Here is a 144,179-nt window from a genome sequence, read left to right on the forward strand (position 1 = left end):
CCTAAGACATGACTCAAAGCCCACTTACAATTTATTAACCCAAAAGCTCGTAAACCGTGGGACGAGTTATGCATGGTTCGCAAGAAAAGATAAATGTCAAGTTTCCGCGGATAAATACGAAGTTTTGGAAGATAATTACGAAGATCGGGAAAAATGGAATATCTCCATTTTTAAGCTATGACGGCTTAAGGGCAGAATAGGAAAGCGTAAACCGACCTAGGAGGGAGTATATAAGGAGTCCTAGGCGAGAGGCAGCAGGAGAGAACTTTTTTGATAGCAAAATTAGCACTTAGAGCAGTTTAGGCAATTTTCCGTTTTTGTTATTCAAGTTGCGACTCAATTAGGTTGTTGCCGTCTTAGGGATTTAGAACTAGGAATCTCGCCGACAGCTCTCGTAGCCCATCCTTTTACCTTTTTGTAACGCTCAAACGCGAATTCGGAATAAGATTTACTTTTCTCTCTTTTTACGATTTCTTATACTTTATCGTCTTTATTTCGTGTTCTGATTGCTTGGCGTGTGGCAATAGCAGATATCCGGGACCTCTGGAAAATTAGGGCTCTCCTACTTTCGTTATTTTAAACGGAAATGGACAGTGCGAATTTCGGTTCCCACAATGAATCTGCTGCACCATTTCTGCTTTATGTTTCCCATCCATACTCACCCTTTCACACTCATGTAAAGGCATTAGATCCAAAGGTAAGATGGTATTGAACCCATAAAAAATTTCAAAAGGAGAATACTTAGAAGCAGAATGCTGAGCATGACTATAAGCAAATTCACAGTGTGGCAAATACTCTTCCCATGATTTCAGATTCTTTTTAATGAATGCCCGCAAGAGAGTTCCAAGAGTTCTATTAACTACCTCAGTGTGTGGATGACATGTAGTAGAGAATAACAGCTTAGTACCTAGCTTAGACCAAAGAGTCTTCCAGAAATAACTAAAAAACTTAGTATCTCTATCAGAAACTATAGTCTTAAGCATTCCATGAATGCACACAATTTCTTTAAAGAACAGGTTAGCAACATGCAATGCGTCATCAGTTTTATGGAAAGCAATGAAATGTGCCATTTTTGAAAACCTATCCACAACTATAAAGATAGAATCCTTACCTGTCTTGGTCCTTGGCAAACCCACAATAAAATCCATAGATATATCATTCTAGGGGTGAGTAGGAATAGGTAAAGGAGTGTACAAACCATGTGGTTGAACCTTAGATTTGGCAAGCTTGCAAGTGGTGCATCTACCACAGATTCTCTCAACATCTCATTTCATGTGTGGCCAGTAAAAGTGATCCTGCAAAACTTTAAGAGTTTTTGCTATACCAAAATGACCCATCAAGCTTCCTCCATGGGATTCCCTGACAAATAAATCTCTCAAAGAGCAATCATGCGCACATAAGCGATTGTCATAGAATAAGAATCCATCCTGACTAAAATAATGTCCAGCAGCATACTTAGCACATGAATTATAAGCTTCTTGAAAGTCAGGATCAGATTCATACATTTCTTTAATCTGCTCAAAGCCTAGCAACTTAACATCAAGAGTATTCAGGAGGACATACCTTCTAGATAGTGCATCAGCAACTATATTTTCCTTACCTTGTTTGTATTTGATCACATAAGGGAAGGTTTTAATGAATTCTACCCATCTAGCGTGTCTCTTGCTGAGCTTGCTGTGTCCTTTGAGGTACTTGAGAGATTCATGGTCTGTGTGAATGACAAACTCCTTTTGCCAAAGATAATGCTGCCAAGTCTGTAGAGCTCTCACCAAGGCATAGATTTCTTTGTCATAAGTGGCATAGTTGAGAGTAGCTCCACTGAGTTTCTCACTGAAATACGCAATAGGTCTTTTATCCTGCATCAACACATCACAAATTCCAATTCCTGAGGCATCACATTCTATTTCAAATGTTTTAGAAAAATCAGGAAGTATGAGACGAGGAGATTGAGTAGGCTTTTTTTTAAGGAGTTGGAATGCGGCTTCTTGAACTTCTCCCCACTTGAATCCTACATCCTTCTTGATTATCTCAGTCAGGGGAGCTGCTAGAGTGCTGAAATCCTTCACAAAGCGCCTATAGAAACCTGCCAGTCCATGGTAACTCCTTACTTCTCCCACTGTAGTTGGACTCGGCCACTCTTGTATTGCTTTGATCTTCTCCTGATCCACCTTTACACCATCTGCACTTACAACAAAACCTAGCAAGACCAAGTTATCTGTGCAAAAAGTACACTTCTTTATATTGGCATAAAGCTTTTCTTTTCTCAAAACATCCAAAACAGCCCTAAGATGTTCTATATGATCTTCTAAGCATTTGCTGTAAACTAATATATCATCAAAGTACATAACAACAAAGATGTCTATGAAAGACCTAAGAATATGATTCATCAGTCTCATGATTGTACTAGGAGCATTGGTTAATCCAAATGGCATAACTAACCATTCATACAAGCCATGTTTAGTTTTAAAAGCAGTTTTCCACTCATCTCCTTCTTTCATCCTGATCTGATGATATCCACTTTTCAAATCAATTTTAGAAAATATGCAAGAACCATGTAACTCATCAAGCATATCATCTAATCTGATGAGAATAGCAGTTGAGTTTTCTTGTTGCTTCTGTTACTGCTAGGCATGTACCTGAAAAGCCAAGAAAATTTTTTTTTGTCAAAAAACGGTTTTTAACTTAACAAGAATCAAATCTAATAGGCGATCAAAACTCCCTGACAACGGCGCCAAAATTGATATCACTCAAATTACCCTAAGGATTTATTTTACTCTCCTAAATAAGAGGTTCAATTGTAGTGCTTAAGGATCGAATCCACAAGGAGCTAGGGAACCTAATAAATCTAATCAGACTTGTTAAGCTAGATGATTTAATTGTTTAAATGTAAAGTTGTAGTTGTTGAGAAAGTAATTTCTCGATTGATTGGTTGCGGTTTTGGTGCTTAAAAGGAAATAGCCAGACTTTGGGTTTTTATTCAGAAAATTTGGAATTATAAATCCTATAGATGCCTAACAAGTTGTATGCATGATATTGTAGAGCTGAACACTTATAAACGAACCACTAGGCTCTCGTTTTCTAGGTTCTTCTATTGACAAGTGTCGATCGATGATTCTATATGAATATCGATCGATTCACTATTCGAAACGTTTACCGATTATTCTATTTGAATTTCGATCGATGTTGTTGGTCAAGCGTTAATGCGCTGGTTGAATGTATTCACTAAGCTCACTAGATAAGATCTCACCTTACTCTTAGCAAGATCTTAGCTCAATTAGAATGGTTTCAGGATGAGATGAAAGGTATCGCTTATATCTAACAATCCTAGGGCAAGTTCTAGGTTGCTAATCTAGAATCACGCACTAATGATAATCCTAATGATTAATATCACAACTTAGCAATCTATAGTTGGGGCTAATCCCTCATAACCTATTTAAACCGTAAAATCTACCAAGAGAACTTCTCAGACATGGCCAAACAATTCATAACAGCAAATAGGTATGAAACCTGCATTAGAATAATAGATAGATAACAATGGAGTTCCAATTACAAATAACTTTGGATCTTCTCTCCAATCTACTAAAATCCTAGAAAACATTTGCTGTGAAAATAGAAATTCAAGAAAGCACACTCTGCCTCTAACATGTTGGCAAAGCTTATATAATTAGGTTAAAACTCGTCAGGGGTAATCTTGTAAATTGGTGAAGACTTGGGCTCTAAGTCGGCTGTGACCAAACAGGCTTTTTGCGCTTCGCTGTCGATCGTTGTCAATGTGAACATCAATCGATCATTCCTCTTCATTATCAACCGATGATCGAGCTCGATGTTCATCTCGGGTGTTTACTCCAAATATCTCCAAAATGCTCCAAAATCATCATTTTCCTCCAAATCACTCATGGTCCTATAAATACTATAAATAGACTCTATAATATAATAATTAGTAATTAAAACACTTATAAACCACAGGTAAAAGTAGGTCAAATCCATTGTCAGAACCGTGCTTACTCTTTGTTGGAAAAGGCAATGGCTTTAGGCTCCATAATTTTTAGTTCATATTTACGGCCCCATTTTACATATAAATGCATTAGTTAGTGTTATATATGTTTACATACATACTGTACATAAAAAGTTTGATTGTATATTTTTTTCTATATTTTAGTTTTATGTGAACATACCAAAATCTTAAATGAAAAGATCATTTGAAAAAAAAATTGCCTTAAATATTGTCAAAAGAAAACAAATTGCCTTAGGCTCCTCAAAACGTTCGCACGGTGCTAGCTGTCCATGGTCTATCAATTGGTTTAGTAGATATATGTCCATCTCCTACGGTAAATAAAAAATGGAAGTAACTAAAGTATAAACATCCTAACCTAAAATACATTTTCTCCTACTTTTCTTATAAAGAAAACGAGAATCATACTCAAATAACTACAAGTTCATAACGGTTTGCTCAAAATCCGAAGACGTTACGTTCTGACGTTCTGTGATTGTGAAATTTGGCTCCAGTATTAGAAATGTAGCTTTCCGGTTTATATGTTTATCAAGTTTGGCAAAGCACAAACAAATAATAAAAAAATGACGTGAGCAAGATATGTGTGTTAGCAAAATAATTATCAAAGCCTATATGGATTATTGTCTGCTTTACGATTGCTTGAATGAACCCATACCCATCCAAAATAAAATTATTACCATTATTGAATATCGTATCCTATCGGTCGTGGCCTTATAGATATGCATATACACGGTATACACTTTATTGTGTTTCTTTTTTCTTTTTCTTTTTATTTTTGATAAAAGACGTTGTTTCTTTAGTTAATCACTCTCGATCAGAGGAAAAACAAGTTCTCATGTTTATCTAAAACTCTGTATCACCTTTTTGATGTTTTATTTAAGATGACTCGCTCATCATATTTTCCCCATCAGCTCTGATACTTCTTAACATTCAGAAAATTTAACTTCAATAACACAAAAAGAAAAGAATCAATAACCATGGAGGGTGTAAGTACGATCATCAAAAACTTTAGACCATTTTTGTTAATGATATTTTTGCAATTTGGAGGAGCAGGAACGTATATTGTCATTATGGCCACTCTCAATCAAGGCCAGAATCGTTACGTTCTGATTGTGTACCGCAATGCTGTTGCTGCTCTTGTTCTCGCACCTTTTGCAATCTTCTTTGAAAGGTCAATCCATGTAAAACATGCAATTATTATATTATATTACATATTTTATGGATTAAGAAAACAACAATGGTTTAAATTTGATTACTTTTTTTCTTAATGGGCTTGATTTTGATTTTACAGGAAAGTGAGGCCGAAGATGACACTATCGGTTTTCTGGAAAATAGTGTTACTCGGCTTTTTAGAGTAAGAATTAATCTTCTCCTTTTAAGCACTTATATCGAAAAAAATCATTATGTTTGTAAACTAAGAAGAAAAAAAAACAGAGCGATGATATTTCAGAAAGATACCCTTAATACATGCTTTTGTACCGGCCTCTGTAGGCCAATATTGGACCAGGGTTTTGGTTACTTGGGGATGAACATGACATCAGCAACATATACATCTGCTATCATGAACGTTCTTCCTTCTGTCACTTTCATAATCGCTTGGATTCTAAGGTAATCAGTGGTTGAGACACATATTAAGCTCACTTATTATGTTTCAATGGGAAAGGAATTCGCTTGGAGGACTAGCAGAGTACTTTCGAGTCCTCTCAATGTTATTTTAATTGTGGTAATCACTATGAATATCTAAAATGAAAGAGTATCCCCTGGATTTCAGTCTAAGATCCTAGTTATATAAAACGAAAACACATGTTTAAACTACCTGGAAACGGTGATATGTGAACAGAATGGAGAAAGTGAATATAGCAGAGGTACGAAGCCAAGCAAAGATAATTGGGACATTGGTTGCTCTTGGAGGGGCATTGGTCATGACATTGTACAAAGGTCCACTTATTCCTTTACAATGGTCTAACCCAAATACGAATCAACACAACGAACATAGCAACAGTTCACAAGACCATAATCATTGGGTTGGTGGAACCTTGTTGATACTCCTCGGTTGTGTTGCTTGGTCTTGCTTCTATGTTTTGCAGGTACTCTCCTTACTGTTTATTTTATTTTATTTTATTTTGATCATACATTATTTCGTTTCAATCTCCAGACCAATTAGATTTAAAAATTAAATGTATAAGTATTTTACACTTTAAAATATGTGTATATAGGTTTTTTTTTAATATGTATATAGCTAGGACCCGATAGTTTTGCATAAAACAAATTCCCTACATATCTTACAACATCAATATGCATTACAGAGTCCCTATATATAACATCGCATTTGCATTAAATACACAATTGCTAAAAATCCTCTTAGTTGAAACATTGTAATAAGACACCAGGATATTCAACATATTGGTTTATGTTAGTACCATCACTGTGTCGGTCCCTGTATTCGAATCCGCATGTTTCATATTGACAAGCGTTTGTTTTAGGAAAAATCAAAGTTTTGTGTAAAAAACAATAAACAGAAGGTTTATGTGTATACCGCGTGGTTGATAGTTGATACAACGATACATGTATATCTATTTTATTAAAACTGAAGTACTGTTTAAAAATATGAATAATCTATATATATAAAAATATGTTCGCCTCCCTCCTGTGATGTCACGTCATCAAGTCGTGCGTTATGTGAGTGACACGTGTCCCATTTTATATTTGGGGCCAAAATAAAACAAAAAGCTGTCAGGGATAATTGAACCCAACATCTCCAGCACTGATAATTTCTCTTAGAACCACTAGACTAAAATCACTTTTTATAAATATGAAGCCGCGAAAATACTTATTATCGTGTTGGCTGGAAGCCCATGATTCTTCTGCTTGTGGCCAGGGCCGGCACTGGACTAATGTCAAGATGAAGATCGTGAAGTTAAAAACTTTGCTCCAAACAGTTTTGCAATGTTTCCAACCTTTATAACTTGATGCATATAATATATATCAAAATACATTTGTTGTACACGCTTTTATTAGTTTTACTTTAAAAAAAAGGTATTTGCAGTTATAAATGTTTTGTGCCAATGAAGTAATGGTTGAAAAACCTCTATACATATATTATTTTAAAATAACACCCAACTTCTATATATAGTCAATACATATATCCATGTTATATTCTAGACTAAATATTTTCTCTTTTAAAAATATAGAAAACAGTTTTTTTAGTCTACAAGCAAATGTTGTAGAGCAAGTATGCATTATACAAAATAATATATATTTAAAATTCATACGCAAAAACATAAAAGTTGATATAGACCTCTTTCTGACACATGCACACTCCACTATGAATAAGAATTAAAAAAAAAACAGTATTGTCATCAAACTTTATCACAAATCCACATTTGTACATCTATAATTATGAGTTGGACAATTAGTTAATTTGATACAATATCAAAGCAAGAATAATCGAAAAACAACTATATCACCGCATACTAATAAGTAACACATAACAGATAACCAAATTCTTGAATCTTAAAACAAATTTCAACTCGAGCATTTAGTGAATATCAAATTAACTAATATCCCGCCCGTAGGGCGGACCGACCCTAGTAAGATAAAAAGAATTGTTTAGAAACATAGATAGGAGATTATATATTTTCTTTCATTTACACTTTAACCATTGTATTTATAATAAATTAAATGTTTTTTGTATTTTTTTTATTTACAGATTTTGCCAATGCATTTAAAATCAATTTAAATTAATTAATTATAATGGTCGTTGAAATATATAGTATATTATATATAAAATAATTTTAAAATATAGTATTATCCTATTTAGTTTAGTCAAATATAAAAATTTCAAGTATTCAATTTTTAAGAAAATAATATCATAAAATTAATAATAATTCACCGAAAACTAATGCAAAAAATTAATTTTTAGTATGTTGTTTCATTTTAAATTAAAATTACAAAGAAAAAACAGGTTAATAGTTGAATAGTACAATTACATACAATTGCATCAAGTTATAAAAATTTTAATATAAGATTATGCACAAAAAAAATTATTATCAAATATCTATATTATAAAACCAGCTTTTTATGAGTTTTTTATAATTGTACTATTCATCTATATTATAAAATTGATTTTTAGTATGTTGTTTCATTTTAAATTAAATTAACAAAAAAATGGTTAATAGATTAATAGTACAATTACATCAAATTACATCAAGTTATAAAATTTTTAATATAATATTATGCACAAAAAAATTTATTATCAAATATCTATATTATAAAACCAGATTTTTATGAGTTTTTTTATAATTGTACTATTCATCTATATTATAAAATATACATGAGTTTTTTATAAAACCAATTTTTTATGAGTTTCGTTGAGCACAAGTTAAATCCTCCACGCGGGTCAAGCTCTGGTACTGCTTAAAACATATGTATATTTGATATACAGTCCATAACAATAAGGACATATCCTGCGGATCTTTCACTATCAGCCTTAATATGCCTATCTGGGGCAGTCCAAAGCACCGTAGTAGCTCTCGTAGTGGAGCGCCACTCCAGGGGATGGGCGGTTGGATGGGATGCAAGACTTTTAGCACCTCTTTATACGGTAACTATAAATTTTAAATTTAGTCAGCTAAGCACTTCACAAAAATAAAATATTGATCAAAACTCTCTTTAATGAAGGGTATAGTAAGCTCGGGTTTAACCTACTACGTGCAAGGGATGGTTATGAGAACGAGAGGGCCGGTTTTCGTCACTGCTTTTAACCCTCTTTGCATGATTCTTGTAGCTCTCCTTGCTTCTTTTATTCTCCATGAACAAATACATTACGGATGGTATGTTAGACGAATAAAGAGATCTTGCAATTGTTTATGAACTTAAAACTACATCTATGTGTTTCTTATATTTCTTTTTGTTGCAGCGTAATAGGAGGGACAGTGATTGCCATGGGTTTGTATTTGGTTGTTTGGGGAAAAGGTAAGGACTATGACGTATCAGTATTAGCTATGCCTGAGAAGAATAGCCTTCAAGAACTACCGATCAGAACTCAAGTTAACAATGACAAGTTGGATTCTTCTATAGATGATGTCAGCAATGTAACCTTTCCCGCTGGTGCGCATAGTCGAACATTTGGAATATAAGAAAATTAGAAAAGAAAACCAATCAATATTTGTCTTGCAGTATGCATAAACAATACATATACATATATGTATTTGTGTGCAAATGACATGAGTTTATGTTATTTATATATTTTAACAGTCTCGTAGAATCTAGTGCTGAAACATAATATGAATAAAAGTTAATGAATAAAATTAACAAGGATGTAACTTGTACTCACATTATTTATTGTTCCTCATCTGCTTTTGGGAAGTGGTATGATTTACAAAAAATTTGCTCAAAATATTATTTTGAATTGTAACAATCAGGGTCCTTCAGTAAGACAAGTGAAGCATTTGCTTCAAGTTAAACATTGTCAACTACACAAACGTGGTATGACAGATTTGGAAAAGTGTTAAGCCCTCCGAATTTGAAATCTATCATTTCAAATATACATGTTTGTGTAATTGTGCTGCCAAACGAAATATGTATTTAATTTTTGTTCAGAGCAACCGCATATGTCTTGCATCGGTAGGCAAGCCTCATAAATTAATTAGTCGGTTGGATTTCAACCCGCCGTACACCTTAGATTATAAAAAAAATATATATATATATATATATATAGATTGATTTTGTATGATATTTAAGACCAAAGGCTCTCTAGGTTGAGCCCTCTTTTGATTGTTACTATTTTGTGTGTTCTTTTATATAATTTATTTATCCTTTAATTTATATGTAAATGATATTTTAGAGACATTTCTCTTTTATTCAAGGCCTCTATATATATATATATGTATATATATACTACAAGAAAACAGAAGGTTAACAACTGCCCGTTTCGTTGTTAAATAGTCATTCATCCCCTATTACGACAATGGAAACCAAAATTCACACTGCCGATCTACCTAATTGGAGGAAAGCAAAGGAAACATTACTTTCTTTGAGGTCCGGATTTTCTGCGACAGCTGAAGACAAGTGACCAAATAAATGTGGAAAATATGGAAATATAACAAAACAAATTTAGAAAACAATAGATATTATTTCGAATTTGGGTATGAGCATTCCAAAATAAAAAGCATACATGAAGCTTGTCTGGAAACGTGATTACAAAGGAAATCGTATAACACAAACAGTAAAACGCAACTCGTTTAGCAATAGACGAAAAAGACGAAAAAAGGTTTAAAATATTTTGGATTGGACCTTATGAAAGGCTGCCTATGTACTCTTTTCGAGGATCAAGCCGAACGTAGTTCAATTATAGAGTTTGAACAATAGATCAAACTGCATGTGAGAGTTCGTCTAGTAATCGAGTGCCAGTCATAGAAACATGACATGGCGAGAATAATGCCAAAAGTTGTTAAGTTTAAATAGTCTCAAGAATCCTCCTTGCGCTTCTAGCCTCGACATCCTTATATACTCATCCTTATCGGTTTACCCTTTCCTTTTATGCCCCCTGGTCGAGTTTATCGCTTCGCATTCTTCAAACAAGTCTGGAAGGTAAAGTCTTGTGTAGATTTATCACTGTTTCTCTCTCTACTTCGACCCTAGATTTATAGGTAGAAATATTTATTTTCAAAAAAAAAAAAAAGAAAAAAAAATAATAGGTGTTAGTTAGGTGGAATCCGAACATGACTTGGTGGCTACAACCATTAAGGATTGTTTCATAAGGATTCCAACAAAAAGAATTCGAAAGGGACTTGGTGGCGGCAATCATTGAGGTTTGATTCACATGAATTCTTGGATATAGGTCAAAAAGAAGTGAACAAGACTTGGTGGCAACCACCATTAAGTTTTGATTCATGGAGGCCTGTCCAATCTTGGTCAATGATCTTGCAATAGAAACAGACTTTGACTAAAGAGATAAATTAGTAGAGAGAAAAGATAGAAACTAACTTTTACCTGCAGATCCAGATACTTGTTTGTAAATCCTTGCATTATGTGATCGATACTGCCATGGTAAAGCTTGTACTTATACTTATGTTAAGAAATGAGGTTGGTAGAGGGGAATGTGAGACATGATTTGCTAAGTTGTTGGCTAGGTGAATTTGGTTGCTAAGCTATGATATGGTATAATGTGCTTTTGTGATTAGGAGTTCTTAGATGTGGATATATTGCAGAGGTGATGATTCTAAGTTTAAAATCATGTGAATCCCTGTTGTTTTCAAACCTTTTTCAGAGGGATTGCCCGTCTGTTTTGCTTGAGGACAAGCAAAAGGGTAAGTCTGGGGGAGTTGATATACCATGGATTTCACTCATTATTAGCCATGGTATATAGGTGTTTTAATATCTACTAGATTTTGACCCGTGCAACCGCACGGGTGTTTGTTTTCACTTTTCTATACATAAATTATTGTTTTAGAATATAAGTGGTATATATTTTTAATGTTAATCATATACTTAAATATTTATATAACTATTTCAAATAAAATAATTTTATAATTTACATGTTATAATTAATTAATTGTTTAAACCTTATGTATTTGCCACTTCTTATTATATATTTATCTTATTGTATTTGCATTTAGTTATTAAGCAAATTAATATATTCATGAGAAAATATATTTAAAAAATATTTTGTATTTAATTTATGCTAAATTCTGATTCGTATTTCAAAACTGGATTTCTTTTTACCAATATTTTTATGCTTATTCATTTTAGATAATTTATTATTGTATATATAAAAGTGTAAGATATGTTAATTTTTAGACATGTATTATATAGTTTGTTAATTTTAAGTCGTTCTATCATCATATTATATTTTAAATAAATAGTTTATATTTATGAAAATAAAATTTATAAATTTATCAATTGAATATAATTTTATCGTATTTATTTTAGTATAATAATTATATTTAACATGATCATGACTATAAAAGTAGATAAAATAGGATATAATTTATTTATTTTCATTTCTAAACGATAACTTAAAATACATTAAGTTATTGTTTAAATATTACACAGATTTATTAGAATTTTTAAAATATAAAATATAATATATAAATATATATTATATTTAAAATGAAAATATATTATGATTAAAGTAGTTACAAAGATTTTATATTATTAACTTTAAAGAAATACCTGTTAATTTTTATACATGTATTATATAGTTTGATAATGTTAACCCATCTTACGAACATATTAGATTTTATTTTTGAACATAAAATATTTTATAATTGCGAAAATAAAATATATAAATTTATAAATTTAATACAATTTTATTATATTTAGATTAATATAATAATTTTAATTTAATATGATTGATTATGATTATATAATAACTAAAATATTATAGATTTTTTATTTTTCATTTTATGTAACTGAATATATTAATGAATAATAATATTTTAAACTAATTTCGAAATTAGTGAAAATATTTAAATATAATTTCAAAAATGAAGATCTTGTAAAAATCTTTTTAAACAGATTTGTTAGAATTTTAAAATAAATATATTTATATTTAAAATGAAAAGATATCAAAAGATACTATGATTAAAATATTTTAAAAGTTATATTTATTATTAGTCTGAATTAAAATATTGTATGAATTTCTATGAATAGGTCCATTAGGTCCATTTTTTTAAAAATCACACATGAATGAAGGTTGTGACTTCTGTTTTAATATATAAGATTTACTAGGATATAGAGTCTATTTAGAGTATTTACAGGTTTAGGTACGTTCTAGAAAAATATGGTGATTTTGGAGCCTATTCAGGTGAAAAACTGCACATGCGCGTCAGAGGTTTAGCTATGAATGGAGCTTTGAGTTATCTTTCCAATACCACCGGTTTGAGGTCAATCAGCATCCTGTGGCAGAAGTTATGCCCATTTTACTGAAGAGTGGACAGTCTGCCTCGCAAGAGGAAACTGTCGAGGAGATGAAGGACTGTCGATCGATATCACAGCGTTTGTGTCGATCGACTGTGATGCCAGAATATGGGCTGAGCATATTTTATGACCGCTGAAGCCCAGAAGAAACCCCAAATTACCAGAATACCCTTGGACGACCAAAAACCTTATTTATGTTATTTATAAGTCATTGTTGACGGCTACACGCTCTTTAAGCTTTATTCTATTGTTTTTCTTAGTTAGGAGAGAAGGGAGGAACTCCATAAAAGTCCTCCTGGAACTCCATTGGTTTTGGTTTTATATTATTTATGCTTTTCTTCTATTCATCTATGATTTATGTGACAAACGTCATGTCTGAATAGATCCACCTGTTAGGTTTAGGGTTCAGATAGGTTATTTAGGATTAGCCCAAAATATAGAACTGCTAAGTTGTAATAATCAGCATAGGATTGTTCTTACTGCTTCTGTTCTAGAGTCATGAACTAGAACCCTGATCTTAGAATCATTAGGTACAATTGCGAACGCTTGGTCTTTTCTCTTAACTAAATTCTATTGAGCTAGGATTGCTAGAAACATACGAGAGTTGATTTAGGAACCCTAGTGAACATATATTCAACCTGATCGTAAAGCTTGCTAGAAGCGATATCGATCGATGATCCAATAGATTAATCGTTCGATATTGTGAAAGGTGTATTGATCGGTATTCCTATAGAATAATCGATCGACACTTTCTTGTGATCAATAAACGAGAGTTGAGATCCTAGATCTGGATATTAGACTGTCTATACAACGGAAGTTGATAGATTTGTACTCCCAGTTGAGTTCTATAATATCTTGTAAGCAACAATTAGCCTCTATATCATTATAATCATGATTACCAGAATAGAAACCTTAGATCTAGCTACCATCTTTCCATCAAACAACTCTCTGCCAAGCTGAACAATTGTCTTGTTCAACTTGTTTACTGCTTCATTTACTACTTTGCTATATTTATTTACTGCTTTATAACCTATTAGCCTAGCTTAATCATATAACTATTAGATCTTGGTTCCCTAGCTCTCTGTGAATTAGATCCCTAAGTACTACAACTCGACCTCTTATTTGAGAGAGCATAAATCACTCATTAGGATAATTTGAGTAATATCAGCCACATTTCGCTGAAATGAAAGAATCTCCGAACTCACTTCATTCTGTTCTAGATGAGCAAAATCAATTTGGGATTTTACCAAATTGATGATGATGTCCATTATGACCTAGAACAAGATGTAGATTTTGTGGATATTCCGACCTTGAAAGATCGGCATCCCAATCCTGACAATGACAGCTTCACCCGAAATTATGATGTTACTGTTGAATCACGCCGAGGCAGAGCTAAATTTAAGTTAAACCAAGCTTTCACGAGAAATCGCAAAATGGCCACTGACCTTAACGGAAAGATAAATATAATCTACAGTGAGCTAATGAGGAAGTCGACGCTCTTAGTGAACACATTAAGATACTGGACAGTCAAGTAGCAGAAAACATGACTGCCAACAAAAGAGAAACATGACGTCTCCCTAAGAAGCGAAAAACGCCTCATCCTGAGCACCATAGAAATTAACTATGCGGAAAAACCCCGGTGAAGTTGAGAAACTGCCAAAAGTAGATCACTACCGATACTTCTCGATAATCCTGATCCAGGATCAGAACCTTTTCGAGAAAAGGAACGGCCCAACACTGGAGTAGCTGAGAAGGCAACGATCAACCTCGATGAAGAAGAGGAGGAGTCAGAAGAAAATGTGGAAATTGATCGGCAAGAAGGGATCAAAGTCGATCGACCGACTACGGTAAATATTGATCAACAAACTGGAAACAATGTCATTCAACACCCGACTCCTGCCAAACCAGCAGTAGAGAGAGTGTATAGGACTTTACCGCCCTTTCCTCCCAGCAAGTCGCAAACTAAGCGAGAACTGGATAAAGCGATTTGAAAGAAAGCATTTGATAAAATCAAGCTAGAAGTGCCACTAAGTGAAGCCATAAAAGTATCACCCTCGATAAAGAAATATGTAAAGGACATGGTATCCAACAGTTTCCCAGCTGCTGAACACAGCGTCATGATGGTTTCAGAGGTAGTTAGTGCTATAATCCATGGCGAAACCCCGATCAAGAGACCTGATCCTGGCAGCTTTGTTCTAGATTGCAACAGACGAATTAAAAAAATTTCCTCGATACCTTTGTGACCTAGGTTCCAGCGTAAACCTCATGCCGCACTCTATTGCGATATCATTAGGATACAACGAGTTTAAACCAACCAAAATAACCTTGGTTCTTGCTAATAGGTCCCTTAGAATACCTGAAGGAGCACTAGATGACCTGCCAATAAAGATTAACGACTGTCACGTACCAACGGACTTTGTTGTGTTGAAACATAAGAATAAACCAAAAGACCCCCTAATTTTAGGTAGACCATTTCTAGCCACAGCTGGTACGATCATCGACGTTAAGGAAGGCCATATATGTTTAAACATTGGAAACATCCCAACGACTTTCGATATGGAAAAACTAATAAGAAGACCTTTAATCGACAAACAAGCCTTTTATGTGGATGATATCTCAGAGTTGTCTAAAGAATCTTTCATAGACATATGTTCAGATGATCCCCTGGAAAAAGTGCTTACATTTACTGAAAAGGAGATGTTCAGCATCGACAGCAGGGCTGATGAATATGCACGATTAATTGACGCAAGTGTAGAGATAGCAAATATCGATGACGTGGAGGATGACGATTCGGAAATCAATATCGATCGATATTTAAAAGACGCTGTCGATCGACAACCATCCTCTCTAGAAAATTGGAACGCCGAAAAAGCACCAAAAGTTGAGTTGAAGCAACTACCTGCTGGACTCAAATATGCTTTCCTTTATAATAATTCCTACCCTGTGCATGCACCGAATTCATTTAGAAGACGATTCCAAATCTAACTAACAGAGAACTCGCGCTGTTATTGAATAAACCGTGCAAGTATAGGAAAGCTCTCGGATACTCTCTCGAGGATATTCGTGGTATCTCTCCAGATCTGTGCATGCACCAAATTCATTTAGAAGACGATTCCAAATCGTCAGTGGAACAACAAAGGAAGCTAAACCCGAACTTAAAGGAAGTTGTTAAGAAGGAAATTATCAAACTTCTAGATGCTGGAGTCATCTACCCAATATCGGATAGTAACTGGGTGAGCCCTATGCATGTTGTGCCTAAGAAATGTTGAATTACAGTGGTGAAGAATGATAAAAACGAACTCATTCCTACGAGAACTGTCACCGAACATCGTGTATCGATTATAGGAAATTAAACGCCGCCACCAGAAAAGATCACTTCCCTTTGCCCTTCATTGATCAAATGTTGGAAATATTGGGAAATCACCAATATTACTGTTTTCTTGACGGATACTATGGATTTTTCCAAATACCTATACACCCTGACGATCAAGAAAAGACCACCTTTACATGCCCTTACGGAACATTCACATATCGCAGAATGCAATTCGGTCTTTGTAATGCCCCTGCCACTTTCCAACGATGCATGATGTCAATCTGTACGGATATGATAGAAGATTTCATGGAAGTCTTCATGGAAGATTTCTCAGTTTATGGATCCAGTTTCAAAAACTGCCTCGATAACCTGTGTAAAGTTTGGCAAGGTGTGAAGAAAAGAACCCCGTTCTGAATTGGGAAATAAATGCCACTTCATGGTTAACGATGGAATCATTCTAGGACACAAAGTATCTGCTGCTGGTATAGAAGTAGATCGAGAAAAAATTGAGGTAATGACTGGTTTGCCTGCGCCCACGAACGTAAAAGATGTGAGAAGTTTTCTCGGGCATGCCAGATTTTATAGGAGGGTTAACAAGATTTCAGCAAAACTAGACCACTCACAGCCCTCCGATGCAAAGAACTTAAATTTTACTTCACACCAGAATTCGTAAAGGCTTTTGAAGAAACAAAGAAGGCCTTAATAACTGCCCCCATCGTACAAGCACCTGACTGGAACCTTCCTTTCGAAATTATGTGCAACGCGAGCGATTTTGCTGTGGGAGCAGTTCTAGGCCAAAAGAAAGACAAAGAGCTACACGCTGTCTACTATGCCAGTCGAACTCTCGATGAGGCACAAAAGAATTATGCAACAACGGAAAAAGAACTACTTGCTGTAGTTTATGCATTTGAAAAATTATGTGAATACCAAGTCGGTTCGCGAGTTATTGTTCATACAGACCACACTGCGATAAAATATTTAATGCAGAAGAAGGACGCGAAATCACGACTCTTGCGATGGATCCTGCTACTCCAGGAATTCGACATAGAAATTAAAGACAAAAGGGGAGTGGAAAACAGAGTCGCAGACCACCTTTCCCGGATACAAATAGAGGATGACGTCCCTATCGACGATTTCTTTCCGATGGAGAAGGTTTACCAAACAGATTCATCATTCATCGGTGACATATGTCTCACATCCGAGAAGCCATGGATTGACACCAAAGATGCTATGTCGATCGACACTCCCGACGATCAAACCCAAGACACTTCCCCCACGACCATTACTTTCAATATAAAAGTCAGCGTCGTCTGCAACACCTTTCATCCTGAACATGACTCTCTCGTAGACAAAATTTTCGGTCGAAAGGTGCACTTAGTCGAAAGAAGTTTAAAAGATAGACCTTGGTACACTGACATAGTGAACTATCTAGCTGTTGACGTAGAACCCGAAGAGCTAAGAGGTTACACAAGAAAGATTTTTTTAGAGAAGTTAGGAGATATCATTGGGACTAACCATATCTCTACAAACATTTCTCTTACTGGATATATAGACGTTGTATTGCCGAAACTGAAATCCCAGATATCTTATACCAATGCCATGGGTCCGACTATGGTGGACATTATGCAACCTTTAAACGGTATCAAAAAATTTTCAAGCTGGATTTTGGTGGCCAACCATATTTCGTGATACTCATGCATTCACAGCACATTGCCACAGATGCCAACGAAGAGGATAAATCAGCAAAAGGCACAAAATGGAACAAAAGTCTACTCTAGAAGTAGAAATCTTTGATTTCTGGGGGATAGACTTAATGGGTCCTTTTCCTTCCTTATACGGGAACAAGTATATTCTTGTTTCTGTTGATTATGTTTCCAAATGGATCGAAGCAATAGCTTCCCCAAAAAATGATGCATCTGTAGTTATTAAACTTTTCAAGAGCATTATTTTTCTAAGATTTGGAGTTCCTAAAGTAGTCATAAGCAATGGTGTCTCCCATTTTATTAACAAAGTTTTTGACGGATTACTCCGAAAGAACGGAGTTCACCGCAGAGTTGCTACACCCTCCCATCTGCAAATAAGTGGACAAGTAGAAGTCTCAAATCGACAGATCAAAGAAATCTTAGAAAAGACCGTCAGCACTTCTAGGAAAGATTTGTCTAGGAAACTGGACAATGCACTCTGGGCTTACCGGATTGTATTCAAAACTCCATTAAGAACAACCCCATTTCACCTACTCTATGGAAAATCCTGTCACTTACCGGTTGTGCTAGAACACAAGGCAGCATGGGCTATAAAATTATTAAATTTCGACATCAAACCAGCTGCCGAAAGGAGACTCATGCAGCTTAACGAGCTGGACGAAATAAGACACTTAGCCTATGAGCGCTCAAAGATATATAAAGAGAAGACAAACGCATATCACGATAAAAAGATCATCTCCATGCACTTTGACCAAATTATCAAGTGCTGTTATATAACTCTCGGCTTACGCTGTTTCCTGGAAAACTCCGATCTCGTTGGTCAGGTCCCTTCACTGTTGTGGATGTCAAACCTTACAGAGCTTTTACACTTATAAATGATAAAGGAGAATAATTCACAGTGAATAGTCAACGAGTAAAACATTATTTGGCTAAACCGCCAATTAGGCCTTTAAACTTTGGCCTTCTGCCTGATAATTAAACAGATCGAACTTCGAGTCAAGCTCCAGACTGAAAATAAGCGCTGAATGGGAGGCAACCCATATCTATTTTTAGAAATTTTAGGATTTAGTTTAAATAAGAAAAACGATTCTCGGGAAAACATAACAGCTGTTGATCGACGAGGAAATTTCCTCATCGATCATCGATCGTCGGGACATGAAAAACTGCAGGCTCATTTAAGTCGACATTAAGTCGACACTCAAACCGACACAAAACTCTTCGAAACGACCTCCACTCTTTGTCTCTCTCATATCTCGACCAAATCAGATGATTTATTGAACTCAATCCACTCGATTTTCAATGCCCCATCCGTTTAATTCACTTAATCAACAAATACACATGGTATATAAGTATGTTACTATATATCTACTATATATTCTATCCTATTAGGTATGTTTTCAGGTTCAAAAGTATCTTGGAGTAAAGTGATAATTATGGAGCATTTAGGAGCTTAAAATTGATTTCATCCGAGCTGATCATTAGAGGTCGATAAGAAAAAGACACAATCGATCGATGCACATCCAGTGTCGTCGATCGATACAGAAGAGAAGCCTCGACGATTGAAGATTGAGATCGATCAATGTACATCCTGTACCATCGCTCGATGTCGAGACGCGGAAGCACGACTTTGTTCCAGCCGACTTTAAACCCAAGACTTCACCAAATTACAAGATTACCCCTAACGAGTTTTTAACCTAATAGATATATATTTGCCTAAGTGTTAGGAGACAGAGGAGCTTGAAGCCACCTTTGTATAATTTTATTTTCAGCAGAGAGTTTTAGGAGAGAAGATCATAGAGAGATTTGTGATTGGAACTCCATTGATCATCTATTCTATTCTATGCAGTTTTTATTTACATTTTGTGTCATGAATTGCTTAGCTATGTCTGAGTAGTTTACTTGTTAGATTCAGGGTTCAAATAGGTTAGAGGGATTAGCCACAACTATAGATTTCTAGGTTGTGGTATTCATTGATTGATTGTTCTTAATGTTTGTTCTAGATTAGCTACCTAGAATATTAAATCTAGGAATCTGCATGAGTCAAGCATCCTTGACCATCCAGTGCTGAACCTAATCTGTCATACTAGACAACTGGAAAAAGGCTACTGCTGAACTAGGAAGCTAGTGAGCCTTATCAACTTACGCCTAAGGCTTAACTAAAAGCACTGATTGATACTGTCTTCTGACAATTGATCGATATTTGTGAAAGGTGTATCGATCAATATCCCTATAGGACCATCGATCGACACTTTCTTGTGATCAATATACGACAGTTGAGACCAGTGAAACATTGCCATCACTGATCACTGTGTCTAAGGGGTTGGGCTCTAATATATCATGCATGCAACTGATAGACATCTATAGGATTATAATCTCCAAAACCTGAATAGAAACCCTGCATCAAATACCTTTCCAATAAGTTACACCCCCAAATCATCTTGTTAGTCGAGCAATAAACTTGCTCAATTAGGATTGCTATTTACTTTAAAACCATAAAACAACAAACACTTAGAATTAATAAATTACTAGATTTAATAGGTTCTCTAGCTCCTTGTGGATTCGTTTCCTAAGTACTACAATTGAACCTCTTATTTAAGTAATTCACTCCTTAGGGTAATTTGTGTGGTATCAAATTTGGCACCGTAGTCGGGGAGCCTTGATCGCCATTAGATTTAGTGTTATTAATTCTTTTCTTTTTTTTACCCCTATTCTGACACAAAATTTTTTCTTGTCTTTTCAGGTGCATGCCCAGCAGTACCAGAAGCAACAAGGAAAAACACCTTCTATTCTCAGAAGATCCTACTCACCTAGAACGCACGATACGCAAAGGTCAACGTTCCCCATCGCTCGACGCAGCAGCTTTCACGTCGAGCGATTCTCGCACCAACCCATCCACCGACACCCGACCTTCATTGTTGACCGATATACCTCGTTCGATATCGATTGATCCTCAGTCGCGAAACATGGTTGCGACTGTTATTCTCAGACAGGATGAGAATGGAGACCTATATGACCAGGATGGTCATCTGCGTAATGCAACATGTCAAAAACTAGATGCTCAGGGGAATGTAATCCCTGATGCTGATGCTAAAGGAGCTGCTCAACCTGTAGAAGAGGCTGCTCCACCAAAGGCACGGGCCGACTACAATCGTCCAGACGAGTACTACACCAACAGATCAGCTATTTGCCTTCCAGAGATTCAGAAGGAGAATTTCGAGCTGAAGCCTCAGTACTACATACTCGTGTGGCAGCTGGAGAGGTTTGAGGATCTTATCGCTGCTATTCGTATGGATGGAGTCCCTGAGGACTACCTATTGTGCAAACTCTTCAAGTATACTCTGACTGGAGAAGCGATGCACTGGCTTAAGCAGCTACCCACATGATCTCTAAAATCCTGGGCCGACATCAAGAATGCTTTCTTGCGAAACTTCTTTGATGAGGCACGAGCTGAAGACTTGAGGAGAAAAAATACTACGTTCGCGCAGGAGACTGGAGAGTCTTTTAAAGATGCGTGGATCAGATTCAAGTTCTTCCAGCGAGACTGTCCACACCATGGATTCAATGAAGTGCAACTGCTGAGCACTTTCTTCAGAGGTATCGCCCTGAGGTATCAGATGGCTCTTGATACATCTAGTGAGGGGCACTTCAATACCAGGAATCTGGTGGAGGCTATGATACTGATTGGAAAATCAAGCAAACAGCAGCAGCACCAAAGGAGCAGATGGACGAAGTTAGGGCAAAGTTAGATGTGGTTCATGAGCTTCTTAAAAAGCAGGTCTGTTCAGCTGAAGGAGAAGTAACTGTAGACATGAAACCTAGGTCTTGCCCTAAACCCAGCGCACTGGTCTCTAACATCTCAAGGCATGATATCGAAAAGATACGAGATCCTAAAACCATTCTTCTATGTTTATATTCAACATCTTCAGATATCCCTCGAAATCTAGACCTCGCGGAAAAACCTCGAACAAAGCATTTCACATCGAAGAAGGATTTGAGACGACAACTCATCATCTTCCTTCCACACCATACGCTAACTCACGAAAAACATAAATTGAACATCCTTTCATAAAAAGAAAGCCGCAAAACGGCAGAGATTCAAAGCCACAAAGGGCCAGTCCCGAAACACAAAAAAATCTCTCGCAAGAGATCGAAACCATAGCCATATTCTGAACTCAAACCTCCTCTTCACCCATCGCTTCGTCCAAGCTTGGAGCCGCGTCGCCTTCGTGTTCTCCGACCACAGGATCTTTCCCCTCTGGGTCCTCTGAACATGTCGGAAGGAAGCACGCATATTTCAGGTCAGCTAGGACGAGATCGAAATCTCCATCCACGGCTACCAAGTCTCCCTTGCAATCAGATAACCTGGTCTCTTCGGCCTCTAAGGATGGGGGAGTCTCGCTCTGGAAAGCCCGAACTACGGTCATCCTGCCCTCAATAGTCGTCAAGGCCAAATCCCTACTTCGGATGCACTCAAGGGAGCCAAGAAAGGCAGAGATCTTCGCCAAACGAGCCTGGAACTCGGAGCGGAGAGCATCCTTGGCCTCTTCGATCCCGCGGCTCATCGATCCTACGTAACTCTTGATCTGACGCTGAAGGCGACGCACCTCCGAAGATTTGGCCTTCCTGGACTTCTTCTCCTTAAGTAGAGAGCTCACCGTCTTCCCGAGGTCCCTCTCGAGCTCCTCGATCTCAACCTCGAGTTTGGACACCTTTGCATAGTGAGAATCCTTGACAGCCGTCAGCATGGCTTGAGTTTCAGACTATCTACCTTGCATTTCCGTCAACTCCCCGGCAAGACCGCTGGCCTCAGAAATGCACTCGCTGATCATCCCGTCGATCAGCTACATGAACTAAGAGACGAGAAAACAGTTAGAGATATAAAAAAAAAAATCGTAAAAGTCCAAAACAAGCGACAAACCTTTCCGCGAAGCCCCGACGCCAGACTCGAGCCTCCTTACTGCAAAGATTCCCCGTCACCGCCCTTGGTAAACTTCCTATTCTGTCCCTTAGGCTGAGCGACCGGAACAGCACTAGGACCATGCAGCGCTAGGACAAACTCTTCCCTAGCCGGAGGAGGATGCATAGACTCGGCGGCCCTCTCTTTGTCCTCAACAAGACTCGGAGTCGTGGACGATCCGGTGGGAAGAACCAAAGCATCCGGAACACACGGAACACTTGTGTCAACGAGGGTTCCTGCGTTATGCGGAACCTGGACCTCAGTTCCATGATCCGAAGCAACGGCCAGAGCATACGAGGATGGGAACTCGGTTCCAGCTTGAACTGGCTCCAGTTCGGCTTTGCGACGAGCTAGTTTCTCTCGGAAGGAAAGATGGTCGGCGATACAAGATGGCGCTTCAACGGGGGAAGTCAGAATCGGAGCCGGGGTAGTGGCCTCGCCCATCTCAACGTTGGAACTTCTCTTGTCACCTTGGGAGGAAGACATTTTGAAAGCTAGAAGTTAGGAGAGAAGCTAGAGAGGATTTGAGGGAGGGAAAGTGTGAAAGAAATCAATGATGGAAGCTCATTACTTATAGAAGTATGAGCTCAGGATTTCGATTTGTATAAACATATACTTTCTCGATGACTTTCCTCCGCGGAGTTCAGAATGTGAACTTCATCCGATACACCTATCTTTGCCTAAATTGCCAAAACGCGCGCTAGAATCTCATCTCCCAATCCACGATTCTAACGAGCTGGGGGGCTAACTGTTGGGGTCAAAAACAGTTGCGACGAAGTTAACATTCAAATGTCCGAAGAAGAAAGTGAGAATATTTCTATGACAAATACTCTTTCGAAAAAAGATTTGTTTTTATGAAGTGCTTTGCAGAGAAAACACGAGACATCGTTGAAAACCCCGAATAAGGTCGCTACGTAACGACCAAACGCGCGTCCCGCTCGGTCGCTACGTAGCGACCAAACTCGAGCCAAGCTCGGTCGCTACATATCGATCGACCGAGCGCACCCCCCGCTCGGTCGCTACGTAGCAACCGAGCTCGAGCCAAGCTCAGTCACTACGTAGAGACATAGCTTTCCGAAACGTCGAATACGACATGAATCTATGTGTTCTCGTCTACTCTTTGATGCTATCTCCCGAAGACCGTAGAGAACCCATCTCATGTTTCTCGACATTTGAAATCATTAATCGAACTTTACGATAAAACCGCGGAAAGTTTGTTTTTTTAGCGAAAGAAGTCGTAATAAACGCTTCGAGCGAAAATATGGCCCAAAGGACCTAAGACATAACTCGAAGCCCACTTTACGATTTCTTAACCAACAGCCCGTAAACCATAGGACGGTTTACGCTTGGTTCGCAAGGAAAGATAAATGTCAAGTGTCTGCGGATAAATACAAAATTTTGGAAGATATTTACGAAGATCGGGAAAAATGGAATATCTCCATTTTTAGGCTATGATGGCTTAAGGCAGATGGGGAAAAGCGTAACCGACCTAGGAGCGAGTATATAAGAAGTCCTAGGCGAGAGGCATTGAGAGAACTTGTTACATAGAGAACTTAGCACTTAGTGCAACTAGGCAACTTTCCGTTTTTGTTATTTCGAGCTGCGACTCAATTAGGTTTAGCCGTCTTAGGGTTGCTAGAACTAGGAATCTCGCCGACAGCTCTCGAGCCCAGGCTTATACCTTGTTGAAAACGCTCATACGCAAATTCGGAATAAGACTTCTCTTTGCTCTCTTTTTACGATTTCTTATATTTTATCGTTGTTATCTCGTGTTCTGAATGTTTAGCGTGTGGTATTAGCAGATATCCAGGATCTCTGGAAAACTAGGGTTTTCCTACTTTATTAATTTAAATGGAAATCGACAGTGCGAATTTTGGTTCCCACAACAAGGTTCGCAGCAATAGATGATTGGTTGAAATTGTATGAGAATATGCACGACCGTTTCACCTCACCTATCATGCGCTACTTGGATACCTTGTCTACATACATGACGAATGTCCAGAAGGACATTGGTAAGCTTAATGATCAACACGATTTTCAAGAAGAAGGTTCAACATCGATCGATAGGTTCCGCAGGACATCGCTCGACGGCAAGAAACCTACAGAACACCTTCCTTACACAGCAGACTCAGTTGATCAGATTACATCAAAGCTTTACAAAGCAATAGACACCTTGGAGGACCGACTTGAGAAGCGGTGTGATGACATCTACTTTCCATTCGACGTCATAATCAGTGGACTAGATAGCCAAGCAGAATGGCTACAGAAGGAAGTCAGAGCAATTCAAAGGCAACTCGCATCTCAACACCAGATATCAACATCGATCGATGGAGCACACTCCAAATCGATCGACAATGCGACACCAGCAACGATTGATAGACACCTGGTCGCATCGATCGATACCATGTCGATACTAGACGACGCGCAGCTGATACCAAACCACATGGAGTCAATGCAGGAGCAACTGAACGAGCTATCAGAATACGCCTACAGCAAGATAAGATGTTATCAGTTCAGCATTGAAGACATCCTAGAAAGGCTACAGAACATCTCAAATGTAGTACAAAATATGGAGAGAGATGGACCAGAAATGATGAGGCCACAAGAAGTTTCATTGCAGCTTCGTCCAGAATGTGCAGAGATGAGGTGGATGCTTGTTTCCCAACAAGTACCTGTTTTTCCACCAACTAGCCACATACCTCCAAAGTCAAGCTAAATGACTATAACAAAGCGCTGAGTAGGAGGCAACCCACTATAAGTTAATTTTAATTAGTTTTCTTAGTTATTGGTTTTTACTTTCGTTTTTAATATTTCAGATTTATTGCAAGACCCAAGTAAGATGATTACCAACATATCGACCGTGGACGATACGTCGACATCGATCGACACGCAGACACACACGACGATCGATGCATACCTATGCACATCGATCGATTCCCACTCCGGTCAGGTTTATCTTCCTAACTTGTTACATTTGTACTTATAACTTATTTCTACCATAACTCCGATTGTGTTACACTGAGACAGTGTAATTTAAGTTTGGGGGGAGGTTTACTGATATGATTTATTCTGATTCTTATAAAAAGATGTTTTATAAATTATGCTTAGCTATGTGAAAGGGACTATATGATTTTACTACTTGAATGTCTAACCACTCTTTAGCACCATTCTAGATTTACTGATTGCAGATAGTACTAAGTGCTAAAGTGGATCAACCGTCAATACACACTTGCCTTGATTGTTTGAAGGAACCAAAGCTGACCTCCAATACTAAACCTGACATAACCGCTTGTCTTGGGGCTTGGTATACATGGAATCGAATTCTTTAGACAAGTCTGGAAGGTAAAGCCTTATGTAGATTTATTTATCACAATTTTCTCTCTCTATTTCGACCCTAGAGTAGTTAGTATTAGTATTAGTTTTTATTTAAAAAAAAATTCCGAAATTTATTATTTAAATAGGACTTAGGATTTAGCTAGGTGAAATCTGAATAGGACTTGGTGGCTAAAACCATTAAGGCTTGCTTTATAAAGATTCCAAATAAATAATTCGAACGGGACTTGGAGGCGGCAATCTTCAAGGCTCGCCTCACAAAGAATTCTTGGATATAGGTCAAAAAGAAGTGAACATGGCTTGGTGTCAACCACCATTAAGACTTGATTATTGGAAGTCTGTCCAATCTTGGTCAGTGATCCTGCAATGGAAGCAGAGTTTGACTTAAGAGAGAAATTAGGAACTAACTTTTTCCTAAAGTTCCAAATACTTGTCTGAAATCCTTGAATCATGTGATCGATACTCCCAAGGTAAAGCATGCAATTTATATTTATGCTAATAAATGAGGTTAGTAGAGGGGAATGTCAGACATGATTTGATAAGTTGTAGACTAGTTGAACTTGGTTGCTAAGCTAGGATATTGCATAATGTGCTTTTGTGATTAGGATTTTTGATGTGGTTTGCGAAATTGTAGAGGTGATGATTTCTATGTTTTATATCTATAAGTCCCTGCTGTTTTCAAACCTCTTTCAGAGAGACTTCCTGTTTGTTTTGCTTGAGGACAAGCAAAAGGGTAACTCTGGGGAAGTTGAAATACCATGGATTTGACCCATTTTCACCCATGGTATATAAGTATTTTACTATCTATATACTATATACACTATATATTATGTCCTATTAGGTATGTTTTCAGGTTCAGAAGTATCTTGGAGTAAAGTGATGATTATGGAGCATTTAGGAGCTTAAAAGAGATTTCATCCGAGCTGACCATCAGAGGTCGATACAAAGAAGACACAATCGATCGATGCACATCCAGTGTCTGTGACACCCCCGATCATAGATAACCGGAAATGACACGGTCGATGTTCCCTGTGGTCGACCGAGGTTCTCGAAATAAATCCGATCGCCTTAGACCAACAACCAAAGAACACAGACGCTCCTATCAGATATTACTCTAGGCTTTTCAACCCGATAAAGCAATATTCGATAGTTAGTTCGTCCCGGACAAGGACTAATATCATATGAGAACTCGTGATTTATAAACATCTCTTATACATTATTTATTTAATTTAAACATCTTACAAAGTGTTATAGTTTTATCCTATGGCCTATTGCCCAACAACGTTTTAAGTAAATATACATCAAAAGGTACGTTGCAGGGACAACAAAATACTACCGCTGGTTGGCCGTTCCTTCTGTCCAAAAGATTTAAGTGTCTCCCGCCTAAGGGTTACCTGCACACACAAATGAGTCTTGAGCAACTAGTTTACTCAGTGAATCTAGAATCACAACACAATCAATAATAAATCAAGCAATTATCAAATGCATATACATAATCATGCAAGTACTAGTACTATACTTTAATATCGATCATCATTGTGAATTCTTATTTTAAACATCACTTCCACAACACCCGCCCGTTACCATACTCATATAATACAATATATATACTACACCCGAGAAACCACTAAGGCTAACCGAGACTAGTGAGTTAGCATCACCATCATTGTCGAATGTCCGGTATGAACAATCCAACACTACATCGTCATGCCGTACACGGTTTCCTGGGAGCTACCCCATCATCATGTCTTCATGACCTTGTTCCATTCGCAGAACCAAGTCACGGTAATGCGGGGGCTTTAGGAATAGTGAATATAACAAGACTTCACATGATTTTACTTCCATAATCATTCCAAAATTAATTCATAATTAATCCTTAATTAATCATAATTAACTTTTAATTAATCCTAGATTAATCCTTAATTAATCTCATATTAATCTTTAATTAATCCAAGATTAGTACTTAATTAATCATGATTACTCTTTAATTAAACCAAGATTAATCCTTAATTAAACCAAGATTAATCCTTAATTAAACCAAGATTAATCCTTAATTAAACCAAGATTAATCCTTAATTAAACCATGATTATTTCATAGTTAAGATTAGTACTTGTTCACAAGTACTAAGATGAGGATTAACCTTACTTTAACATTTTGATTACTCTTATGTATAGTTCACAATAAGTAAACATAACACCACTCTTATAAACTTGAGAGACTTTACTAAATTAATCAATCTCAACATCTATCTAGACTCACCTAAGAGATTAGTCTTGGAACTGGTTGGATACCTAAGGCCTTACTCCACCTCTGACCTGAAACATAAGTGAATGACTACAAGATCAGTTTGGTTCATGCTTTAACACCTTAGATCAAATCAGTTCAAGCTTGGTTCCACTCAAACTATACTAGTTCAGCTTGGTTCTAGTCAGTCTACCAAAGTTCAGGACAAGATCAGACTGAGTTCAAATTGGTTTAATCAAAGCCAGATCAGAACATCATAGCTGGTGGTTCTAAGAGGTTGATTCAAACCGAAATTACTCAAAATCTGAACTATATCACCACTTAGAGAACTGATCCGACCAAGTTCTTATGTAAACATCAACTAGCTCTGATCAAGACATGACTGAGGTAAGAGACCAAAGCTTACCAAGATGAACCAAAGGACTAGATGGCCTCAGCTGATCCTCTTTTCCAAGGTAAGCTTGTGGCTGGACTGATCAAAGAGAAAGATCAAGGTCTGATCATGATCTGAACTCAACTAGGTCTAGGGTTTTATTTAAAAATCTCACCTTCTGATCTTTCTCAAGGTAACAAACTGAGCTAAGGTTGAAGATTAGGTCACCACCAATTTGTTTTTGATTTATTTTCCTGATTTTTCTCTTTCTCTCTGAAATTCTCTAGGTTTTTCTGCAGGGTTCGGAACGTGGCAAGCAGCTGGAGAGGGGTTAAATATGAGGTGAGCTTGCTTCAGGTGAGGGTTTCACTCAGGACAAAGCTAAGCTGAGTGGGGACAGCTGGCCAGCTGCTTCAGCACTCTCAGCACAAGCTGCTGTCCTTTCCTTAACCTGAAGAAACTCCAGCCCTTTCATGTGCTTCTCACATGACAATCTAAGAAACAAGGAAAGCAGGCAGCTTGTGGTTGTCATGTGACAGTTACTGAAGAAGCTAGGCAAGCAGGCAGGTGCAAGTCATGTGATTAAAGACTGAGCAAGCAGGCTGGTGGAAGACATGAGTCTGGTCCAAAATTAATTGTACCAGTTGGTTGATAATTTTCAATAATTTTTCAACCAAATATTCCTTGTCTTTGGCTCTCGTCTTGTTCTCGGAAAATCTCTTCCAGTTTAATAAAAATTCGACCAAAATATTTAAGACTCGACCAAACTATCAAGTGAAGGTCTTTCAACCACAAGACAGTCCCTTCGAGGAATTAATCTACCGGGTCGATTTTTATTTTTATTAATCCTTGTTGAACCAACTAAAAACTGGTCGAGCGGGATTTTTCTCGACCAAAAATTTATTGGCTCATTAGGGTTATTACAGTGTCGTCGATGGATACAGAAGAGAAGCCTCGACGATTGAAGATTGAGATCGATCAATGTACATCCTGTACCATCGCTAGATGTACATCCTCTACCATCGCTCGATGCCGGAACGCGGAAGCAGGACTTGGTTCCATCCAACTTTAAACCCAAGACTTCACCAAATTACAAGATTACCCCTGACGAGTTTTTAACCTAATAGATATATACTTGCCTAAGTGTTAGGAGGCAGAGGAGCTTGAAGCCACCTTTGTATTCTTATTTTCAGCAGAGAGTTATAAGAGAGAAGATCATAGAGAGATTTGTGACTGGAACTCCATTGATTCATCTATTCTATTCTATGCAGTTTTTATTTACATTTTGTGTCACGAATTGCTTAGCTATGTTTGTGTAGTTTACTGTTGGGGTCAAAATCGGTCACGACCAAATCAATGTCTGAAAGTCCGTAAAAATCAGCATGAACATTTTTACGAAAAGTAATCCTCGTAAAGATATCTTTACGAAGAGCCTTGCGGTAAAATCTTGTTCAAATCTCAATCGAACCACTAAATACGATTGTCCGAAGGCAACAGACATATATCCAAATCGGCCGCGGACAAGCTCGAGTATGGCAATCGGACTGCAGACAAGACAAGCTTGATCGATACGCGGCGACGAAGCATGCACACAGCTCGGTCGCTACGTAGCGACCGAGCTCGAGCCCAGCATGGTCGCTACGTAGCGACCGAGCGTCCGTCCTGCTCGGTCGCTACGTAGCAACCAAGCGTCCGTCCTGCTCGGTCGCTACGTAGTGACCGAGCTCGAGCCAAGCTCGGTCGCTACGTAGCGACCGAGCGACCGAGCGTCCGTCCCGCTCGGTCGCTATGTAGCAACCGAGCTCTTCCAAAACGTCGATACGACACCAGTCCATGCATTCTCTTACATCCTTCAATGCTATCTCCCGAAGACTGTAGCGAACTCAGTTCATGTTTTCCGTCATTCTAAATCATCGATCAAACATTGCGGTAAAAACCGCGGAAAGTCCGTTCTTTATCAAAAGAAGTCGCAATAAACGTTTCGAGTCGGAATACGGCCCAAAGGGACCTAAGACACGACTCGAGACCCATCTTACGATTTCTTAACCAAAAGTCCGTAAACCGTAGGACGGTTTATGCTTGGTTCGCAAGGGAAGATAAATGTCAAGTTTCCGCGGATAAATACGGACTTTTGAAGATAATTACGAAGATCGGAAAAAATGGAATATCTCCATTTTATGCTATGACGGCTTAAGGGCAGAAGAGTAAAAGCGTAAACTGACCTTGGAGCAAGTATATAAGGAGTCCTAGGCGAGAGGCATGAAAAGAGAACTTTTTAGACTCGGAATTCTCTGCACTTAGAAACTTTAGGCTTTATTCTCGACAAGTTCGGTTTCTATGACTGGCACTCAATTACTAGACGAACTCGCCCAGGCAGTTCGATCTCTTGTCCAGCTCTATCAATTGAACTACGTTCGGCTTGATCCTCTAAAGGGGTACGTAGGCAGCCTTTAACAAGGTTCAGTCCGAAATCAATCAAAAACCTTTTCTGTATCTATTTCGTCTTTTGTTATCGAGCTGCGACTCAACTAGGTTTGAGCTATTAGGCCGCTAGAACTAAGTAACTCGCTGACAGCCTTTGCGGCCAAAGTTTTTATGATCTCTTGTAATGATCGCAACGCTCTTACGCGGACTCGAAAAAAGATCCACTGTTTTCTCTAAACTCGTTTGTTATCTTTTCATGATTTCCGCATATATTTGGTCACTTGTCGTTGGCTCTCGCAGAGATCCGGGACCTCTGGGAAATTAGGGTTTTCCTAGTTTCCCAATTTAAACGGAAATCGACAGTGCAAATTTCGGTTCCCACATTTACTTGTTAGATTCAGGGTTCAAATAGGTTAGATGGATTAGCCCCAACTATAGATTGCTAGGTTGTGGTATTCATTGATTGATTGTTCTTAATGCTTGTTCTAGATTAGCTACCTAGAATATTGAATCTAGGAATCTGCATGAGTCAAGCATCCTTGACCATCCAGTCCTGAACCTAATCTGTCATACTAGACAACTGGAAAAAGGCTACCGCTGAACTAGGAAGCTAGTGAGCATTATCAACTTACGCCTAAGGCTTAACTAGAAGCATCAATTGATACTGTCTTCTGACAATCGATCGATATTTGTGAAAGGTGTATCGATCGATATCCCTATAAGACCATTGATCGACACTTTCTTATGATCAATATACTACAGTTGAGATCAAAGATCTAGTTAGTTAACCAGTGAAACATTACCATCGCTGATCACTGTGTCTAAGGGGTGGAGCTCTAATATATCATGCATGCAACTGATAGACATCTATAGGATTATAATCTCCAACACCTGAATAGAAACCCTGCATCTAATTCCTTTCCAATAAGTTACACCCCCAAATCATCTGTTAGTCGAGGAATAGACTTTCTCAATTAGGATTGCTATTTACTTTAAAACCATAAAACAATAAATATTGGATTTAATAGGTTCCCTAGCTCCTTGTATATTCGATCCCTAAGTACTATAATTGAACCTCTTATTTGAGAGAGTAATTCTTTCCTTAGGGTAATTTGGGTGGTATCAGTATTAAGTCGAAAATTTCTAAACTTTTCATTCATGTTAGGGTTAAGTTAGAAGATGAACTAGAAGCGGGATCTTAGGGCTTATATAGATTGATTTGTGCTGATGGTACGATAGAATAGGGATTATGGATCGATTATCAATAATTACTATGCAATGCAATCCGAATTTGTGTTGATTGGGGTTTTACAGGTTTTCGCGATGGAAATCGATCGATGATACTCACTTTCATCAATCAATTTTACCGCTGATATATCAATCGATATCGACACATAATTATCGATCGATATCGAGCACTGAACTATTACGATTTGCTGATTTTGTATCCTTGTTTGTGAACTTTGGTTGCAGATGAATGAAAGGAGAATGAAGAGGCGATTCGATAGAGACGCCACCAGCGCTGCTCCCCCATCACCGGTTCGCGACCAACACCCTTGGCCACGAGAGCGGGAGAACGACCCCATCCCCCTCTTTGATCACTTCACTGACCCTCGTGCTGCGGCCAAAAGCTTGGAATGCAAGAACCGTGCGATCAGGGACGAGTGGGACGACTATGACAGCATATTCTACAATGAGTGCATATTCTACAACGACCCCTGCCGACGCGAGAGTTGTTAGATTATTGTTATTGTTTGAGTTCTATAATATCTTTAAAGAAACAGTTAGCCTCCATATCATTACAATCCTGATTACATGAATTGAAACCCTAGATCTAGCAACCATCCTTCCATCAAACAACTCCCTGCCAAGCTGAACAATTGTCTTGTTCAACTTGTTTACTGCTTTGCTATATTTATTTACTACTTTAAAACTATTAGCCTAGCTTAATCATTAACTGTTTAGATCTAATTAGTTCCCTAGCTCCCTGTGAATTCGATCCCTAAGTACTACAACTAGACTCTTATTTGAGAGAGTATGAATCACTCATTAGGGTAATTTCAGTGGTATCATAAAGACTATTACATGACAAGCTCATCGCAAGGGATCATTCAATCCATTGAACAAACAATTCTGAAGCATCGGAAGAACCGAACCAGCATCATCCGACCCGCCATCGGGCGAGTTGGATGAACCACTCCCAACTCGCCCAACGGCGAGTTGGATCAGTCCAATACCATTTCTTACGAAAAATCGGCCCAAAGTCACTATGACGGTTTATCGAATATTCGTGAGAAGAGAAAAGTCAAGTTGGAAGATAAATGTCAAGTTCGGAGATAAATGTCAAGTTTCAAAGGATAATCATGAAGATTGGAAAAAATGGAATATTTCCGCGAGAAGATAAACTCGACCCAAACCGAGCTAGAAGGCGCAACGAGAGAACTTTACACAGAGAAAATTTAGTACTGAGAGCAATTTAGGTATTTTTCCATTTTTGTTATCAAGATGCGACTCAATTAGGCTTTCAGTCTTAGGCATTAGAACTAGGAACTCGCCAATATACAACCTTAGCTTCTATACTATTATAATCCGGATTACCTGAATAGAAACCCTAAGACTAACGCTTTCTCATATCGTTTACAAATCTCAAAACCAACCAACTGAACTACTGTCTTGTTCACCCTGCAATTTATTATTTACATTTTAAACCTATCTTAATCACAAAATGTTTAGATATATTGTGTGCCCTAGTTCTTTGTGGGTTTGATCCTTAAGTACTGCAATTGAACCTGCTATTTTAGAGAGTAAATCACTCTTTATGGTAATTTGAGTAATATTAGAAGACAATCCATCATTAAACGGTATTGGCAATGATAAATGAAAGAAAAGGCCGCGGGTGGAAGTGGTGGAAGTGATGAAAGTAAAGTATAGCATACATAAGTATGTATTAGAATTATGGTGGTTGCATATGTTGATGATGTCTTTCGTGATGATTGTTATTTTGGGGTTTGTGGTGAATTCATTACGGGGGTAGTGGCAACAAAACTCACTGAGAAAATTAGATGGTTGTTTTTCTGGTAACCATTAGGTGTCTTCTCGTACTGGAGGAGCTTAGGCTGAGATGATGTAGAGTTATTCCGTTTTTAAAATGCAAGTATATGTTTAGTATATATGGTAATGTTTTGAGCGCTGATTTCCCAGCTGGACCTATATCTGTCTTGGGGTTACATGTGAAAATTAATAATATATCAATAAATAGATTTTATGATAAGTTTCGTATGATAGTTGGTCTTGGTCTGTAACAAACTAACTACTGAATTTATCTCGGGTTGACAAGCCTTGACTATGTTCACTAGGAGATGTGTGCTTGGACGTTGATATGGGGTCTCTGGATTTGTTTTGAGAACCTCATTTAGATATCTATGCGCATGTCTGTGGCATCTTCAATATGATTCGGTTTTAGTGATTGTTCGTGGATGTTCTTGTTTGGTTGTTGTACGGCTAAACAAGTCAACTTTGACCTAGACCAAATTGGGGGTGTTACACTCATTGTTTGGAATCTTGATTACATCTTGAGATTCCATTTGGGGGTTGATTCACACCCTTTGAGCCTTCATTTGGGACCCGAGGGTTCCTAAAAAGGCCAATCATGAATAAATGGGCGTAAATGGGAATCTTTATGTTTATTTTTATCATGATTGAATCGAATAACAAGTCAGAGAATATACACCAGATCGAAAAATCAAGGCCACATCTGAAAGAAGAGGATTTAGAGAGCTCATTTAATCTGCAAAAGAGAGAACTGAAATACAACAGTGAAAGTTGTTCTCTATATATAGTGATTTGATGTTGTATACGAGGCGACACAATCATTAGGTTTAATAACCTAAAAAGGCTGCCCATTTCTTAAGTAGACTGAGTCAAGGTTCAGTCTGGTCCAATCTAGCCAGAACAAACCGATGCTCAAAGCAGTTTATCTTGAATACAAGTTCAGAAAAGGAATGGGCAGATAAATCTACGTAAATCTTTTCGGTCGGCTGAATTGGAAATTCATCCTAACTAACTTATATTAGTCCATTCATAAAAGCCCTACGAATGGAGTTTCAAAGGCGTAAAAATGAAGGAAAACGGCAAAGCGGATGAGTGTTTCGATAATGACTGTCAGGTTCTCCAACCTTCTGCGATGAGTTTTTTAAGTAATTTCTTAGTTCTTGTGGACTGACTAAGAAATGATATTTTATCATTTAAGACTGCTTGCTCTGCCATGTAGTTTTGAAATTTTTGAACTGGACCGCCGACTTTGCTCTCATTTCGGCCTCGACCTTGGCAACACATTCCACACAAGACAGACGTATTCGAATTCTGTCAGACATGAAAGTAAGAATAACTCCGTTTCGGCAGTAATAGAAGCAACTCCCTCCATATCAGCATTCTGTTCAGCAACAGTTTTATTCTTCTCTATGGCCATCTTCTTGTCACGCTCCCTTAAAAGATTCATTTTGCCAATAAACGCTGAGAAGAAATTACCTCTATTTATGTTGTTTGTTTCTGCGGATTTACATCTCTCCTTGTTTCTGCTGATTTAACCTAGTTTTCATAAAGTTTCATACGATTCTCTTGTAATCGTCTTTTTGATCATCAATAAACGTCTTTCAAATAATATGTCATCGAATTTTTTCATACTTCCAATATGTGCCAAATTATGATCCAACATTAAACATACCAAATAATTAGTTTATTGAGATTAATTTTGAGAATTTGAGTTCAAATTTTTTTCTTATAAACTCGAATAGCAAAAGGTTGTTTGATGAAAAAAAACTATTATTATTATATCATATTAAACTATATTTTCTGTTATGAACTGTATCTGCATTATTTATTAGATTTTTATTATTTAAACATTTTATTTTATTGTATATATGTTCTTAACACTCCTAATTTCAAAATACATTTAAGAATTTGGTTTCCATTTATAATGTTTCCACTTTATTACATTGATATTTTAATTTTATGAAGTTTTTTAGTATAGAAACACTATATGGTTTTTAGAGCCTGGAGAAGCAAAACAGACAGCAGACTGTATAAGTTTGGGTATTTTCACATGTTCCTTCAAATTTAGATATTTTCCCAATTCATTCACTTTTCATAAACATGGATCATCTTTTTGGCGAGTATCTCGCAACTGGAAGACCATCAATACGCCTGGATTTTATGGTACATTAAGAAATCACGAAATACAAAAAAAAATTAGTTATTTGGATGTAGATCCCAGAGACACTCTTAATTTGGCAGAGACAGAATCAGTCCTACGGACAGAGGCTCAAGAGGCAATTGTACAGAGGATTGATAGCTCTAGAGAGTTTTATGGATTTGACTTTACCTTCTATCTCAGGAAGATGGTGTTTTACTGATGGATCATGGAAATAACATGATAATTTCTGGGGACAAGGTTGGAATAGTACACTTGGTTTTGATGGTTTGATGGGAGCAAGGAATACTAGGTCTAGTCTCTCACCATTACATTTGGAGATAGAGGCTTTGATTTGGGCAATGAAATGTATGAGGAACTTATGAAGAATTATTTTTAATTGGTGAAGATGGTTTCAGAACCAAATGATTGGCGAGTGTTTCCAAGCAATCTAGAAGATATGAAGAACCTCAAAGCAAGTTTCACATACTCGGTGCTTATCCGTATCCCAAGAACTCAAAATAAAACAGCGGACAAGCTCGCAGAAGGTGCAAGAAAGCAACTGTTATTTATCGTTCACATGGATATATAATACCAGTTTGGTTGATAAAGTCTATGTGAGTCTGTTCATGTTGATGACAAAAAAAAAAGATTGTATATACTTTGGTAAAGATTTATGTTTGTTGGTTACTTTATTCTGATATAGATTCACAACACAATTCTTGTTTCAAATTATGTCACAAAAATGACTATATAAAATTGTGTTCCTGAGGGGGAAACGGTAATTTAATACCAAACATATCGCGATATGTTCAATTCATAGCCGATTTATATGGTCGTGATAAAACATACCTGAACTTTCAAAACGTTCAAATAACATATCTAATTTTTATTTTATTTTTAAATGTATATGTGGCATCCCCGTGAGCAAAATTAGCTAACATAGCATCTAAATCAGCAAAATTAGATGATGTGGCGACTGATGTATGCTTTGACTTAGGAAATAAACATTAGATATGTTATTTGATTTTTTTGAAAGTTTAGGAATGTTTTAACACTAAAATATAAGTCGGATATGAATTGAACATAGTGTAATATGTTGGGTATAAAATGACCGTTTTCTCGTTCCTGAGGCATGCGGGCGTAATTTTTTTTTCTTTTTTTTTTTCCTCTCTAAGCTCTAGAACAAATTCTTCTTATTTTGCAAATTTTAATACGTAGTCGTCCTACACGAGTGCTCATCATTTCTTAATTTATGCATAATTAATGTTTTTTATGAGATAGATGGCGATTCACTTTTTCTTTCCATATTATTGTAGATTTAACTTTAACCAAGAAATTCCCTTATCCATATCTGATATAATACCAGACCAAATACATGTTCTAAATTTGAATCCCAAATATGCTGCTAGAATCAGGTGACACGACTGAACTGTAGTATATTGTGGGAACAAATTATTTTATGAGTAATTTTATTGGTTAAGAACTAAACAATAGAGTATCTCCAATAATACTTTATTTTCTTCTCTAAACATCAAATATAGAATAAAAATCAATCAAATGTAACATTACTACACTAATATAGAATAATGAACAATATTCCTCCAAATATATAGTAACAATGTTCATTTACTCTAGTTTTAAGTGAAAATTTTTCTTTACAAAATGATTCTTATAAGTTTTTATTTTTCTCCTTTTTGATAAATGAATTTTCATTTTCTACCAAATGGAACTATATAGTGTAACTTTCACATTTAAATACCATGTTTAGTATGCCATTTGTTTTAAATTATTTGTTGTAAGAAAAACTTAATTTCAAAATAATCATTTATTAGTATGAATAGATTAATTGTGTTAGTATACTGATAAAATGAAAAAGTGAAATTTTTAATATTTTATAAGATTTAGACTGCATAATAAAATTAAAAAAAAACAATTTAAAATATAAAATAGAGGTAATCATTGATCAAAATCTTTTCCTATTTTTAGAGTACTTTATTTTTAGAATTATAAATAGAGGCAACTTTTGGAGATTGTTCATTTTATGGTTTTCGTGTCAAGAATTATTCTTCTGCCATAGAAAAATTTATATCTAAGATATGGAAACAATTTCATAATTAAGAAGTATACACTGGTTTATTCCAATATGCTGTACTCTTGGGTTAAAAATCGATCAAACATTACTTTGATCTTGGGATTCTTGTCTTCTGTTGCATAGTATCACTAAAAAACAATATTACTTTATCATAAAATAAGAAATATATTATAACGTAGAAATGTTTGAAAACATTAGAATAACAAAAAGAAAGGGAAAGAAAGGATAGGATAACCAAAGTGGATGTCCTGATAATCAATAATGGCATTATGCCGCACATCTAAGAATAATTATTCTAGGAGAGTGTGTTTTGTTGGTTTCCGATTAATGTCGTTTGGAATAAGAAGTGGGATTTTTATTCGTTCCCCAAATGATATCATGTCTTAGTGCTCCAGTATGACGTAATAAAATCCACATAGCCTTGCACTTAACTTAATTGTATAACAACTAAGCACTTTATCGAGGACCTCAGAGGTTTGATGGAGTAAAATCGGTATGCTACAATAGCCTTTTAAAGGTATTTTTTACCATACATATATATATATATATACACGAAAAACCATTCTATTATTCAAATAAAAAATAGTTTAAGAAACCATATCAAAATAGAATAACCAATAAAACAAAAAATTCTTATAATAAAACGAACAGTTTTAGGTAACAAATCAACAATCCTCCAAGCATTGTTATTTCTTTCAACCTGTTGATAATGTCATCCAAGCCTAAGGATCCTTAGCATTGCTATCAAATCTTTGCAATTTGTTCCAAAATTCTGTCATGTAGAATGATTTAGCATTTTTTTTCTATTGTCCCGCTTAATTGTTTTATTTCTGAATGCAAAGCAGATTATCTTTGTCATTGATATCTGATACACATAGATTCGGTTTTGTCAAAAAAAATCTTTCCAAACTGATCTATAAAAACTAAAGATCGATGTGGATGTCCACGAACTATCTACCAAATATATGTTCTCCAAGCATAAGGCTTGCGAATATAACAATGATGTTTATGTCAAAATATCATTTGGTGCATTTTCCACGAACCAAGCATGACATTCTCGTTCTGTATATTTGATCAGCTCAAGTGGGTCATTTTCAATTCCTCTGAATAATTTTACATTTCTACATTTCTACATTTCTAGAGATACCAAATTATCCACAAATATGGATATCTATCTATTTCTGGATCTTCAATAATATTTATCACCAAAAGAGATAATTCATATGGGTGTATATGCTAAAACAGGGAAAGTGTTTGGATGAGATGGTGTCACTAATAGGTCCCTCGCTTGTAAATCAAAAGACATTCAAAACTATCATGAATCGCAAAATCATCATTTTCCCTCATATAAGACATATATTATCGCATCGTACATGACGATGTGTCAAATTCCTTGTGACCTCCACATGACGATGTGTCAAATTTCTTATGACCTCCACATGCCATGTAAGATGCACAATTACTATGAGGCAAGAATGAAAGAAATAAGGAGGAATGAAGGAAGACGAGATCACATTAGTCCTCACCTTGGCTGGCCTTAGACCTGCGAATGGAAAAGAGGAAGAAGTAGATCTGCAGCTTATGATTTTTAAGCGAGAATGAAAGAAAGAAGAGTAGATCACATCAGTCCTCACCTTGGCCTTAAATCTGTGAATGGAAAAGAGAGAGGAAGCATATCTGCAGCTTATGACTTTCCACAAACCAGATATACAAAGACAAGAGTAAGTGCTACTACCCTAACAACAGGGATGAGAGATCTAAGAGAAAGAACAAGAAACAGATAAGTAAAAGCAAGAAATGGGGTTTCTTACCCTCACCGATGACCATATCTCGAAGGAAGACACGACAAATCTAGGCAATGAGAGAGATCGACTAGTTTTCTGGATCTCTAATATATTGGCTTCGCCTCGACCAGCATGAGAGCAATACGCCACAAACAATGGCTACCTCCTTTCATGGTGACCATAACGAAAATAAGATAAGAAGAGAATGAAGAAGAGAATAAGAAGAACAAGACCTAGAAGAATAACGAGAAGCAAGCAACTAAAACATTAAAGTGACAGAGCTTTGCTGTGTTTTTCTTGATGGGGGCTGCCTTCTTTTAATAGGAAAAGATGAAGAAACCTTAGGGCTTACTACATGGGCCAAAAATAAAAGAGAAAAGGTTAAAAGGCTTTTGAACAAAACAAGTTAATTATTATTTTTTTTAAACAAAACAATCCCGATTTAAGAGAATTGGGATGTGACAACTCTCCTGCGCTTAATAGGGAATTCACCCCAAATTTCAGCAGAACCCAGAATAACTCAGCTGTTAAAAAAAGGAAATTCTTTGGGTCATATGTGTTTGAGTCGTTACTGACCCTCTAGTTTAGGACTAGAAAGTCTTTCATGGGCTCTAATACAACTTGTGACATCCGGACCTAGTGTAACTGAAAAGATCGGCAATATCAGGACACTTGTCTCCAGCCAGAAGGCTCGAAACAATATGTCTTTCAACAAAGTAGTGTCGGGGACACCTTGGACAAAAACCAAACAATTAGAACTGAGCTTGGAAGAGGAAAAGGAAGGACAAACACCAAACAAAGTAGTTTCCATAACACCGTGAGTTTCACGCCTCTCCTATTTTCCTGTGAGAACTCACCACCTCATGTGGTCTTCGTGAGTTCCACGCCTTTACTCGGTCACGCCACATCATGTTGTTCCCACCTGATCCGCGCCACCACATTCACACGATCAAGTCGCACCACACTGTCTCCACATGATAGTGCTACCACATGCTTAACTTTACACACATGCACGTTGCATGCCCGCTCGGATGATGAATCATGGCAGCTTATTTGGTCCCCGCATGACCCAAGAAACGATGCAACGCCCGAGAACTCTCAATCACGTTGCACAAGCATACATAGGCCTTAATCCCTTTTATAACTCATATATTCTACTCAGACATACTTAATCACCACACAATGCAAACATCCGCATACAAGTCTCAATTATCAAACAATCATATTCATTTTAGCAATCTATGAGTAAATCTAGGTGTTCACACATTACAATACAATATATAAGTGTAGCATATATATGATATATTTACTTATCAAACAAATACGTGTATGCTAATAGATACCACATAGGTATGTATGATTTAGATAAATACTTCTACAGTGAAAGATCGCAACAGTCCTCACCTTTATCTTCGAATGGAAAAGAGAGAAGAAACAGATCTACATCTTATGACTTTCCACGAACTAAATTTACAACAACAAGGATAAGTACTACTAACCAAAGATTCGGGATGAGTTATCGAATACAAAGAACAAGAAAGAGACAAGTAAAAACAAAAGGTATGATATCTTACCCTCACCGGTCATCAGATCTAGAAGGAAAACAAGATAGACAACGAAAGAGATAGACTTGTTGGGGATCACCATAGCTTGGCTTCGCCTCCACCAGTACGAGAACACTCCGACAGCAAACAACGCTTACCTCTTTTCATGGTGACTATAACGAAAAGAGGTGAAGAAAGAGAAAGAAAAAGAAAGGAAAAAGAAAATGATCTAGAAAAATAAATAGAAAGAGGCAGTTAAAATATTAAAAGGGTAGGGTTTCACTGTGTTTTCTCTTTATGAGAAAACCTAAGAATGTTGTCTTTTTTATAGGAAAAGATGTAGAAATCTTACTTCGTGAACAAAAAAAAAAAAAAAATTTTAATGGATTTGGACCAAAAGATGTTAACTAAAATAAAAAATAAAAAAAAACATCCAGGTTTTCAGAGAATCGGGATGCGACACTTTCGGTAACTAAGAACTCCAAGAAAATAGTCTTATATGAATCGACCTTACAATTTCTATTTTAGGTTCCTATTGCTTAAACTGTGTTTATCGTTAGCTTTTACTTTTTACCTATGTGTTGATAAAACCCAAAACCAACTTGACGTATAAGTATGGACATTTATCTTTGAGAATATTTCCTCGTGGATTACACTACGATTACGATTACATTTTCTATAGTTTTTTTTTTCTTTTTTGAAAAAGGGCATTATATTTTCTATAGTTAACTACAGATTTCTATTATCCTCAAGGATCATGCGGTGGCCACTAAATATCTCCTTTTTCTGAATATAAATTATGTGCATATGCTATTCCACATTCTTCCATATAATTGTTACCAGTACCGACCAGTAGATTTAGAGGTTTAAACCACAAATAAAAATAAAGTGGCCCTACGATCAAGTGAAAGAAAATAACATATGTATTATTAAAACTAAAGTACATTTTGATATGTTTGAAAACATAGATATCACTATAAATAAGAATTATTTGGATATATGGAAAACATAATAAAAAGAAGTATAGTGCTTTTTTTTAGTAATTTCAATAATATAAATACATTAATTATCTTTTTTATATTTCGTTCAGTTTAACAATTTCATTAATTATATTAATTTATCAATGCATCACATCACTAATTATATTACCATAATAATAATAGTACAAATTTTTATTTATTAGTTAATCAACATTAACTTTATGCTAATTATAAAATCAAACTAAGTAAAATAAGTTGGTTTTGCATATGGTTAAACGTTCGGTTTCGTTTGTTTTACTAAAGCTTTTTTTTTTTTTAATTTTAGTTTCAATCAGTGTAAAATTATGTAGCCAAAAATATAATTGAAAGACATGTTTTTGTGAATAAAATAATAACTTCAATCAAAATAATAAAAATGTATTACATTTTTTGTCACTTAATTTTTCACTCCATATAACTATTTAACTAAATATTTTTTTTCTATTTCACTTAATTGAGCCAAACATATTGAAATAGTCATTTTTATCAGTTTATAAAATCAGTTAGGCATGAACATTGGATATCCATTTAGGTACAAGTTATTTTTTGGGGTATCGTTTTTTTTTAATTAGGCCACACATGTGAAGGACCCTAAGATCGGCTCACTCGAATGGATCAGATTTGGATATGAACTCCAGATGGAGAACTGGATGGATTTGGTCCCACAAAAGTTGCGGAGTGGCCTTTGATATTCCCGGATTCAGATGGTGCTTGATATGACTCACAAGTCCACCAAATGAAGATCTTGATCCGTTGGTTGATATGACTCACAAGACCAACGAAAAAGAGAAGTGTTTGCTTGGATATGACTCACCAAGAAACTAAGAACAAGTTCTTTAAACGAGAAAAAAGAATTTAACTCAAAACATTAGACAAAATCGATTCATTATTCCAAATGAAGAGTTTACATACTTATAGAGTTTTGTAGATCTAGGAATTAAATAGAAAAGTAGATCTAGATCTAGATCTAATTATTACACGGAAATAAAGAGAGAAGACTAGTCAAAGTGACCGTTCGGCTTCTGTCCAGATGCATCCGAACCGGCAAAGTCCAAAGCGGTAAGGATCAGCACATAGGCGGGACGATCAGCAAGGGCCGCGGGATGTTCTGATTGGACAAGTTGCTTTCCAACAAAGCCAAAGTCTTCTGATAGCTTAAGGATCCTTGCCTTAGAGAAATTTCCAAAGGAAAAGTCAATGATCGGATCGAACAAGGTAGAGAAATCATCAGCACGGTCGTCGGTACATGCAGTACGAGCCAATCGAGCCAAAAGTGAGAAGTCTCGATCATTTTGTGAAACCTCATGATCCAAGTCAAGTCTGGCATGATCCTTGTCAAGTCTGGCATGATCCAAGTCAAGTCTGGTATGGTGAAAAACATGAACCTCGGTTGAAATGTTCAGAACGTCCTGAACTCCATGCTGAGCTGGTTCCATGTAATGATCCGTGGAATGCGGCACATCATTCCCTCCCTTTTCAAAAGGATTTGTCCTCAAATCCATTGTACCTGTATCCAAAGGGAATAAATCATATACAAAGGATTTAAAATTCATGGAAAATTCAGTGAATGAAAAGTTTGGACAGAAACTTCTTTGGAGGTTTGAAATCGTTTCCCTCAAGTATGTCCGGTTCCATGTTCAACGAACACAAGTCCCTAGGCATTCGAGCGATGGTGATTGTCGAGCGATGGTGATTGTCGATCAATGCGTGATTGTGATTGTCTGCTATCGATCGATTGGGGTCGTCTTCTGTCGATCGATGGAGGTCTAACATTGCCAGTTGCGTTCTGAATTCTGACTATGTCCTTCTTCATCTCCTCCATGCAAGAAGTTAGCCAACTTATACTATCATTCAATGGATAGTAGACACCATAAAGCTTCATCTGGAAGGCTTCTTTGTTCCTATCATGTTCCCCACAGACTCCATAGAACATCTCGTTGATCTCATCCTTAGTGTGAATCTCTGGTACCAACTTTGTCTGTGTGAATTGGCTAGCATGTTTAGGAAGACATATGTATGCTGGCTCATCTCTTAAAGCTCTTTCCAGAATTCTTCTGATATCCTTGTTGTGAACAGGAATGGTGCGTCCATCTAGATCTCTGGCAATTTCGCGATCATCTCTATAGACTCCATATTCATATTTCTCTTCCCAGTAAAATTTCATGTTACCAGAAAGGTCAAAAGCTCTTCTGTTGAATTATTGCTGTCTGGTGATCGTTGGGACGTCTATGTTGATTGATGGATGGGTTGTATTGCGAGATTGTTGTTGGAAGCTGTTTTATATGCCACCAGCTGCATCATAGAACTCCTTTATAGTCTTATGTTCGCTGTTGTTGCGTTGATGCATGAACAGATTATCTGCTCCATTGGCTGTCTGAAGGATATCTGCGATATCTTCTCGAGATACGTGTAGCGTGCGGCGGTCTATTGCTTTTGCGAAGCCATTAGGGTCCCTGAAAATACCAAATTCGTCTTGAGTTAGATACTGGTTATCTAATTTATCTTTTTTGCTTACAGTGGTTTTCGGTATTGAACGGTTGTCGATCGATGTGGTGTTGATGTTGTCGATCGATTGTTGAGGGAGTTTATCGATCGATTTCTGGTGACGAGGGTCGATCGATTCGCTGAAACGAGTTCTTTCCCAGGCAGCTTTTGCTCGAATCTGATCTGTATCATCGCGCTTTTGCATGTTGAGCATTTCCTCGTCTGTGAAGCTATCTTGTAGTTTATCTGCTCCTGGTGTGTAGATTACTGTTTTTACTGCAAATCTCTCGTGGTGGTGTTCATATTCCCAACTACCAATCGAGTAGTCTCCGTCTCGCACACGGTTAAAATCAGTGTCGATCAATTTCTAGTAAGCAGTGTCGGTCGATGCTCGCTTTTGGTATTGTTGTTGAGGTTGAGTGTCGATCGATGGCCAGCTCGTCCTGTCGATCGATGGTGCAGTCCTTTTCCAACAGGAATGGTGTAAGAGTTTATCTTCCTCATCAAGGATGGCTCTGTACGCAATGGCTCGTTCCTCCTCGAAGTCCTCATCATACTCGTCTGTATGCATATTTTGTCTGGTGTAAGCGTCAATAGTGGGGTTGTAATAGTCATTCTCCCACTCATCCGGATTACTATCGACCGATTCGCCATGTGGTATGTCGGTAGATTTATGGTTACCACTGTCGGTCGATATTGCTATGTGAGTCTCGATCGACACTGAATATTCAGTTTCGTAGTCATCTCCACAGTGGCAAGCTGCAATGATTCCGACATCATTGGTTCTTCTGAAGATCGTCTGTGGCTTCTTGACTGGGATAGGGTCGTAGTGGGCATTAGGATCGATGAGTGTTAGACACATCTGATTGGTTTGAAGTTGCACATTGCTCCCACGGTTGACAAGAAAGCTCTCCCAAGTAGTAGAGAAGAGTTCCAGTTTAACTTGATGTCCAAGACATGGAAATCAACTGAAACTAGGGCATTGCCAATCTGCACCTCTAGGTCTCTCACAATTCCTCCTGAGCTCTGCTGGGAACAATCCACAAAAGTGAATAATTCCTGTGAAGGCTCCACCTGCAGACCCAGTCTTCAGCACGCGCCTCATCAAATAAATTGCATAAGAATTCATTCTTGATTTTGCTCCAGGACATAAGAGATCCTGGTTGTAACTATTTGAGCCAATGCTAGCTTCTCCAGCAAGTGAAAACCTGAAAAGCTTGCATAATAGGTAGTCTTCAGAGACTCCCTTGACTCTCATAGCAGAAATCAGATCCTCGAACCTCTCCAGATGGTCCATAGGATGCTCGTGGGATAGTCCATGGTAGGGTAACTGCCCACAAGTGTGTAGTACTGCGCTTTCAGCTCAAAATCCCTCTCAATGGTAGGACGAAGGATGGCTGATCTGTTTGTGTAGTAGCAATCTGGAAGGTTGTAGTCAGCCAACGTCCTGGGTTGCGCAGTCTCATCTACGGGTAAGGTAGTACTTGTAGTAGCGATCTGGACGGTTGTAGGTCAGGCTCATGGATTGCAGCCCCCTGAGCATCTATTCTCTGACCTGCTACATTACGCAAATGACCCTCCTGGTCATGCAGGTCTCCATTGTTGTCCCAAACAAGTATCAAAGGTGCAACCATTGCTCGCGGTTCAGTATCGATCGATGTCCGAGTTGGAATGTCGATCGATGTCGGGTGAAGGTTATCGATCGACGGAAGGTTTGTGTTGTCGATCGATAGGGGTGAGCGAGAATCTGTCGACGGGACTGGTGTCAGGGTCGACGGTGGTTGACCAGAATTGAGTGACAAAGAAGTGTTGTTGTCGGTCGATAGGGAGCGCGCTTCCTTACGGATCGTGCGTTCCAAACTTGCGGGATCTGGTGAGAATATAATTTGTCATTCCCTGTTGCTTCTGGTATTGTTGGGCATGTACCTGAAAATCCAAGAATTTTTTTTTCTGTCAGACTACTTAACAAAAATTAGAAAATAAGCGATCAAAGCTCCCCGGCAACGACGCCAAATTTGATACCACTTAAAATTACCCTAAGGAGTGATTTATACTCTCTCAAATAAGAGGTCAAGTTGTAGTACTTAGGAATCGAAATCACAGGGAGATAAGGAACCTAGAGATTATAATATGATTTGTTAAGCAAGATGTCTTAAGAGTTTTGAAAGTAAATTGCAGTTTCATATTGTACAAGTATTTGTTCAATAGCAAGTTTTGGGGTTTTGGTGCTTAAAAAGGAAATAGTTAGACTTAGGGTCTTTTTTTCAGCAAATTTGGAATTATAATCCTTTAGATGCTTAATGAATTGCATGCATGATAATGTAAAGCTCAACTATTTGATCAACAAGTCTTTCGGCCTTTGTGAGCATTGACTTGTTGACTATTAACTAGATCTATGATCTCAACTCTTGTTATATTGATCTATAGAAAGTGTTGATCGATATTCCAATGGGTGTATCGATCGATACACCTTTTGCACCGTCGATCGATTATTCAAGTATGATATCGATCGACTCGCTCTAGTCAAGCTTTATGTGCAAGTTAAATTAATGCTTACTAAGCGCACTAGATCAGCTCTAGCCTTGCTCATAGCAAGAAACATAGCTCTATTAGAATGTTTTCAGGATGAGAATTAGCTATGGCTTTTATCAATCAATCCTAGGGCAAGTTCTAGGTAGCTAATCTAGAAACAGACATTAATGAACAATTCTAAAGATGATTTTCACAACTCAGCAATCTATAGTTGAGGCTAATCCCTCCCAACTTATTTAACCCTAAAATCTAACAATAGAACTACTCAGACATGGCTAAGAAATTAATAACAATAGTTAAGTATAAAAACTTCATATAATAAATAAAATAAATATAAATGGAGTTCCAATCATAAAGTATAACTTTGGATCTTCTCTCATATCTATCAATAAAACAATGAAACACAAATAAAGCACAAAGAAAGAACAATCTGCCCCTAACATTGCAGCAAAGCTTATATAATTAGGTTAAAACTCGTCAGGGGCAATCTTGTAAATAGTGAAATCTTGGGCTTCAAGTCGGCTGTGACCAAACGGGCTTCCTGCGCGCTTCGCTATCGATCGACACCATGACTTGTGTATCGATTGATTCTAGCTCTCCAATATCGACCGATTGTCGATTTCAATGGTCATCTCGGGTGCTTGCTCCAAATATCTCTAAAATTTTTCAAAATCATCACTTATCTCCAAAACATTCCTGATCTTATCCCACTATATAAAAGGAGCTAAATTGGAGCATTTTTAGAGGTGCCACATGGGCAAAAAAATTGAGAACCAACCAATCTGCCATGTCATCCTGAGGCTTGAAAGACTAACCTTCGCAGCCCATTATTACTAAATTTCGGAGCCAATTTTAACAATTCTCAGCATTCCATTTTAACAGCCCATTATTACTCAGATACTAAAAGCCCTAACCCTTTATTACTCATATACTAAAAGCCCTAAAACATATAATCTCTAAAAACTAAAGATCACTCATCCTCACCCTAACCTTAATCACTGACTCCATCTCATCGTGATTCTCTTCCTCTTCATCTCATCTTCAACTTAAATATTATCATTTTTGAATGAAAACATTATTATTATTGAAATATTAATTATTTATCCAAAGCTCTATATACAAGTTGTTAATGCACTCTATTGTTTGCAAAGAAGCTTTTCATATTATTTTCCTTTTTTATTTAATGCACAAATACAAATGTAGATGTTCATTTTATCTAGAAGATGTTTTTTTTTAATTTAACATACAAATTATGAACCGTTTGACCATGTTTATCATAAATTTGGTTATATATATATATTTAGTTTTAATCTATTCTTCATTATTTACATCTTATTAGTTTTAAACCATACAAAAAAACATATATTAATTGCATTAGGGCTGGGCAAATAAACCGAACCCGAAAACCCGAACCGAATCCGATCCGATAAAAATAAATCCGAACCGATCCGAACCCGATGTAAATACCGAATGGATCTTGTTTTATGGTATTTTGGGTTATGGGTATTATCCGAACCGAACCCGAATCTAAATGGATATCCGATAGAACCCGAAACACTCAAAACCTCGAAAAGACCTTGTACCAAACATAATCTCGATTCCTAATATGTATCCAAAATACACTAAGAAATATTGAACATCTAAAATACTTATCTATTAGATGAATATTGGTGGTTCTATTACATGAAGGTTGATGTTTAAAGATGGCCGTTGAATATTTAAGTATTTAGATTTTGATTTTTTTCCGTTAAACAATGTTTTTCATTTCATGAGAACTTGATTTTCGTTTTATGCTTTTATTTATTTGGTTTTTTTTATCAGTAAATATGTTTACTTTTCGTTTAATTTTGAATGATCACGGTTGATGTTCCTTATTTTTGAATCGATTTTACTTAAGTTTTGGTTACAAAATAGGTACAAATCAAGTATTTTAAAACTGAAGAACCAATTTTACTCATGTTTTGGTTATAAAATAGGTAAAATCAGGTACTTTTAAACCGAAAAACCTATTGGGACCCGAACCCGAAAGTATATTGGGTTGTACCGGTTCTTTGAAGATTTACTAACCCCGATCCGAACCCGATAGAACCCGAACCGGTCCCGAACCGAACTTTCATATAATCCGAATGGGGCTGATTTTGATAAACCCGAAAAACCAAAACCCGATTGGATAAAACCGAAACCCGATTGGGACTCCGAATGCCCAGGCCTAAATTGCATATTTTAAAACTTATTTTATATTTTAAAACGATTAAAGTCACAATGACCAATTATTTTCTGGCACCACCAAAAACTCGAAAACCCTATACAACCAAAATCTTATTTCCATATATTATTACATTTTATTTGTTTATAATATGTTTTAAGAACAAACCAAAAAAATGTGATAATAAAAGAAAGTTTTGATAGAATGACCAAAATGTTTCATTTAATAGGTAAAATGACCCTTATACTCTAGATATATATAAAATTTAATTAAAAAATATTAAAAAACATTAAAAAATAAAAAATAATTAATTAATAATCTTAGATTATACGTTTTCAAAATACAATTTTTTTAATAATTTTTTAGTTGATTTTTTTAATTTCAATTTTTCTCTATTTTTGTTTTCAATTTATATTTTTGTAATTCTAGCCGAAGTTCACAACAAGTGGAGCGACAACCTCGGACCGCAACCAATTATTGCTAGGATCATTAGGATGTGGCCCATCACAAATCACACAAATAAAAATGCTTTCCTAGGAAGAACTTTCATTTATCTTGACATCTAGGTTTGTCTAAAAAATACTTACTTTTAATTATTCCAACAACATTTCAAATAATTGCTTTTAAGCACTCAACATGAACAAAAAATGGAAGGGCGGGTGCCTATTTCTACGTCTGACACAATGTACCAACGGTTCAAGGAAGGGAAAATTTATCACATTAGATATTTTAATCTTCTTCCGAATAACCGACGGTACATGCTTACCGTTCAACCATACATAATCAATATCAATGAGACAACAATTATAACACTGATTCAAGGAAACATTTCACTGATTCCTTCATACATTTTCCGGCCCCAACGCTATCCCCAGTTGATCAGCTTAGAAAGTGCAACCAACTTCCTCCCATGTCAAAAAAAAACCATACCTATCACACATACAAATAAATTCTCTATTTTTGTCGCTAAAAACAAATTATTCTCACAGATGTTGTTGGCCGCATATGCCTCATCCAAGGAAGTGATTTATATAACCACAACACAGATACAAAAATCATCATTGGATTGCGTTAAGCAATAAATATATAATACAATAATTTTTTGTAGATCCAAATTGGTCCGTCTAACTATATGGGACAATGAGGCGGCTAATTTCAGGGAGTTAAATCGCATATCTACCAGGAAAAACCAAATCGTAATCATCACAAGTATCATTCCAAGGTTACATGAAGGTAATCAACTAAACATATAAAGTTTATATCTAATTAAATGCTTACAAATATTTCAGTTTTCAGGGAAACTATCACTCACAACCACACCACGATCGCGATTTTACTTTGACAATGACATAGATATCATACAACGCTTTCAAAAGAGGAATAAACTGCTATCCTAAGCCTGATGGCATACCTCCACATGGGATCAAACCACAAGACGGAAACCGACACTAGTCAACTGTTTTAAAATTTGCACTTCAATGCAAATAACCATATATTTTTCAAACTTACTATTGTTTAGAAAACAGAAACTGATCACCGCATCGCATTCAAACAAAAACTCTATGGTTAATTCTACAACGAACAAAACTTAACTTCCAATATCTGATACTTAAAACTACAAAAATATAAAATTTACTTTAATAAAATATATTATCCGCACGAAGCGCGGACCCCGGCTCTAGTAAATATAATAAATAGACTCTACAATAATATAATTATTAGTAAAAACACCTATAAACTATGGATGAAAATGGGTCAAATACATAGTCTATCAATAAACTTGTGCAATTTTCCTGAATTGTAGTGCAACCTCGTCCCTCCCATGTTTGAAATGAAGTTTCACGTTGTGTGATAGATGCCAGATACAATACCATGTTTAGCCATCAGATACACTTCAGCAACGGCTTTTATCAGACTTGTATTTCTGTCTGAAACAAACACCAATTCATTCGAATCCGGTATAACAGTTTTCAACGTTGTGAAAAGCCAGTTCCAACTTTTATTTTTCTCCCCATCAACGACACTAAAACCTATAGGATAATGGTGACGGTTTGGATCCTGAGCCATGGCAATAATTAAAACACCACCCTGAACAATCTTCAGAAAAGTTGCATCCACAGTGATGACTTTTTTCATGTACTGAAACCCTTCAATGGAAGCTCCCAACGCAAAAATAGGTATTTGAACCTTTTTTCTCCATCCAATAACAAACTTGTTTTTGAATCCGGGTTCACTTTCTCTAACATATACAAATAAGAAGGCACTTTATTGTATCATTCCTCAGGACTACTGCGCATATCCTCAACAGCTTGTTTTTTTCCTCTCCAAACCGTCACATACGACACTTCGACACCCAATCTCCTTTGCACCAGTCCAACCAGGGTTTTTGGAGTTGGTGTATCAAATAGTTCCGGATAATCACTATGCACTACAGCTGCAACATATCTTGGTGTAGCTTTCCTTATGATTCCAGTACTTGAAGTTGCACGAGACCATGAATGCATCTTTATATATGTTCTAATCGAGGACGCTTCAGAATTCCTTATCCTCGTAGCTCTGACAACCCATTTACAACCTTTATTCGCTCCCCGACATTTCACCACATATTGACTCTTATCCGAGTTCACGATACTGATTTCAAAATTTGTTTGTTGTGATCCTCTATCAATTAAATCTTTGACAACATTCTCCACCTGCTCAATCCCCTCTAGATATTGTTCTGCTTCTTCAATAGGAGTAAACAGAGTGAGTGCACCCGAATTACCTTCAATTTATGGTAACCCAATCACAAGCTCACTATAGTTCCCACCATATGAGCTTTCTTTCTCAACTCTTGATTGTTGCTCCGTTATTGGAACTATTTCCATTTCTTCAATGACCTCTACATGCAAAATACTTCTTCTTTCCTGTTTATCCACTAATGTCAAATACACAAACACATCTTCATCATCCAAAATACATGTTTGTCTCTTAGGTTCTACTACCAGTGGAATGTAACTCAGTTTCAGACTCTTCGTACACGGAAAATGGGTCATCTTCTTGCATATCCTCTCCTTCAAAAACGAATAAGTGATCTCATCCAATGATGATGTCTTAACGGATATAGCATACAAATGACCCTCACTTGGAATCCATTCATAATCATCTCCAGATTTCGTATAATGTTCATCATTGTCGAAGTGTATGTTTGTAGAAAAATAACCCATTGTCTGTTGTACAAAAAAAAAATAACCATTCAAAGTTAAACCTAGTTAGACAGTTACGCTATTGAAGTTATACTAAGTTATACCTTGTTACACGTTTTTGTTACGGAGTAAAGTTTCACCTATTTACACTTTTCTACTATAGCCGTTTCCGATAATATCCTAACAAGATTCAAAATTCGCAGCTTTGATTCCCAACATTCCCTTCTAGTTGTTGATTATCCACTCCCCTAACATACATACAATCCATACTTTCCCATTCCTTCCTAATTCGATTCAATTGATCCAAATATGAAATCTATCTACTATCTTTGATACAGACCAAAATACTGCTTTACGTGAATAAAATTTGACCTAGCTTGGGGATCAATTGCTCCGGCCCTGCTACTCGATGATTCAGCATCCAAGCCGCAGATTTGGAATCGCTGATTTGCTCTCTCGCCAAAAAAACGCGAAACCAAGAAACGGAGGAGAGAGAGAGAGAGAAAGCAACTGGAAACGCCACCACCGGAGAGAGAAAGAATTAAAAAAATATATACCCCGAATAAATTAAGACACTGATTTTTCTTGATTTTGATTGGTTATGTAAAGAGGAGCACTTTCGACATTGCCCATCCATATGAAGAGTATCAGAAAGACAAGAGTATGTGAGAATAAGTAAGAGTATGACATAATGAATTTTGCCTCATTAGGAGCATCTGAGCGTTTCACCCTGAATATTGCTGCATCTCCGCGGATGGATAGCTTGGCTTGGCTATCCCTATGAGAGTTGTGCTGCATCTGGATGGATTTCACCCAACTCGCCCAATGGCTAGTTGGATCGACCACATCCAACACGCCATCGGGCGAGTTAAATCAGGACTCTCGTCTCACTCTCATGAACTCTCACCTTCGAAATTGGATCAAACTGTCTTTTGTTTCATCTAGGCCGGAGTTACCATTGAAGCTTTACGATAAAATTAACAAAGATTTATTTTCTCACATTAGTTCAAATCAATCGTATAAAACAATAACAGTTAACTTAAACACCATAGTTATATTGGCTATGCGATTGGTCTCCACTATTTCATTAAACCAACGTCGTAATGAAGGCGATTTCTTAGAAGGAAATTGTAAAAACGTTTTAGTCAAAAAATGGCCCGAAAAGGCTTAAACACGGCAAAGGCCCACTTGCAATTTTGAACGAGAATGAGTCTGATATCACTCAAATTACCCTAGGGAGTGATTTACTCTCTCAAATAAGAGGTTCAATTGTAGTACTTAGGAATCTAATCCACAAGGAGCTAGGGCACACAATATATCTAAACAATTTGTGATTAAGCTAGATAAGTAATGAAAACAGTAAATTGTAAGGTGAACAAGGTAGTTGTTCAGTCGATTGGTTTGAGGTTTTGTAAACAGTTATTAGAAAGTATTAGATTTAGGATTTCAGTTCAGGTAATTGGGATTATAGAAGTATATAATATTTAGGTTGTCAATCCTAGAACTCGACTTCTAGTGTAAAGATATCCAGCTTTCGCATGTGATTCTTATGTATTGACTAAATCCAATATCTAAGTTGTCGTTTGTTGATACGGATTGAATGTCGATCGATATTATGGTAAGACCATCGATTGATGTTCTCTTAGACATGCGTTAGAGAGTTGATTGATAGGTTCACTAGTATTGTCTAAATCAGCTTCCACTTGTTTCTTGCAATACTAGCTCAAAGGAATTAGTTCTGTTGAAGAACTTACCGTCCTAGTTGTTCACAATCCTAAGTTCAAGGTTCTAGTTAGCTACTCTAGAACACATGCATTAACCACCATTCTTTGAAGGATATTTATCACCTTAGCAATTCTATATTTTGGGCTAATCCTTCTTAACCTATTTGAACCCTAAATCTAACAAGAGAATGACTCAGACATATCAAACCAATTCATAAGCATAAACTGAATAAAATGCATAAATAGATCAAGGTTAGAAATACTGGAGTTCCTATACAAATCTCTGAAAGAGTCTTGGATCTTCTCTCTAAGTCTACTAAAAATCCTAGGTGTTGTTTGCTGTGAAAAGTAGAAAGCAAAAAAGTGTGTGTTTCCTAGGAAAATGGCAGAGCTCATAAATATTAGAGAAAATTACTAGAATGTTACACATTTTATGGTTTATTACTAGAATGTTGTACATCTTTGTTTTATTACTAGAATGTTTTCTCTTTCCTAGTAATTTACAATAAGGGGCTTTTGTTATGTTTATTTTCTGAAACTAATTTTAAAGATCAAAGCCACATCAGTTATTAAAAATCCACATCACATCAGTTATTTTCTGAAACCAAACCGTCTCTATCACTATCACTATCATACATACGGTTTTGTCAAAAAAAAGAAAAGAAAAGAACACGAAGAACTGTGTTGTGTCGAAGAAGGAACCGCAAACCGAAATCCTCTCACCCTTCGAAACCCTCGTCGACATTGTTCTTTACTTCGTCGAACTCTCTCTAACTCTCTGTCGTTGAACTCTCTATAACTCTCTGTCGTTGAACTCTGTCTCGTCGGAGTTTTTAGAAACCGTCGTCTGTACGAAATCGCCTTCACCGCATTCTCATCAACGAGTTCATCTTTTCCGGTAAGATGTCGCGACGTTATATATTGTATTTTGGTTGAGTTTGTGGGTCAGTTATATATTGCGACTGAGATTGTTTGTGTTTTGGTTGAGGCTGTGATATGGGTGTGTCGAGGTTTTTGTTGCGACTGAGTTAGGGTTATGTTGACTGTGCTATGGGTTTGTCGAGGATTTTGTTGTGTCTGAGTTAGGGTTATGTTGCGGCTGAGATATGTGATTGTCTAGGCTTTTGTTGTGTCTGAATTAGGGCTTTTTGTTGTGGCTGAGTTATGGTTATGTTATAACTGGGTAATTATTATGTTATGGCTGAGTTAATGTTATGTTATAACTGAGTAATTATTATGTTATGGCTGAGTTATGGTTATGTTATAACTGAGTAATTATTATGTTATGGCTGAGTTATATATATGACCTAATATATTTTAATATTATGATATGGCTGTGTTATTTTTATATTGTGGCTGATTTATTGTTGTGTTATATGATCAGATGGATGTTAGTCAAGTCGAACCACGTGATTACCCTCCAAGACTTTACCCTTCTAACCTAGAAGGTAAAGATATCAATCATAATTTCCGTGCAGGACATTTCCCCCACATTAAAGAAACAATAGGACTCGATGTGTGGGAAGAACTGGTGAACTCTCCCATTGGAGTAGTTGCTAGTCTACTTTCACGCGAAAGCATTTGGTCTGGTAGGACCGTACACTATCTGCTATGTAGACAGCTGCGAGTGCATAAAAAGGAGATATGGTCTGTTGTGGTTGATGATGTTATCAGGTTTAGCTTGCTCGAGTTTGGTGAGATCACTGGGTTAAACACAGATCCATTGCCAACAGAAAGTTTTGAACCTGATCAATACAAAGAATTTTGGGAGGAGTTGAAGGTGCCGCTTGGGATGGGACCCAAGTATGATGAGCTGAAGGCAGCATTAGAGTTCTGTCCTGGTTGGAGTTTTGAAAAGCGTAAGTGGTTGGGGATGTTATTTCTTCAAGCCATGGGACTGTACTGTTTGCATCACAATTCAAGGATACCCTTTCAAAGTGCAATAAGGGTATTCGACGATGAAGCCATGAGGTCGTATCCATCGGGTCGGACTGCATACGAAGTTCTTGTTGACTCTCTGAAAACACTGTCTCCAGATGGAAAGTCATACACAGTAAGCAGCATGAAGGACGTTTTATTGGTTTGGGCGTATGAGTCCATCGTCTGTTTCGGTGAGAAGTTTGGGAGAGTGGTCAACAATGAAGACGTTCCTCTTTTGCGATGGGGTGGAAGGCGTACACGTTCAAGTTTTGATACTGTCTTGTCTGACGAAATCAAAGATCATGGCGAGGTAATGTTTAACTGCTACTTATACGACTGAGTTAACAGCTACTTAATGGTTGAGTTTATTTTATATTGTTGCCGAATTAGTCTATTTGATGGCTGAGTTTATTTTATATTGTGACCGAATTAATTTATTTGATGGCTTGGTTTTGTGTTATTTGATGGCTGAGTTTATTTTATATTGTGACCGAATTAATTTATTTGATGGCTTGGTTTTGTGTTATTTGATGGCTGAGTTTATGATAAACTGGTGTTGCAGGTCCGTTTGAGGAGAATGGTTATGAAGGAGTCAATTGAAGAGATGTTTCCTGTATGGTCGGATGAACCTGACGACCCACAACTCGTTAGGTTGGTAGAAGACATACACGCAGGTAGATACGTGAAAGGTTTCTGGGAAGTACAGAGGGATGAGCAGGGGAAGGGGAATGAGAAGAAGAAGAAGAAGAAAACGAAGGGAGTTTCATCAGAAGCTGAGCCATCAACAAAGAAGCAGAAGAAAGAAGCTGCTGAAACGAGAAAGGGTTCTAGCGAGGAGGAAGCTGTATTGGACAAAGCGACTCTGACGAATCTTGTGAGTGCTCTGCAGAATATTTCAGCAAAATTTGACGCTTACGATTTTGACCGGAACCGGCCAGTGATGGACGAGAAGACCCTAGATAACGTGGTGAAAGCTGTAGTGCAGCAGAGTCTGAAAGTTTTGGGGGAAAGGAAAATTCCCGACAACGATGCTAAACTCTCCTCCGCCGGCGTAGAAAAATCTTTATCGGTGACATCATCACCTCGTAGGAGGTCGCCACCGGAAAAGTCGGACAAAAGTCCAGTGGTAAAACCGCAGGCCCAGGAGGAGAAGTCTGTAAAAACTCCAGTGACAGAACCGCAGCAGCAGAAAAAGCCTGTCAAAAGTCCAGAGCCGCCGCGGCAGAAAGAGAAGGCTGTCAAAAGTCCGGTGCCGCCGCAGCGGAAGGAGAAGGCTGTCAAAAGTCCGGTGCCGGCGCAGCAGAAACAGCAGAAGTCAGTCAAAAGTCCAGCGTTAGCTGAGACCCCTGCAAAGAAGAATTCGGAGCTTGAGAAGGATACAGTGGTGAGAAGGATTTTGGCTGATGATTTTAATGAAATTGATTTCATCAGTGTTTCTCCTGCAAAGATTACTAAGGATGCTAAGGATGGTAAGGATGCCAACGTTCCAGCCTATGGACGCGGCTTACGGGGCAAGGCCAAGCGTACTGTTACTGTAAAGGATGAGGCTATCGAGGATAAGAAAAAAGCACAGCGGGCAGAGGCTGCGTTGAAGAGGAAGGAGAAGCAAGAGGCTAAGAAAAAAGAGAACGAGGAGAAGAAACAGAAGAGAAAAGCGGCTGAGTTACAAAAGAAACAAGAGGCTGGGTTACAGAAGAAAAAGAAGGAAGACGAGGCTGAGTTACCGAAAAAAAAGAAGGAAAAAGAGGCTGAGTTACCGAAGAAGAAGAAAGAAGAAGAGGCTGAGTTACAGCGGTCTGAGGAATGTGTTGTGACGAACGACGAAGTTCTTGCGGAAGATAACGCATTGGCGGCGAAGTCTGATGTCGAGCCAGCTGAATTGATTAGATCTTCCGTGATAAAGAAATTTCGGGAGAAATCAGTTAAGTTATCTCCACAAGGGTTTTCATTGACGAACCTTGATTCAGCACCAGTTTTTCCGTACATTGGAGAAAATGGACAGACGACTTGCATGAGGAAGAACATTACGCCTTCATCAGCAATATACGACCCTTGCGCACCTGTTGATCCGGCGCGACTGGAAAAACTGAAGCAACACATTAAGGCAATTCCACCCCAACCACCAGCACCTAAAGATAAACCAGAAGAACTCTTAGCTGATCATGAGAGTGACTTCTACAGCATACTCATGCATGAAAGACCGTGGCCTGACAAAGAATATGGATGGGTGTTTGATAATGTAAGTCTTTATTAAGGCTGACTTATATATTCTATAAAGGCTGACTTATATATTTAATTCATTATATTACGGCTGACTTATTATTTTTCTTTGTCTAGCATATCGCTGCGTATATGAACGTCCTCATACAAAGGTCCATGCGAGATCCCACTCCATTCTGGTCCAAGCGGATTGGTTTCATAGACCCTTGGTTGTTAAGTTCTTGGGCTTACGATTACAGGCAGTTCAGGATGAAACCTGCTTCGTTCAAGTTCAAAGACAGTGGTTATGAAGCGTTGGTAAACGGGAGATTCCCCGAAGAATTTACAACAAACTTGAAGTGGTATGCAGATGTGGATCACGTGTACGGATGTCTTCAAACCGGCGGTAATCACTGGGTGGCGTTTCACGTGGATCTGATCAAGGAGAAGATAGATTGCTACGATCCAATCTATGGAGAGTCAACACCCGAAAGTGAGCAAAAAATGCTAAATGCTTTTAGACCTCTACTGGAGATGCTTCCCTGGATGTTGAATGAGCTTATTCCTGCCGATCTCCGAAAGCATTCTAGGAAGAGGTTCGCATTCAGACGGAGGAGCAAAAGATACATTCCACAAAACAACTTGTCAGGTGATTGTGGGGTTTATTCGTTGAAGTTTGTGGAGTGTCTAGCACTTGGTGTATCTTTTGATGGCATAAACGATAGTAATATTCAAGGGTTACGGATGAAGATGGCAGCAGATATCCTCGAGGAAGGAGGAAATGTTGGAATGAACAATTTGTTGTCAAAATGAAACTGTGTTTGTTTGTGAACCTGTGTTTGTTGTTATGTTAACTATTTGACTTTGGATATTATATGTCAGTCTTTTCGTTTTTATAACCCAGCCCTGTCATAGATGAGTAACTAAGGCAAACCCCAAATAGTCCCTAAAAACGAAAACTGCTGTAATAACTCAGTTGTATCGATTAGTAATACTCAGCCAGTACTCATTGATAACTCAGTCATACCTCAAACATACCCTAGAATCAAAATAATTAATAATTTTTCATTCGAATGTTATATATAAAGTCCAATTATCAAAATAATTAATAATAACTCAATGTGTGAGCATGATCTTTGTTGACTATACGAGTTTGGAATCGATTATAATCTTGAGGTATATGTTGTCTCTTACGAGTACCTAAAACTCTAGGCAGTGATATGAGGTGTGAGCATGATTCAAAACACGTAAACTGTTATTGTGTTATTTATTATGAATTTGTGATATTTATCATATCTTGTGGTTCGTACATCATAAATCATAACCCTAAACAATCTTATTCGGAACCCAAACCCTAAATAACTAAACCCTATACCCTAAACGGCAAACAACAAATCAGCCGTAAAGGTTTTAATAACTCAGCCTGTTAGTGTAAGTTAATATTTACATATGGCGCGAAAATTTTAGATATTTTATCTCGCGACCTTTGATGTTCTATACTTCCCCTATATATAGCCCCCTTCTCTTGCACCTTCTCGCCTTATCTCACTAGAAAACCTAAACAATATCTCTATATCGCCTTACAAAGTTATGATTGTTCCTGGTTATTCAGAAAGGTTAGAGAACAGAGTCAATGAGATACTAAACTCTGAAAATCGTGAAAACCTTCCCGTTCTATACCCTGGCCCGGGTGTCTTGCTTGACCAAACCAGCGTAATCTGGTTTAAATTTCTAAGCGATCTCTCCCTGGCCATCCCGTCGATTTTAGCAGAAGGATGGGTTCATGATTGGCCGACATGGCGCGCCATTCCCGATCATTTTAAGGAACGCTGGTTTCTTCAACTCGCTGTAAGGACAACATCTTTGAATTGTTTTTGATATTAGACATAATAACAGCACTTACATTTGGAAATTTGTTTTTTGTTGTAGCGCAAACGCACGTGGGCACGAAGATATAATTTTCAAGTTTGGACAAATTTTAATCTGGTGGCCAGAACGGTGTTTCGTTGTCAGATGCGCCTCTTGAAGAGGAGGTGGGCACATGGGGGTGAGAAGCCTGCGTGGATGCTAACTAGAGTTTGGCGTGATCTTGTCCACATGTTTGAAGAATTTGGTCCTGATAATTTTGGTGTTAGAAATTGATTTGTTGTTTTTGTTTGTATTCAGCCGTCAAGGTTTTGTAAAGTTGTTTAACTCAGCCGTTAAGTTTATATAAAGTTGTTTAACTCAGCCATTAAGTTTCTATTAAGTTGTTTAACTCAGCCGTTAAGTTTCTATAAAGTTGTTTAACTCAGCCGTTAAGTTTCTATAAAGTTGTTTAACTCAGCTGTTAAGTTTTTATAAAGTTGTTTAACTCAGCCATTAAGTTTCTATAAAGTTGTTTAACTCAGTCGTTAAGTTTCTACAAAGTTGTTTAACTCAGCCGTTAAGGTTTTATAAAGTTGTTTAACTCAGCCGGAATTGTTTGCGAATTAAGATACTAATATTGTAAAAATTGTAATACGAATTAAGATACTAATAACTCAGCCTTATATTGTAAAAATACAAAGCCATAGTTAACGCTATTTTCAATGTATTATTATGGCCGCCATTACATAATCGAGACCATTATTAGAGTCCTTTATTCTCTTATTATTATACGTGCGAGAAATTCCATCGTCATTGAGAATATCGAGACTCATTATTATACGGCTAGCACGCATGTATCGGATACGGCTCAAACCTAATATCGAGGTTTAACACAGCCGTAATACGAATTCAACTTAAGTGTTTGATAAAATAATAAAGAATCTTTCGTATTTCTTGATTTGATTGAGTTCTGTAATAATTAAAGTGCATCAAGTGTGTGGAAAAATACGGCTCAAACCTAATATCGAGGCATTTAATAGTTTATTAATTTAAATTATTCCTCTTTATTTGAATTTAAAAAAAAAATGATTTTATATTACTACCACTATTGTTTTAACTTTGTCTTTCACACCAATTTCTCTTTCATTCAAAGAAAATGTCTTCTTCATCATCTGTGTCTGGTAACACTTACTTTCACCGCCGGCATGTGGAAAGAGGAACGCCGAAACAGTGTTGGTGTGGTGAACCCGCTGAATTATGTACATCTGCATCACGGGCTAATCCAGGAAGACTGTACTATTGCTGTCGCAAAGGATATATTAAGGTTTGATTTTTAATTTTATTCATTATACTGTCAATGTGATACTAAGAGCTGGGCATGTTGGTGAAATCAGAGACATTTATTCAAATGGGCGGACGAGTGCTTGGTGGAAGAGGTAGAAGATATGAAATCGATGATGAGTGACATGACCAAAGGCATATCAGATCTGAGAGTAGACGTTGGTCGGTTGGAGAAAGAACTCGGTAAAGCGGAAAAGATGAAGTGTTTGATGAATAAATGAGAATAACTCAGCCATAAGATGAAAATAAGTCAGCCATAAGATGAAAATAACTCAGCCATAAGATGAAAATAACTCAGCCATAAGATGAAAATAAGTCAGCCATAAGATGAAAATAACTCAGCCATAAGATGAAAATAAGTCAGCCATAAGATGAAAATAACTCAGCCATAAGAAAATAAGTCAGCCATAAAAACAGAATATATAATTTTTTTGTTCGACATACATAATGGCATAGGAAAAAACATAAAAAGATAAGATTCTGATGCAGAGACATCTTCACCAGTTACTTGTGTCCCTAAACAGGCTTATCGGTTCAAAATCACGAAAGAACAAGGAAATCTCTTTGATCCAGAAACAGCGCTCACACATGTTGTCGTCCTTAGTCACATCAATGTGCCATAGGCAGAGACATTGTCGGTCCACAACATTTGCACATTGGCAAAGGTAGAAGGACGGAACATAAGTAGAAGTGAACATGGCCTTAATTTGACGGAACTCGTCAGTATGCCACAAACCCCATCCCCATTTCGCATCTCGAACAAGTTTCCCGACCCTGTCAACAGTTGCTCTTGGAATTCTCCGAAAATACTGCGCATCACCGTAAAAGATTGCTTGAGTCATAGCGTGTGTATACACTGCACGCTCATATCCTGCATCTGCTGCATGCTTGATGAGAGAAAGGCCATAATCTTGCTCATCGTATGAGTAGAAAAACTGTACACCCTTTACATAAATTGTGCTTGGATTGTTCTCAGCGTAGCAAGTTTTCAACAACTGAGATGGCATAATGAGACCCCAGGGAAAGGATAACACATCGAAATAATGATATACCCTACGCATCTCTGCTAACGCCTTCATCGATCTGGACGATGCTCTGAGGCGGTAGAGATCTTGGAAGGAGTTATGGGCCACACGTTCAACCACCATTGCCTGAAGATCTTCAGGCAATTCAAGCAGAGGGAAATATTCCATTTTCTCTGAGAGGACAGTTGTGTAAAACATAGAGAGTTGAAGATGTGTAATTGTTTGAGAAGTACCTTATTTATCTGCAGTTAACGGTGGTAGTTTCGTATCGCGGCGTTTCTTATTTCTTATTTTGAGCGGGAATTTAATCCATAACTCAGCCGTGTATTACAATAACTCAGCCTTAGTTGACTTCGCGACGTTTCGTGTTTCTAGCGGGGAAGTTTTTTTCAACTGCGTTTGAATAAAAGAGCTGACATTAGAAATCACGACAATTATTAGGCGTGTGAGTAACATTATCTCAGCCAATAAAGATTAATTTCTCTTAATTTAATTCGCTACTTTCGTATTCCACTTTAAAATCAATAATTACGTAGGGGCTATTACGTAACGTAGGGCAATTAAGTACGGACATTTCGTTTTTCGATGTCTGTGTCTCTCTTGAGTAATGGGAAGCGGGCTAGTCCCCGAAAATGCCAATACAAGACTTGCTTATATTGGTCAAGTAATAATCCAGCCGTAGTGCAAATCAATGAAAATAAAAACCCAACCACAATATAAAATTTGAAAAACATTAACGCAGCCGTCATAAAACATTACAACAAACCCAGCCGTATTACAACACAAAACCCAGCCGTATTACAATTAATAATCCAGCCGTTGTGCAAATCAATGAAAATAAAACCCAGCCGTATTACAACACAAAACCCAGCCGTATTACAACACAAAACCCAGCCGTATTACAAAACAACATGAAAAGCAATTGCTTATATCGGACAAGTTCTCGCATTATTTCCACTTTGACTGCAACGAGAACATATGTGCTCTTTCCTAGGACGTTTGTTTGCAAGTACAACTTCTAAAGCAGATTTCATCCTATTTTTTTTAGGTCTTCCCGGTTGTTGACGAATAAACGGTGGAAAGCACTGTACGTTAGCCACGTTATCTGGAACAGGTAGCGCTGAGTCAACCGGCATGACCGATTCAGCGTATGCTCTAGCTAAATAAGTGCTTTTATAGTAAGGACTGCACAGTGATATACGAGAAACATTTCTTTCCTCTGCAGCTGCGATTGCGTGTACACATGGTATTTTCTCGACATCGAAACGCCGACATGTGCACTTTCGCTCAACCAAATTAACAACATTCAAAGACTCGCCAGCAGCGCCATATTTAACTTCAGTGTGATGGTCATCAATCCTTTGAACCGTCCAATCCCGGGAGGCACTTACACGTCCCTATTAACAAAACCCAATATTCGTGAAATGGCTTACTTATTATTTATAAAGCTGGCTTATGCAATATAACGACTGACTTATTAGATTTAAAGACTGACTTATTTTACTGTTACGACTGACTTACTTGTAATAGTTTCTCCACACCGCGCGTGAGTGTGGTTGACTGCGATCTGGCATCCACTCTTCGTTCAGCAAACCATCTGGTCATCATAACCCGTATCGATTCCAATATTCGAACAATGTTAAGACCTCTAGCATGCGATAATGCTCTGTTCATTGATTCCGCTATGTTTGTAGTCATCAAATTGTACCTCTCGTCCGGGAAATAAACACGTGTCCACAGTCTGACATCAGCTCTTTCGAGGTAGCCGTGGAGATCAGGATTAAGTGCTTCAATCTCCACGAAAATCATATCAAAGTCAGACATTCTAAAACATCTCGCCGCTTTCTTCACCAGCCGAAATACATCTTTTCCTTTGTACCGTCCCAATATGTTTTTATAAAAATGATAGGTGCATATTCCACGAGCAGCTAACGGATACACATTTGTAATTGCTTTCCCTATCGAGTTATGCCTATCTGATATTATCGCAAGACCCTCCTGGTCAGGAATCAACACTTTTAGTTGCGTAAAAAACCAATTCCACGAATCATCATTTTCAGTGTCAACCACTGCGAAGGCTATTGGAAAAATCTGAAAGTTACCATCCTGAGCTAGTGCTGTGAGTAGCGTCCCTTTATATTTACCATTAAGAAACGTACCGTCGACGACAACAACTTTGCGCATGAAAGGAAACCCATTAACGCTCGCACCAAACGCAAGAAACACATACATGAATCTTCCAAGCTCATCGATTTGAAGACGCGTAACTGTATTCGGATTTGCCCTTCTTATCATGTATAAGTAAGAAGGCAAGAGTTCAAAACCACACTCAGGTGTGCCCTCATCGATTTCCCTTGCACATTTAAGCGTCCGGTGTGATTTCCAATATTCCATCTGCTCACATGAAAAACCAATTTACATAACTCAGCCACATCATATCATTAAGACGGTCACAACGTAAACATAACTCAACCATAGTTTTGTAACTCAGCCATTTCTAACATAAAATAACCCAGCCTATACTCTACCATAACTCAGCCGTTGTAACATAATTACCTTTACACCAAACTGCTTAGTGATAGCTATTCCGACACTCTCAGGGCGAACGGCCGGACCAACGTCGCCGAGAAAGTTCTTGTACAACTCTCCTAAAATATCCGGTGTTGCATTTCGAGATCGATTAGAACGCTCAATTACAGAACATGCATGATCCGAGTCGTAAATACGAATATAAAACTGCGGGGACAATCCTTCGGTAGATGCACGAACTCTCCATGTACATCCATCAACCCAACACTTAACAACGTATGTTGTCAGGTTTGATATTTCTACATCAAAATCAAATTGATGCCTCACTTTAAAAAGTTTCAGTCGTCTCTTCAAATGCTTTTTAGTCAAGTATCGTTGTCCTACCGCAAGGTCTAACGACGACATCTCCAACTTCAAAACCTCCAGATTCCCTTTAGATTCGCTCATCAAGAAGTTCTGATATCTCTTCTTGGAAGGTAGCGTTGGTGAATCTTCGTCTTCTTCGATAGGAGACTCACCGTATGTGCTGAAGTTATCATCTTCAGATGACGCACCGTCCGAGTCATCGAACATATCAAATCGACTTTCAAATTCATCATCTTCTTCGTTTTCTTTGCCTATTTCATCTTCTCCGGCTACGTCGTGTATTTCAACGTTACTAAAGCAGTCATTCTCAATTTCATCTTGTTCATCCTCCAAACTGCAACCATCGTAACTCCCATTCTCTATAGACTCAACTTCTAAAGCTTCTTCTTCTAAAGCTTCTTCTTCTGAAGCGTCTTCTTCTGAAGCTTCTTCTTCTGAAGCTTCTACGTCTGAGCTGTCATCCTTTTTCTCTGTAATCTCCACACAGAGACGTAGTTGTTCGCTTTTCTTTAAGCTTAGAAAACATTGCAATTGTCGAGTGTTGGACACGTAAACTGGTGGAGTGTTGTGCGCCATTGTTTTCAATGTTTTATTCGAAAACATGTAGCTAAGAAGAATATGAACCTTCAAATCATTCAAACCGTAATCGTCGATGACAGACTTTGTGAAATCTTCAAGTTTAGTTTTCTCACCTAAATGAAGAACTCTACACCCTCTACTGTCGACGTTGAATACATATCGTTTTTTCATAATCCATTTACCGGAAACAATAATAACGGGATCCATTACCATATGAGAAATATGAAGAGGATATATAACTGAGATGATGAAGAAGAAAAGAAAGGCTGTGTAATCATTCAAAAATAAGATGAAGAAGATAACTGAAAGGTCTCGTAACTCAGTTGTAAATTGGGCGACTGTTAGTGATGACATGTCAAATCCGAGTTGATGACATGGCAGATGACATGGAACATCGGTTAATCAGCCGACAAACAAATCAGTAACTCAGCCAAAATAAGTCAGCCATCATGTTTACACTTTGTCAGCCGATACATGGAAACATTCTAGTAATTAATCTTTTGACAGTAAGTCAGCCGCAATAAGGATGAACAACCATATGTCAGCCGTATCGTTACGTAAATCAGCCATCAAACGAGAACATTCTAGTAATTAATCTTTCGCTCATACGTCAGCCGCAAAGCAACTGAGTTTACTGTTTATCCATGCTTTAACGGCTGACTAATACAAACCCAGTCGTAACAGCATCCCATAACTCAGCCGTGGCTTCAATAACCCAGCCCATCCATGTTCCTTTACTCAGCTGAAAAAAAGTTTCTCAGCCGTTTCTTAACCACGACTCAGCCAAATTTTCCAGAAATCAAACCGCCGATGTATAAGTCAGCCGTCATTTGTATCATTAAGTCAGCCGTGGTCACATAACTCAGCCGGATTTCTGTAAATCAGTTGTATCGGCAAGCTGACTTATAGTTTTAAGTCAGCCACTTTCTCTTAAGTCAGTCGTATGTATTAAGTCAGCCGTAACGTAAAGATAAATCGGCCGTAACTACGTATCTATCGCTTAACAGCTGACTTAATGAAAATACGGACGCGAATTCCTCCGTGGCGCCAGTTTTTTGCCTACGTGGCAGCGAAAAGTAATGGCATTCTCGTAAATACGTTTTTTCTCATAACGTAAAAAAAGGGTACGCTTGGTATCGAAAATATTCTAGTAATAAAAAAAAGATCTGTATCATTCTAGTCAATACACCTAAAATATGTAACATTCCAGTAAACTTCCCTAAATATTATGTTAAAATTGGCCAGGGGTAATTCTGCAATTGTGATGTGACTTGGGATTTAAATCGGCTGAAAACTTAGCCGGGTCTTGCACGCTTTGCACTGGTTTGATGTTCAGCTACGGGATTCTCTCATTTTATCTCCAAAAGGCACCAAAATCACCACTTTCCTCCAAAAAAAACTCATGAACGTGTAAATATACAAAAAAGACTCTAAACATAATAAATAGTTCCTATAACACTGATATATGGTGTTTTTAACATCATTGTATATATGTTTTAATTGCTTTTCAGTCATCTATCGAGTCTATCTAGTCGTTTTAGGTCCTTTCAGGTCTGGAGTAGGTTGCAGAGTCTGAGAAGGGTGCATGAAGAAAAGATGCCATATTTGGAGAATTTCCCGTGGAGCAGTGCGAGTGATTGCTCCCATCAAGGAGCAGCCCCAAGGGATTGTTCCCGACAATTAAGGAAACTCTTAATTATTTCAAAAGTTGTCCTAGCCGCCCCACCTCTTCTCTAGCCACCGAGACTTTTTTTTGTCATTTGCTACTTGGAAGGGAGAAGGCTCCATCTCCCATAGAGAAGATCACCTGAACCCTCTTTGTTTCTATTCGATTTATTTGCAGTATTATTCAAAAACCATACCTTTGGTATCTTGTGTTATGGCTAAGTAGTCGGCTAGCTTATTGTGGGAACCGAAATTCGCACTGTCGATTTCCGTCTAAATTAGGAAACTAGGAAAACCCTAATTTCCCAGAGGTCCCGGAGATCTGTTAATACCACACGCTAAGCAATTAGAACGCGATATATCAACGACAAAGTATAAAAATCATAAGAAGAGAGCAAAGTAGATCTTATTCTGAATCTGTGTTTGAGCGTTACAACAAGGTATAAGCCTAGCTCGAAAGCTGTCGGCGAGATTCCTAGTTCTAGCAACCCTAAGACGGCTAAACCTAATTGAGTCGCAGCTCGAAATAACAAAAACGGAAATATGCCTAAATTGCTCTAAGTGCTAAGTTTGCTCTGAAAAAGTCCCCCCTCATGCCTCTCGCGTAGGAGTCCTTATATACTCACTCCTAGGTCGGTTTACGCTTTTACACTTCTGCCCTTAAGCCGTCATAGCATAAAATGGAGATATTCCATTTTTTCCGATCTTCGTAATTATCTTCAAATTTTCGTATTTATCCGCGGAAACTTGACATTTATCTTTCCTTGCGCACCAAGCATAAACCGTCCTACGGTTTATGGGCTTTTGGTTAAGAAATTGTAAGTTGGGCCTCGAGTCGTGTCTTAAGTCCCTTTGGGCCGTCTTCCAACTCGGAACATTTATTACGATTTCTTTCGATAAAGAACGAACTTCCTGCGGTTTTTACCGCAAAGTTTGATTGATAACTTAGAATGGCGAAAAACATGAACTGAGTTCGCTACGGTCTTCGGGAGATTACATCGAAGGATAGATGAGAATGCATGGACTGGTGTCGAATTGACGTTTCGGACGAGCTCGGTCGCTACGTAGCGACCGAGCGGGACTGACACTCGGTAGCTACGTAGCAACCGAGCGGGATGAACGCTCGGTCGCTACGTAGCAACCGAGCGGGACGGACGCGAACTTGGCCGAGCTCGGTCGCTACGTAGCGACCGAGAGGGACAAACGCTCGGTTGCTACATAACGACCAAGCGGGACGGATGCTTGGTCGCTACGTAGCGACCGAGCTTGGCCGAGCTCTGTCGCTACGTAGCGACCGAGCGTGGCGCGTTTAGTCGCTGTGTTACGACCTTTTTGAGCGGTCGTCCAATGTCTCGTTTTTCCTCTGCAATGCTTTTCGTAAGAAAGAATCTATTTCGAAAAAGTATTTATCGGAGAAAGTTCTCTTCTTCTTCCTTGGACGTTTTGAATGTTAACTTCGTCATAACCGTTTTTGACCCCAACAGTTAGCCCCCCAGCTCATTAGAGTCGAGACTCTAGAGCGCGGTTTGACGATTTTGGCAAAGCTAGGCGTTTTGGACGAAGTTTATACTCTCAACTCTGCGGAAGAAATTCATCGAGAAAGTATATGTATTATAGATATAAATTCCAAACCTATACTTCTATAAGTAGTGAGCTCTTGTCATTCATTTTCTTCACACCTTCCCTTCTTCAAACCTTCAAAAACTTCTCTAGCTCCAAAACTTTTGCTTTCAACATGTCTTCCTCCGAAGGTGACAAGAGAGATTCCGACGTCGAGATGGGCGAGGCCACCTCTCCGGCTCCGATTCCGATTTCTCAGGCTGAAGCGCCGGCTTGTGTTGCTGGTCATCTCTCCTTCCGAGAGAGACTAGTTCGTCGACAAGCCGAGACGGAACTAGTTCAAGCTGGCACCGAGTTCCCGTCTTCTTCTACGCGGGCCGTTGCTCCGGGTCACGGGACCGAGGTTGTGGTTCCGCAGGACGAAAGAACTCTTGCAGGCTCGGGCATTCCAGGTGCTCAAGCTCTACCTGCCGGATCGTCCACGACTCCGATCCTTGTCGGGGATAAGGAAAGGGCTTCCTCCTCCGGCCAAGAAAAAAATCGTTCTAGCGTTGCGCTCTCCTAGTGCTGTTCCGGTTACTCAGCCTAAGGGCCGAAAGAGGAAGCTGGCCAAGAGCGGTGACGGGGAATCTTTGCAGCAAGGGGGATCGAGCGTAGCGTCGGGACTTCGTGGAAAAGTTTGTCGCTCACTTGATTTCTTGATCGTTTCATATACATTCTCTCTCGGACTTAGTTTTAACTTCTTTCTCGTTTGCAGTTCATGTCGTTGATCGATGGGATGATCAGCGAGTGCAGTTCTGAGACTAGTCGTCTTGCCGGGTGTTGGGGTAAAAACCGGTCATGACGGAATCAATGTCTGAAAGTCCGTAAAAAGCAGCATGAACGTTTTTACGAAAAGTAATCTTCGTAAAGATATCTTTACGAAGAGCCTTGCGGTAAAATCTTGTTCAAATCTCAATCGAACCACTAAATACCGATTGTCCGAAGGCAACGGACATATATCCAAATCGGCCGCGGACAAGCTCGAGTATGCTACGTAGCGACCGAACGTCCGTCCCGCTTGGTCGCTACGTAGCGACCGAGCTCGAGCCAAACTTTATCGTGACGTAGCGACCGAGTGTGCATTCTGTTCGGTCGCTACGTAGCGACCGAGCTCTTCCGAAACGTCGATACGACACTAATCCATGCATTCTCGTCTATCCTTCGATGCTATCTCCCAAAGACCGTAGCGAACTCATTTCATGTTTTCCGCCATTCTAAGTAATCAACCAAACTTTGTGGTAAAAATCGCGGAAAGTTCGTCCTTTTTCGAAAGAAGCCGTAATAAACGTTTCGAGTCGGAAGACGGCCCAAAGGGACCTAAGACACGAATCGAGGCCCAACTTACGATTTCTTAACCAAGAGCCCGTAAGCTGCATGACGATTTACGCTTGGTTCGCAAGGAAAGATAAATGTCAAGTTTCCGCGGATAAATACGAAATTTTGAAAATAATTACGAAGATCGGAAAAAATGGAATATCTCCATTTTTATGCTATGACTGCTTAAGGGCAGAAGAGGAAAAGCGTAAACCGACCTAGGAGTGAGTATATAAGGAGTCCTAGGCAAGAGGCATGGAGAGAGAACTTTTTCAGAGCAAACTTAGCATTTAGAGCAATTTAGGCATATTTCCGTTTTTGTTATTTCGAGCTGCGACTCAATTAGGTTTAGTCATCTTAGGGTTGCCAGAACTAGGAATCTCGCCGACAGCTCTCGAGCCAGGCTTATACCTTGTTGTAACGCTCAAACACAGATTCAGAATAAGATCTACTTTGCTCTCTTCTTACGATTTTTATACTTTGTCGTTGATATATCGTGTTCTGATTTCTTAGCGTGTGGTATTAACAGATCTCAAGGACCTCTGGGAAATTAGGGTTTTCCTAGTCTCTTATTTAAACGGAAATCGACAGTGCAAATTTCGGTTCCCACAGTTTGTCGCTAGAAGGAGGGGGGGGGGTACGGATCAATCTAACTCTCAGTCACAAAACGGTTGATCAAAACAATGTCTGGAAATACGAAAGACAAAATCACAGTTTGCAATAACGCTGGTAAGACAACTCCAGCCGCCACTGCTCCTATGGCCAACGCCTACGCAAACGCCACAGTTCTTGAGAAAATCGAACTCGCGATTTCTCTTGCTGAACATAAAGGGAAACGATAAATCTTATCAATCCCCGTAAGTTTGGCTCATTACCGAACAAAAAAAACCTCAATGCGTAAGGGTTTTACCAAAACACGTTTTCCGAAGACATTTCAGAAGGGTAAAACTTGTTCTCCCAGAAACCACTGAAAAACCCCTAGGTTAATCACGGAAAAAGGAAACGCAACAAATCGATTACACAGGTCGCTACGTAGCGACCGAGCACGCACAACGTAGCGACCGAGCATGCAAACATTGCTCGGTCGCTACATAGCGACCGAGCACGCACTGCTCGGTTGCTACGTAGCGACCGAGCACGCACACGCTGCTCGGTCGCTACGTAGCGGCCGAGCATGCATACTGCTCAGTCACTACGTAGCGACCGAGCACGAACACTGCTCGGTCGCTACGTAGCAACCGAGCTCAAGCCAACTCTCCACTCCCTGTGTAGCAACCTGTAAGGCCTCAGAAAGGTCCTCTTTTGGGGTCTCTTTTGAATCCTCATCGAAATGCTTTTCGTTTCGTCTCAATCGGAGTTTCCGTTGAGATTTTACGATGATAAAAAGTAGGACTCTTATTGGCTCACTTCCACTCGCTACGTAGCGCCCTGTCAGACCTTCAATCGCTACATAGCGACCTGTAAGGCCTCAGAAAGGTCCTCCTTTAGGTTCTATTTTGAATCCTCATCGAAACGCTTTTCGTTTCGTCACAATCGGAGTTTTCGTTGAGATTTTACGACGAAAACAAGTAGGACTCTTCTTGGCTTGCTTCCAATCGCTACGTAGCGACCTGTCTGACCTTCACTCGCTACGTAGCGACCTTTAAGGCCTCAGAATGGTCCTTATTTGGGTTCTCTTTTGAATCCTCATTGAAACGCTTTTCGTTTCGTCGTAATCGGAGTTTCCGTTGAGATTTTACGACGAAACAAGTAGGACTCTTCTTGGCTTGCTTCCACTCGCAACGTAGCGACCTGCCAGAGCTTCACTCGCTACATAGCGACCTGTCAAGCCTCAGAAAGGTCCTCCTTTGGGTTCTCTTTTGAATCCCGATCGAAACGCTTTTCGTTTCGTCTCAATCGGAGTTTCCGTTGAGATTTTACGACGAAACCAAGTAGGACTCTTCTTGGCTTGCTTCCACTCGCTACATAGCGACCTGTCAGACCCCCAGATCGCTACACTGCGACCTCTCAAGCCTCAAAAATCTCCTCCTTTGTGTTATCTTTTGAATCCCGATCGAAACGTTTTTTGTTTCGTCTCAATCGGAGTTTTCGTCGAGATTTTACGACAAAAACAAGTAAGACTCGTCTAAACTCCTTCGCTTGCTCCAACTCGCCCTTACCTCCAGCTTTCTGTTCTCCTTCATATCTCGATCGAAATGTCTCTTGTTTCGATTGGAGTTACCATTGAAACTTTACGACAAAAAAAAAAATACCGCAAAGACTTGCTTTCTCACGTGGATTCAGATTAATCGTATAAAACGGCAACAGTTAACTTAACACCTTAGCCGCCTCAACTAGACGATTACGTTGAACCTTTTTACAAAAACTGACGTCGTATCTAAGGAGAAGATAACAGTCAAGTTTGGAAGATAAATGTCAAGTTTCAAAGCATAAACACCAATATCGGAAATGTCGAACATACACGAGAAGACGAAAGGGAAATGAGCAAGCAAAACTGAGAAGAGACAAAACTGCATCTTCGAGAGAACTAAGGTATTTCCGACTTGAAATTTTTGAAATCAGACTTGGAATTTTCGTAAGAAATTACTTTGAGGCTGCCATAGAACTTTAGGGAACGTAAAACCTAGGGCGGATAGTCTAGCAAACTAAGTCTTAAGCGATTTTTCCTGTCTCGATATATTGTTCCATAATTGTTCATCCAGATCTTGCAAACCGATCTAAATTCTCCGAAAATTGAGAAACGATCGCCACGCATATCAAGCTCGCTTCCTAAAGAGAGAAAAAACTAGAGACATGAACATCGTCTTAAAACCGATTTGTTTCTGGCAATTTTCTCGGAACCGACATATTCCAAGTCGTCAATGTGGAAACAACCAAATCACAGTCCAAGCGTCGTCTATAAATCGTCCCGAATTATCGATCATTCGAAACCTCAGAAGAAGAAACGTACACAACCCTTCAAAGTATCGGTTCAACCGTTTTCTTTCGTAAAAAAAGGGGGAGGGGGAGTAGGTACGTAAATTGTACTCGTATACTCCCAAAACTTCAAAAACTTCTGCAAATCGTCAAGAATAGGAAAACGAAAATCTAATATTCGTCTAAACGCTAGCAACATATCCAGACGATCATGAACATAAAATCAATTGCTTTTCAGTCTTCTATCGAGTCTATCTAGTATACTCCCAAAATCTAATATTCGTCTAAAATCAATTGCTTTTCAGTCTTCTATCTAGTCTATCTAGTCGTTTTATGCCATTTCAGGTATGGAGTAGGTTGAAGAGCCTGAGAAGGGTGCATGAAGAAAAGATGCCATATTTGGAGAGTTCCCCATGTAGCAGTGCGAGTGATTGCTCCCATCAACGAGCAGCCCCAAGCGATTGTTCCCGACAATTAAGGAAACTCTTATTTATTTCGGAAGTTGCCCCAGCCGCCCCACCTCTTCTCTAACCTAATGGCGCCTCCATATAAAAGTGCCTCTGCCCCACTTTTATTTCCTACGCAATTTTTTGCAAGCGACCGAGACTTGTTTTTGCGATTTTCTACTTGTAAGGGAGAAGGCTCTATCTCTCATAGAGAAGATCATCCTGCATCCTCTTTGTTTCTATTTGATTTATATGCACTATTATTCAGAAAACATGTCTTTGGTATCTTTTCTAGGGTTCTAGGGTGTTGATCGCATGAGTTAAACATATATAAGCAATCATTTAATTTGGCTTCATTCATATGAACTCTTATTGTTTGCATTAACCTGATAATCCAATGTCCGAACCTAGGTTTAATCAGCTCGCTAACCGCGTAGAAGATGACTTGAATATATATGAATGAGCTTAGGAACCATAATCCGCGATTGTATCTTGTTCCAAGCAAAAGCTTAGGCATCAAGATCGACCAGCATAAGGGCCAGCACCACGACAGTGGGATGATCTAATTGAGTGATCCGAGTTCTAGATTGTGCTTATTTCTTGCTTGAATAATTGTTTGACTTAGTTGTATAAACACCCGATGAACAAACCCTAGGTTGGCTTGTTATTAAATTTGCATACTTTAATAAATCTTGTTACTTGTTTCTCACGAAACCACCAATTAAAACCTCGTCATTGTTTTAGCATAAGAGTTGAACCAATAAGATAAAATGTAAATTGTTCCTTTGGATTTGAATCTAAGGTATTACAACAACCACTGTTAAATTGACACGGTATCAAGTTTTTTAGAGGTCCTGAATGGAGGTCCGGTTTTCTGGGGTAACTTTACTCGGAAAACAGTCTGAGCATCAGTTGCGCTCTACCAATCGCGATTTGGTTCTTCAATCGAAGAAGATGCAGAGCCGACCATAGATGATCCTATCTTGTTGATATCACTCAAATTACCTTAAGGAGTGATTTTTACTCTCTCAAATAAGAGGATCGAATTCACGGGGAGCTAAGGCACACAAAAGATATAGAAGTTATGTGGTTAAGCTAGGTAGCCATGTTTAAATGTAAATAACAGGGTTGTGAACAAGTAATTGTTCGGTTGATTAATTGGGGTTTTAAGACATATATGAAAGGTGTTAGACTTAGGGTTTCTATTTAGACAATCAGGATTATAGAGATATAGATACTAAGCATATATTGGATATTCTAGAACTCATACAGTAAGAATAGTCGATCAACATCCTTATTTTTATACTATCTATTGTCAGATCTAAGACCTCAGTTATCGCTTGTTGGTCTTGAGAAAGTGTTGATCGATACCTATTAAGGATTGTCGATCGATATACCTTTCAGCCCATCGATCGATGCAACTACTGAGTTGTCAATCGATGAACCTTCTAGGAAGCGTTACGCACGGGTTTGACGTGTTCACTAGGTTTAATTAATTCAAACAGAGAACGAAGCTTCTGCTTGCGCCCTAATCTCTATAGACAAGGTCCTAGTTAGCTACTCTAGAACACAAGCATTAAGAACACATGCATTAAGAACAATTTAATTGATGGACCCTCATGAATATCTGAACCCTAAATCTAACAAAGAGAACTACTCAGACATGCTAAGCAATTCATCACAAAGAAGTAGAAAATCTGCATAATAGAATAGAGTAGAAAAACTTGGTGTTCCAATCAAAATCTCTGAAGAAGTTCTTGGATCCTCTCCAAACGTAAAACTCTAAGTATGAAAGTATGAAGGTATAGAAAGCATGTGTTTGCTAGTACAATGGCTGAGCACATAAATATTTGGTTAAAACTCGTCAGGGATAATATGGTAATTCTTGTGGGACTTGGCTTAAAGTCGGCTGGAATCAATCGATCGCCAGCTTGGTCGATGGTCAGCTACGGGTCTTTATAATTGTATCCCCAAAATGCACAAAAGTCACCACTTTCCTCCAAATCACTGATGGGGTCAAAATCAGTTACGACGAAATCAATGTCAAAAACTTCCGAAGAAATGACCTCTTTGAAAAAAAGAAATAAAATTCAAAAGAAAAGAGAAGTGAGAGAACCTAAATCGAGTTTCATAACAACTCCGAAAAGGATTCACCCGATAAAATCTTCGAGAAAGGTTACTCTAGGCGTCGGACAAACGATCCCGAACAACGAAATAACTATAAAGCTCTATCATCCAATTCAACGCCACGTCCAACTCGCTCATTTGGTGAGTTGGACCGAACCCGCTGTCCAACTCGCCGAACGGGCGAGTTGGACCGAGCATGCCGTCCAAGTCCCCTGTTCGGCGAGTTGGATCCAACTCGCCGAACGGGCGACTTGGACCAAACGTGCAGTCCAACTCGTCCCTTCAGCGAGTTGGATCAACTAGCCTGCCTTCGTCCCGTCCTCGTAGCTCCCTCCTTCGGGATTGGATCAAACCCGCTCTTGTTTCATCTCGAGTCATTGTTGGAACTTTACGATTTAAAAACCACAAGAACTCGTTATCTTGTATGAAGTTCGAATTGATCGTATGAAACGGCAACGGTTAACTAAACACCTCAAGCTTCCTCTGCTATAAGAGAAATCCGAACCTTCTTCGGAATCAACGTCGTTTCGTAAGCGCTCTTTCGATAAATCGCAAAAACGCTCAAGTCAGAAAACGGCCCGAAAGGGTCCACAACGTGGCTAGAAGACCACTTACGATTTTATATGAAATTGATCCCAGTCGTTATGACGGTTTATCTTTTACTTTGCAGGAGAAGATAAATGTCAAGTTCGGAAGATAAATATGAAGTTTCCAAAGATAAACCTGATCGAGGGCAGAAAGGGAAAGAGCAAACCGTCTCTAGAGGAGTATATAAGGATGTCGAGGGTGAAGATCCAGGAGGACACAATTTTTCTACTCAGAGAAAAACTTAGCACTTACGACATTTAGGCAACTTTCTGTTTTTTTTTTTGGTTATCAAGCTGCGACTCAACTAGGTTTCCGCAGTCTTAGGTTGCTAGAACTAGGATTCTCGCTGATAGCTCTTCTAACCAAAGATCTTACCTTGCTGTAACGCTCATACGCAGATTCAGAATAAAATCTTTTTTGCTCTCTTTTTGATTCTCATATTTATTTTCGTCTATACTTTCGTGTTTTGATCATTTGGCGTGTGGTTTAGCAGATATCCGAAACCTCTGGGAAATCAACAGTGCAAATTTTGGTTCCCACAGTATGGCGCTAAAAGGAGGGGGGGGGTACGGATCAGTTTAACTCTCAGCCACCAACGTTCGATCAAACATGTCAGCCGACGATCTTAGCAACCAACAAACTTGTGACAGCAACACTGAAAACGACAACGTTGAAAACACTCCAGCAGCGAACATTACCGCGGTTAACGTTAACATCGCAGCGTTCGAGGAGGTATAGAAGATGTTCTCGACTTTCAAAAAGAAGTCAGCAAACCGGGACAAGGTCATGAGTTATCTCACTAAACAGGTCGAAAACCTAACAGCAAGAACCATGACCATTCTTCCGCGCGGAACAGCCCGAGTCCGGAAGAAGACTCCATTTCATGACTCCTTCAGACCGGCAACGCACATGGGAAAACATCCGGGTAAAATCTCGACGAAATCCAAGATTTGCGATCTTCGCGATCATCTCAAGAAAATGGTAGCACAAGTTAGAGCGGTGAAATCTCAGATCCATCACGCTGCAAGCACCGCACCTGAGATCAATCTACTGCTCAAGGAGTCTCGAAAATACGCCCTTCACTACTCGCATCACCAGGACTAGGGTTTCGGATCCTGGAAAGATTAAGGTAACATCTTACAACGGTACAAACGATCCAAGGGCACATCTAAAGGCTTTACAGATCGCGATGGGGAAAGCCAAGTTTAGAGAAAACGAAAGAAATGCCGGCAAATGCTGCCTCTTCGTCAAAAACTTCCGAGGAGCGGCAAACGAGTGGTTCTCTCGCCTGAGGCGAAATTCCATCGGAAGTTTCCGCCAACTAGCCTCAGAGTTTCTCATGCAGTACTCTATGTTCATAGATCTAGAAACCTTTGATGGAGATCTCTGGAGCATGTCTCAGAGAGAAGACGAATCTCTCCATGACTTCATAAAATGGTTCAAGACAATTATGGCTTGAGTCAGTGGAATAAGCGACAAAGTAGCCGTAGACGCGCTCCGAAAGATGCTCTGGTACAAGTCGAAGTTCAGGAAGTGGATAACTTTGGATAAGCCACATACGATCCATGACGCGCTCCACAAAGCCACGAACTACATAATCATCGAGGAAGAGACGAAGGTCTTGTCGCAAAAGCAGAGGCTGACGAAGACATCGGGGAAAAAGAGACCCAGGGTCGGATCAGAAGTCTAAAAAGAAAAACCCTCAGAATGACAAAAACGTCCATCACGGCGAAGAAGAGACCCAGGGAGCGCATAAATACGCCATCAACTCCGGATCGGAGCAAGGCCGGACGACGGGAAATACATGGACCCAAAATCGAAATCACGACGAGAACTCCTTCTGCGACTTTCACCAGGTCTTTGGCCACTCGACCGTAAACTGCAAAGTTCTCGGCGCTAGGTTAGCCGCAAAGTTTCTCGCCATAGAACATCTCATTGATCTCATCCTTGGAGTAGATCTCTAGTACCAGCTTAGTATATGTGAATGAGCTAGCATGTTCTGGAAGACATATGTAGATGTGCTTATCTCGAAGCTCTTTCCATTAGCTTTCTGATATCATCTTTGGACACACTGATGATGTGACCATCCTTATCTCGTGTATATCCCTAATCATCTTTGTAAACTCCATATTCATCATTCTCTTCCCAGTAGAATTTCCTAGTTCCAAAAAGGTCAAAGGCTCTTCTGCCAAATTGTGGACGTCTGTCGATCGATGGTGCAAGGTTGTTGTCGATCGACGGATGAGTGTGATGTCAATTCTTCTTCTTGAAGCGATTGTCTATGCTACCAGCTGTGTCATAGAACTCTTTTGTCACCCTCTGCTGATATGCTGGGACGTTCGTTGTTGCAGGAAGAGATTATCTTCTCCATTAGCCATCTGAAGAATGTCTGCAATGTCCTCTCTGGATACATGCAGTGCATGTCCATATGTTGCCCTTGCAGAGCTGTCTGGGTCCATGAAAATACCAAATTCATCATGTGTTAGATACTGGTTATCAAATTTAGGGTTTTCGCTTACAGTGGATGTTATTTTTGGACGGATGTCGATCGATGATAGGTCGTTGTTGTCGATCGAAGGTCGGTTGGCTCTGTCGATAGGATGGTTCAAACATGTTCTTTCCCCAAGAGCTTCTGCTCTATGTTGATCTGCTTCATCACGTCTTTGCATGTTGAGAAGTTTCTCATATGTGAAACCTTATGAAGTTCATCTGCTCCTGGCTCATGAATTTATGTTTCTACTGCATAGCTTTCGTGATGGTGATCGTCTGCCCAACTGCCAATCGAGCAGTCTCCTTCTCGTACACAGTCGACTCCAGTGTCGATCGTTGGGAAGTAGGCAATGTCGGTCGACGTTCGTTTTTGGTTTGTCTCATGAGGATGAGTGTCGATCGATGTTGAGACTATTTTGTCGACCGATGGCGCATTCCTTTTCCAAGAGGAATGGTGGAGAAGTCTGTAACCAGGGTGAAAACAAAAACTTCTATGGCAATGGTCAGAGGAGTAATCAGAGTTCACAGTTCCAGAAACCTTTCAGCAACAACAGCAGAAGCTATGGAAATTCATACTACCAGAATCCACCACCACAAACTCAGGAAAGCAAGATTGAAGCACTGCTTGACAGAGTTCTCGAAGGACAGCATCAACTCACGGTGGACTTCAATGGGAAGATAGATTCTACATACAACAGTCTGAACACAAGAATTGAGACCTTAGGAACTCAAGTGAGGAAGCTTGAAATGCAAGTGGCTCAGACTGGAGACACTGTAAAGTGGCAAGAAGCCTTGGCTAGAGACGTAGGAGTTGAGAAAGTGTTGGGGTCAAAAACGGTTACGACAAATTTAACATTCAAAACGTTCGAAGAAGAAAATAAGAGTTTCTCCGAAGAGTACTTTTCGAAATAGATTCTTCCTTACGAAAAAGCTTGGCGGAAGAAAGAATCGAGACGTCCGACGAAAGCTCGAAACAGGTCGTTACGCAGCGACTGAACGTCCGTCCCGCTCGGTCGCTACGTAGCAACCGAACGATCGTCCCGCTCGGTCGCTACGTAGCGACCGAGCTCGGTCGCTACGTAGCGACCGAGCGATCGTTCCGCTCGGTCGCTACGTAGCGACCGAGCTCGAACCAAAGCTCGGTCGCTACGTAGCGACCGAGCGCTCGTCCCGCTCGTCGCTACGTAGCGACCGAGCTCGAGCCGAAGCTCGGTCGCTACGTAGCGACCGAGCTCAGCCAAGCTCGGTCGCTACGTAGCGACCGAGCGATCGTCCCACTCGGTCGCTACGTAGCGACCGAGCTCGAGCCAAAGCTCGGTCGCTACGTAGCGACCGAGCGATCGTCCCGCTCGGTCGCTACGTAGCGACCGAGCTCAGCCAAGCTCGGTCGCTACGTAGCGACCGAGCGATCGTCCCGCTCGGTCGCTACGTAGCGACCGAGCTCGGGCCAAAGCTCGGTCGCTACGTAGCGACCGAGCTCAAGCCGAAGCTCGGTCGCTACGTAGCGACCGAGCACTCGTTTCGCTCGGTCGCTACATAGCGACCGGGCTCGAGCCAAAGTTCGGTCGCTGTGTAGCGATTGAACCTTTCCGAACATCGATACGACACCAGTCCTTGCATTCTCGTCAAACCTTCGAATGCTATCTCCCGAAGACCGTAGCAAGCTCAGTCTATGTTTCCCGCTATTCTAATTCATCGATCAAACTTCGCGGATTAGAAACCGCGGAAAACTCGTAGTAAACGTGTCGAGTCGGAAGACGGCCCAAAGGGACCTAAAACACGACTCGAGGCCCATCCTACGATTTTTCCTAACCAAAAGCCCGTGAACCACAGCATGGTTCGCGCTTGGCCCGCGAGGAAGGATAAATGTCAAGTTTCCGCGGATAAATACGGAAGTTTTGAAGATAATTGTGAAGATCGGGAAAAATGGAATATCTCCATTTTTATGCTATGACGGCTTAAGGGCAGAAGAGTAAAAGCGTAAACCGACCTTGGAGCTAGTATATAAGGAGTCCTAGGCGAGGAGCAAGGGGGAACTTTTTCAGAGCAAACTTAGCACTTAGAGCGATTTAGGCAACTTTCCGTTTTTGTTATTTCGAGCTGCGACTCAATTAGGTTTAGCCGTCTTAGGGTTGCTAGAACTAGGAATCTCGCCGACAGCTCTCGAGCCCAGGCTTATACCTTGTTGTAACGCTCATACGCAGATTCGGAATAAGATCTACTTTGCTCTCTTTTCGATTTCTTATTTTTATCGTTGTTATTCTCGTGTTCTGATTGCTTGACGTGTGGTAATTAACAGATATCCGGGTCCTCTGGGAAACTAGGGTTTTCTTAGTTTCCTTATTTAAACGGAAATCGACAGTGCGAATTTCGGTTCCCACAGTTTGGCGCTAGAAGGAGGGGGACTTACGGATCAATCTAACCCGCAAAAACCACTCAACGATCAGGAAAGACATGCGAGATTCGACGTGCGCGAATGTCATCTCATTCAGGGGGGGAGAAACGGTCGATCGAGCCAAACCTCGGAACGATCTCCTTGTTATCGAGTTGACAATTCGAGATATCGACGTCGCTAGAGTACTAATCGATACCGGAAGCTCGGCCGATATCATCTTCAAAGACACTCTTGAAAAGATGGGGATCAGTCAATCCGAGATCGCAAAATGCCCAAGCCCACTGCTAGGGCTTTCGGGGGAAACGACCATGGCCTACGGATCGATTAGACTCGCTGTCAAAGCCGGAACCGTGACAAACATCACAGAGTTTCTAGTCGTCGACCGCCCCGCATCTTACAACGTTATCATGGGGACGCCATGGCTGAACACCATGCGCGCAATCCCATCAACCTACCATCTTTGCCTCAAGTTCCCGACCCCTAACGGAGTCGAGGTAATCTGGGGAAATCCAAGAGTTTCTCAGGTTTGTTTCGCCGCGGAACTAAAACGAAAGAGACCGATCCTCGAAATTACTCCTAAGAAAGCGGAGAAAGAGACCTCCAGCAAAGATACGCGAAGTCAGGATTCAGCGGAATTCTTCTGGCAATCTCGTATCTTCGCAGCTCTAGATGAAAAACGCGAGCCAACTTGTGAACCCGTGGTAACGATCTGTCTCGACGAAGCCTTCCCAGAACGCTGCGTCGAGATCGGAGCCAATCTCCACGAGCCTTTAAAGACAGAACTCATAACCTGTCTTAAAAAGAACCTTAATACTTTCGCGTGGGCTGCGGAAGATATGCCAGGAATCGACATTAACATAACATGTCACGAGCTGAACATCGACCCAACATTCAAACCCGTCAAACAGAAAAGACGGAAGCTGGGACCCGAACGTGCTACCGCAGTAAACGATGAGGTCGAAAAACTGCTTAAAGTTGGGTCGATAACGGAAGTAAGTACCCCGACTGGCTCGCCAACCCCGTAGTAGTCAAAAAGAAAAACGGGAAGTGGCGAGTTTGCGTAGATTTTACCGACCTAAACAAGGCATGTCCAAAGGATAGCTTCCCTCTACCACATATCGATCGATTGGTAGAAGCAACGGCGGGCAACGAACTCCTATCCTTCATGGACGCTTTCTCAGGCTATAATCAAATTAGGATGAATCCCGACGATCGTGAGAAGACTGCGTTCATTACCGATCGCGGAACCTATTGCTATGAGGTAATGCCCTTCGGCCTCAAAAACGCTGGAGCAACTTACCAACGACTCGTGAACCGAATGTTCTCCAAACAACTCGGAAAAACGATGGAAGTTTATATCGACGACATGCTTGTCAAATCCCTCAAAGCAAGGGATCACGTGTCACATCTCGAAGAATGTTTCGCACAACTAAATTCCCATAACATGAAGCTCAACCCGACGAAATGCAGATTCGCCGTGGCATCAGGAGAATTCCTCGGCTACTTGGTCACCAACCGCGGTATCGAAGCAAATCCAAAACAGATCAACGCTCTAATCGAGATGGCTTCGCCAAAGAATAAACGGGAAGTCCAAAGACTGACCGGCAGAATCGCAGCACTTAACCGATTTATCTCACGATCAACAGATAAGTGCCTGCCCTTCTACGACGTCCTGCGAGGAAATAAAAAATTCGAATGGACGGAAGAGTGCGAAAACGCCTTCCAACAGCTGAAGCGTTATTTAGCTACTCCTCCAGTCCTCGCAAAACCCGTGGAAGGAGAGCCTTTGTTCTTGTACATCGCGGTATCGGCAACAGCCGTAAGCGGAGTCCTGATCAGGGAAGAACGCGGGGAGCAGAAACCTATTTTTTACATAAGCAAAACCTTGCTGGATGCCGAATCTAGGTATCCGTTGATGGAAAAATTGGCATGCGCGGTCGTAACATCGGCCCGAAAACTACGACCATATTTCCAATCCCACACGATTGTTATCCTCACGACTTTTCCCTTACGGACAATTTTGCATAGCCCAAGTCAATCAGGCCGATTGGCGAAGTGGGCGGTCGAGTTGAGCGAGTATGACATCGAATACCGACCAAGGACGAGCGCAAAATCACAGGTGCTCGCGGACTTTTTGGTCGAACTTCCAACGGGAGCAATAACCAACGAGGAACCAAATTCCACCTGGCTCCTCCACGTCGACGGATCTTCATCCAAGCAAGGATCGGGTATCGGGATCCGTCTCACATCTCCAACAAGCGAGATCCTGGAACAATCGTTCAGACTGGAATTCCATGCCTCAAACAACGAGGCCGAATACGAAGCATTGATCGCAGGTCTACGTTTGGCTCACGGCTTAAAAATACGCAATCTCCACGCTTACTGCGACTCCCAGTTAGTGGCCAGTCAATTCAGCGGAGAATATGAAGCCAGAGACGAACGGATGGACGCGTACCTCAAACTGGTCCAAGGTCTAGCTCAAGACTTCGACTGTTTCGCCCTTACCCGGATCCCCCGTTCCGAGAATGTCCAGGCGGACGCCCTCGCGGCCTTAGCATCAAGTTCCGATCCAGGACTCAAAAGGGTAATTCCGGTCGAGTTCATCGAACATCCGAGTATCGGACCCCCAGTCGTTGTCAATCTCATAGAGGGTCAAGACGACGAGGAAGAAGAGATTACGATACCACCACCATCGGAGCAATCCGATTACGGTTGTGATACCCCATGGCTTCAGACGATTCGAGACTACATTATCGACGGGCAACTGCCCGCCGAAAAATGGTCAGCTCGCAAGATCCGAACACAGGCCGCACGCTACGTAACAGTGGACGGCGAAATCTACAAGTGGAGATTCTCCGGACCGCTCCTGACGTGCCTGGAAGGAGAAAAGGCGAGGAAAGTAATGGAGGAAATACATTCCGGCTCATGCGGCAACCATTCCGGCGGAAGATCACTAGCCGTGAAAATCAAACGCCACGGGTACTATTGGCCAACAATGATCGGAGATTGCGAAAAATTCGCACGAAAATGCGAAAAATGCCAAAGGCATGCGCCAACTATCCGACAACCCGCCGAAGTTCTTTCCTCCATCACGTCGCCTTATCCCTTTATGCGCTGGGCCATGGATATTGTCGGACCTCTGCATAATTCAAAGCAAAAGCGTTTCCTTCTAGTCCTTACCGATTTCTTCTCAAAATGGGTAGAGGCGGACTCGTACGCAAGTATAAAAGACGTCCAAGTCGAGAATTTCGTATGGAAAAACATCATCTGTAGGCATGGAGTTCCTTACGAAATCGTAACCGATAACGGGTCTCAATTTATTTCCACCCGATTCGAGGCATTCTGCGAAAAGTGGAAGATACGACTCAACAAGTCAACTCCCAGATATCCGCAGTGCAACGGACAGGCTGAAACAATCAACAAGACCATTCTCGACGGACTGAAGAAACGCTTGGAGGCCAAAAAAGGTAGATGGGCCGACGAACTCGAGGGAGTCCTCTGGTCTCACCGTACCACCCCAAGGCGAGCAACGGGAGAAACTCCCTTCGCCTTGGTATACGGCGCGGAGTGCATGATTCCCGCGGAAGTAGAATTTCCCGGTGTTCGAAGAAGGTTCTTACCCGAACGAGAGGAACTCAACAATGCTATGCTCTTGGACGATCTCGACCTCATTAACGAACGCCGGGATCGAGCGCTCATCCGAATTCAAAACTACCAGCACGCCGCTGCGAGATACTATAACTCCAACGTACGGAACCGAAGGTTCAATCAGGGAGATCTGGTCCTTCGCAAAGTCTTCCAAAACACCGCTGAACGAAACGCGGGAAAACTCGGAGCAAACTGGGAAGGTCCCTATAAAATCGAAAAAGTCGTCCGACCAGGTTCTTACGAAATAGCCAACATGCAGGGCATAAAAATCCCTAGAACCTGGAATGCGATGCATCTCAAAAAATACTATCACTAAACGAACCAACTCGCAATCACTGAACTACGAGACGGCTTGATCTCCGCAAGGAGTACGTAGGCAGTTTGCCGAAAGGCAAATTCAGCTGTCCTCCCTTATTAAAAAGGGGGGGAGTGGGTACGTATACTCGTATACTCCCAAAAAATCGAAAAACTTCTTACCGCACTTTTGGTGTTTTCGACTTATCAAAACATCCTCACCCGCGAAATCGCAACGAGGTCTTCGGAAATTGGTCGGCCGCTTGGGAGAATCGAACCTTTAGCATCGCGAGACGTCGCAAAAGATGCCTCAAAATTGGTTTCTTCCGAGCAAACGAAATCTCCGCAAAAAGACACATATATGCACACATTAACATTTATTTTGCGCAAATTAATCAAAACAACGGCACACGCCACCAAGTCCGATGCTGATCACATCGAACTCACAAACGTCCTAAACAGACATAGCCATCTCATGGAGATGACTCTCTTACATCCGACACAAGGATAATAGCGCTATAAAAGAAATCCGAAATTTTGGTCTAGCACTTCCGGTCTCCGGAGAGATGCTCGATTCGTATCAAACAAGTCGTATAAGCCGAGAACTTTTCGCGGACTTTACATCGATACGAATCAGGAAGAAATCGCGACAGGAAAAACGATAGCCGGTTAGTCACCGCACAATCCTTAAACCGAAAGTAAACCTAGGTCTTGCCCTAAACCCAGCGCACTGGTCTCTAACATCTCAAAGGCATGATATCAAAAGATAAGAGATTCTTAAACCACGCCTCTATGTTTACGTTCGATACCTTCAGCGCCCCCGCAGAGTTCACATCTCGCGGAAGAACTCTCGAAACAGGTCTCGAATAAAACATTTCACAATCGAAGAAGGATATGAGACGACAACTCATCACCTTCCTCCCCACTATTCACAAATTCATAAAAAACGTTATCCGATTATCATACCATAAAGCCGCGGAGCGGCAGGGATTCAAAGCCACACACGGCCAGTCCCGAAATACAAACAAGGCCGTTCAAGGCCGAAGCATAAAGACATAAAAAAAAAAAAAAACAAATCTCTCGCAAGAGATCTAACCCAAGTCACCCTCAGAACTTACGCTCCCTCTTCACCCGCCGCCTCGTCCGAGCCTGGAGCCGCGTCGCTTCCGTTCTCTCCGACCATCGGATCTTTCCCCTCTGGGTCTTCTGGACACGTCGGAAGGAAGCAAGCGGATTTTAGGTCGGCCAGGATGAGATCGAAATCGCCATCCTCGGCCGCCATATCTCCCTTGCAGCCGGACAGTCGGGCCTCTTCGGCCTCCAAGGTCGGGGGAGTCTCACTTTGGAACGACCGAACCACGGCCATCCCGCCCTCAATCGTCGCCAAAGCGAAATCCCTGCTCCGGATACGCTCGAGGGAACCCAGGGAAGCAGAAATCTTCGCCAAGCGAGCCTGAAACTCCGCACGAAGGGCATCCGTAGCCTCTTGGATCCCGCGGCGCGCTAGTCCAGCGTCACTCTCGATCTGACGCTGGAGTCGACGCACCTCCGAGGATTTGGCCTTCCTGGTTTTCTTTTCCTTAAGCAAGGAACTCGCCGTCTTCCCGAGGTCCCTCTCAAGCTCTCCTATCGCAACCTCGAGCTTCGACACTTTCGCAGAGTGAGAGTCCTCGACAGCCGTCAACATAGCCTCGGTTTCGGACCATCTGCCCTGAAGCTCCACCAACTCCCCGGAAAGACGACTGGTCTCAGAACCACATTCGCTGATCATCCCATCGATCAACGATATGAACTGCGAACAAAAAAAATTCTTAAGACTAAGTCCATGAAAAGAATGCACGACAGACGATCGAGAATTCAAACAAGAAACAAACCTTTCCGCGAAGTCCCGATGCTAGGCTCGACCCACCTCGCTGCGAAGTCTCCCCGTCACCGCTCTTGGCCAGTTTCCTCTTCCGACTCTTAGGCTGAGTAGCCTGGACAGCGCTAGGAGCACGCAATGCCAGAACGATTTCTTTTCTGGCTGGAGGCGGAGGCATAGAGTCAGCGGCCTTCTCTTTGTCCTCGACGAGGATCGGAGTCGTGGAAGATCCCGCAGGTAGGACTTGCGGGGGAAGAGCCGCGACGCCGGTCCCGTGACACGGGGCAACGACCTGCGCGGAGGAAGACGGAAACTCGGAGCCAGTCTGAGCCAATTCTTTCTCGGCTTGGCGACGAACTAGTTTCTCTCGGAAAGAAAGATGACCGGCAACACAAGCCGGCACTTCCGCCGGAGAAGTTGGAACCGGAGCCAGAGAGGTGGCCTCACCCATCTCGACGTCGGAATCCTTCTTATCACCTTGGGAGGAAGACATGTTGAAAGGAAAGTTATGAAACTAGAGAGGTTTTGAAGAAAATGAAGGAGGAAAGGTGTGAAGAAAATGAATGACAAGAGCTCACTACTTATAGAAGTATGGGTTCGGAATGTCGCCTCGACAACTTTTTTCCGCGGAGTTTTAACTGTAAATTTCGTCCAATACACTTAACCTTGTCAAAGTCATCTATCCGCCCGCTAGAGTCACAACTCTAACGGGCTGGGGGGCTAACTGTTGGGGTCAAAAACGGTTACGACAAATTTAACATTCAAAACGTTCGAAGAAGAAAATAAGAGTTTCTCCGAAGAGTACTTTTCGAAATAGATTCTTCCTTACGAAAAAGCTTGGCGGAAGAAAGAATCGAGACGTCCGACGAAAGCTCGAAACAGGTCGTTACGCAGCGACTGAACGTCCGTCCCGCTCGGTCGCTACGTAGCAACCGAACGATCGTCCCGCTCGGTCGCTACGTAGCGACCGAGCTCGGCCAAGCTCGGTCGCTACGTAGCGACCGAGCGATCGTTCCGCTCGGTCGCTACGTAGCGACCGAGCTCGAACCAAAGCTCGGTCGCTACGTAGCGACCGAGCGCTCGTCCCGCTCGGTCGCTACGTAGCGACCGAGCGATCGTCCCACTCGGTCGCTACGTAGCGACCGAACTCGAGCCAAAGCTCGGTCGCTACGTAGCGACCGAGCGATCGTCCCGCTCGGTCGCTACGTAGCGACCGAGCGATCGTCCCGCTCGGTCGCTACGTAGCGACCGAGCGATCGTCCCGCTCGGTCGCTACGTAGCGACCGAGCTCGAGCCAAAGCTCGGTCGCTACGTAGCGACCGAGCGATCGTCCCGCTCGGTCGCTACGTAGCGACCGAGCTCGGGCCAAAGCTCGGTCGCTACGTAGCGACCGAGCGATCGTCCCGCTCGGTCGCTACGTAGCGACCGAGCTCGAGCCAAAGCTCGGTCGCTACGTAGCGACCGAGCGATCGCCGAAGCTCGGTCGCTACGTAGCGACCAAGCACTCGTTTCGCTCGGTCGCTACATAGCGACCGGGCTCGAGCCAAAGTTCGGTCGCTGTGTAGCGATTGAACCTTTCCGAACATCGATACGACACCAGTCCTTGCATTCTCGTCAAACCTTCGAATGCTATCTCCCGAAGACCGTAGCAAGCTCAGTCTATGTTTCCCGCTATTCTAATTCATCGATCAAACTTCGCGGATTAGAAACCGCGGAAAACTCGTAGTAAACGTGTCGAGTCGGAAGACGGCCCAAAGGGACCTAAAACACGACTCGAGGCCCATCCTACGATTTTTCCTAACCAAAAGCCCGTGAACCACAGCATGGTTCGCGCTTGGCCCGCGAGGAAGGATAAATGTCAAGTTTCCGCGGATAAATACGGAAGTTTTGAAGATAATTGTGAAGATCGGGAAAAATGGAATATCTCCATTTTTATGCTATGACGGCTTAAGGGCAGAAGAGTAAAAGCGTAAACCGACCTTGGAGCTAGTATATAAGGAGTCCTAGGCGAGGAGCACAAGGGGGAACTTTTTTTCAGAGCAAACTTAGCACTTAGAGCGATTTAGGCAACTTTCCGTTTTTGTTATTTCGAGCTGCGACTCAATTAGGTTTAGCCGTCTTAGGGTTGCTAGAACTAGGAATCTCGCCGACAGCTCTCGAGCCCAGGCTTATACCTTGTTGTAACGCTCATACGCAGATTCGGAATAAGATCTACTTTGCTCTCTTTTCGATTTCTTATTTTTATCGTTGTCATTCTCGTGTTCTGATTGCTTGACGTGTGGTAATTAACAGATATCCGGGTCCTCTGGGAAACTAGGGTTTTCTTAGTTTCCTTATTTAAACGGAAATCGACAGTGCGAATTTCGGTTCCCACAGAAAGCAAAACACCACATGAGTGCCATCCTATATGATGATTTCTGGCAAGTGGTGAAGCATGAGAAGCTTGGAGAAGGAGACTTTGAAGTTGAAAGCTCCATGAGCTTCGGCAGATCACACTGGTGTCGACCGATGTCAATGGATGCACATCGCTCGACAGACCAAGACGAAGATCGATCGACGGATTACTCTAGACATCGATCGACGTCATCTGCTGAATCAGCTGCGGAGTGTAGTGCAAGTCGAATCATGACTCATGAGCCAGCCATCGATCGACAAAGAGAGATCAACATCGATCGATCCCCCTCACCTCCTATCGATCGACGGACACCTCTCCCCCACCGAGTGCGATTACCATCAATTGATAGTAACCGAATCAACGCACTCAGACCACCACCTAAACCTTTAGCAAACCCACCAGAACCTACAACCAACCCTTCATACACTACACCAGAGCCTATGCAAGTTGATGAAGCAACTGAAGGAAGAGTGTTAAGGAAAATAAAGGAGAAGACTCTTAAGAACCTTAAGAGGGAAGCTAATGAGAAGGAGATGGATGGTTTCACTAAGAGAGTCCTCAGAATCCCACTGGAGAAACAGTTTGATGAAGTTTATTTCACACACCAGTTGTGGATGTTCTTCAGGGAAACTAAGGAAACTGAGGAGGACATTAGGAGAATGTTTCATCATGTCAGGGAAAGGATGAAACGAAGGATCACATTGAAGAAGAAGAGTGATCCTGGGAAGTTTGCAATACCATGTCTGGTAAAGGGTATTGAATTTCCCCATGCACTTTGTGACACATGAGCATTAGTCAGTATCCTACCAAAGGTTATTGCAGACCAGCTAGGTCTGAAAATAGAGCCCTCATCAGAATCTTTCACCTTCGAGGATCTTTCAGAAAGGAGCTCAGGAGGCATCATAAGAGACCTTGAGGTACACACTGGTAACATCCTTGTCCCAGTATATTTTCATGTCCTGGACATCAAGCTTAACTGGAACTCTTCACTTCTACTTGGAAGAGTTTTCCTAGCTACATTAGGAGCTGTGTGTGACATGAACACCAACAGATTATGTCTGAAGCATATAGGTCCAGACGTCCACTATGACCTAGTTCGAGTTGTGAGACAACAGGTCAACCTCGTGGAGCTTGGAAATGATCTTAGCTACATTGCAGCATGCCATTGTGGAGCAGAGTACGAAACCGAGTACTCGGAATCGATCGACGCTCACACTGTCACATCGATCGTTTCCAATGAGTCACCGACGACCAATGAACGCTATCCCACGTCGCTCGACGGGATGCAACCGGTAGACCACTCCACCTTACCAGATCATTACTATCAAGACTTTGCCTTTCAACAACCCAACAAGAACGGACGAGATGACTATTCCATAGGTAGTTGGGCAGATAGTGGATTCCATGAAAGTTTTGCAGTGGAGACTGTGATTCTTTCATCCATTGAAGATCCTACTGAGGATTATGATGACGATTACTGGAAGGAAAGAGCTATAGAGATTGCTATGCAGGATGAAAGATATTCAACCCATTCCTTCAACAACACGCATACACCATTGATCGACATCATCTACTCAGCATCGGTAGATTCCCACCCTCATCCGGCAAAACAATCATCTGCATTGATAGATACCATACCTATCGATCGATATTAAAGCCGCCGCCTCAGAAAAGGAAAAAAGGAATATTCCTATTCCAAATAGGTTTACCAACACCTATATAAGGAGTTTTGCACCCAAGAGTACTTCTCATGAAATAGAAGCAGAAAAGATAAATGGTCCCATACATCAATCGGAAGGAACATCCAGGAGAAGCATTCGATCCAAAATCCCGAATTCAGCAGACAAACGTCTACCATCGATCGATACTACAGTATCAACATCGATCGATTCTCATTCTAAACCTTTTCTTTTTTTATCTACTAAGAATATGAGTATTGATTACGAGTTTCTACTGCCTAATGTATTTTCAGGGACCAAGATGGCCATGCAAGAGCTATGGATGGAAGGATTCTTTAAGTATCCAGAGAGGGCACAGCAGATATTGTTCAGTTGGCCAATGGAGTAGGCAACTTGTTTACGCAGCAATGCAGAATCCCAGACAACAATCCAACTGTTCTAGACGTACATCCAGAGGCTACATAACAGGAATTGGTTCACACCAAACGTGCAAACCTGTTAGCCATGCATCAAACGGCGTGGTTTCTTCTACATCGCTCGACAGGGTAACACCAACGTCGCTCGATAAAGCATCTTCACCATCAATCGATATACGTTATGAATGTAGACGTCGCGCTTATGACAGCTATGGAGCCAAAAAGTTCAGATGGGAACAGAAGGACGAATATGGAGTCTACAGAGATGAGTCTGGACATGCAAGGAGCACAGCTGGTGATATGATTCTTGTTACCAAGGATGACATCAGAAATATTATGGAGAGAGCATCCCTATTTGGAGAGGGTCACATATGTCTTCCAGAACATGCCACTTCTTTCACACCTACAACACTGGCACCAGAGATGTACACCAAGGATGAGATCAGTGAGATGGTGAGTGGTATTTGTGGAACTCAGGAAAAGCTTTGAGATGAACTCAAGACATTGGTAGATGCCACTTATCAACCTTTGGACATATGTTACAATGAGCTTTTCAGATGTATGGCAAAACTGAGGACAGAGATTAAGAGTATGCATCACAACCTTAATAAAGAAGCTACAACATCAATATCGACCGACGCCAACAAAGCAACATCAATCGACGTCAAGCCACAGACATCGCAGATTCCTGCAGAACCGGAAGGTTTGGCAGAGAAGAAGGATGAATGGGAGATCGCATACATCAACACGAAGAATAACGACGTTTACAACCCTCTCAACAACAATATGGACTGGTTGAGCACGAGAATTGATCTACTATAGCAAGAACTGGACACCATTTGCATGAATGATCCACAACCAGCCACATCGATCGATATCTGCAACATCACATCGATCAACACACGGTTCGCAGCAATGGAGGATAGGTTGAAATCGTATGAGGATATGCATGACCGTTTCACCTCACCTATCATGCGATACTTGGACACCTTGTCTACATAGGTGATGAATGTCCAAAAGGGAATTGGTAAGCTTCATGATTAACATAACTTTCAGGAAGAAGGTTCAACATGGATCGATAGGTTCCGCAGAACATCGCTCGACGGCAAGAAACCTACATAACATCTTCCCTACACATCAGATGCAGTTGATCAGATCATATAAAAGCTTTACAAAGCTATAGACACCTTGGAGGACCGACTTGAGAAGCGGTGTGATGACATCTACTTTCCATTCGACGTCAAAATCAGTGGACTAGATAGCCAATCAGAATGGCTACAGAAGGAAGTCAAAGCCATTCAAAGGCAACTCACATCTCAACACCAGATATCAGCATCGATCGATGGAGAACACTCTAAATCGATCGACAGTGCTACACCAGCAACGATCGATAGACACTTGGTCGCATCGATCGATACCACGTCTACACCAGACGACGCGCAGCTGATACCAAACCACATGGAGTCAATGCAGGAGCAACTAAACGAGTTATCAAAATACGCCTACAACAAGATAAGCTGGTATCAGTTTAGCATTGAAGACATCCAAGAAAGGCTACAGAACATCTCAAATGCAGTACAAAAGATGGATGAGTGATGGACCAGAAATGATGAGGCCACAAGAAGTTTCATTGCAGGTTGGTCCAAAATGTGCAGATGTGAGGTGGATGCTTGTTTCCCAACAAGTAGCTGTTTTTCCACCAACTAGCCACATACCTCCAAAGTCAAGCTAAATGACTATAACAAAGCGTTGAGTGGGAGGCAACCCACTGTTAGGTAATTTTAATTAGTTTTCTTAGTTATTGATATTTATTTTGTTTTTATTCTTTCAGATTTATTGCAAGACCTAAGTAGGATGACTACCAACATATCGACTGTGGACAAGACGTCAACATCGATCGATACACACACACACACGACGATCGATGCATACCTATGCACATCGATTAATTCCCACTCCGGTCAGGTTTATCTTCCTAACTTGTTACGTTTGTACTTATTATTTATTTCAACTATATCTCCGACTGTGTTACACTGGGACAATGTAATTTAAGTTTGGGGGAGGTAAACTGATATGATTTATTCTGATTCTTATAAAAAGATTTTTATAAATTATGCTTAGCTATGTGAAAGGGACTATGATATTATTACTTGAATGTCTAACCACTTTTTAGCAACATTCTAGATTTACTGATTGCAGATAGTACTAAGATGCTAAAGTGGATCAACCTGTCAACTATACACGCTTGCCTTGATTGTTTGAAAGAACCAAAGCTGACCTCCAATACTAAACCTGACACAAACGCTTGTCTTGGGGCATGGTATACACGGGATCAGATTCTTCAGACAAGTCTCGAAGGTAAAGCCTTATGTAGATTTATTTATCCCAATTTTCTCTCTCTATTTCGACCCTAGAGTAGTTAGTATTAGTTACTAGTTTTTATTTATTAAAAAAAAATTACTATTTAAATAGGACTTAGGATTTAGTTAGGAAAAATCTGAACAGAACTTGGTGTCTACAACCATTAAGGCTTGCTTTATAAAGATTCCAAATAAAGAATTCGAACGGGACTTGGAGCCGGCAATCTTCAAGGCTCGCTTCACAAAGAATTCTTGGATATAGGTCAAAAAGAAGTGAACAGGGCTTGGTGGCAACCACCATTAAGTCTTGATTCATGGAAACCTGTCAAATCTTGGTCATTGATCCTGCAATGGAAGCAGACTTTGACTTAAGAGAGAAATTAGGGAGGAGAAATTAGGAACTAACTTTAACCTGCAGTTCCAGATACTTGTCTGAAAATCCTTGAATCTTGTAATCGATACTCCCAAGGTAAAGCATGCACTTTTATATTTATGCTAAGAAATGAGGTTAGTAGAGGGGAATGTCAGACAGGATTTCCTAAGTTGTAGACTAATTGAATTTGGTTGCTAAGCTAGGATATTGCATAATGTGCTTTTGTGATTAGGACTTTAGATGTGGTTTGCAAAATTGTAGAGGTGATGATTTCTATGTTTGATATCTATATGTCCTTGCTGTTTTCAAACCTCTTTCAGAGAGGCTGCCTGTTTGTTTTGATTGAGGACAAGCAAAAGGATAAGTCTGGGGGAGTTGATATACCATGAATTTGACCAATTTTCACCCATGGTATATAAGTATTTTACTATATATATACTATATATATTCTATCCTATTAGGTATGTTTTCCGGTTCAGAAGCATCTTAGAGTAAATTTATGATTATGTAGCATTTAGGAGCTTAAAGGAGATTTCATCCGAGCTGACCATAAGAGGTCGATACGAAGAAGACACAATCGATCGATGCACATCCAGTGTCGTCGATCAATACAGAAGAAAAGCCTCGACGATTGAATATTAAGATCTATCGATGTACATCATGTACCATCGCTCGATGTCGAGACGCGGAAGCACGACTTGGTTCCAGCCGACTTTAAACCCAAGACTTCACCAAATTACAAGATTACCCCTGACGAGTTTTTAACCTAATAAATATAGACTTGCCTAAGTGTTAGGAGGCAAGAGAGCTTTTGGCCACCTTTGTATTCTTATTTTCAGCAGAGAGTTTTAGGAGAGATAAACATACAGAGATTTGTGATTGGAACTCCATTGATTCATCTATTCTATTCTATTCTATGCAGTTTTTATTTATATTTTGTGTCATGAATTACTTAGCTATGTCTGAGTAGTTTACTTGTTAGATTCAGGATTCAAATAGGTTAGAGGGATTAGGCCCAACTATATATTGCTAAGTTGTGCTATTTATTGATTGCTTATTTTTAATGCTTGTTTTAGATTAGCTACCTAGAATATTGAACCTAGGAATCTGCATGAGTCAAGCATCCTTGACCATCCAGTCCTGAACCTAATCTGTTATACTAGACAACTGGAATAAGGTTACCGCTGAACTAGAAAGCTAGTGAGCATTTTCAACTTACGCCTAAGGCTTAACTAGAAGCATCGATCGATATCGTCTACTGACAATCGATCGATATTTGTGAACGGTGTATCGATCGATATCCTTATAGGACCATCAATCGACACTTTCTTGTGATGAATATACGACAGTTGAGATCTAAGATCTAGTTAGTTAACCAGTGAAACACTGCCATCGGTGATCACTGTGTCTAAGGGGTTGAGCTCTAATATATCATGCATGCAACTGATAGGCATCTATAGGATTATAATCTCCAACACCTGAATAGAAACCCTGCATCTAATACTTTTCCAATAAGTTCCACCCCCAAATCATCTTGTTAGTCGAGCAATAGACTTGCTCAATGAGGATTGCTATTTACATTTAAACCATAAAACAACAAACACTTATAATTAATAAATTACTAGATTTAATAGGTTCCCTAGCTCCTTGTGGATTCGATCCCTAAGTACTACAATTGAACTTCTTATTTGAGAGAGTAATTCACTCCTTAGGTTAATTTGAGTGGTATCACTGCGTTTGAGCGTTTACAACAAGGTAAGTTCCTGGGCTACAAGAGCTGTCGGCGAGATTCCTATTTTTAAAAGCCCTAAGACGGCAAAAACGTAATTGAGTCGCAGCTCGAATAACAAAAACGGAAAATTGCCTAAAATCATGCTAAGTGCTAAGTTTGCTGTCAAAAAAGTTCTCTCTTGTGTCTCTCGCCTAGGCCTCCTTATATACTCGCTCCTAAGTCGGTTTACGCTTTTCCCCTTCTGCTCTTAAGCTTTCATAACTTAGAAATGGAGATATTCCATTTTTCCCGACCTTCGTAATTATCTTCCAAAACTTCGTATTTATCCGCGGAAACTTGACATTTATCTTTCCTTGTGAACGAAGCGTAAACCGTCCTACGGTTTTCGGGCCTTTGTTTAAGAAATCGTAAGTGGACTTCGAGTCACGTCTTAGGTCTTTTTGGGCCGTCTTTTGGCTCGAAACGTTTATTATGGATTCTTTCGATAAAAACAAACTTTCCGCGATTTTTATCGTAAAGCTTGATTGATGACTTCAAATGATGAGAAACATGAAATGGGTTTGCTACGGTCTTTCGGGAGATAGCATCAACGAGTAGACGAAATGCATGTATTCTTGTCGTATTGACGTTTTGGCAAAGCTCGATCGCTTCGTAACGATTGAAACATGCACGTGGTCAGTCGCTACGTAGCGACCGAGCAATATGCGTGTTTGGTCGTTACGCAGCAACCTTATTCGGGTTTTTCTCTGATGTTTCGTGTTTTTTCCGTAAGGATCTTCGTAAAAACAAATCTTTGTCAAAAGAGTATTTGTCGTAGAAATATTCTAACTTACTTCTTCGGACATTTGAATGTTAACTTCGTCGTAACCGTTTTGGACCCCAAAAGGTAGTAGTCGTTCTCCCAATCGTTTGGACTACTATCGATCGATGTTGTTGTGTGAGTTTCGATCGATGCCGAGTATTTTGTCTCGTACTCAGCTCCACAGTGGCATGTTGCGATGAGTTTTGGATCATCAATCCTTCTAGAGGACTTCTATGGCTTCTTGCCTGGAATATGATTGTAGTGGACATGAGGATCTATGAGCGTCAGGCACAACTGGTTCGTTTGTAAGTTGCACACTGCTCCTACTTTTGACAAGAAAGGTCTACCAAGTAATAGAGAAGAGTTCCAGTTTAGCTTGATGTCCAACACATGAAAATCAACTGGAACTAGCGCATTACCAATCTGCACCTCTAGGTCTCTCACAATTCCCCCTGAGCTCCTCTGAGAACAATCCACAAAATTGAATGATTCCTTGGAAGGCTCCACCAGCAGACCCAGATGGTCTGCCATAACCCTAGGTAGGACGCTGACTGATGCTCCTGTGTCGCATAAGGGATGTGGGAACTCAATACCCTTCACCGTATATGGTATTGCAAATTGCCCAGGATCACTCTTCTTCTTCAGTGTAATCCTCTTCTTCATCTTTTCTCAAGCTTCACAGAAAATTCTCCTAATGTCCTCTTCGTTCCCTCTGGTTTCTCTGAAGAACATCCACAATCTGTGGGTAAAATAAGCCTCCTCGAATGGCTTTTCTAAAGGAATCCTGAAAACTCTCTTTTGGAAACTTTCCCTTTCCTTTTCATTAGCTCCCCTCTTCAAATGTTTCGCCACTTTTTCCTTTCTTTTCCTCAGGGTTCTTCCCGTAAGAACCCTATCAACTTCCATAGGATCTGCTGCATCATCTAAAGGTGTCCTGATGGCCTCTAGTGGTTTATCTGAAGGTTTGGGTCATGGCCCGAGTGCATTGAGACGTGCAACATATATCTATTTCATCTGCACTCGGTATGTAAGAGGTGCCCGTCGATCGATGGGTACTGGAGGTTGTCGATCAATGGCGGTCTCATTCTGTTGATCGACGATGGGATCAGAATGTCGATCGACCTTGACGTAAACAGGGATGGGTGGATGTGGATGTCTTGCTGCAAACTTCCCGTGAGTCAGGATCCTTTTATTGCAGGATGTGGTTGACTCCATAGCTGTCATCAATCGATGCTCTGGAGAGCCTGTCGATAGATTGTGATTGAAATCCATCGATCGATGTTTGAAGTCCGGCGTCGATCGACACCAATACGATCCGCGAAAACTCATCAAGCTTTCTACTTCGAAATCTCCTTCTTGCAGCTTCTCCTGCTGCACCACTTGCCAGAAATCATCATATATGATGGCATTCGCGTGGTGCTTCATCACATCATCTCGTACCCCTCTTGTTAAAGCTTCTTTCCTCTTAACAGCTTCTCATGTCTGTAAAACATGCATCTCCAGCTTCTTCAGATGAGTGCTCAAAGTCTCAAACTTTGTGTTCAAGTTAGTGTAGACAGAATCAATCTTCCCATTGAAGTCCACCCTCATGCGTTGCTGTCCCTCAAGAACCCTATCAAGCATCTCTTAAATCTTGCGCTCTTGAGTAGGTGGTGGTGGCTTCTGGTAGTATGAGTTTCCATAACCCATGTTGTTGCTGTAGGGTTTCCGGTGCTGCGAACTTTGGTTAAAATTGCCCCTATTTCCATAGGAATTTCTGTTTCCACCATGGTTTCCAGAGCCCTCGAATCCAATTCCACTGATGAAGTTCACATCTTCTCCTTCCTCTGCTATACCCTCAGTGTCAATAGCTTATGCATCTTTAACCAAGCAGACCTGCTTCCTGAAAAGCTTGTGAACAATGTCCACCTTTTCCCTCACTTCATCCATCTGATCATTCCCAAGAATGGTGGCGGATTTCTTCCTCTCAAAATCAGTGTTCTTGGTGTTGCTGATGGATGTTAAGTTCTCAATAACTTTCCCAGCCTCCTCTGGATTTCTGGTGTTGAAGTTCCCATTTCTGAAAGCATCAAGAGCCATCTGGTACCGCACCGCGATGTCTTTGTAGATTGTACTGAGCAACTGTACTTCATTGAATCCATGGTGTGGGCAATCTCTCTGATAAGACTGGAATCTTATCCAGGAGCTTCTGAATGACTCTGCAGGCTCCTGGCTGAATGTAGCAATCTTGCTCCTCAAGTCTTCAGCACGCGCTTCATCAAAGAAGTTTCATAAGAATGCATTCTTGATGCCGCTCCAGGATGTGAGAGATCCTGGTGGTAACTGCTTAAGCCAATGGGAAGCATCTCAAGCAAGTGAGTACTTGAAGAGCTTGCATAGGAGGCAGTCTTCAGAGACTCCCTCGACTTTAATAGCAGATATAAGATTCTTCAGCCTCTCCATATTGTCCATAGGATGCTCGTGAGATAACCCATAGTAGGGTGTAAGTCCCACGAGTATGTAGTACTGCGGCTTCATCTCGAAATTCCCCCTCTGAATAGTTGGAGGACGAATGGCTGATCTGTTGGTGTAGAACTGATCTGGACGGTTGTAGTCAGCCAACGTTCTGGGTCGAGCAGCCTCATCTACAGGTAGAGTATTTCCTGTAGCATCAGTATCAGACTCAAGGATTGCAGCCCCCTGAGCATCTATCCTCTGACCTGCCGCATTACGCAGATGACCTTCCTGGTCATGCAGGTCTCCCCACTCATCACGTACAAGTATCAAGGTCGCAACCATGTCTCGCGGCTCAGTATCGATCGATGTTCGGACTGAAGTATCGATCAACGTCGGGTGGAAGATGTCATTCGACGAAATATGAGTGTCTTCGGTCGATGGTGGTGAGCGAGTGTCAGTCGACGAGGCTTGTGTATGGGTCGACGGTGGCTGACAAAAATCAAGCGACGAACAAGTGTTGTTGTCGATCGAAGAGGAACGTATTCCTTTGTGGATTGAACGCTCCAAGCTTGCAGTATCTGATGAGAATAGCAATTGAGTTTCCTTGTTGCTTCTAGTACTGCTGGGTATGTACCTGAAAAGCCAAGAAATTTTTTTTTGTCAGAAAGAGGTTTAAAACATAACAAGATTAAACCTATAAGGCGATCAAAGCTCCCCGGGAACGGCTCCAAATATATATTACTTTCTCAAATAAGAGGTTTAGTTGTAGTACTTAGGGATCGAATCCACAAGGAGCTAGGAAACCTAATTAATCTAACCAGAATTGTTAAGCTAGTTTGTTTTAATGTTTTAAATGTAAAGTTTCAAGTTTGCTTAAATGTAAATCTAGACTTTGGGTTTTTATTCAGTAAATGAAGATTATAATCTTATAGATGCCTAATAAGTTGTATTCATAATATTATAGAGCTCATCACTTAATAACAAACCCTTAGGCTTTCGCTTTCTAGGTTTGTTTATTGACCAGTGTCGATATATTATTCTATAGGAATATCGATCGATACACTTGTTGAAACGTCGACCAATTATACGATAGGAATATCGATCGACGCGCTTGGTCAAGCACTAATGCACGAATTGAATATGCTCACTAAGATTACTAGATCAGCTCTCACTTATTCTAGCAAGTCTTAGCTCAGTTAGGATGAATTCAAGATGAGATGCAAGATATTACTTATGTCTACATTCCTAGGGCAAGTTCTAGGTAGATAATCTAAAAACAGACATTAATGATAATCCTAATGATGAGTATCATAACTTAGCAATCTATAATTGGGCCTAATCCTTCATAACCTATTTAAACCCTAAAATGTAACAAGAGAACTACTCAGACATGGCTAACCAATTCATAACAGCAATAAGGTATAAAAACTACATAGATCAATAGATAGATATCAATGGAGTTCCAATCACAAATCTCTTTAGATCATCTCTCCAATCTACTAAAAATCCTATGAAACCTTTGTTGTGAAATAGTAAAACAAGAAAGCACACTTTGCCTCTAACATGTTGGCAAAGCTTATATAATTAGGTTAAAATCGTCAGGGGTAATCTTGTAAATTGGTGAATACTATGGCTCTAATTCGGCTGAGACCAAACGGGCTTTCTGCGCGCTTCGCTGTCGATCGATGTAAAGATGTGAACATCGATCGATTATTCCGCTTCAATATCGACCGATGGTCGAGCTCGATGGTCATCTCGGGTGCTTACTTTGCTGTTTATTTTGCAAAGATTCGTGAACATTGGAATATACGAAGAGGCAATTTTTCGGATCTTGTATCGTCAAATACCATGGCTTGAAATGTCATAGACAAGAGGAATTATTACCAAGGGGTCGTGTAGATTTATCCCTGGAAGTGTAGATTTATCCTTGGAAAGAACATTTTCCTTCACTGTGCTTTGTCAAGACTTGGCCCCCCGGAGATTTAGTTCGTGTATTTTTAAGGATGTTTCGTATAACTCTTGGAGTTTTGTTAGGAAGTTTTCCTTACATGTCGCGTTTTATGGGTAAAACGTTGGGGGCTTAAAGTGAATCGTATAGTATATGGAACTTGATCAATTTTTGACAAGTTCAAGCTTTTCATTAATGGTTTGGTTGTTAGGACTGAGTCTCATTGTAAAGCCTTTATCATACAATTTACGTATATGGGTTATACAATAATAATTTGCAAAATCGTCACTTGGTGTCTTTAGACAAATCGTGAATCGTTGTTTAGCCGTTAAGTGATCGAATGGATTGGTGGTTGCTCAAATGTTTTGGCTTGGCATAAAGGATGTGTTCAGACGCATAGCCGAGGACGTAGCTGTTAAATGATTAGACCATGGCACTTTCGTGTTAACATTAAGGTCATGTTATTTTAGAATTGTCCTTAAAGGGGAAGCCAAATTCTGGTTCGAACTTTTACTGGAAGGCGTAATTGGCCGAGGGAAAAAGACCATTTGTCAAGATATATAGACCAACTATGTCGGGGTTGTCTGTGTTAAGATGGCCAATAGTGGTAGAAAATGATTTTCCGCTTTAGGTTTCAGTTATACGGTGAATGTTTCGTATAATGTTTCCTATAGTCGTATGAAAATTGTTTTGTTTATGTCTGAGGAAGATGAAGCCTAAAAGGTTTGATATTGAACCCGTGTGGAGTCAGTTGCGGGATGATTGCCTGCTTGGATGTGACAGAAGAGAATAAAAGGCAGAAGCCAGCGAGCCGCAGGGCTAAAAATGAGATCTATAAGATCCTAGTGCGAAGAGATAGAGTTTAGATTGATCATCCAAAGTCAGATCCTACAGTTTTGTATTTGCTATAGGAAAAATACATCTTCTTAAAACCTTTTATGTTTACTTTCGAAAGTTGCATCGTAAGACTTGATCTGATTGTACTAAGGATTTTCACGTAAGTGACCAGTGACCGGTTCTATGAAGTTAGTAAATCGGTGCAATGTAGGGACATGACAAAGTAGCAATGTTTCTGCAGATTTTACGAGAAACGTTTCTGCTTTGATTTTGATTTTTGGTGAAAGTTGCTGAGTTACTCATGAAGTGTTACTGAAGGTTATTTCGGTATGATTTGGGAGTTTTGCCAAAGGTTATTTCGTTACAATTTGATTGCTAACCATTGTGTTATTAGTCGGACCTTGGTACAAGTTTTCTAATCGAGAGATTGTGACAAGAGATGATGTAGAATTTTCAAGACTATGTTTGTGACGGTTTGGCTACGTTGCTAGCGTTTTAGACAAATCCTAGATTTTTGTTTGCCTTTTGGGACTATTTTAACGGGGCATCTCATTGCCTAAGTGTTTCTGCTTATTTATGTGAGAGTTTGCTTTGTCAAAAGTGTTTTCTTGATGCTCAAGCAAAAAGTTTTTGAAGTATGGGAGTATACGAGTATAATATACGTACTTACTCCCCCCCCCCTCATTTTTTAAGAAAAAAAATGGCTGAACCGATATTTTGAAGGGTTGTGTACGCTTTTTCTTTCGAGGATTGGATGATGGTTTAAAGACGACACTAGGATTGTGACTTGGTGGTTTTCAGGTTGGCGACTTGGAATATGTCGGTTTTAAGAAAATTGCTAGGAACGAGTTGGTTTTAAGACGACGTTCACGTCTCTAGTACTTTCTTTCTTTAGGAAGTGAGATGAGTATGTGTGGCGATCATTTCTCGTTTCATGAAAGTTTAGATAGGTTTGCAAAATATTCCTGAACCGTCACGAAACAATAGATCGAGATAGGAATCAACTTCGTTTCTCCGAATGATATTAGGAAGAATTACAGCGGTGAGTTGTGAACCAAATTTTATGTGCTTCCTTTTCCGTGAGTAATCTAAGGTTTTTGATATTACGTGTATACACACACCAATTAACCTAATGTGCACACTACCACAATCGAATGGTATGTCGATGTATCACTTTAGGATCGAATCCACAGAGACCAATGATTACACTTTATTTCTGTAGGATCAATATCAAGCTAAAACGATATGGAGGTTTTGAGAAGGCAATAAGAGCCAATCTAGAACTTAAACAACAAGAATAGATAAACCCACTGTCGTGGTGTCTACCAATTTATCAAGTAATCCTAATGTCTAAACTGTCGTTTCGATTAGAGAATGATGACAAGCATTAAGTTCAGATTCAATTGGTTCACAATTTGCCTTAACATCAGCTTTCGTTGGCTAAGGACAAATCGTCTATCTATGCTTTTTCTAGCAACCTAAAACACTTTTGATGATTAGATTAAACCTATGATCAGATGATAAATGGCCAGTTTAACACAAGCATTAAAATTAACAATAGATAGCGATATCAAAGAATAACAATCCTATTTGTGTCTAACTCATTAATCCATGATCCCTAACACTCTAAACCTAACAAGCGACTATTCAGCCATGAACAGAGAAATCACAGAGACAATAGATGAAAAAAACATGCTGAATCAATAAATAACAAGATAGGGTTCATGAATCTTCTCATGGTGAGAGAGATGAAGCATTTTCTCTTTCAAGGTAGCAAATCTTTAAGTACAAAAGTCTCCAATGTTTCTTGTGTAAAAACTAGCACAGAGAAATAATAGAAAATAAAAAAAGATATATATGCAGGTCTATGGCGGCCTGAGATTAAAAGGGGGAAGCCCTAGGTAAAATCTCGAAATATTTGGAAACTTCCTTAAACATCTCTTGTGGGAACCGAAATTCGCACTGTCGATTTCCGTTTAAATAAGGAAAGTAAGAGAGCCCTAATTTCCGAGAGGTCCTGGATATCTGCTATTGCCACACGCCAAGCAATCAGAACACAAAATAAAGACGATAAAGTATAAGAAAACGGAAAAATCACCAAATTGCACTGTTTCTCTTCTCTTTTCCTCCAGCTGGTCTATCTCCCATCCAATGCAACTCCAGACCTGTAATGACTCGAAAAGGACTAGGAAGAATCGATAAATACTTGAAAACCAATTAGAAAACATATATACAAGATGACAAAAACACCATTTATCAGTTTTTCGGAAAATGTTTTTTGGTCAGACCCTTACGCATTGAGATTTTTCATTTTAACTCGGTAATGAGACGAATCTTACGGGGTTTGATAAAACTGATGGTTTATCTTTCTGTTTAGACAGAGAAATCGCGAGCTCGTTTCGTTGCTTTTCCTGTGGCGAAAAGTCGCGTCTAGATTTTTGATTTTCTCAAGAACGGTGGCGTTTGCATAAGTGTTGGTCATAGGCGCAGTGGCTGCTGGAATTGTTTTACCAGCATTTGTTGCGAACTGCGATTTTTTATTTCCTATTTCCAGACATTTTTTCGATCAAGCGTTTTGTGGCCATGACTTAGAGTAATCCGTACCCCCTCCTCCTTCTAGCGCCAAACTCTAGGAACCGAAATTCACACCGTCGATTTTAGTAATCCGAGAAAAGTCAGGAAATCCTAACTTTCTCTGAGGTCTCGGATTCTCAGCAAAAGCCAACGACAAGTGACCAAATTAATGCGGAAAATATGAAAAGATACGAAAAAGAATTTACTGAGAAAATAGATCTTTATTTTGAATCCGCGTAAGTGCATTGCGATTACAAGAGATTATAAAAGCTTCGGCCGCAAGAGCTGTCAGCGAGTTCCCTAGTTCTAGCCACCAAAAACCTTAAACCTAGTTGAGTCGCAACTCGATAACAAAAGACGAAAAAAGATACGAAAAAGGTTTTGATTGATTTCGGAATGAACCTTTTGAAAGGCTGCCTATGTATCCCTTTCGACGATCAAGCAGAATGTAGTTCAATTGAAAGAGTGAACCAAGAGATCGAACTGCTTGTGCGAGTTTGTCTAGTAATCCAGTGCCAGTCATATAAACAGGACATGCCGAGAATAATGCCTAAAATTTCTAAATGTAGAGAGTTCCAAGAGCTAAAATAGAATTATGTTTGCGCCTCTCGCCTTGACATCCCTTATATACTCCTCCTAGGTCGGTTCGGGCTTTCCCTTTCTGCATTTGGGTCGAGCTTATCTCCTCGCGAAGATATTTCAATTTACTGATCTTCCTGATTATCCTTTGAAACTTGACATTTATCTTCGCACTTTACATTTATCTTCAAACTTGACATTTATCTTTTTCGTGAATATTCGATAAACCGTCAGAGTGACTTTTGCAGCGTTTTAGACCCTTTGGACGGTTTGTTGACTAAAATTTTTTTTACGATTTATTTCGTAGGATTTTCTCTTAGTACGACGTCGCTTTTACGAAAGAGTGGAAATCAATCGTATAGCCGAGATAACCATGGTGTTAAGTTAACCGTTATCGTTTTATACGATCGATCCGAACTTATACGAGAAAATAAGCCTTTGTCATTTTTATCGTAAAGTTTCAACGGTAACTCCGATCAAAATGAAACAATAGACAGTTTGACCGAGACCCGAAGGGGGGAGTTCCAGAGACGAGAATGCATGGTGTTGGACTGATCCAACTCACCTGATGGCGAATTGGACAAGACTGATCCAACTCGCCATTGGGCGAGTTGGAAGTTGTTCATCTGACCAATTCAACTCGCCCAATGGCGAGTTGGACGTGGTCCGCCCATCTCGCCTGGGGGCGGGTCCGATGATTGATGGTTTGGTCGTTCCGATGCTCGGGAGTTGTATGTTCGAGAGATTGAATGATCTCTTCCGATGACCTTGTCGTGTAATACTCATAAGAATATGAAGTTTTAGTTTTGTGTATTCTTATTTTCTTTTTAGAAAGTTCTCGGGAACTTTCTATAATTGATTTCATCGTTACTAATTTTGGCCCCAATAGTCGATCGACGACACAGCCTTAGTGTCGGCCGACAGTGATCCCAGAAGATGGGCTGAGCATATTTCATGGACGACTTAAGCCCAAAAGTTACCACAAGTTACAATAATATCCCTAGACGACTCAAAACCCCCATTTATGTGTTTTCTAAGCCATTGTTGACGGCTACGCATTCTATTATTCATTATCATAGTTTTAGGGTTGGAGAGAAGATCAATTCTCCTTCAGAGACTGATTGGAACTCTATTGGTTTTACCATTGATTTGTTATATATTATTTATATAGACTATGATTTTTGTTATTGCTTTCATGTTTGAGTAATCATCTTGTTAGATTTAGGGATTTCATGAGCTTAATGTCAAACTGAATATGTTAGGATTTCGAGGGTTGCATATTGATTTCTACACTGGGGTAGCTTGTAATATTAGGATCTGGAATAGTTGGAAAAGCATGACAGTGTGACTGATTGTCTGAACCTAGAATCTAGGACAATTTAGAGGCACGAAAGTTCAATCAATTAATTGAACCCGAACTCTTCTGAATTATGTACCTAAGCGCATACGACAGTTGGTCTAGGGTTTAGTTGAACATAATTGATTAGGTCGTTAATGCTTCTCTAAAGAAGCATCGATCAACGCTATGGCCATAGCATTGATCGAAGCTCGCACCGAAATTCACACCGTCAATTTTTGTTAACGGAGGAAAGCAAAGAAAAACCTATTTTCCTTGAGGCCTGGATTCTATGTGAGAGCTGACGACAAGTGACCAAATAATTTCAGAAAATATGGAAAGATAACAAAACGAATTTAGAAAACAATAGATCTTTATTTTGAATTTGCGTATGAGAGTTCCAAAGACAAAAGCATACATGAAGCTTGTCTATTAACAGGATTACAAAGAAAAGCGTATAACAAAAACAGTAAAACGAGACTAAGTTTTCTAGCTTTACCACCTATGTGCCCGCAACTCGGTTGTTTTGCTGGACGAGGGTGGGTATCGACCGATGTGGAGTGCACTTCGTCGAGCGATGTTGGAAACGTGGTGGTGAACTTATGTCTTTCAAATCTTTCATCCTGCAAAGACATTTCTATTGCATGTTCTTTCCAATAATCCTCATCGTATTCCTCTGTATGTTCCTCGTTAGGTGAAGTAATTACAGTGTCAACTGCAAAACTTTCATGGAAACCACTGTCTGCCCAACTGCCTATGGAATAATCATCACGTCCTCTCTTGGTTGGAGGTTGGAAGGCAAAGTGTGGGTAACAATGATTAGGTGGAGCGAAATGGTTAACCGGCTGATCAACGTCTAGCGATGTGTTGTTGCGGTCATCGGTCACTGTTGACTCATTGGAATCGATCGATGGAAAAGTGGGGTGTCGATCGATTCCGAGTACTCTATTTCGTACTCCGATTCGTACTCTGCTCCACAATGGCATGCGCCAATGAAGCCATGTTCTTTCCCGTTATCCACATAACTAATAACCTTTCTCTTAGGTTGGATAGGGTCGTAGTGGATGTTGGGGTCTATCAGCGTCAGACACAATTTGTTTTTGTTCATGTCACATACAGCTCCTACTATAGCTAGGAAAGATCTTCCAAGCAGAAGTGAAGAGTTCCAGTTAAGCTTGATGTCCAGGACATGAAAATCTACCGGGGCAAGGGCATTACCAATCTGTACCTTCAGATCTCTTATGATACCTCCTGATTGTTTTTCTGTAAGATCCACGAAGGTGAAGGATTCTGTTGAAGGTTTGATGGTTAAACAAAGCTGTACTGCCATGATCGTAGGGAGGATACTAACTGATGCTCCTGTGTCACACATTGAATGGGGAAATTCAACACCCTTGACTACACATGGTATTGCAAACTTCCCAAGATCACTCTTCTTCGACAATTTGATCATGTGTTTCATATTCTCTCTTACTTGATGAAACATTCTCCTAATGTCCTCCTTAGTTACCTTTGTTTCTCGAAGAACATCCACAACCGGTGTGTGAAGTAAGCTTCATCAAAAGATTTTTTGATTGGGATTCTGAGGACTCTTTTAGTGAAACCATCCATCTCCTTCTCGTTAGCTTCCCTCCTAAGGTTCTTAGGAATTTTCTCCTTTCTTTTCCTTAACCTTCTCCCTTCAGTTTCCTGATCTTCTTGAACTGGTTCTGGTGAACTATTTAAAGGGTTGGGTTTTGGTTCGGGTGGGTTAGCTAATGGTTTAGGTAACCGCACTCGGTATGTCAGAGGTGCTTGTCGATCGATGGGAGGTGTGTTGTGACGATCGACGTCGGACTCACTCTGTCGATCGATGGTTGGCTCAACCGATCGACCGATTTTATCATAGAAAGGGGAGGGTGGGTGAGGATGCTTAGCTGCGAATTCCTCATGAGTTAGAATTCGAACACATTGCATTCAGTCGATTTAGCGGACGACGTCGATCGATGACTGGAGTAATCTGTCCATCGATCTTCGTCATGTTCTGTCGATCGATGCGAGTTCATCGACATCAGTCGACGCCATTGGGATCCGCCGAGACTCATGGAGCTTTCGATTTTGAAGTCTCCTTCCTCAAGCTTTTCATGTCTCAGCACTTGCCAGAAATCATCATCTATGATGGCATTTACGTGGTGTTTTCCTTTATCAGCTCTTGCCTCTCTAGCGAAAGCTTCTTGCCTCTTTATAGTCTCGCCAGTCTAAATTACTTGCGTTTCAAGTTTTCTCACCTGAGTCCCTAGGCCTTAATTTTGGTGTTCAGATTGTTGTAGGCGGAGTCTATTTTACCGTTGAAATCCACGGTGATTTGTTGTTGTCCCAACAGTACTCGATCAAGCATTTCTTCGATCTTGCTTTCCTGAGTCTGTGGTGGTGGAGTCTGGTAGTAGGAGTTCGAGTAGCTTTTGCTGTTGTTGAAGGGGTTTTGAAATTGTGAACTCTGGTTACTTCTTTGACCATTTCCAAAGAAGTTTCTGTTTCCGCCCTGGTTTCCAAATTTCTGACATCTGGTACCTCCAATGTAGTTCACATTTTCTTCTCCCTCTGTATCTACTACTTCTCCTTCAGCTAAACAGACTTGCTTCCTAAAAAGCTCGTGCACCACATCTAACTTAGCTCTTACTTCGTCCATCTGTTCCTTCCCGATAGAGGCTACATACTTCTTCCGCTTAGAGTCTGTGTTTTTGGTGCTGCTGCTGTTAGCAAGGTTTTCGATAAGTCTCACAGCTTCTAACGGATTCCGTGTAGTGAAGTTTCCTTCACTCGCCGTATCAAGAGCCATTTGATACTGTAAGGCGAGACCTTGGAAGAAAGTGCTTAGCAGCTGCACTTCGTCAAATCCGTGGTGTGGACAGTCTCACTGGAAGAACCTAAATCTAATCCACGCCTCTTTGAAGGACTCTCCAGCCTCCTGCGAGAATGTGGAAATTTTGTTCCGAATTTCTTCAGCGTGCGCCTCATCGAAGAAGTTTCGTAAGAAAGCATTCTTGATGTCGGCCCAAGATGTTAAGGATCCTGTGGGTTGCTGCCTAACCCAGTGCATCGCTGCTCCATTCAGCGTGTATCTGAAGAGCTTGCACAGCAGGTAATCTTCGGGGACTCCTTCCATCCGAATAGCAGCGATTAAATCCTCGAACCGTTCTAGATGGTCCATAGGATGCTCGTGCGGTAACCCAGAGTAGGGTATCTGTGACACGAGAGTGTAGTATTAAGGCTTCAGCTCGAAATTCTGCTTCTGGATCTCTGAAAGTCGAATAGCTGATATGTTTGAATAGTACTCATTTGGGCGATTGTAGTCGGCCAGTGGTTTCCATCTAGCGTCCTCGTCTACAGGTTGAGCAGCTCCTGTAGCATCAGCATCAGGGATTACAGTCCCCTAAGCGTCTATTTTCTGACCTTTTGCATTACGCAGATGACCGTCCTGGTCATACAGGTTTCTGTTCTCGTCCTGTGTTAGAATAATAATGTTTATCATTTTTTACGACACGGTATTGATCGACGTACGCGGTGTAATATCGATCGTTGTCGAACAATTAGGATCGATCGACGATGAAGGTCTGGTGTCGGTCGACGGTTGGTTGTGAGTATCGATCGACGACGAAGTTGTTGCATCGAGGGATGTGGAATGTTGACCTCTACGGATGGTGCGTTCCAAGTGAGCAGGATCGTCTGAGAACAGCAAAACTTTCTCCTTGTTGCTTCTGGTACTGCTGGGCATGCACCTGAAAAGACAAGAAAAAGATTATTAGAAAGGGGGTAGAGAAAAGAATAAGAATCAGTAAAACTAAATCTAATGGCGATCAAAGCTCCCCGACAACGGCGCCAAATTTGATAACATTCAAATTACCCTAAGGAGTGTTACACTCATCAAAAGAAGTTCATATGTAGTACTTAGGGATCGAATCCACAAGGAGCTAGGGAACAATTAAATCTAGTGTTTATTAATTCTAAGAGTTGTAAATGTTTAAATGAAATAGCAATAGTAACAAGCGAAGTAAATAGTAAATGTAATTTGATTGGAAATGATATTAGACGCAGGGCCACTATTCAGGTGTTGGAGATTATAATATCTATAGATGCCTATTTGTTGCATGCATGATATGTTAGAGCTCAACCGCTTAACTCAGTGATCAGCTGTCGCATGTTTCACTGGTTAACAAGCTAGATCTCGTGTCTCAACGGTTAGTATGTTGACAACGAAAGAGTGTCAATTGATGGTCCTATTGGGACGTCGACCGATACACATTTGCCTATGTCGACCGATAGTCAGTTGAGGACATCGATCGACGGGGTCTAGCCCTATTAAGATACTAAATTGGCTAACGGTTAGCCCTCTCTAGAAGTCCTAATATGATAGATAGATGTCAGGATGGGATAACAAGGGTGCTTGAGTATGCAATCCTATGATCAAGTTCTAGTTAGCAAGGCTAAAACAAGCAATAAATACAAATCTATCATGAATATCACAACAAGGCAGATCTATAGTTTAGGGCTAATCCCACAAACCTATATGAACCTTGGATCTAATAAATAAACTATTCAGACATAACAAAACAATTCATAACAATGAAGAAATGGAAATTCATAGTGTAGATGAAAAGAAATGAAAACAAGGAGTTTCAATCACAAGTGATCTTCTCTCCAAAACTCTCTCTTCTCTCTCAAAGTAAAACTGTAACAAAAAGCTCTCGTCTGCCGTCAAAAAAACTTAGGCAGTTGATATACCTTGGATTTGACCCATTTTTAACAATGGTATATAAATATTTTACTATATATATATATATATATATATATATATGTTTTCTACTCTTCTAGGTATGTTTTCAGGTTCAGGTGCATTTCGGAGTAAAGCTATGACTTTGGAGCATTTTGGAGCTTAAAGGACAATTCACCCGAGCTGACCACTTAGAGGTCGACGAGAGGAAAAACAATCGATCGATGCGCATCAGTGCTGACGATCGATATCAGGAAATGCCTCGACAGATGAAGATTAATATCGATCGATGTACACAAGTACCATCGATCGATGTCGAGACACCAGACACGACATTTTGGATTCAGCAGACTTAAAAACCAAGGCCAAGCCAAATTACCAAAATGCCCTAACGAGTTTTTAACCTAGTAGAATATATACTGCCTAAGTGTTTTTGACGGCAAAAAGAGGAGAACAGAGCTTTTTCTAGACCTAGTTTTGTTACAAGTTTCATTTGAGAGAGAAGATCACTTGTGATTGGAACTCCTTGTTTTTATTTCTTTTCATCTATACTATGAGTTTCTATTCCTTTACTGTTATGAATTGCTTTGCTATGTCTAAGTAATTAAACTGTTAGATCCAGGGTTCAGATAGGTTTGTGGGATTAGCCCCAAACTATAGATCTGCCTTGTTGTGATATTCATGATAGATTTGTATTCATTGCTTGTTTTAGCCTTGCTAACTAGAACTTGATCATAGGATTGCATACTCAAGCACCCTTGTTATCCCATCCTGACATCTATCTATCATATTAGGACTGCTAGAGAGGGCTAACCGCCAATTTAGCATCTTAGTAGGGCATTTCATACTCGCGCATAGGCCTGGCTAGAACCCGTCGATCAATGTCCTCAACTGATTATCGATCAACGTTGGCAAAGGTGTATCGGTCGACGTCTTAATAGACCATCGATCGACACTCTCTCGTTGTCTGCATACTAACTGTTGAGACACGAGATCTAGTCTGTTAACCAGTGGTACATGCGACAGCTGATCACTGAGTTAAGCGAATGAGCTCTAATATATCATGCATGCAACAGTTAGGCATCTATAGGTATTATAATCTCCAACACCTGAATAGTGGCCCTGCATCTAATATTATTTCCAACCAAGTTACATTTATTATTTACTCGCCTGTTACTAGTGATATTTCATTTAGACATTTACAAAATTTAGAATTAATAAACACTAGATTTAATTGTTCCCTAGCTCCTTGTGGGTTCGATCCCTAAGTACTACTTCTGAACCTCTTTCGATGAGAGTAACACTCCTTAGGGTAATTTGAGTGGTATCAAATTTGGCGCCGTTGCCGGGGAGCTTTGATCGCCATTAGATTTAGTTTTATTGATTCTTATTCTTTTCTCTACCCCCTTTCTAATAATCTTTTTCTTGTCTTTTCAGGTGCATGCCCAGCGGTACCAGAAGCAACAAGGAGAAAGACTTGCTGTTCTCAGACGATCCTACTCATTTGGAACGAACCATCCGTAGAGGTCAACGTTCCACATCGCTCGACGCAACAACTTCGTCGTCGATCGATACGCACAACCAACCATCGATCGACACCGGACCATCATCGTCGATCGATCCCGATAGTTCGACAACGATCGATACTACACCGCGTACGTCGATCGATACCGTGTCGTCAAAAATGGTAAAACATTATTATTTTAACTCAGGACGAGAACGAAAACCTGTATAACCAGGCCGGTCATCTGCGTAATGCAACAGGTCAGAAAATAGATGCTCAGGGAACTGTAATCCCTGATGCTGATGCTATAGGAGCTGATGCTACAGGAGCTGCTCAACCTGTAGACGAGGACGCTCGATCGAAACCACTGGCCGACTACAATCGCCCAGATGAATACTATTCCAATAGATCAGCTATTCGACTTCCAGAGATCCAGAAGCAGAATTTCGAGCTGAAGCCTCAATACTACACTCTCGTGTCGCAGATACCCTACTCTGGGTTATCGCACGAGCATCCTATGGACCATTTGGAACGGTTCGAGGATCTAATCGCTGCTATTCGGATGGAAGGAGTCCCCGAAGATTACCTGCTGTGCAAGCTCTTCAGATACACGCTGAATGCAGAAGCGATGCACTGGCTTAGGCAGAAACCCACAGGATCTTTAACATCCTGGAGCGACATCAAGAATGCTTTCTTACGAAACTTCTTCGATGAGGCGCGCGCTGAAGAACTTTGGAACAAAATTTCAACATTCTCACAGAAGGCTGGAGAGTCCTTCAAAGATGCATGGATTAGATTTAGGTTCTTCCAGCGAGACTGTCCACACCACGGATTTAACGAAGTGCAGCTGCTAAGCACTTTCTTCCGAGGTCTCGCCTTACAGTATCAAATGGCCCTTGATACGGCGAATGAAGGAAACTTCACTACTCGGAATCCGTTGGAAGCTGTGAGACATATCGAAAACCTTGCTAACAGCAGCAGCACCAAAAACACTGACTCTAAACGGAAGAAGTCTGTAGCCTCTATCGGGAAGGAACAGATGGGCGAAGTAAGAGCTAAGTTAGATGTGGTGCACGAGCTTCTTAGGAAGCAAGTCTGTTCAGCTGAAGGAGAAGTAGCAGATACGGAAAGAAGAAAATGTGAATTACATCGGAGGTACCGGATTCCAGAAATTTGGAAAGCAGGGCGGAAACAGAAACTTCTTTGGAAATGGCCAAAGAAGTAACCAAAGTTCACAATTTCAAAAACCCTTCAACAACAGCAAAAGCTACTCGAACTCTTACTACCAAAATCCACCACCCTAGACTCAGGAAAGCAAGATCGAAGAAATGCTTGATCGAGTACTGTTGGGACAACAACAAATCACCGTGGATTTCAACAGTAAAATAGACTCCGCCTATAACAATCTGAACACCAAAATCGAGACCTTAGGGACTCAGGTGAGAAAACTTGAAACCCAAGTAATTCAGACGGGCGAGACTATAAAGAGGCAAGAAGCTTTCGCTAGAGAGGCAGGAGCCGACAAAGGGAAACACCACGTAAATGCAATCATAGATGATGATTTCTGGCAAGTGGTGAGAAATGAAAAGCTTGAGGAAGGAGACTTCGAAATCGAAAGCTCCATGAGTCTCGGCGGGTCCCAATGGTGTCGACCGATGTCGATGAACTCGCATCGATCGACAGACCATGATGAAGATCGATCGACGGATTACTCCAGTCATCGATCGACGTCGTCTGCCAAATCGACTGAATGCAATGCGTATCGAATTCTAACTCATGAAGAATTCACAGCTAAGCATCCTCACCCACCCTCCCCTTTCTATGATAAAATCGATCGATCGGTTGAGCCAACCATCGATCGACAGAGTGAGTCCGACGTCGATCGTCACAACACACCTCCTATCGATCGACAGGCACCTCTGACATACCGAGTGCGGTTACCCTCAATCGATAATGATTACATCAACGCACTCAGACCACCACCTAAACCATTAGCTAACCCACCCGAACCAAAACCCAACCCTTTAATTAGTTCACCAGAATCAGTTCAAGAAGGACAAGAATCTGAAGGGAGAATGTTAAGGAAAAGAAAGGAGAAGATTCCTAAAAACCTTAAGAGGGAAGCTAATGATAAGGAGATGGATGGTTTCACTAAACGAGTCATCAGAATCCCAATAGAAAAACTTTTTGATGAAGCTTACTTAACACACCGGTTGTGGATGTTCTTCAGAGAAACAAACGTAACTGAGGAGGACATTAGGAGAATGTTTCATCAAGTCAGAGAGAAGATGAAACACATGATCACATTGACGAAGAAGAGTGATCATGGGAAGTTTGCAATACCATGCATAGTCAAGGGTGTTGAATTTCCCCATTCAATGTGTGACACAGGAGCATCAGTTAATATCCTCCCTAGGATCATGGCAAACCAGCTTGGTTTGACCATCGAACCTTCAACGGAATCCTTCACCTTCGTGGATCATTCAGAGAAACGATCAGGAGGAATCATAAGAGATCTGGAGGTACAGATTGGTAATGCCCTTGTCCCTGTAGATTTTCATGTCCTAGACATCGAGCTTAACTGGAACTCTTCACTTCTGCTTGGAAGATCTTTCCTAGCTACAGTAGGAGCTATATGTGACATGAACAAAAACAAATTGTGTCTAACGCTCATAGACCCAAACATCCACTACGACCCCATCCGACCTAAGAGAAAGGTCATTAATTCTGTGGATTATGGGAAAGAACTTGGCTTCATTGGCGCATGCCATTGTGGAGTAGAGTATGAATCGGAGTACGAAACAGAGTACTCGGAATCGATCGACACCCCAACCTTTCCATCGATCGATTCCAATGAGTCAACGGTGACCTATGACCGCAACAACACGTCACTCGACGTAATACACCCAGTTGACCATTTCGCTTCACCTAATCATTGTTACCAACATTTTGCCTTCCAACCTCCAAGCAAGAGAGGACATGATGATTATTCCATAGGCAGTTGGGCAGACAGTGGTTTCCATGAAAGTTTTGCAGTTGACACTGTAATTACTTCACCTAACGAGGAACATACAGAGGAATACGATGAGGATTATTGGAAAGAACGTGCAATAGAAATGTCTTTGCAGGATGAAAGACTTGAAACACATAAGTTCACCAACACGTTTCCAACATAGTTCGACGCTGTGCACTCCACATCGGTCGATACCCACCCTCGTCCAGCAAAACAACCGCTCACATCGATCGACACCCACAAAGAAAAATCGATCGATATTAGCGCCGCAGCAAAAATTCAGGAGCAGGAGAATATTCCCTCCCAAACTAGGTTTAAAGATACCTATATAAATCGTTTTGCACCCCCGAAACCACCTACACACATCAGAGCGAACACACAAGCAAAAAAGATGAACATTCTTCCTTCTACATCAACAGAAAAATCCCTGAAGAGCAATCATCTCAAGAACACAAGTTCTGCAGAAATTACTCTGCCATCGATCGATGCAACTGTATCTACATCGATCGATACTACTCTAAACCCTAATCTTTCTATTTCTAAACTGAACGATTATGCAAACATTGATTACGGTTTTCTAACACCTGATGAATTTGGTATTTTTCAGGGACCCAGATGGCAACGCACGTGCAATGGATGGAAGGATTTTACAAGTGTCCAGAGAGGACATAGCAGACATCCTTCAAGTAGCCAATGGACCTGACAACCTATTCTCACAGCAACGTGGCACTCCAGACGTCATTCAAACAGATCCTAACAACCACACAGGACTCGCCACAACAGAGATCAACCCAGATCTATCACGCCAACCAAAAGGGCAAGCATCGATTGACGGTACAACGGAGACATCGATCGACAGGGTAACACCAACGTCAATCGATAGGGATAACTCGACGTCGATTGACAGACGGTATGAATGTGGGAACCGCGCTTTTGACATGTACGGAGCCAGAAAGTTCACTTGGGAACAAAGGGACGAGTACGGAGTCTACAGAGATGAGCGTGGACACGCATGTTGGGGTCAAAAACAGTCACGACGGAATTATCACCCGAAAACCTCGGAAATCGCATTTCCGAAAAAGATAGTAAAAAGAAAAATATAATTTTCGTAAAATAACCAATACGAAGTTTTTACAAAGAAGTATCTTTGAAGGCTCAAAGCAAACGAACCAAACTCGGTCATTGCGTAACTACCGCACATACACGCTGTCCGGTCGCTACGTAGCGACCGAGTGCTTGTCCCACTCGGTCGCTATGTAGCGACCGAACGCTCGTCCCACTCGGTCGCTACGTAGCGACCGCGCTCGAGCCAAAGCTCGGTCGCTACGTAGCGACCGAGTGCTCGTCCCGCTCGATCGCTACGTAGCGACCGGGCTCGAACCAAAGTTCGATCGCGGCATAGCGACCAAGCTCTTCCGAAACGTCGAGACGACACCAGTCCATGCGCTCTCGTCAAACCTTCAATGCTATCTCCCAAAGACCGTAGCGAGCTCAATCTAGTTTTTCCGCTATTCTAAATCATCGATCAAACTTTGCGGATTAATACCGCGGAAAGTTCGTTCCTTATCGAAAGAAATCGTAGTAAACGCTTCAAGTCGGAAGACGGCCCAAAGGGACCTAAAACACAACTCGAGGCCCATCCTACGATTTCTTAACTAAGAGCCCGTAAACCACAGCACGGTTTACGCTTGGTCCACAAGGAAGGATAAATGTCAAGTTTCCGCGGATAAATACGAAAGTTTTGAAGTTAATTGTGAAGATCGGGAAAAATGGAATATCTCCATTTTTATGCTATGACGGCTTACGGGCAGAAGAGTAAAAGCGTAAACCGACCTTGGAGCCAGTATATAAGGAAGGAGTCCTAGGCGAGGAGCGCAAGAGGAGGATTTTTTCAGAGAAAACTTAGCACTTAGAGCAATTTAGGCAATTTTCCGTTTTTGTTATTTCGAGCTGCGACTCAATTAGGTTTAGCCGTCTTAGGGTTGCTAGAACTAGGAATCTCGCCGACAGCTCTGGAGCCCAGGCTTATACCTTGTTGTAAACGGTCATACGCAAATTCGGAATTAGATCTTCTTTGCTCTCTTTTTTCGATTTCTTATTTTTATCGTTGTTATTCTCGTGTTCTGATTGCATAACGTGTGGTAATTAGCAGATCTCCAGGTCCTCTGGGAAATTAGGGTTTTCCTAGTTTCCTTATTTAAACGGAAATCGACAGTGTGATTTTCGGTTCCCACAATTTGACGCTAGAAGGAGGGGGATACGGATCAATCTAACCCGCAAAAGCCACATCACGCTCAATCAGACATGTCAACTAACGACGCGGATAACGTGCCAGACTCCTCTTAACGGAGGCAGCGGCACCGATCTCCACACTCCAGCAGCGGACGTATCCGCGGCCAACGCACCAGCCAACGCCGCGACGCTCAAGGAGTTTAAAAAGATGTTTGCCACCTATGAGAAAAGGTCGGAAGAACAGGATAAGCTCGTGAGTTCCTTGACCAAACAGGTTGAAACCTTAACGGCAAGGACTCGAGCAATCCGTCCCCGCGGAACCATCAAATTTCGCGGGAAGAGGCTCGACTTCGCTACCTCACTCGACAGATCTGGAGTCGCGCGGGAACGACCTTCCGATCAAAAACCCTAGCGAAAAATCTCCCATCGAAAAGGGGAACCCTGAAAGTCCTCCGCCCCCTGCAAAGGATTCGGAGGACAACGAAGCCGAACGCATTGACCTGGATCCTAGCGATGTCTCCAATGACACCGACGAGGATGTCGACAGAGATCCAAGAAGGACCAGAAGCCGATCTGCTCGGGAAGGCTCCTCGTTCGAAAAACCAATGACGGAAGAAGAGGAAATCACCTATTGGAACGAACAAGAGGAGCTGGCTGAAAGGCAAACCAAGCTTACTCGCAGTAAACGCCGACAGGCTCGGAAATCTACTGACGAGACATCGGATATCCGCGATCTTCGCGACTACATCACCAAGACTGCGGCGGAAGTGACGGCCGTGAAGTCTCAAATCCATCATGCTACTAGTGCTGCCCCCAAAATCGATCGACTGCTGGAAGGAGCTCGGAAGACCCCTATTACCAGTCGCAATTCGGACATGAGGGTATCCGATCCGGGAAAAATCAAAAGCGCACCTTCAGGCTTTCCACATCGCGATTGGAAGAGCTAGACTGAAGGACGGCAAAAAGAATGTCGGCTACTGCCGCCTGTTCGTCAAAAATCTGGAAGGAGCGGCGCTCGAATGGTTCGCAAGCCTTCATCGCAACACTATCGGGAGTTTCCGACAGCTCGCATCGGAATTTCTCAAACAATACTCTGTGTTCATAGACGAACCCCTCCGCGAGTTTATCAGCGATAAAGTGGCCATTGATGCACTGAGAAAGACGCTCTGGTATAAGTCGAAATTCAGAAAGTGGATAACCCTCGACCAACCGCGAACGATCCAGGACGCCCTCCATAAAGCAACGGACTACATCATAGTCGAGGAAGAAACTAAAGTCTTATCGCAAAAACATAAGGCAGCAAGACCTTCCTCGAAGGACATGGATCCGAAAGCGAGAAAGAAGAACTCTCGTAACGACAAATACGTCCACCACGAGGGGGAAGATCTCCAAGGGGCGCATAATTATGCGATCAATTCGGATCAAGGCCGAACCACGGGCAACACGTGGACCCGTGTGGGAACCGAAATTTGCACTGTCGATTTCCGTTTAAATAAGGAAACTAGGAAAACCCTAATTTCCTAGAGGACCCGGATATATGCTAATTACCACATGTCAAGCAATCAGAACACGAGAATAACAACGATAAAAATAAGAAATCGAAAAAAGAGAGCAAAGAAGATCTTATTCCGAATTTGTGTATGAGCGTTTACAACAAGGTATAAGCCTGGGCTCGAGAGCTGTCGGCAAGATTCCTAGTTCTAGCAACCCTAAGACGGCTAAACCTAAATGAGTCGCAGCTCGAAATAACAAAAACGGAAAATTGCCTAAATTGCTCTAAGTGCTAAGTTATCTCTGGAAAAATTCTTCTCTCACGCTCCTCGCCTAGGACTCCTTATATACTAGCTCCAAGGTCGGTTTACGCTTTTACTCTTCTGCCCTTAAGCCGTCATAGCATAAAATGGAGATATTCCATTTTTTCCGATCTTCGTGATTATCGTTTAAAACTTCTGTATTTATCCGCGGAAACTTGACATTTATCTTTCCTTGTGGATCAAGCGTAAACCGTGCTGCAGTTTACGGGCTTTTGGTTAAGAAATCATAGGATGGGCCTCGAGTCGTGTTTTAGGTCCCTTTGGGCCATCTTCCGACTCGAAGCGTTTATTACGATTTATTTCGATAAGGAACGAACTTTTCGCGGTATTAATCCGCAAAGTTTGATCGATGATTTAGAATAGCGGAAATCATAGACTGAGCTCGCTACGGTCTTCGGGAGATAGCATTTAAAGGTTTGACGAGAATGCATGGACTGGTGTCGTCTCGACGTTTTGGAAGAGCTCGGTCGCTACGCAGCGACCGAACTTTGGCTTGAGCCCGGTCACTACGTAGCGACCGAGCTTGGCTCGGGCTCGGTCGCTACGTAACGAACTGTTTCGAGCTTTCGTCGGATGTCTCGTTCTTTCTTCTGCAGGGCTTTTTCGTTAGAAAGAATTTATTTCAAAAAGTATTCTTTGTAGAAATTCTTATTTTCTTCCTCGGACGTTTTAAATGTTAAATTTGTCGCAACCGTTTTTGACCCCAACAACCCGCAATCAAGGGTATGACGAAAACACCTTCTGCGAGTTCCACCAGTCCCGAGGACACTCCACGACCAACTGCAAAGTCTTGGGAGCAAGCCTGGCCGCGAAGCTACTCGCTGGAGAGCTCTCGGAAGTAACCAGCGTCAAGGATCTCATCCTCGACTCTGATTGCCCTCCAAAGACGGATAGAAATCCGCCAGCTGAAAAATCCCCTCAACAAAATCAGCCCGGGGATAAACTCGGTAGGAGGCCGGACGACAAGGGGAATGATAACAATCGTCGCAGAGTCAACATGATCATCGGCGGATCACAATACTGTGGCGATACAGTTTCAGCCATCAAGGATTACCAACGGAAGGCAGAGTCGAGTCCAAATTGGCCTACATTGTCTCCTCCCCGAGATGGCAAAAATTGCTTGATCACCTTCACAAAGGAGGAAGCCGGCGGCATCGATCAACCTCACTGCGATCCGCTCGTCATAGATCTCGTCATACGAGACTTAGAAGTCGGAAGGGTACTCGTTGACACGGGAAGCACGGTCAACGTAATCTTCCGCGACACTCTCAAGCGGATGAGCATCGAACTCGGAGAAGTAATTCCGACGCCAAAACCGCTCACGGGTTTTTCAGGCGAAGTATTGATGACTCTTGGATCAATCCAGTTGCCAGTCATGGCCAAGGAGATCACGAAAATCGTCGAGTTCGCGGTAGTCGATCATCCTGCTATCTACAACGTGATCATGGGAACTCCATGTCTTAATGCCATGCAAGCAGTTCCATCAACCTACCACCTGGGTCTCAAATTTCCGACCCCAAGCGGAGTCGCGGCTATCTAGGGATGCCAAAAACAGTCACGGTTGTGCTTCCTCGCAGAGCACAAGTTAAGGCAAGTCACAACTTCTGCAACTGCGAATCGAAAACGCACGAAGATGGATCAATCTTCGGCCAAAAACGCCCTAAGGAAAGACGAATTAAAATCATCTACCGACGCAAACGCATCGGGTGTCGAAACTCGACAGGAGTCCGAAGCCGACGCTACAACTCAACCGGAACATCCGGAAAATAGCGTTGACCCAGCCACGATCAACACGGTCAAGGCGGACGGCGCGACGTCTACCGCCGAGTAAAAACGCTCGCGGCATGAAACAGAACTACGAGATGGCTTGATCCTCGAAAGGGGTACGTAGGCAGCTCGTCAAAAGACGAGTTCAGCTATCCCCCTCTCTAAAAAGGGGGGGGGGAGTGGGTGCGTATACTCGTATACTCCCATTTAGAAAAATCTTCGTTATTGTAATCGAGTTTTTAGAAACTTCAAAAACTTTTACTACAATCTACATTGGTCCTTTTTATCAAAAACGTTTACGCTTCAGTTAAACGCAAAAACTTTCAGGACACGCCTGGAAACATTAAGACTCTTGCCTGCGGCCTCATCCGGCCCAAAATCGTAAAATTATCACCTTCCACACACTCAAAGATACACGTACAATCCTCAAAACAACTGCGAGACGTCGCAAAGTTAAAATTAGAAGATAATACAAACAAATTGTCCGAACAGGATCACCAAAACCTTACACCCAGTTTGTCGATTGGCCCCGACGAACACGCTAGCCGTCTTAAACAGACGCAATTCGATCACTCTTTTGATCTTCAAAACGTGCAACACAAGGACGAAAGCGCGCTACAACAAAAACCCAAAATTTTGGTTTAGCACTCCTAGTTGGCTTAAAAATTGCCTCTGAGAAGATGCTCGATTCGTACCATACAAGTCATATAAGCCGAGAACCTATCGTGGACTTTAAATCGGTACGAGTCAGGAAGAAATCGCAACAGGAAAAACGATAGCCGGCTAGTCACCGCACAAACCTTAACCGAAAGTAAATCTAGGTCTTGTCCTAAACCCAACGCTCTGGTCTCAAACATCTCAAGACATGATATCTAAAAGATACGAGATCCTAAACAATGTCTCTCCGTTCACATCTTAATGTTCCCAAAAATCGTAGGGATAAGTAATTTTCTACGAGAATCACGAACGAACCAACAGATTGAACGTCTCATCGAAATTAAATATGAGACGACAACTCATATTTACTTCGAACCTACTCAGGAAAAATCGAAATGAAACATTCATCATATATATAAAACCGCGCAAAGCGGTAAGGGATTCAAAGCCACCAACTGCCAGTCCCGGTAATTACAAATACGGCCATCTAGGCCTAAGCGAAATCCAAATTTAAAAGGCCACACTCGGCCGAAAACAGATAAACGATAATCCAACTCAACCATCGACACAAAGGATAAGTCCATCCAATCGCTACCTTCTCACCCACCAAAGCCGGGATCCTCAACGGTCGGTTCTGCATCATCCTCAGCGTCGGGCGGCCTTTGACCACTGCTCTGCCCAGTGGCATAGATAGCAGGCAAGGAGGTATCTTCAAAAAACACCCCCATGTCATCATCAATCGACGAGCTGAAACGAGATCGATGAATCTCGACCGCAGCACGGACCCTCTCGGGAGAGAAGTAACCCCATAACAGCGGGCCACCACGGAGAAGGTTTTGGACGACGCACAGATCTTCCAGAAAAGGAGGAATGGGGTTGTGCACTACAAAATAGACATAGTTCAGATATAAAGTAAAAAACGGGTGGTAAGAAAACAACGAGTGATCATTCAACACGTTACCTCCTACCCCCCACAGTTGCCTAAACGAGGGAAGGCACTCCACGGCAACCGTGGCTTGATCCAATCTAACGTAAAAAAAGTAACTCTTCCATCCACGATCGCCCTAAGAGAATCCATTCATGACTTCCATAAAAGTACGCGGTCTAAAACCATACAGGCGATCGGTCCCAACACGAGACTGGGTAAGGAATGCTTCGAGATATTAAGCAGTAAGCTCTATGCCTCGCTCGTATCCCAAGACTAGCAAACCGACAAGGTGCTTTATACCACGGGGAAAAATCTGACTTATCGAAACTTCCAAACGGTTCAGAAACTCTACTATAACCGACGGAATGGGAAACCATAGGCGAGCACGCATCAGATGCTCCTCGTACAAAGTAAAAAAGCCTTCGGGAGGTTCGTCAGCCCTCTCCTCCTCAAGGGGTAATCGAAAATCCACGTTTTCCGGAACGTGACAGAAGCTGCGTACGGTTCCAAGGAATGGGAGGGTACACCTGCTCGGTCTCCCGACGACCATTTCCGAAAAATGCCTCAAGGGAACCCACGGCTCGGGAGGCGGTTCTTCCACGTTGCACAAAGCCACCCAATGTGCGTCGGCCTCGGCAGGGTCAACAGAGTGTGCCACGAACTCGATCTCTCGAACAACCTCACAGCATTGGTCATGGACAGTTTCGCGATTGAAGATAGTAGGCTGAGCTTTTTCTGAAATCCCTTGAGACATTCTCAACAGGGAGGGAAAGGAAAAATCTCAATGGTGGAGAGAGAAAATTGAAAGGATCTTTTCACTCTTAAACTTTGAAAAGATAATGAAGTGAAGAGCTAGAAGCAAGTTGCCTCCTTTCTTATAGGGATGAGAATTTACAATTCAAGCTCGGACTTTCGGATATTAATTCCATCCAATACACCTAACTTGCCAAACATACCTAACCGCACACTAGGACCCTACGATGCATGGTCCTAACAGGCTGGGGGGCTAACTGTTGGGGTCAAAAACGGCCACGACGGAATTATCACCCGAAAACCCTCGGAAATCGCATTTCCGAAAAAGATAGTAAAAGAAAAATATAATTTTCGTAAAAAAATAACCAATACGAAGTTTTTACGAAGAAGTATCTTTGAAGGCTCAAAGCAAATGAAGCAAACTCGGTCATTGCGTAACTACCGCACATACACGCTGTCCGGTCGCTACGTAGCGACCGAGTCCTCGTCCCGCTCGGTCGCTACGTAGCGACCGAGCTCGAGCCAAAGCTCAGTCGCTATGTAGCGACCGAGCTCGGCCAAGATCGGTCGCTACGTAGCGACCGAGCTCGAGCCAAAGCTCGCTCGCTACGTAGCGACCGAGCGCTCGTCCCGCTCGGGCACTATGTAGCAACCGGGCTCGAACCAAAGTTCGGTCACTGCGTAGCGACCGAGCTCTTCCGAAACGTCGAGACGACACCAGTCCATGCGCTCTCGTCAAACCTTCAATGCTATCTCCCAAATACCGTAGCGAGCTCAGTCTAGTTTTTCCGCTATTCTAAATCATCAATCAAACTTTGCGGACTAATACCGCGGAAAATTCGTTCCTTATCGAAAGAAATCGTAGTAAATGCTTCGAGTCGGAAGACGGCCCAAAGGGACCTAAAACACAACTCGAGGCCCATCCTACGATTTCTTAACTAAAAGCCCGTAAACCACAGCACGGTTTACGCTTGGTCCACAAGGAAGGATAAATGTCAAGTTTCCGCGGATAAATACGGAAGTTTTGAAGATAATTGTGAAGATCAGGAAAAATGGAATATCTCCATTTTTATGCTATGACGGCTTAAGGGCAGAAGAGTAAAAGCGTAAACCGATCTTGGAGCTAGTATATAAGGAGTCCTAGGCGAGGAGCGCAAGAGGAGGATTTTTTTCAGAGAAAACTTAGCACTTAGAGCAATTTAGGCAATTTTCCGTTTTTATTATTTCGAGCTGCGACTCAATTAGGTTTAGCCATCTTAGGGTTGCTAGAACTAGGAATCTCGCCGACAGCTCTCGAGCCCAGGCTTATACCTTGTTGTAAACGCTCATACGCAAATCCGGAATAAGATCTTCTTTCCTCTCTTTTTTTTTATTCCTTATTTTTATCGTTGTTATTCTCGTGTTCTGATTGCTTGACGTGTGGTAATTAGCAATATCCGGGTCCTCTGGGAAATTAGGGTTTTTCTAGTTTCCTTATTTAAACGGAAATCGACAGTGCGAATTTCGGTTCCCACAACGCACGCGGCTTAGCTGGTGAGATGATACCTGTCACAAAGGACGACATCAGGAAATTACTGGAAAGAGCATCTCTTTTTGAAGAGAGCCACATCTGTCTTCCAGAACATGCCACTTCCTTCACACTCACAAGACTGGCACCAGAACTCTACACCAAAGAAGAAATCGATGAGATGGTGTTTGGTATTTGTGGATCCTAGGAGAAACTGGGAGAGGAGCTCAAATCATTGGTAGAAGATACACATCAGCCTTTGGATAGAGGCTACAATGAGCTTTTCAGAAGTATGGCAGAAATGAGAACAGAAATTGAGAGCTTACGTCAGCAACTTGAGAAGGAAGCTACGACTTCAGCATCGATCGACGCACCATATGCAACATCGATCGACGTCAGTCTTCCTACAGCTCAGATCCCTGCAGAACTGCAATGTTCAACACAACACAGGGATGAATGGGAAGTCTCATACATTGACACAAGGATAAACGACGTTTACTGCCCTCTCAACAACAACGTGGACTGGCTAAGCACTAAAATCGAGCTACTACAGCAAGATCTGGACACCATTCGCAAGAAGGACTAACAACCAGCCACATCGATCGACATGTGTACCTTCACATCGCTCGACGCTAAAGTGTCAGCAATGAATGAGAGGCTGAGGACTTACGAGGATATGCATGACCGCTTTATATCACCAGTCATGATAGATTTAAACAAATTGTCTAGTCAATTGCTCCATGCCCAAAAATATATTGAGAACATTACTAATCAAAGTTTTTTGCACGCAAAATCAGCATCGATCGACAGGCTACGAGGGCCTTGGATCGATGGCAAGAAACCTGTGGAGTTACTTCCTTACACAGCAACAGAGGTTGACAAGATCACATCCAAGATCTACACTGCTCTAGCCACCATGGAGGAACGACTTGACAAACGCTGCGATGACATCTACTTTTCATTCGACAACAAAATCAGTGGACTAGACAGCCACGCAGAATGGCTACAGAAAGAAGTCAAAGCCATTCAGAGGCAACTCGCAGCTCAACACCAGATATCAGCATCGATCGACAGGACACGAGCGAAATCGATCGATGGCAACTCGCCGAGATCGACCAACGAACACATAATCGCATCGATCGACGCCGAGTCGACACCAATCGGCGAGCAGTTGATACACAAGACGCTAGAGTCAATGCAAAAGGAACTGACAGAACTTTCAGCATACGCCTATGACAACATAGGCTGGCACCAGGTCAGCATTGACAATGTTCAAGAAAGGCTACAGAACATCTCCAATGTACTTGAGAAGATGGATGACAATTGGACAAGAAATGATGAGGCCACAAGAAGTTTCATTGCATCTTGGTCCAGAATGCGCAGAGATGACGTGGATGCTTGCTTTCCAACAAGCAGCTGTTTCTCCACGCAATAGCCAATCACTTCCACAGTCAAGCTAAATGACTACAACCAAGCGCTGAGTGGGAGGCAACCCACTATTAGGTATTTTATTTAGGTTTTATTAGCTAGCATTTATTTACTTTCGTTTTATTTCTTTCAGATTTAGGAGACCCAAGTCGGAGGACCTGAATATCGACCGACGACGAGACGTCGACATCGCTCGACATAGACAACCACACGACGATCGATGTAACACTTTGATATACCATGATTTTCACCCGTTTTTATAGGTTTTAAGATGTATTAATCATGTTTTAGAGTCTTTTTAAAGCAAATACAGGTTTATTCACCTGATGGAAGGAAATGATACTTTTGGGACACTTTGGAATGCTTTAACGCAAGGAAATCGATCGACGCTTGAAGAGCAACATCGGTCGATCGTAATCACTTACCATCGATCGACATACATATATGTGCATCGATCGATACGCAGTCACACGGATGAAATCGCAAATTAAAAGATTTCATTTCCCAGAAGATCTATTATTTTACAACTGAAGTCCCTGGCACAGGCTATATGTACTAGGGTTTTGTATCATTTGAAGGTAGACTTGCAAAAAGACCTAGTTTTAAAAAAGGAGCATTTTGGCTACCATTAGGAGAGCTTAGGATTGGAGAGATAGATCTGAGACTGCAAAACAGAGAAGATCTTGAACTCCTTTATTTCTATTACTCTATCTATTTGTGTTCTATGTTTCATTTGCGTTTATTTCACACCATCATGACTTTGTCTCTCATGAATATGTTTGAGTAAACCAATTGTTAGATTTAGGTTTCTCATCATGGTTGAAATTATGTACTGCTAATATGACTGTTAAAAAGGTGTTTTGATTGTTCTTTCATTGCTCATGGACTTAATGCTAAAATTGAGATTGATCACCTTCATTTTAGATCTTAGGATTAATTGAGTCCAACTAACCGCTTCCCCTCAATACCTGAACCCATTTGCGTGATCTAACTGACTCAGGCGCAACGACAGTTGGTCTGAGAAGGTTAGAGAACAAGTTAAACCCGTTCGCAAAGCTCGCTAGAATAACCGTCGATCGACGCAACTATCGTTCTGTCGGTCGATCGTTACAAAGGTGTATCGGTCGATGTACATCAAGTCGCATCGATCGACACTCTCTCGAGATCAAAATACGACAGTTGAGATCTGAGATCTAGTGAAGATAACCGATCCGGTTAAATCAACGTTTAGTTCAAGAACCATTAAACCCTTTAGTCTAAACTAAGTGCATACATTTTATACCTGAGAATTGCCTGAATCTAGCTACTTTCCTAATCTTGAAACCACTTCAATTCAATCTATTGAATCACTGTTGTTTTCGATTTATCATTTATTGCTTTTAAAACTATTAAAACCTTTTAGTCTATATTCATTTCTAATTATTTAAGTCTGTTGAGTAATCCTAGAGTCTATGTGGATTTGATCCCTAAGTACTACATCCGAACCTCTTTTGATGAGAGTAACACTCTTTAGGGTAATTTGAGTGATATCAAATTTGGCGCCGTTGCCGGGGACTCTTTCTTATTACCATTAGATTTAATTTAGAATTTAGTATAGACTTGTTACGAAAATCTTGCTAAAGTTTTCTTTCTTAATCTGTTAATCAGACACAAAGAATGGAGAACATAGAGCGCGACCAACCATCAATCGACGGAAACACGTTTCCATCGAGCGACGATGAGTCAGAGGAATCGACCGATACGGAGTCACCAACATCGATCGATACCGCCCAGCCGGAAGCAGGTAAGTTTTCTCTTACCAAGCCCGCTAATGAGAAAGTAGTCCAAACTGAAGTAAATGGTCAAACGAGCAATGAAACTAGCCAAACTAAACAGGGGACTGAAATCCCTGTTAAGGAAAATTCAACCTTAAAAAAAGGTGAAGATATAAAATTGTCCATACAAGACTACCTTGATCCTGGTAGGACCTATTCCAATAGGTCCGCTATTAAAATACCAGGAGACGATACCAAGAAATCTAAGTTTAACGCAGATTACTACCGTATGGTTCGTCAAAACCCATTCCGTGGATCCCTCTTAGAACACCCACAAGATCATATTGAGACTTTGGAAGAATTAATACCAAATGAATATGATCGTTGCAAACTTTTCTCATTCTCCCTAGAAGGAGAAGCCCTCAGGTGGTTGAACTGTTTAGCAACATGATCACTCACTTGTTGGGAAGAGATTAGAAGAGCTTTCCTTAGAGAATTTTTCACTGATGAACGCTACTAGGAAGTAAGAAAACAAATTTCTACATTTCGCCAAGGTCCACGCGAATCATTTAAAAATGCTTGGGGAAGATTCAGAGGCTATGAACTTGAATGTCCCCATCATGGTTATTCAGAACCACAACTTCTTAACATCTTTTATGGAGGTGTTAATTTGAGCTATAAAACCACACTCGATACAGCGAGTGATGGAAATTTCATCACTAGAAATCCCGAAGGAGCTAGACGCCTTATCAAGAATATGACAACGGGAAGATCCTATGAAAAAATGGATGAAGAAATAGAAAAAACTACAAATCCAAAAGACAATTCTGATTTATTAGAAATTAAGAATTCCCTTAAATCCCTTCATTCCTTTCTTCAAAACAAACACCGATCTGATATAGCCCAGATCGACGAAAACACTTCGTCTGACACCGATGATTATTCGGATGAAGAAACGAACTGTTCTGATCCTTACTCTGTGTTTCATGTCTACCCAAGCTTATGACACTGCTTTAAAATAACGTACCGGAAGAGAAAGGTTCAATATCAGACAAGCTCTTACTGGCAACCGTAAGACGAAATCGGATTTTTACGGAAAGATAAATATGGTTTACGGAGAATTGATAGGGAAAGCAGATTCTTTAGGAGAACTAATCCGAAAATTAGAAGGTCAAGTAGCTGAGATAGCAACTGCAATAAAGAGAGATGCTGGATGTCTTCCCGGAAGGACTGATCTAAACCCAAGACGTCAAGTCAGTGACGTAATGCTGCGCAGCAGGAAAAACCTCGCAGCAGACACGAGGAATAGTTCAGATGTTGGGAAGCCTGACAATACCGATGAGACCGGGAAAAGCAACTTTCATCCTATTTTTCTTGACGAACTTGACCCAAATCCATCTCAAGACAACCGGAAAACCACCGCTGAAAAGGCTAAGGAAAAGGCAATAGACTTAGAACTAGAAGAAGATACGGAGATTGAGGATGAGATCGATCAACAGTACGGAACTGACGTCGATCGACCCAAAACACCCACCATCGATCGACAGCCGGAGAATCCCATCGATCGACGGTCTACTCAACCCGAACCCATAATTGAAAGAGTCTATAGAACTTTACCCCCTTTTCTTCCTAAAACGCAAACTAAGAAATCATTAGAAAACGCAATCTGCAAGAAAGCCTTAGATAGGATTTCTGTCGAGATGTCTCTTAGCGATGCTATAAAAATAGCACCTTCGATTAAGAAGTATATAAAAGATATGACATCTCCGAACTATCCAATCGCAGAACATAGCGTGATGATGATTTCAGAAGAAGTAAGTGCTATGATTAAAGGAGAAACTCCAATGAAGAAATCAGATCCTGGTAGTTTCGTCCTAGATTGTAAAATAGAAAACACACGTTTCCCTAGATCATTATGTGACCTCGGCTCTAGCGTGAACCTTATGCCTTACTCTGTTGCAGTAACGTTAGGATACAAAGAGTTTATGCCAACTCCGATCACCTTGGTTTTAGCTGATAGATCTATTAGGGTACCCGAAGGAATTCTCGAAGATGTTCCCATAAAGATTAACGATTGCATCGTGCCTACGGATTTTGTTGTGTTGAAATACAGACAAGAACCCAAAGACCTCATTCTGGGTCGGCCATTCCTAGCTACAGCTGGAGCGATCATTGACGTCAAGGAAGGACGAATTAATTTGAACATAGGGGATATCTCGATGATTTTTTATATGGAGAAACTGATTAAGCGACCCCTAATAGATGACCAGGCCTTCTACGTGGAAAAAGTTTCTGAGGATGAAAGAGACACTTTCATAAACATGTGTTCAGACAACCCCTTAGAAGACACCCTTAACCACGTGGAAAGTGAAGTGTTCAGCATATCAGATAGGACAGACGATTACATGAAACTAATGGACGCTAGCATCGACGTTGCAAACGTAGAAGAAAATGATGATTCCGAAGTTGTCATCGATCGATACCTTCAAGATACCGTCGATCGACAACCTCCTTCACAATCACATTGGTCTAAAGATAAAGCACCAAAGGTAGAATTAAAACCTCTGCCCAGCGGTCTGTTGGGGTCAAAATCGTTCACGACGGAATCAATGTCTGAAAGTCCGTAAAAATCAGCATAACCGTTTTTACGAAAAGTAATCTTCGTAGAGATATGTTTACGAACAGCCTTGCAGTAAAATATCGTCCAAATCTCAATCGAACCACTAAATACCGATTGTCCGAAGGCAACGGACACGTATCCAAATCGGCCGCGGACAAGCTCGAGTATGGAAATCAGACCGCAGACAAGCCAAGCTCGATCGATACGCGGCGACCAAGCATGCACACAGCTCGGTCGCTACGTAGCGACCGAGCGATCGTCCCGCTCGGTCGCTACGTAGCGACCGAGCTCGAGCCAAAGCTCGGTTGCTACGTAGCGACCGAGCGATCGTCCCGCTCGGTCGCTACGTAGCGACCGAGCTCAGCCAGGCTCGGTCGCTACGTAGCGACCGAGCTCGAGCCAAAGCTCGGTCACTACGTAGCGACCGAGCGATCGTCCCGCTCGGTCACTACGTAGCGACCGAGCGATCGTCCCGCTCGGTCACTACGTAGCGACCGAGCGATCGTCCCGCTCGGTCGCTACGTAGCGACCGAGCTCGAGCCAAAGCTCGGTCGCTACATAGCGACCGAGCTCAGCCAAGCTCGGTCGCTACGTAGCGACCGAGCGCTCGTCCCGCTCGGTCGCTACGAAGCGACCGGGCTCGAGCCAAAGTTCGGTCGCTGTGTAGCGATTGAACCTTTCCGAACGTCAATACGACACCAGTTCTTGCATTCTCGTCAAAACCTTCGAATGCTATCTCCCGAAGACCGTAGCAAGCTCAGTCCATGTTTCCCGCCATTCTAATTCATCAATCAAACTTCGCGGATTAGAAACCGCGGAAAACTCGTAGTAAACGTGTCGAGTCGGAAGACGGCCCAAAGGGACCTAAAACACGACTCGAGGCCCATCCTATGATTTTCCTAACCAAAAGCCCGTAAACCACAGCCTGGTTTACGCTTGGTCCACAAGGAAGGATAAATGTCAAGTTTCCGCGGATAAATACGGAAGTTTTGAAGATAATTGTGAAGATCGGGAAAAATGGAATATCTCCATTTTTATGCTATGACGGCTTAAGGGCAGAAGAGTAAAAGCGTAAACCGACCTTGGAGCTAGTATATAAGGAGTCCTAGGCGAGGAGCAAGGAAAAGAACTTTTTAGACTCGGAATTCTCTGCACTTAGAAACTTTAGGCTTTATTCTCGACAAGTTCGGTTTCTATGACTGGCACTCAATTACTAGACGAACTCGCCCAGGCATTTCGATCTCTTGTCCAGCTCTATCAATTGAACTACGTTCGGCTTGATCCTCGAAAGGGGTACGTAGGCAGCCTTTAACAAGGTTCAGTCCGAAATCAATCAAAAACCTTTTAATTATCTTTTTCGTCTTTTGTTATCGAGCTGCGACTCAAATAGGTTTGAGCTTTTAGGCTGCTAGAACTAAGTAACTCGCTGACAGCCTTTGCGGCCAAAGCTTTTATGATCCCTTGTAATGATCGCAACGCTCTTACGTGGACTCGAAATAAGATCTACTGTTTTCTCTAAACTCGTTTGTTATGTTTTCATGATTTCCGCATATATTCGATCACTTGTCATTGGCTCTCGCAGAGATCCGGGACCTCTGGGAAATTAGGGTTTTCCTAGTTTCCTTATTTAAACGGAAATCGACAGTGCGAATTTCGGTTCCCACAGTTTGGCGCTAGAAGGAGGGGAGGTTACGGATTACTCTTACTCATGGCCACAAAACGCTTGATCGAAACGATGTTTGGATATATGAAAGACAAACTCGCAGCACTGACTGCTCCTATGGCCAACGCTTACGCAAACGCCGTAGTTTTCAACAAAATCGAAAACTTAGTCGCGACCTTCCGCCACAGGAAGAGCACTAAAACAAGCTCGCGATTTCTCCCTGTAAACAAGAAGGGAAACGATAAATCTTATCAAAACCCCGTAAAGAAATCTCGATGCGTAAGGGTTTTACCAAAACACGTTTTCCGAAAACATTTCGGAAGGATAAAACTTGTTCTCCCAAAAAAACCGCTGAAAAACCCCTACGTTAATCGCGGAAAAAGGAAACACAACAAAACGATTACACAGCTCGGTCGCTACGTAGTGACCGAGCTCAAGCCAACTCTCCACTCGCTACATAGCGACCTGTAAGGCCTCTGAAAGGTCCTCCTTTGGGTTCTCTATTGAATCCTCGTCGAAACACTTTTCGTTTCGTCTCAATCGGAGTTTCCGTTGAGATTTTACGACGAAAACAAGTAGGACTCTTCTCGGCTTGCTTCCACTCGCTACGTAGCGACCTGTCAGACTGTCAGTCGCTACGTAGCGACCTGTAAGGCCTCAGAAAGGTCCTCCTTTGGGTTCTCTTTTGAATCCTCGTCGAAACGCTTTTCGTTTCGTCTCAATCGGAGTTTCCGTTGAGATTTTACGACGAAAATAAGTAGGACGCTTCTCGGCTTGCTTCCATTCGCTACGTAGCGACCTGTCAGACTGTCAGTCACTACGTAGCGACCTGAAAGTCCTCAAAGGGTTCCTCCTTTGCGTTCTCCTTTGAATCCTCGTCGAAACGCTTTTCGTTTCGTCTCAATCAGAGTTTCCGTTGAGATTTTACGACGAAAACAAGTGGGACTCATCTCGGCTTGCTTCCACTCGCTACGTAGCGACCTGTCAGACTGTCAGTCGCTACGTAGCGACCTGTAAGGCCTCAGAAAGGTCCTCCTTTGGGTTGTCTTTTGAATCCTCGTCGAAACGCTTTTCGTTTCGTCTCAATCGGAGTTTCCGTTTAGATTTTACGACGAAAACAAGTAGGACTCTTCTCGGCTTGCTTCCACTCGCTACGTAGCGACCTGTCAGACTGTCAGTCGCTACGTAGCGACCTGTAAGGCCTCAGAAAGGTCCTCCTTTGGGTTGTCTTTTGAATCCTCATCGAAACGCTTTTCGTTTCGTCTCAATCGGAGTTTTCGTTGAGATTTTACGACAAAAACAAGTAGGATGCTTCTCGGCTTGCTTCCATTCGCTACGTAGCGACCTGTCAGACTGTCAGTCGCTACGTAGCGACCTGTAAATCCTCAAAGGGTTCCTCCTTTGCGTTCTCCTTTGAATCCTCTTCGAAACGCTTTTCGTTTCGTCTCAATCGGAGTTTCCGTTGAGATTTTACGACGAAAACAAGTGGGACTCGTCTCGGCTCCCTTCCACTCGCTATAGCGACCGAGATGACATCCTCACTCGCTATAGCGACCTGTCAGGCCTCAAAGTGGTCCTCCTTTGCGTTCTCCTTTGAATTCTCATCGAAACGCTTTTCGTTTCGTCTCAATCGGAGTTTCCGTTGAGATTTTACGACAAAAACAAGTAAACCTCATCTTAAACTCCTTGACTTGTTTCTGCTCACCCTACCTCCATCTTTGCGTTTACTTTCGAATCTCGATCGAAACTTCTCTTGTTTCGCCTCGATTGAAGTTACCATTGAGACTTTACGATATAAAAAAAAAACCGCAAAGACCTATTTTCTCGCATGGATTCAGATTAATCGTATAAAACGGCAATGGTTAACTTAACACCTTAGCCGCCTTAACTATACGATTACGTTGAACCTTTTTACAAAAATCGACGTCTTATCTAAGGAGAAGATAACAGTCAAGTTCGGAAGATAAATGTCAAGTTTCAAAGGATAAACACCAATATCGGAAATGGCGAACATACACGAGAATAGGAAACGGAAATGAGCACGCAAAACTGAGAAGGGACAAAACTGCTTCTTCGAGAGAACTAAGGTATTTCCGACTTGAAATTTTTGAAATCAGACTCGGAATTTTCGTAGGAAATTACTTTGAGGCTGCCATAGAACCTTAGGGAACGTACAACCTAGGCGGATAGTCTAGCGAACTAAGTTTTAAGCGATTTTTCCTGTCTCGATATATTGTTCCATAGTTGTTCATCCAGATCTTGCAAACCAATCTAAACTCTCCAAAAGTCGAGAAACGATCGCCACGCATATCAAGCTCGCTTCCTAAAGAGAGAAAAAGTTAGAGACATGAACGTCGTCTTAAAACCGATTCGTTTCTGGCAATTTTCTCGGAACCGACGTATCCCAAGTCGTCAACGTGGAAACAACCAAATCACAGTCCAAGCGTCGTCTATAAATCGTCCCGAGTTATCGATCATTCCAAACATCAGGAGAGGAAACGTACACAACCCTTCAACGTATCGGTTCAACCGTTTTTTCTTTCGTAAAAAAAAAGCGAGTAGGTACGTATACTATACTCGTATACTCCCAAACTTCAAAAAACTTCTGCAAATCGTCAAGAATAGGCAAACGACAATCTTAATATTCGTCTAAACGCTAGCAACATATCCAGACGATCATGAACATAATCTCAAAAACTATACATCATTTCTTGTCGCAATCATGCGTACAGAAAACTTGTACAAATATCAAACTGAAACTCGACGATTAGCCAAAGTATTGAAGCTTTTTCCGGCTTCAGAAAGCCAGTTTCGTTTTAAAAATTTCTACGAGAAATCTTCAATCACCAAAGCATTTCTTTCGGTTTCCGTTGTACCAAGTAAGTCACGGAAAAGCATCGAAAACATTTGCGACGAAGAAAACTCGAGAATATATGTAGCATCGTGCACATTAAAAGGAGCATTTTCCTCCCGATGGTTAGCTAGAACCACTTCTGGTTGACCAATTCGTTCAAGAAACGAATGTGTCATGAGAATCCTCTCGAAAAACCTATGAAAAGCGTTCCGCGACTAGATCGTATTGAAATAAACTTCGGTAATACTCCATGAGTAACTCCAAGCAACTTTCATCTAAGATCAAAATCACAGCGGGAACGTTTCTCGTAGAACCCGCAGAAACAATGCTACTTTGACATATGTTTACATATCACTGATTTACAACCTTCGTAAAATCGGTTATATGATATAATAAATTATCGTGTAGCCCACAGTCGGAAATCATATGATAAATTCTTCATAACGAAACTAAGTCCTAACAACCAACCGGTTAACGGAAAATCTAAACTTTTCGAAAATTGACCAAGTTCAATACGCTCCACAATTCACTTTAAGCCCGCAACGTTTTAACCATAATACGCGGCATGTAAGGAAAAATTCGTAACAAAGCTTCTAGAGCTATACGAAACATCCTAAAAAATGCACGAAATACATCTCGGAAGGCCAACTCTTCACAAAGAACCATGAAGGAAAACGCTTGTTCCCATGGACAAATTTACACGACACCTCAGTCATAATTCCTCGATCGCAAATAAAGCTATTAGCATCCGAGCAGGAACAACAATTTTTGGCTGCGAACATTCATAGTCAAACCAGAACGTTTCTCAAACATAGGGCTAATACTAAACCCTCGCAACATCGCGAAATATCTTCAAAGCCCGCGAACATTTCAAGCACGAAACGTGGCATACGAAAGAATAACAAATCTTCAGCATCGCGAGACGTCGCGGACGCCTGAAGATTAGTTCTTCGACGAAATTTCCTTCCTCGATAAATACACCTTCATGGAAGACTAGACAGTCATACGCACTAACATCTTCTCAAAACATATTCTTCGCGAAGACACAAAATAGTAATTTTTATCATTAAGTTTGTTGCTGATCACAACAAACTCTTAAACGTCCTAAACAGACTTAGCCATCTCGTAGAAGATGACTCTCTTATATCCGACACAAGGATAATAGCGCTATAAAAGAAATCCGAAATTTTGGTCTAGCACTTCCGGTTTCCGGAGAGATGCTCGATTCGTATCAAACAAGTCGTATAAGCCGATAACCTATCGCGGACTTTAAATCGATACGAATCAGGAAGAAATCGCAACAGGAAAAACGATAGCCGGCCAGTCACCGCACAATCCTTAAACCGAAAGTAAACCTAGGTCTTGCCCTAAACCCAGCGCACTGGTCTGTAACATCTCTAGGCATAGTATCAAACACCCTGATACGAGATCCCAAAATTTGTCTCTTTGCCAATATTCGAACGTCTTCAGAAAAATCCCGCAAGTTTACACACTGCGGAAAACTCTCGAAACAGATTATGGATATGGCAATTCACACAGAGTTAGATTACGAGACGACAACTCGTAGTCTTCCCTCTACACCCATACAAAACGCCATCGGCAGCAACACGCCTTATAACCGCTACATAAAAACTAGACCATAAAGGTCCGACTGGAAAACTAGTCATAAGAACCTTAACTCCAAGATGAACTACGAAAGGCTTGATCCCTTCAACAAGGGTACGTAGGCAGCCGTCATAAGGCGCAGCCCCAATCTTATCGCGTTTTCTACTTTTAGGAGAGCGAGAAGATCACTTACCACATACCTTTTCAACCATTAATTCCGCCTAACTCACCTAACTTGCCTAAAGCCACTCGCTAGAACCTCACGCTAGAAGCTCATGATTCTAACGAGCTGGGTCGGTCACGACGGAATCAATGTCTGAAAGTCCGTAAAAATCAGCATAACCGTTTTTACGAAAAGTAATCTTCGTAGAGATATCTTTACGAACAGCCTTGCAGTAAAATATCGTCCAAATCTCAATCGAACCACTAAATACCGATTGTCCGAAGGCAACAGACACGTATCCAAATCGGCCGCGGACAAGCTCGAGTATGGAAATCAGACCGCAGACAAGCCAAGCTCGATCGATACGCGGCGACCAAGCATGCACACAGCTCGGTCGCTACGTAGCGACCGAGCTCGAGCCAAGCTCGGTCGCTACGTAGCGACCGAGCGTCCGTCTCGCTCGGTCGCTACGTAGCGACCGAGCATCCGTCTCGCTCAGTCAAGCTCGGTCGCTATGTAGCGACCGAGCGATCGTCCCGCTCGGTCGCTACGTAGCGACCGAACGATCGTCCCGCTCGGTCGCTACGTAGCGACCGAACGATCGTCCCGCTCGGTCGCTACGTAGCGACCGAGCGCTCGTCCCGCTCGGTCGCTGCGAAGCGACCGGGCTCAAGCCAAAGTTCGGTCGCTGTGTAGCGATTGAACCTTTCCGAACGTCAATACGACACCAGTTCTTGCATTCTCGTCAAAACCTTCGAATGCTATCTCCCGAAGACCGTAGCAAGCTCAGTCCATGTTTCCCGCCATTCTAATTCATCGATCAAACTTCGCGGATTAGAAACCGCGGAAAACTCGTAGTAAACATGTCGAGTCGGAAGACGGCCCAAAGGGACCTAAAACACGACTCGAGGCCCATCCTATGATTTTCCTAACCAAAAGCCCGTAAACCACAGCCTGGTTTACGCTTGGTCCACAAGGAAGGATAAATGTCAAGTTTCCGCGGATAAATACGGAAGTTTTGAAGATAATTGTGAAGATCGGGAAAAATGGAATATCTCCATTTTTATGCTATGACGGCTTAAGGGCAGAAGAGTAAAAGCGTAAACCGACCTTGGAGCTAGTATATAAGGAGTCCTAGGCGAGGAGCAAGGAAAAGAACTTTTTAGACTCGGAATTCTCTGCACTTAGAAACTTTAGGCTTTATTCTCGACAAGTTCGGTTTCTATGACTGGCACTCAATTACTAGACGAACTCGCCCAGGCAGTTCGATCTCTTGTCCAGCTCTATCAATTGAACTACGTTCGGCTTGATCCTCGAAAGGGGTACGTAGGCAGCCTTTAACAAGGTTCAGTCCGAAATCAATCAAAAACCTTTTATTTATCTTTTTCGTCTTTTGTTATCGAGCTGCGACTCAAATAGGTTTGAGCTTTTAGGCTGCTAGAACTAAGTAACTCGCTGACAGCCTTTGCGGCCAAAGCTTTTATGATCCCTTGTAATGATCGCAACGCTCTTACGCGGACTCGAAATAAGATCTACTGTTTTCTCTAAACTCGTTTGTTATCTTTTCATGATTTCCGCATATATTCGATCACTTGTCGTTGGCTCTCGCAGAGATCCGGGACCTCTGGGAAATTAGGGTTTTCCTAGTTTCCTTATTTAAATGGAAATCGACAGTGCGAATTTCGGTTCCCACACGGTCTTATGTACGCTTACCTTTATGACCAATCCTACCCTGTTATCGTCAACGCCAATCTCACTAGCGGAGAACTTGCTTTATTGATGAATAAATTACGCAAGTACAGGAAAGCAATCGGGTATTCTCTCGATGACATTCCTGGAATTTCTCCTGATCTTTGCATGCATCGGATTAACTTGGAAGATGACGCTAAAACCTCAATAGAACAGCAAAGGAGATTGAATCCGAATCTGAAAGAAGTAGTTAAGATGGAAATTATAAAACTCCTTGAGGCTGGAGTTATTTACCCCATTTCATCTTTGGTGTAGAGTTCTGGTGCCAGTCTTGTGAGTGTGAAGGAAGTGGCATGCTCTGGAAGACATATGTGGCTCTCTTCAAAAAGAGATGCTCTTTCCAGTAATTTCCTGATGTCCTCCTTTGTGACAGGTATCATCTCACCAGCTACGCCTTGTGCGTGTCCACACTCATCTCTATAGACTCCATACTCGTCCCTTTGTTCCCAAGTGAACTTTCTGGCTCCGTACATGTCAAAAGCGCGGTTCCCAAATTCATACCGTCTGTCGATCGACGTCGGATCATCCCAATCGATCGACGTTGGTGTTATTCGGTCGATCGATGTCTCGGTTGTTCCGTCGATCAATGCCTGCCCTTTTGGTTGGCGTGATAGATCTGGATTGATTTCTATTGTGGCAACTCTTACGTGGTTGTTAGGATCTGTTTGAATGACATCTGGAGTGCCACGTTGCTGTGAGAATAGGTTGTCAGGTCCATTGGCTACTTGAAGGATATCTGCTATGTCCTCTCTGGACACTTGTAAGATCCTTCCATCTATTGCACGTGCGTTTCCATCTGGGTCCCTGAAAATACTAAATTCATCAGGTGTTAGAAAACCGTAATCAATATTTGCATAATCATTCAATTTAAAAACAGAAAGATTAGGGTTTAGAGTAGTAACGATCGATGTAGATACAGTTGCATCGATCGATGGCAGAGTAATTTCTGCAGAACTTGTGTTCTTAAGATGATTGCTCTTCATGGATTTTTCTGTTGATGTAGAAGGAAGAGTGTTCATCTTTTTTTGCTTGTGTGTCTGCTCTGATGTGTGGAGGTGGTTTCGGGGGTGCAAAACGATTTATATAGGTATCAATAAACCTAGTTGGAGAGGGAATATTCTCCTGCTCCTGAATTTTTGGTGCGGCGCGAATATCGATCGATGTTCCTGTGTGAGTGTCGATCGATGTGAGCGGTTGTTTTGCTGGACGAGGGTGGGTATCGACCGATGTGGGGTGCACAAAGTCGAACGATGTTGGGAAAATTGTTTGTGAACTTATTTGTTTCAAGTCTTTCATCCTGCAAAGACATTTCTATTGCACGTTCTTTCCAATAATCCTCATCGTATTCCTCTGTATGTTCCTCATTAGGTGAAGTAATTACAGTGTCAACTGCAAAACTTTCATGGAAACCACTGTCTGCCCAACTGCCTATGAAATAATCGTCATGTCCTCTCTTTCTTGGAGGTTGGAAGGCAAAATGTTGGTAACAATGATTAGGTGGAGCGAAATGGTCAACTGGGTGCATTACGTCGAGTGACGTGTTGTTGCGGTCGTCGATCACTGTTGACTCATTGGAATCGATCGATGGAAAGGTTGGGGTGTCGATCGATTCCGAGTACTCTGTTCTGTACTCCGATTCATACTCTGCTCCACAATGGCATGCGCCAATGAAGCCAAGTTCTTTCCCGTAATCCACAGAATTAATTACTTTTCTCTTAGGTCGGATGGGGTCGTAGTGGATGTTTGGGTCTATGAGCGTTAGACACAATTTGTTTTTGTTCATGTCACATACAGCTCCTACAGTAGCTAGGAAAGATCTTCCAAGCAGAAGTGAAGGGTTCCAGTTAAGCTCGATGTCTAGGACATGAAAATCTACAGGGACAAGGGCATTACCAATCTGTACCTCCAGATCTCTTATGATACCTCCTGATAGTTTCTCTGAAAGATCCACGAAGGTGAAGGATTCCGTTGAAGATTTGATGGTCAAACCAAGCTGGTCTGCCATGATCCTTGGGAGGATACTAACTGATGCTCATGTGTCACACATTGAATGGGGAAATTCAACACCCTTGACTACGCATGGTATTGCAAATTCCCAGGATCACTCTTCTTCGTCAATGTGATCATGTGTTTCATCTTCTCTCTTTCTTGATGAAACATTCTCCTAATGTCCTCCTCAGTTACCTTTGTTTCTCTGAAGAACATCCACAACCGGTGTGTGAAGTAAGCTTCATCAAAAGGTTTTTCGATTAGGATTCTGAGCACTCTTTTAGAGAAACCATCCATCTCCTTATCGTTACCTTCCCTCTTAAGGTTTTTAGGAATCTTGTCCTTTCTTCTCCTTAACCTTCTCCCTTCAGTTTCTTGTTCTTCTTGAACTGATTCTGGTGAAATATTTAAAGGGTTGGGTTTTGGTTCGGGTGGGTTAGCTAATGGTTTAGGTGGTGGTCTGAGTGCGTTGATGTAATCATTATCGATTGAGGGTAACTGCACTCGGTATGTCAGAGGTGCTTGTCGATCGATGGGAGGTGTGTTGTGACGATCGACGTCGGACTCATTTTGTCGATCGATGGTTGGCTCAACCGATCGATCGATTTTATCATAGAAAGGGGAGGGTGGGTGAGGATGCTTAGCTGCGAATTCTTCATGAGTTAGAATTCGAACCGCATTGCAATCAGTCGATTCAGCAGATGATGTCGATCGATGACTGGAGTAATCCGTCCATCGATCTTCATCATGGTCTGTCGATTGATGCGAGTTCATCGACATCGGTCAACACCATTGAGAACCGCCGAGACTCATGGAGCTTTCGATTTTGAAGTTCACCACTTGCCAGAAATCATCATCTATGATGGCATTTACGTGGTGTTTCCCTTTGTCGGCTCCTACCGCTCTAGTGAAAGCTTCTTGTCTTTTTATAGTCTCGCCCGTCTGAATTACTTGGGTTTCAAGTTTTCTCACCTGTCCCTAAGGTCTCGATTTTGGTGTTCAGATTGTTGTAGGCCGAGTCTATTTTACCGTTGAAATCCACGGTGATTTGTTGTTGTCCCAACAGTACTCGATCAAGAATTTCTTCGATCTTGCTTTCCTGAGTCTGGGGTGGTGGATTCTGGTAGTAAGAGTTCGAGTATCTCTTGCTGTTGTTGAAGGGTTTTTGAAATTGTGAACTTTGGTTACTTCTTTGGCCATTTCCAAAGAAGTTTCTGTTTCCGCCCTGGTTTCCAAATTTCTGGAATCCGGTACCGCCGATGTAGTTCACATTTTCTTCTCCTTCCGTATCTGCTACTTCTCCTTCAGCTGAACAGACTTGCTTCCGAAGAAGCTCGTGCACCACATCTAACTTAGCTCTTACTTTGTCCATCAGTTCCTTCCCGATAGAGGCTACAGACTTATTCCGTTCAGAGTCAGTGTTTTTGGTGCTGCTGCTGTTAGCAAGGATTTTGATAAGTCTCACAGCTTCCAACGGATTCCGAGTAGTGAAGTTTCCTTCACTCTCTGTATCAAGAGCCATTTGATACTGTAAGGCGAGACCTCGGAAGAAAGTGCTTAACAGCTGCACTTCGTTAAATCCGTGGTGTGGACAGTCTCGCTGGAAGAACCTAAATCTAATCCACGCATCTTTGAAGGACTCTCCAGCCTTCTGCGAGAATGTGGAAATTTTGTTCCGAAGTTCTTCAGCACGCGTCTCATCGAAGAAGTTTCGTAAGAAAGCATTCTTGATGTTGGTCCAGGATGTTAAAGATCCTGTGGGTTGC

At 40.9% G+C, this 144,179-nt stretch overlaps 4 protein-coding genes, 2 long non-coding RNA genes and 3 other non-coding genes across 10 annotated transcripts; 6 read left to right on the plus strand and 3 right to left on the minus strand.

The window, feature by feature from the left end:
* The first annotated feature begins 4,802 nt into the window (after positions 1-4,802).
* On the plus strand, positions 4,803-9,351 carry LOC103874734 (WAT1-related protein At4g08290). Its single transcript, XM_009153174.3, has 7 exons — positions 4,803-5,183; positions 5,304-5,366; positions 5,504-5,620; positions 5,853-6,099; positions 8,457-8,615; positions 8,693-8,844; positions 8,931-9,351. Exons 1-7 carry the CDS (start codon positions 4,990-4,992, stop codon positions 9,148-9,150), a joined length of 1,152 nt encoding a protein of 383 aa, XP_009151422.1. The 5' UTR covers positions 4,803-4,989; the 3' UTR covers positions 9,151-9,351.
* A 6,654-nt stretch (positions 9,352-16,005) lies between these two features.
* On the plus strand, positions 16,006-42,144 carry LOC117128271. Its single transcript, XM_033280362.1, has 2 exons — positions 16,006-19,873; positions 31,695-42,144. Exon 1 carries the CDS (start codon positions 17,001-17,003, stop codon positions 17,934-17,936), a length of 936 nt encoding a protein of 311 aa, XP_033136253.1. The 5' UTR covers positions 16,006-17,000; the 3' UTR covers positions 17,937-19,873; positions 31,695-42,144.
* Positions 42,145-50,492: 8,348 nt separating this feature from the next.
* LOC117128587 lies at positions 50,493-53,647 on the minus strand. Its single transcript, XR_004451953.1, has 2 exons — positions 53,424-53,647; positions 50,493-53,381 (listed from the first exon to the last, which is right to left on the minus strand). It is a non-coding gene; the product is annotated as an uncharacterized LOC117128587 (long non-coding RNA).
* A 509-nt stretch (positions 53,648-54,156) lies between these two features.
* Positions 54,157-62,807, plus strand: LOC117128581 (titin-like). Of its 2 annotated transcripts, XM_033281308.1 has the most exons (5): positions 54,157-55,941; positions 56,428-57,273; positions 57,526-61,010; positions 61,092-62,334; positions 62,405-62,807. In XM_033281308.1, exons 2-3 carry the CDS (start codon positions 56,428-56,430, stop codon positions 59,215-59,217), a joined length of 2,538 nt encoding a protein of 845 aa, XP_033137199.1. In that variant the 5' UTR covers positions 54,157-55,941; the 3' UTR covers positions 59,218-61,010; positions 61,092-62,334; positions 62,405-62,807. The 2 variants fall into 2 exon arrangements, with proteins under 2 accessions (XP_033137199.1, XP_033137198.1); XM_033281307.1 differs by having other exon boundaries at positions 61,092-62,807.
* LOC117128582 lies at positions 62,091-65,815 on the minus strand. Its single transcript, XM_033281309.1, has 2 exons — positions 64,898-65,815; positions 62,091-64,773 (listed from the first exon to the last, which is right to left on the minus strand). Exons 1-2 carry the CDS (start codon positions 65,768-65,770, stop codon positions 64,303-64,305), a joined length of 1,344 nt encoding a protein of 447 aa, XP_033137200.1. The 5' UTR covers positions 65,771-65,815; the 3' UTR covers positions 62,091-64,302.
* A 3,821-nt stretch (positions 65,816-69,636) lies between these two features.
* LOC117128586 lies at positions 69,637-73,865 on the plus strand. The gene is made up of 2 exons (XR_004451952.1): positions 69,637-73,089; positions 73,271-73,865. It is a non-coding gene; the product is annotated as an uncharacterized LOC117128586 (long non-coding RNA).
* Positions 73,866-110,536: 36,671 nt separating this feature from the next.
* Positions 110,537-110,642, plus strand: LOC117128690. Its single transcript, XR_004452084.1, has one exon. It is a non-coding gene; the product is annotated as a small nucleolar RNA R71 (small nucleolar RNA).
* A 4,002-nt stretch (positions 110,643-114,644) lies between these two features.
* On the minus strand, positions 114,645-114,751 carry LOC117128671. The gene has a single exon (XR_004452066.1). It is a non-coding gene; the product is annotated as a small nucleolar RNA R71 (small nucleolar RNA).
* A 29,239-nt stretch (positions 114,752-143,990) lies between these two features.
* Positions 143,991-144,096, plus strand: LOC117128684. The gene has a single exon (XR_004452078.1). It is a non-coding gene; the product is annotated as a small nucleolar RNA R71 (small nucleolar RNA).
* Positions 144,097-144,179: the final 83 nt, after the last annotated feature.

Source organism: Brassica rapa, chromosome A09 (genome assembly GCF_000309985.2).
Source record: "Brassica rapa cultivar Chiifu-401-42 chromosome A09, CAAS_Brap_v3.01, whole genome shotgun sequence".
In the NCBI taxonomy this organism is placed as follows: domain Eukaryota; kingdom Viridiplantae; phylum Streptophyta; class Magnoliopsida; order Brassicales; family Brassicaceae; genus Brassica; species Brassica rapa.

Excerpts from the sequence above, each read along its gene's own strand:
- LOC103874734 (XM_009153174.3), top strand. The coding sequence starts at position 4,990 with ATGGAGGGTGTAAGTACGATCATCAAAAACTTTAGACCATTTTTGTTA. Across the intron at positions 5,367-5,503 it reads GTGTTACTCGGCTTTTTAGA|GCCAATATTGGACCAGGGTT; the intron begins GTAAGAATTAAT and ends CGGCCTCTGTAG. Across the intron at positions 6,100-8,456 it reads CTTGCTTCTATGTTTTGCAG|TCCATAACAATAAGGACATA; the intron begins GTACTCTCCTTA and ends TTTGATATACAG.
- LOC117128271 (XM_033280362.1), top strand. The coding sequence starts at position 17,001 with ATGTGCAACGCGAGCGATTTTGCTGTGGGAGCAGTTCTAGGCCAAAAG.
- LOC117128581 (XM_033281307.1), top strand. The coding sequence starts at position 56,428 with ATGGATGTTAGTCAAGTCGAACCACGTGATTACCCTCCAAGACTTTAC. Across the intron at positions 57,274-57,525 it reads AAATCAAAGATCATGGCGAG|GTCCGTTTGAGGAGAATGGT; the intron begins GTAATGTTTAAC and ends CTGGTGTTGCAG.
- LOC117128582 (XM_033281309.1), bottom strand. The coding sequence starts at position 65,770 with ATGGAATATTGGAAATCACACCGGACGCTTAAATGTGCAAGGGAAATC. Across the intron at positions 64,774-64,897 it reads GTGTGGAGAAACTATTACAA|GGACGTGTAAGTGCCTCCCG; the intron begins GTAAGTCAGTCG and ends TTTTGTTAATAG.